At 44.2% G+C, this 144,179-nt stretch overlaps 1 protein-coding gene across 1 annotated transcript; it reads left to right on the top strand.

Moving 5' to 3' along the window:
* Positions 1-50,576: 50,576 nt before the first annotated feature.
* LOC148516874 (sulfotransferase 6B1-like) lies at positions 50,577-102,047 on the top strand. Its single transcript, XM_088479448.1, has 7 exons — positions 50,577-50,802; positions 56,039-56,148; positions 68,799-68,885; positions 77,630-77,756; positions 85,705-85,799; positions 95,416-95,572; positions 101,879-102,047. The coding sequence occupies exons 1-7, from the start codon at positions 50,577-50,579 to the stop codon at positions 102,007-102,009; spliced, it is 933 nt and encodes a 310-aa protein (XP_088335574.1). The 3' UTR covers positions 102,010-102,047.
* Positions 102,048-144,179: the final 42,132 nt, after the last annotated feature.

Raw genomic sequence — 144,179 nt, 5'->3', positions numbered from 1 at the left:
GGTCAAACATAATGTTTAATGTCAAGCATTTCTAAATACAGTAGTCTTATAAGTTATGCACAGATTGAGTAGAATCTATTGCACGGAATGAAGGATATAGTGATGACTCTGTGAAGAAGCGACCAGATAAAGCAATGTTCACCTCTGGGGTTATAATTACTAAGAATTGTGTCTGTCCAAGATTGCATTCCCAGGCATGTTTCCCCTGATTTTCAAACAAGATTTACTAAAGGCAAACACAGGCATAAAAACACGATTCTATCTGCAAAACATGGCCGAACACACAAATAAAAGTCAATACATCATCGAAACAACTCGAGAGTACTTTCCATAGTCAGGAATACAACACAAGGATTTACCAAAGTTATGTTTACAAACACCATTGCAAAAGGAGCAAACTCAGGCCAAAATAGACATTTTAAAATACACCACCTCCTCAGTAGTGTGTTCTGCAGAAGGACTGCACAGATCAGTGTGATCAGTGTAATGCTTCTATGCTATAGGTTAAAGAAAGGGTTAGAAAAAAAAAAAAAAAGGCATGGGGTCCCCCCCCCAAAAGCACAACCAGTCCTGGACCTCTGAGCTCATTCTGGTACAGGACAACTAGAGGAAAAAAAATTGGTGTGGGGTTTCCCTTATTTTCCTATAAGTAGTGCTGGGCTGAGCTAGACATGGGGCTTACATTATAGCAGGGAAACACACAGCGTGGGGTCAACCTGCCATAATGTAAACCTGGTTAGACCAGGTTTGGCAATTCTCAGAAAGTGGGGACCTCCCAAAAAATGGGGTCCCCCTACTGAGTATCAATACATTTCTGTATATACACTGCTTCCCCGGAGTCTGACAGGTCACCCACGAGAGTTCTTGCATCTTAGCCATAATTGGAAGCCAATCTGGGTTTGCCACATCACGCATGAGTTCAGTACAACAATAGTGCTGGAAGAAGAAAGAGCTGAAGAGAAAAGAGTGTCGGGTGATGAGAAAAGTACCAGTTGACCCTGGAGAAGAGGAACAGGATTAAACCCAGAAGATGTAGAGAGGCATATTAAGAAAGTTGCCCCTGTCAGTGAGGGAAGCAATAGTTGTAGTAGAAAAAGCAAAACAAAACCCCCAATTGCTTCCTGTCCTGCTTGACATAGGTGAGGCCTACTCCTTGGAGCCAATATCTCCTAGGTATGCTAGGCTCCACGTACTGGGCATTAGGCCAAGTGGTAATGTTTGGACACAATACCTGTACCAGCCTCAATGTACCACAAACATTTAGTATGCATTAGGCCTTCACCAGCCCCTCTAGGTCACCCACATCTATGTGAACTGTGCAATAGACATTAGGCCTACTGTGCAAAAGGGACCTAGGCCTGAGTGCAGCAGGAGGCTTTGATCTAATATTATGATACTGGGCATTAAGGACCACCAGGCAGGCATTTTGTAGAAGCCCTGCACTGACGACGATACCCCATGTTGTAATTTTCAACCAATGCGCACTATATAATTGCATATCAAACCTCCATGATCACACTGCAACTAGGATTGCCAGCAGTTAGGCCGACGTTAAAAGTAGGATGTATTATTTTCTGCAATGTTTATTGATTGTCTCATCTGTGTTGCCACACTGTAATGTTGAATATTTTGCTCAGTAAATACAGGTGCAATGGAGCAGCAGTGGCGTAACTCCTAGGTCCTGTGCCCTTGATGGTAGCACATCTTATCTACCTCTAGTTACGTCCCTGGGTTAGAACACTGCACTTAGGACCTGATTCAGACCTGCTCGCTAGCAAGTGGCCGCTCGTTGCTGATGATGTCGCTAATGTGCGCATGCGTGTAGTTCGCAGTGCGCGTGCGCAAACTAGTACGAGCGTTCGGAATGTGCTCACTCGCCCTGCAAAGACAGCCCAGTGGAATGAGTGAGACCGTTTGTGGGTAGTAACAGGGGCAGGGCAGTAGTAAAGGGGGAGTAGAGTCGCGGACACAGGCGTGCCAGAGTGTTTCAACGCTGTTTCAGAGGCATGCATAATTAGCAGGCAGCGTCATAGTACATGTCGCCTGCTTGAATTTTACACTGAACTCGCAGTGCTTGCAGTAGGTACAGTCAACCGCAAGCGCTGCGGTCAGATCCGATGGAACCCGATGTACGGATGGTTGTATATACTTCCTTGAGATGACGTACGCTAGTGGGCGGCTAAAGACAGGTTGGTGGGCATCAGTAAACACAAAGTGATCGCTCGCCAAGACATAGTGGGCGTGCTTATGCCTTGCCGTGCGAGCGCCTGCCTTGACGTCACTTAGATGAATTTACATACGCAGGGAGCGAGCGGCCGCATCTAGTGAATGGGTCCGAATCAGGTCCTAAGTCATAGCTGTTGTTGTGCAGCAGTAAGTGACCAGTTCTTATTATTTTGGGTCATTATGCTTGTTGTTGGCCAGAGTGTGTGGACACCCATACCCGGTAGGGAGTAGTACAGGCACTGTGGGAGGGCTGTGTGAGTTTTTATTACTGTAGATGGGGTGAAGCGGTACAGTGATCTTCAATCAAGTGGATTCGATAAGTTTCTGGTCAGGTGTGTTTTTACTTTCCTCTGGCACTCACACATGTAAGAGTCAGGTGTACATTGGGAAACTCTTCCTCTAGTCCCTGCCTCAGGCCAGAACAATACAACCACAGGAAGGCGCCTTCTCCAAGTTCCATGCCCCGAATTTGCACGCAGGAGTGCAGGTGTTCACCTTTCTGCTTTGCTTTGCAGGTGTCCATTCCTGGTTGCTGTGGGTGGAGTGCATAGAGTTAGTTTTCTCGTCCACATCTCAGAAGTCCCTCCTACAAATCTGTATTATTTTTTTCAGAGATCTCTGGTTAGTTTAACATGAATAACTCAGTATATTCACATTAATTGATAAAAACCTTCTGTTACACATCGGGGTCCAAGTCCTCGTTACCGAGTAGTTCATTTTCACCTTACTGCCATCTGTGACCCTGCTGGCCACCTATGGCATCCCTGAGACTTGAGGTCACTCATCTTTTATATAATGTTCCTGCTGTTCTGCATCATTGGCGCCACCATCTTGGACAGTATCACATGATCTGCTTTGACAAACCAGTACCCAGCATCTGTGCTCACATGATTCATCCTGCCCTGGATTGAAGAATTTATACTTGATAATTGGTGCAGCCACTGGCTGAAGAATTGATAGTTGACACAGACACTGGCTGAAGTAAGAAGAGTTGATACTTGATAATTGGTGCAGCTACTGGCTGAAGTAAGAAGAGTTGATACTTGATAATTGTTGCAGCCACTGGCTGAAGAGTTGATAGTTGGCGCAGCCACTGGCTGAAGTAAGAAGAGGTTGGGCATCTTAAGTACAGCAAAGCCAGTTTGTGTAAGGGACTCCAAATTGCCTCTTTTTCCTGCCAGTAGTGAAAGGGACTGAGTGACATGCCTATTTCAATGCTATCCCTAAAATAATCATCCACCATTCTCTGAATGGTGACCGTATCAGACAAAGTCACGGTAGACATGCCCCTGAGTGACAACACAACTGTAGCCAGCCCCTATGCATAGCAGCACAGCACAGCTCCCAGCTCCCTCCCTCTTCACTCTCCACAGAATTAAAAATAACGGCGATCGCAGGACCTTTTATACAATCCAAAACCCGCGAGAATCCGACAGCGGATGATGATGTTTTGCCTCATTTTGAGATCCGAGTCAGGCGGGAAAACCCGAGCCGGCTCGGATCCCCTAAGTTCGGATGGGTCGGATCTACGAGATCTGAGCCCGCTCATCTCTAATTTAAACCAGGGACTGCTGGCTGTTCATTTCCAGAACAACGTTTTTCCCTAGAGATCAGTACCTTGGCTCCTGGTTCTGTTTGCATCTTGCATCTATTTCAATTTTCGATCTTTAGCATATATCCAGTGCAATCCAGCAAACTTGCTTCAGTATTTGCTTCACAAAGTATTCTGCCTCAGTGTGTTCCAGCACGCCAGCTCCAGTGAATGCCTCAGCATATCTCAAGTGCAGTCCAGCAAATCTTCTTTAGTATTTGCTTCACAAGCATGCTGATTCAGTGTGTTCCAGCATACCTGCTCCAGTTATTACTACACAAGCAATCTGTTTCAGTGTTACCCAGAAAACCTGCTCCAGTATTGCTATTCAGCATTTTTCATCTGATCCACTCACCAGTCTTCTGCCTTGCTATACTGCATCCAGCATTTGTTACCAGCCTCCAGTATTACTACCACATTCTGTACCTGCACCAGTGGGTGTTCCACAGGGGTCGGGTATGTGATTCCAGCGGTCGGGATGCCAGCTGTCAGAATACCGACAGCGGCATCCCGACAGTCCCAATCCTGACACCTTAAGGTAAGTTCCCCAACGCTAACCCTTACCCCTCCCTCCCCGGCACCTATACCTAACCTCCCCTCTAGTGCCTAAACCTAACCTCCCCCTCCCCACAGAGCCATAACTAGACTTTTTGGTGCCCTGTGCCAAAGAAAGTATTGGCGCCCCCCCCCTCCATTTTTTTTAAATAGGGACGTAAGATAGTGCACCTGAAAAAGTGCCATGGCCTCATGGGGAAGGGCCAGGGAAGAGATAGGGGAGGCCAGGAGATGCTGGGGATAAAAATAAGAGGAAGCTACAAGTGAGAATGATAATGAAAAGGAAAATTGACAGACCCAAACATCACCCCCTGCCCTGCGGTGCCCTGTGCCATGGCAGGCCGCACTACCTTAGTTACGGCCCTGCCTCCCTGCAGCCTAAACCTAACCATCCCCCCTTACTGCCCAACAATGACCCTCCCCTTACGGCCTAACCGTCCCCCTAACCCTAAACCTAACCCTCCCCCCTTAATGCCCAACAATAACACTCCCCTTAGTGCCCAACAATAACCCTAACCCTAAACCTAACCCTCCCCTAACCCCTGATACTTACCTTCAGGATGCCGGCGGTCGGGATACTGGAGCCAGGATCCAGACTGCTGCCATGATCCCTTTGCCGGTATTTTGACCATCGGCATCCTGTCTGCTGGGATGCTGATTACATCCCGTTCCACAGCACTCAGTAGCCTGTTACAGTACAGAGAACAAAATGAAAAATGGGAGCGCTAACTGCACAGCTGCTGGTTTGAAAATATTGACATTTATTGCAATAAAACAATTATACAAATAACATTAAAAACATAAACAATACCATGGTATGCAGGTGGAAATAGTATGGCCAAAGTCTATTTATCCTAGTGCATATGATGCTAAAAAAAATAAATAAGCCTGGATAACACTAGAGCAAAAAACCGGACCGTTATATTTGGCTATCCAATCAGTATAAAATCCAATATAGTAATCACAGTCAGTGTTAGTATAAATTGCAGCAGGTCGAGCAGATTAGTATAGCTCAAAAAAGGGGTTCGGTTGGTCTGGAATTTTAGTAGATGTCACAACACAGCATCAAAAAGTGCAAAAAAAGTCCAGCAGAGCCTCAATGACAGCAACCAGCATCTAACCCAATAATAGGGAGGTATCATGCACATTGATCATATAACTCAGACAGTTCAAATATACTCAGCAGTATATTGGTAAACAGCAAGCCGTTGTATATACTTAACAGTCTGTTACAGTACAGTACCTTCAGCCTCCCACAGTCATGCAAAGTGCTCAATACCATCATCACTTACATCCTGACATATTTTGCATAGCACCTAGTTCCTATATCTCCAGCATTATGCCACTGCTGTACCGCAGTCTGTACCAGTAAATTGCCAGGGTATCCTGATATCTGCATCAGTTCTGTATTCAGTTGCCATAAGTCTCTACCATTAGTGGGGAAAAGCATTATCAGGCCATTTGGCTTCCTTTACTCTCCTGCACTTGTAGCTAGCCTTAGGGGTCCTGATACAAATCAACAAAACCTCAGTGACAGGACACCTATGGTGTGTAATGCAAGATAATTACTTGTTTGCCATCTGTTTGAATTACAGTACATTTACTAATAGAAATACCATTGTATGTTTTAGTTAGCTGCATAAAAATATTTGTACAAAAACATCAATGGCCAGGTAGGGAAGGGTCTTTTAAAGACAAAACAAAATACTTTTGCAGGCATTTCAAATTGCTCATGAAATTAAAATATTCTCTGTAGTTGTATCAGTTCTATATATATTAATATTAATAAGTACTGTTATTTCACACTTCTGCAGCAGATCTCCATGTTAGGAGGGAGTTACTTTTCTAACAGAGTAGACAGAGACTGACTGACAACTATGCAGACTTGCTCTGTGTAAATGGTATCCTGTCATAATGTCAATACCAAAATGTCAACCTGTTCTAAATGTCAACATGCAGAATATTGACATGGTCGGTAGGGGGACATTGTGCATGCTGACAGTCACGATGTTGACAGTACATATTAGAGCTAGATTTAGGTTTATGGCTACTGTAGGTCTATGGTTAGGGTTACTGGTTAAATAGTGAGAAAACACTATAATGACATTGTGACTGATGACATGTACAATGTGGGCATAGTATAAGTGCCCTGTGTAGATTGACTGATTCATAAACAGACCCAGAACCGGTAATATCCCTGTGACCGCATTTCCAAGATGTAGGTTGAGCATCACTTGTTTGTAACAGAGTGGGGAGTAATAGTTTTGGGTGTGTTATAATAGATCAACAGTTAATAGACTGACACTAGATGATCGACATGCAATAGGTCGACATTGTCAAAAGGTAGACAAAATGTTGACTGACAAAAGGTCAACAGTGCAGTGTCGACAGGTTTAAAATGTTGACATATTCAGATGCTCCACACTTTTTTATGTAATTTAACTCTAACCCTCCCCCTAGTGCCTAACCCTAACCCTTCCCCTAGTGCCTAACCCTAACCCTTCGCCTAGTGCCTAAACATAATACTAGCCTAACCTTAACCCTCCCACTAGTAGCTAACAGTAACTGTCCCCTCCGGTAGCCTGACCCTAATCCTAACCCTAACCCTTCCCATATGCCTAACCCTCTGCCCATGCCTAACCCTCCCCTATTGCCTAAACATAACACTCCCCCTAGTGCTTAAACTTAACCCTAGCATAACCCTAACCCTCCCCTGAGTGTCTAGGCCTAACCGTTTCCTCTGACAGCCTGACCTTAACCCTAACCCAACCCGAAACCCTGATCTTAAAAATGTTGAAAAACCATGGAAAAACATGTAGAAATATGCTACACAGCGAAATCTTTTTGGTACCGAGTTTACAATGTTATTGAATTCTACTGTAGTTAATGATACTCATTGCTCCACAGTTTCCTATAATGTTACTGCATGAAGATGTATGTACATTAACCGTGACCTGCTATATAATGTAAATAAGGCTATGGACTCATCTGTGAAGATGGCTAAAATAAACAATATTATTCCAAAATACTAAAACAATAATGCAATTGAAAATATTGCATACTTGTTTTGTAATGCTAACACTGATATTTTGATCCAATTTGTGATCCTTATTTTGATTTATATAATACAGTAGTTATACTCAGGGGCGCCGAGAGGGAGGGGGAGCAGGTACAAATTACCCGGGCCCAGGCTTGCTGGAGGGGCCCGGTGGGGGCCCTGGTCCAGCGCCGCCAACCATCCCTCCTACATCACAGCAGCCCAGCACATGCTGCTGTGTGCTCGGCTGCAGTGGGAGACTGCTCGCAGCAGCTGGAGCAGTCTCTTATGCCTATGGGGGGAGCGATCATGCTGATCGTGACCCCCATTGGCTGTGCGCCAGGCTGAGGGGCTCACAGTGCCCCCCTCCCAGTGAAGCGGCGCTGCTAAAATGTTTTTTTTATTCTGTGTTTTTTTCCTAAGGGGATGTGGCCACGCCTCCCCTGATTAGGCCACGCCCCCTGTCACCCGGGCCCACCGCAGCTCTTGGCTGCCCTGGTTATACTGTACTTTCAGCAATCAAAGCTTTCAATGATTTAGTTGGCAAGATAGGTATTATAAAGTCCAGGTTTGAATGTCTGTCATATAAACACACCAAACAATGTCACAAATTAATAAATATTAAATGATGCCAAAGTTCTCACTGATATTTTTTCAAAAGGTGTTAAATTATTAGCCCCAAATAAGTCCCTTAATAAATACCTATGGACGTTAGAATAAATTGTATTTTTGCACTGGAGAAGATAATTCTTTGCAGTCGTTAAATGGCTAAGTATACTGCCAACAGTCTAGTGAATATCATATGACCTGGTGCACGGGGCAATTCCCATTAATGGTCCCATAATGTAGTTCTATTTCTAGTTGGTTCATTCACAAATATTTTATCTTTGTTATTAAGAAAATTAGTTCAAAGTTCTATTCAAAATTCCACAATTTTTGTAACTGAAAACTAAAAAAAACACATACTCTGTTACAGACTAAAGGCTCTGTTTAAAAAGATTGAGATGAGAAGCACTTGTAAAATTTTACAGCCTTTTGGGAAATTTTGCTTACATTTTTTTTAATGTAGTTATATATTTTATAATGCCGAAACAGACCATGAGTTAAGGATCTGTCCCGGCAAGCAGACTCTTTTAGTCCTCCTTCGCAAATGGGACAGATGTATCCTTAAGAAGCCGCTGACGTGAAGCATAGTGCATAGCCATTTGGGGGTTGATCCTCAGTAGCTTTCTCAATAATCTTAATTATAATTTCTATTTATTATTATTATTATTATTATTATTATTTGTGATTAGTGAGCACTACAGTTCTAATACAAGCTATATCCATCATTTTTATTTAGAGTCTTCTTGGAATATTGCCTAATGATATGTCATTTCCAAATGTAACTTTGCATTTGTTTATTGTGTACCTGATTTAAGATCATCATTAGACCTTGTTTTATTAATTTGAGACAGGTCGGAGGTACACTCTATATGATCCACATGATATATTGTTTCGATCCGCGTTGGAATGATACAGTGTATCATAAGATATATCTTTTACTGTGTACTCAGCTTTAGATTAGGTTCGGTAGTCATTATGTAATACCCAGCAATTCCCAGCAGCCTCTGCAGCTGTTCAGGTCAGGAGCAGGTGATATGACCAGGGTTAGGCGGGTGTCAGTTGGCAGGGAGCAGCAGTTGGTAGTGGAACTCCCGAGTCTTCCGATCCCTGCAAGTGACTGAGAGGAGGGGCAGAAATGTAATGCGTGAGAGGCGGGGCTGTAGGCTGGAGGGATGCGGAGGCTGCCGGACTGAGAGGAGAGCACTACCTCAGACATCAGTGGGATAGTCAGTAATCCCAGTTCATTTACAAGTGCCATAGCCTCTAAAGACTTGCCCCTATCATAGTAGTGAGGACCTTTCCATGCATTATCAGTTCCTATAGACTAAGGAAACGTTAGCTGGTGATCAACTGCAATATATCGTCAGCCTCATCCATATAGCCAGTCAGTTACATCAGAGGGTCACAGACAGGATCTAGGCCGCAGGCTTTAGCATCGATACTCAGCAGTATAAAAGAGAGTCAGTGACAAAGGAATAATCTATTTTAGGCAACCATCTGTTGAAAAGCTGCTAGAAATATCAACCATTGCAATCAATATTTTTCAATGATCTTGATACTACTCTGATACATAGTGACAGCATAGTATTACACTGGACTTTGCTATAGTAGTCACATAAGTTGCAACAAAGTAGCTTAAAGAAATGTAACAGTGCAAGTCGCAGCCAAAGTTATTCACAGACAGGAAGGAAAAATGAAGATCATTAAATAGCAATCCCAGCGAATATAGAGAGATTGTCATCAGTTGTTTTGCAAATAAATAATACATATTTCTTCTACACTTCAATAACCCCGGGCAACTCTAAGTGCACCATCAGAGTGGTTAGACCTGAACTGGGCCATTAAACTGAGACTTTCGTTTATATAATTGCTGGCCAACATATGATTACCCTTAGATTAAGGAAAATAGCATAGTTATTAACATTGTTAATTAGTATACCTAAACATGGTATTGGAAAACTGTTATTAACAGATACCAAGTAGTTAACCTGTTACTGTGATGTGATTATTATTTTACTCACTTACCTTCTATAGTGGTCGAGCTGTTTCCGACAGCCTTCATCGAGATTGAGTTCCTATAAACTAAAACATTAGAGCGTTACAGAGGTGTCTATTGATCTTGTAATTGTATAATATTGTGTATTGTTGCTCTGTATTGTTGTTGTTATCCTAATTATCTGGAGAATTTCTTTGAATAAAAATATACCTAATTTTCCTGAGGCTGCACGGGATACTACCTTATCTTTATGTACACCACTTAAAGTTCAAACCCTGTTGTTTATTATTTCACCAATTGACAAGTAAACATTTGGGGTTGTCACAATTACACACTTAAAAGCAGCTGGGTGGGATAGGGACTGGAGGGGAGATGCTTCAAACCTTCAAGATAGTTAAAGTGAAAAAGATACCCATAGCAACCAATCAGTTTCTGTCATTTATATAGCACACACTACAAAATGACAGTTCGAAGCTGATTGGTTGCCATGGGCAACTTTTCCACTTTATCTCTCTCTAAAGCTGACTACATGCTTAAGCCAACCAACCACGCCACCGACAAGCCACCCCACCAGCCAACCCACCGACAAGCCACCCCACCAGGCCATCCCACCGACAAGCCACCCCACCCGCCACCCCACCGACCGATCTGTTAAGCTATACACACAATCAGCCACTCAATATGTCTGGCCAGACATCACAACTGGGTGGGCAATTTGCCCTCCCAGTTGTGATGTCAGTATTGGCGTTTCCTGTGGCCAGTATATGGGTGGTTGGCAGGCAGATGTACCAATATCTCTGCAAGATATATCGTCATCAGATGTGCTGCAGGGCTGATCTGATATGTCTGGGAACGACATTCACAGACATATTGGGTGTACATGCCCATGGATGCACTATGTGATATGTAATTTGCCAGCTGTCCGAACAACATATTGCCGCAAAGATGTTTTATTTTTTGTAAGGAGGAGGTCTGGCCACACCTCCCCAGGTTGACCACGCCCCATCCCTGAACCTGGGCCCGGCAGAGTTGTCGGCAGCCCTGGGGGCAGAGGCTGATGTGTATGACTGAAATGTTCTCTGTGACGTGCTGTGTAATATGTGTGTACTCAGCCCCATAACAGGGCTTCAATGCACCCTGTGAAGCTGCCACCCCCTCCCCATGAATGCATGCCATCATAAGGCTGCTCCCCAGATTGTGGATGGGGGGGTGCACCGTAACCGAAGCAATGCATCACTGGCCGGGGCGTCCTAAAGACGCTCTGAGCAGCGTTACAGGCTGCTGGGTGTGTGGCTGGAGCATCTGAAGGATGCTTGGGTGGCACTGCAGCACAAATACTGGCTGTAGGGTGTAGTTACAGATGCAGGGGCCGAGGGGCTGCAACGTTGCGGCCCCCAGGACCCTCCGCCCTTTGCGACGGCACTGACTGCACCCCTCTTACAACTCTGTATTAAACCACACAAATAACTTTACATACATTATAGTTAAAGATTTGGGAACTAACCATAATAAACTAATGTATTTGAGGTAACTTGCACTCAGTCTGATTGCAGAGAGTTTTAAAGTATGAAGTCTTTTATACATACGTTTGTGTATGTTACCAGTTTATATTCTTACTGGACCAATCTGCCCATTAGATTTAGATTTACATTTATAGTGAAGCAATATTCTTTATATCCCCAGCTAATAGACAAGCCCTGAAGTTAAAAAAAGTGCCAGTTATAATATATTATTATTAAAAATAAAGTATTCTATTGAATTTTAGTCTTCTGAATTATTAGTACTTGACAGCATTGCCAATTTACATATATAGCTTGCACTGAATTAATTAGCATTTTTTTATTGCTGTATTAATTGCAGAACACATGTCTCTCAAGCTGTGTGCAGACTTTTAAAACCTCTAAATCTTAAAATTAACGGAAAACCAAAACTACAGGACCCAATATAAGCTGAAACAAACTGTACCTGACATACATGCTGAAAGTAGAAGTTCCAGGACTTAGTAAGTACAGTCAGTATAGATGAGTTTTCACTATACTACTTTCTATTATTATAACCTTTCATCACATACTGTATCACTTAAGAATTAATGAATTGTATCCCGTGGGGCCAGCAGAGTCTGCTGGGATTAATTATATTGTACTAGATTCTACCATCACGTCTGAATCTGGTACGTTTCTTTTTATGGGTTTTTTTTTCTCTGCTAACCTTATGATGTGATTTTCATTGTGTATTATTAGATTCCACAGTGCTCTACAGTGAATGGGTGGCAATATTTATCCTATTGGTGGATTGTTCAAGTGGGCCAGTGTGTGCAACAGCCATATACCACAGAGTGTTTCTATATACTAATATACCGTCCTCCTACCCAATGCTCTTCATTTGCACAACAGTAAAAATGTGCTGCATCCGTTGAAAAGCAACCGCCATAAATTCATCATATCTACTATTTATATCACTTAACACATTTTTATTTTCTTTTTTGTATAAACCGATTTATTAAAGATTAACAAGGGTACAATGCACAAGCACAACACCAAAATTGCATGATAATGATAAAATAATAATAAGTGTTGTGAAGAAGTAACCAAATAAATGTGACAGTATAAAGTTACAGAAGAGCAGGTAATAGTTAATATAGCAATGGTCGGGGAGAGTCAACGAAGGAGGAGGGGGGGATTTAAATGGGGGGGTTAGGTAGAGAGAAAGTGGACAAAGCAACTGGGTTGAGGGGTGGAGATAAAAAGGAGCAGGGAGAAATGTGACAAAGTCTAAGGGGAACATCTTGTGAGTAAGAGCCAGGAAGGTACAGAAATTGGTGGTCAGAGGGAAACAATGGAATTAGGTGGCCCAGGGGTCAAATTAGACATATAGTACTTATGACCATCAGACATCTTGTATTCTAGCAAAAAAAAACAGGTTCCACAGAATTCTGTATATCCAGAGCTGGGTCAAAGGGGTTAGGTATGGGAGTCGGGATGCCGGCTGTCAAAATACCGACTGCAGCATCCCAACAGGAGCTTAGTAAGTATTTTAACCCTCCCCCCTTCACCCCCTAACCCTCTGTTCCTGCATCCTAACCTAAACCCTCCACCCTGCACCCTAATCCTTACCCTCCCCGTAAGAGCCTAAACCTAACCATCCCCCGTTAGTGCCTAAACCTAACCCTCCCCCCTTAGTGCCTAAACCTAACCCCCCCAGCTGCAGCTAACCCTAACCTCCCCCCTCCCGCAGCCTAAACCTAACCCTCTTCCCCGTCAGCTAACAGCTGCGCTGGCCCGCTATACTTACGTTCGGGATGCCGGCTGTCGGGATTCCAGTGTTCTGGCTGCGGGTCAGGATTTTGGCGCTGGCATTTCGACCGCCAGCCTCCCGTGCGGTGGTCACCTAACTACATCCCGTAGCAAAACTTAAGTCTACTCTCCCCAACCACCACCAATTACCCAATTCCCAGCCAGTAAGGTGAAAGTGCAGAGGGGGTACCTGCCTCCATTGAGTACAACAAAGATGGCTCTAGCTTAACACTGAATCCCTACAGAATCTGTAATTTTCATATGCAAAATTCATACATATCACGCAAAATCAAGAGCATTCAATTAAAAAATTCACATGGTAATACACAATATTTTAGGCACTGCACACTGCAGTTGTGCTTTTGCAAATTATTCTTTCTTTTCCATTTAGACGAAACTGTCAGTAGATGTAGTTGTGTTCTTCCCTTCTTTCCTTGGCATATCTGGGCCCAAGCCATGTCTAGACTAAAGATGCTAGTTGTGTGGTGACAGGTAAAGGAAATAATTTGCACACAACGCTTGCTTGCTGCTGTCGGTGTCCCAGGGGTAGATTTATTAAAACTTCTAAAATAGACAAGTGGTAGTGTTGCTCATAGCAACCAATCATTTCTCTATTGCATTCTAGAAAATGAAAGACAGAATCTGATTGATTGACTGATTGATTGAGTGCTATGAGCAACACCACCACTTGTCTATTTTTGGAGCTTTAGTAAATCGATCCTTTAATTTCACCATTTAATCTCATTTGCTGCTTGGTCAGATCCTGAAAAGGTCCTGTTTTGATAAAAGATAGGCGTTATTCACCTCCTGGAAAGCAGAGCAATGAATGCCCACTCTAGACCACCCTTTCCCAATCAGCCCAACATAAAATCAGTACTCCCTCAGGAAAGTCAGAACCCCCTAAAAAAAACATATTATCTTTTCTACTAGGCTTTTATTTTTAAGCTATTAGTTCTTGATTAATGAAAACATTCTATAGGTTGTATACTTTATATAAAACTGCCATCCTTTCTGCAACTGCTGTCTCGCAAAGTTTCATAGATGTGCCATGTTCTTTCAAACTGCAGTGTGTGCCAGTCAGCTTTTGGGCAATATTTTATGATAACAATATTGCAGGCTTGCCTACTCTCCCGATCTGGTTGGGAGCCTCCCGAATATCGGGTGCCGCTCCGGCCCAGGAAAGGCAGGCAAGCCTCCCAGTTGCCGCCTACCCCCCGGACTACTAGTAAAAAACCCCGCAGCGGGGGGTGCCTGATGATGCGATTTGCACTGAACCGCGTAATCGTGGCTCCGCCCCCTGCTTCACAAAGCCTTTTTTCTGGCATTTTGAAGAGGAGGCAGGGCCATGATGACGCTATTGTGCGGTCATGCCCCTGGCCCGCCCCCAAAACGGCTTCATAGCCCGGCCACGCCCCTGCAGAATGCAGGCATTCAGCTCCCTCCCGGAAGGAGGGAGCTGAATGTTGGCAAGTATGCAATATTGTAAGCTGTGAGGTGGTCAAAATTGACTGGAAATGACTGGAAATGACTGGAAATGACTGGAAATGAATGTTATTGATGTTAATAATACTGTAAGAACAAAAACAGGCCCATGGTACATGATTTTAGCTGTTTTTATAATTGTTTAAAGGTATCTAAAACCAAAACTAAAAGGGTGGTTTTGCCAAAACCAAAACATGATGAAGATTTAAAATAAAAACCAAAACATGGGGGTTGCCCACATCTCTAGTAATAAATAAATATAAATAAGTATAATAATAAATACATCCAAAAATACAAACCGTTCCTCCAGTACTAACATAAACTATGAATTCACACATGTTAGCTTCATGTCACTCTTTATACTGTTCATGCAATTAAAGTCTTGCTGATGATAACTCACTTATTTCATGATTGTTCTCCTCTTTTCCCTTTCTAATGACAAAACCTCAAACTGTACGATAAACCAGGGGCGTTTTTACAGAGGAGGGGACCCATGTGCAGTCTCCAATACGAGCCCCCTCCTCTCCCTCCGGCGGACGGCAGCGCACTGAGCTGTGTGCGGCTAGCACCGCACTTATAGACTCTGGGCACTAGAATGTGCCTGGAGTCTATAGCGCATGCGTAAGTCATCGGCGGCCATTTTCCCTGTACTGCGCATGTGCAAACGATGGGAAAATGGCTGTGGTGGCCATTTTTACAGTGCCGGCCCCCCGCGCCGATGTGGGACTTTGGAGTGGTAAGTATACTATGGGTGCAGGGTTTGCGGTGCAGGGCCCCCCTGGACCCAGGGGCCCGTGTGCCCCACGTACCCTGCACCCATTATAGATATGCAACTGAATCCTGATTATTATCTTGGTGACATTAAATAACATAGCACCTGCCGCATTGAGAAGATGCCCGCATTATACGACATGTGATGACCCTTGAAATCATTTGCTAGCATTTGATCAAATTTAATTTCTGTCTAGACTCTTTCCCACCCTCATTCTAGTAAACAATTGTATTGTATTCAGAAAGTCAAAGCAAATTATGAACTATCTGTCACCTAAAGTAGTAAAACTGAGACAAAATGTGGATTTTTATCATCATAAGTGAACAACTATAAATGTTTCTTGTGCAAATTACATTTATTATGCTCTGTATCAATTCTATATGAGCCAATTTCTATTTGTAATATGAAAAATTCATTATAATGAGTCTGCGCTTAGCGTGAGTGTTTACCCCTTGTTGAATGCTATGTCAGTTCTACAATCACTATACAGATGTAACATGTAATGATCTCACACAACTAATAAATATGGGCAATGTGTATTTATTACTTAAAACGATGGCGTCACAGTGCTCCTAGGGTAAACGATAATGTTCAATTTGTATGGTATTGGCTTGTACAAAGGTACCTGTCCAATAGTCTCTGTCACATGAAAAAGGAGGAAATGATATGAATGAAAAAATTAAATAATGAAAAAATTATGAGAAATGAAAAAGTGTGTCACAAAAAATAGTCCAGAAGAAATAATTGGAGGGTGTAACGCTCTGGTCTCCGGTCCGTTTACTTACCCTAGTGTGTCCTCATGCACCCGTGCCATGGTCTCTGTGCGTAGCTGAATGAATTGATGACATTAGTTGCTCCCGGAGCCGTAACTAGACTTTTTGGTGCCCTGTACCAGAAAGAGCATCGGCGCCCCCCTATTTTTCAAATAGGGACATAACCACCCAAAAAAGGGGAATGGCCTCATAGGGAAGGGCATAGGGGAGGCCAGCAGATGCTAGGGATGAAATAACAGGAAGCTACAAGGAGAGAATGATAATAAACAGAAAATTTACAGGCCTGAACAGCGCCCCTTGTCCTGCGGTGCCCTGTGCCATGGAACCGGCCGCACTACCCTAGTTATGGCCGTGGTTGCTCCTCTCTCTGCCGGGGAGTGTGTGCCTCATTACATACTTCTAGTTAACCCTGTTGTTAATCCCCAGTGGCCGCGAGACTACCGGGTCCCACTCTCTCGTTAGATCGCATGGTTCCAGGACGTCTATTGCCACCGCTAGTCACTCCAATCAGCCCGCTGGTGAGAAGTGTACAGTGAACCTGCCGGTCATAGAGAGCCACGTGTGTGCCTAGTTACACACTCGGTGTGGTGGATGGTTTGCCGTGAGTGACGCCAGTCACTTCCGGGTAGCCTGGTAACGCGAGAGTATGTGTGGCTGCTAGTGAATAAAGTCGGCGCCTGAAGTAAAAGTCTCTTGAACGGTGAAGAGTAAGGTGTAGATGGTCCAACCAATACCCGTTATCTATTATCATCCATTACTAAATAGTACAATATTAGATATCACATTAGTACAGATAAATACCTATCTTTTAAATGAGCATTTTACTATCATCCCCCATGAGTAATTTATTTTGCATGGTGAGACACATGCATCTAATCATAAGTGTAACCCTATATATTAGGGGTGTGCACCGGCCACTTTTCGTGTTTTGTGTTTTGGTTTTGGATCTGGATCTTTCTTCGTGTTTTGGATCTGGATTGGTTTTGCCAAAACCACCCTTCCGTGTTTTGGGTTCTGGGTTTTGTGTTTTGGATCTGTATTTTTTTTTAAAAAAGCATAAAAACAGCTAAAATCACAGAATTTGTAGGTTTTTCTGCTCCTATGCTATTATTAACCTCAATAACCTTAATTTCCACTCATTTCCAGTCTATTCTGAACACCTCACACCTCACAATAGTGTTTTTATGTCCAAAACGTTGCACCGAGGTAGCTGGATGACTATGCTAAGCGACACGAGTGGGCGGCACAACACGTGACCCATCTAGGCGTGAAACTGCAGTGGCAGACAGGATGGCAGTTTGAAAAACTAGGCCCCAAACTGTACATAATGCAAAGAAAAAAAAGAGGTGCAAGATGGAATTGTCCTTGGGCCCTCCCACACACCCTTATGTTGTATAAACAGGACATGCACACTTTAACAAACCAATCATTTCAGCGCCAGGGTCTGCCACACAACTGTGGCTGAAATGATTGGTTCGTTTGGGCCCCCACAAAACAAGCTGGCAATTAATGTGTCCCTGCACAAACTGGCTCTATGGAGGCAAGATGTCATCCTCATCCTCCTCATCCACCGATTCCTCACCCTCTTCAGTGTGTACATCCTCATCCTCACAAAGTATTAACTCGTCCCCACTTGAATCCACCACCACAGGTCCCTCTGTACCTTCTGGAGGCTGGTCTCCCTGGAAGAGCTGATAATTCATTTTGATGAACATCATCTTCTCCACATTCTGTGGAAGCAACCTCCTACGCCTTTCGCTGACAAGGTTCCCGGCTGCACTAAACACTCTTTCGGAGTACACACTGGAGGGGGGGCAACTCAGGTAAAATAGAGCCAGTTTGTACAGGGGCCTCCAAATTGCCTCTTTTTCCTGCCAGTACAGGTATGGACTGTCTGCCATGCCTACTTGGATGCTGTCACCGATGTAATCCTCCACCATACTGTCAATGGTGACAGTATCATATGCAGTGACAGTAGACATGTCAGAAATTGTTGCCAGGTCCTTCAGTCCGGACCAGATGTCCAAACTTGGTCCTGCCTGCCCTGCATCACCGCCAGCGGGTTGCTTAGGATACCTAAGTTTTTTCCTGGCAGCCCCAGTTGCAGGAGAAAATGAAGAAGGAGCCGTTGACGTGTCACGTTCCGCTTCAGCTGACAGTGTGTTCACCAGCAGGTCTTTGCACCTCTGCAGGCTTGTGTCGGCCGGAAAGAGAGACACCACATAGGCTTTAAACCTAGGATCGAGCACGGTGGCCAAAACGTAGTGGTCTGATTTCAACAGATTGACCACCCTGGAATCCTGGCAAAGCGAATGAAGGGCTTCATCCACAAGTCCCACATGCCAAGCGGAATCGCTCCGTCTTAGCTCCTCCTTCACTTTCTCCAGCTGCTTCTGCAAAAGCCTGATGAGGGGAATGACCTGACTCAAGCTGGCAGTGTCTGAACTGACTTCACGTGTGGCAAGTTCGAAGGGCTGGAGAACCTTGCACAACACGGAAATCATTCTCCACTGCGCTTGAGTCAGGTGCATATCCCCTCCTTTGCCTATGTCATAGGTGGATGTATAGGCTTGTATGGCCTTTTGCTGCTCCTCCATCCTCTGAAGCATATAGAGGGTTGAGTTCCACCGCGTCACAACCTCTTGCTTCAGGTGATGTGCGGGGCAGGTTCAAGAGTGTTTGCTGGCGCTCCAGTCTTCGGCACGCAGTCGCTGAATGGCGAAAGTGGCCAGAAATTTTTCGGGCCACCCAAAGCGTCTCCTGCACGCCCCTGTCGCTTTTCAGAAAATTCTGCACCACCAAGTTTATTGTGTGAGCAAAACATGGGACGTGCTGGAATTTGCCCAGATGTAATGCCCGCACAATATTGGTGGCGTTGTCAGATATCACAAATCCCCAGGAGAGTCTAAGTGGGGTAAGCCACTGGGCGATGATTTCCCTCAGTTTCTCTAAGAGGTTGTCGGCGGTGTGCCTCTTACTGAAACCGGTGATACACAGCGTAGCCTGCCTTGTAACGAGCTGGCATTTCTGAGATGCTGCTACTGGTGACGCTGCTGCTGTTGCTGCGTAAGGTGATACATCTACCCAGTGGGCTGTCACAGTCATATAGTCCTTAGTCTGCCCTGTTCCACTTGTCCACATGTCCGTGGTTAAGTGGACATTGTGTACAACGGCATTTTTCAGGACACTGAGGACACTTTTTCTGACGTTTCTGTACAGTCTCGGTATCGCCTGCCTAGTGAAGTGGAATCTAGACGGGATTTGGAACCGGGGACACACTACCTCCATCAATTGTCTAAATCCCACTGCACTAATGGCGGATACCGGACGCACGTCTAACACCAACATAGCAGTCAAGGCCTCAGTTATACGTTTTGCTTCAGGATGACTGCTGTCGTACTTCATCCTCCTCGCTAAGGACTGTTGGAGGGTCAATTGTTTAGTAAAAGTAGTGGTGTTCCTACTTCCTCTCTGGGATGATGAACGACTCCCAGCAGCAGCAACAGCAGCAGCGGCAGCAGTAGGCGTAGCAATGCAGGATCCTCCAGAGGAATCCCGGATAGGAGAGTCAGTCATGCCAGTGACATGGCCTGCAGGACTACTTCCGATCCTGACTAAGGAGGAAATTGACGAGGAGGGAGTTGACGGTGTGGTTTGCAGGCGCTTGGATACAACAGGACAACGGGATTTAGGTGTCCCTGGACTGCTTACGGTCTTAGCCAAAGTTTCTGAACTTGACAGTAACTTTTTATGAACGCGCTGCAGGTGCCGTATAAGGGAGGATGTTCCTAGGTGGTTGACGTCCCTACCCCTACTTATTTCACCTTTACATATGGTACATATGGCAAGACAGTTGTTGTCCGGATTTGGATAGAAATATTGCCAGACCAAAGAGGTGGAATGTTTGGTCTTCTGCCCAGGCATGACCGTGATGGGCTTTTTCATCCCACGGACAACAACTGTCTCCCCCGGAGCCTGATTTAAACAAACCACATCACCATCAGAATCCTCCTCGCCAACTTCCTCCTCAGCGCCAGCTACACCAGTATCCTCATCCTGTTGTACTTCAACAGTGACATCTTCAATTTGCATATCAGCAAGTGGACTGTGGGTGCTCCTTTCAGCACTTGCAGGGGGCGTGCAAATGGTGGAAAGAGCCACCTCTTCCCGTCCAGTGCTGGGAAGGTCAGGCATCGCAACCACCACCACACTTGGACTCTCCTTGGGGATTTGTGATATCTTCTTAGAAAGCACAGTTCTTCGCTGTGCTTTTGCCAGCTTAACTCTTTTGATTTTTTTAGTGGGAGGAGGGCTTCCATCGTCATGTGAAGCTGAACCACTAGTCATGAACATACTAGGGATCGACCTTAGCCGTTCCTTGCCACTCCGTGTCGTAAATGGCATATTGGCAAGTTTACGTTTCTCTTCAGCTGATTTAAATGTCTTTTTCAAGGTCATTTTCCTGAACTTTGCCATTTGGGATTGTATGTGCCCTCTACTATGACATTGGGCATCGGCCTTGGCAGACGACGTTGATGGCATGTTACTGTCTATGTCATGACTAGTGGCAGCAGCTTCAGCACTAGGAGGAAGTGGTTCTTGATCTTTCTCTATTTTATTTTTATCAGAGAAAGTTTGGTCCTCCATTTATGTTATATCGATTTGATATATACGTGCGGCTAAACACAGAAAATAATTTTTTTTTTGGTTTGGACTGGAGTGTACTTTGTGGGTTACAGCACTCTTTAACGGTCAAGCCAGCCGGCCCTTTACTTATGACACAGGCGCACGCTTGGCACTACTTTGTTGATGCACGTGCGGCTACTGCGCACACAATTCACAAACACAGAAAATAATTTTTTTTTTGGTTTGGACTGGAGTGTACTTTCGGGGGTTACAGCACCCTTAACGGTCAAGCCAGCCGGCCCTTTACTTATGACACAGGCGCACGCTTGGCACTACTTTGTTGATGCACGTGCGGCTACTGCGCACACAATTCACAAACACAGAAAATATTTTTTTTTTTTGTTTGGACTGGAGTGTACTTTCGGGGGTTACAGCACCCTTAACGGTCAAGCCAGCCGGCCCTTTACTTATGACACAGGCGCACGCTTGGCACTACTTTGTTGATGCACGTGCGGCTACTGCGCACACAATTCACAAACACAGAAAATAATTTTTTTTTTGGTTTGGACTGGAGTGTACTTTCGGGGGTTACAGCACCCTTAACGGTCAAGCCAGCCGGCCCTTTACTTATGACACAGGCGCACGCTTGGCACTACTTTGTTGATGCACGTGCGGCTACTGCGCACACAATTCACAAACACAGAAAATAATTTTTTTTTTGGTTTGGACTGGAGTGTACTTTCGGGGGTTACAGCACCCTTAACGGTCAAGCCAGCCGGCCCTTTACTTATGACACAGGCGCACGCTTGGCACTACTTTGTTGATGCACGTGCGGCTACTGCGCACACAATTCACAAACACAGAAAATAATTTTTTTTTTGGTTTGGACTGGAGTGTACTTTCGGGGGTTACAGCACCCTTAACGGTCAAGCCAGCCGGCCCTTTACTTATGACACAGGCGCACGCTTGGCACTACTTTGTTGATGCACGTGCGGCTACTGCGCACACAATTCACAAACAGAAAATAATTTTTTTTTTGGTTTGGACTGGAGTGTACTTTCGGGGGTTACAGCACCCTTAACGGTCAAGCCAGCCGGCCCTTTACTTATGACACAGGCGCACGCTTGGCACTACTTTGTTGATGCACGTGCGGCTACTGCGCACACAATTCACAAACACAGAAAATAATTTTTTTTTTGGTTTGGACTGGAGTGTACTTTCGGGGGTTACAGCACCCTTAACGGTCAAGCCAGCCGGCCCTTTACTTATGACACAGGCGCACGCTTGGCACTACTTTGTTGATGCACGTGCGGCTACTGCGCACACAATTCACAAACACAGAAAATAATTTTTTTTTTGGTTTGGACTGGAGTGTACTTTCGGGGGTTACAGCACCCTTAACGGTCAAGCCAGCCGGCCCTTTACTTATGACACAGGCGCACGCTTGGCACTACTTTGTTGATGCACGTGCGGCTACTGCGCACACAATTCACAAACACAGAAAATAATTTTTTTTTTGGTTTGGACTGGAGTGTACTTTCGGGGGTTACAGCACCCTTAACGGTCAAGCCAGCCGGCCCTTTACTTATGACACAGGCGCACGCTTGGCACTACTTTGTTGATGCACGTGCGGCTACTGCGCACACAATTCACAAACACAGAAAATAATTTTTTTTTTGGTTTGGACTGGAGTGTACTTTCGGGGGTTACAGCACCCTTAACGGTCAAGCCAGCCGGCCCTTTACTTATGACACAGGCGCACGCTTGGCACTACTTTGTTGATGCACGTGCGGCTACTGCGCACACAATTCACAAACACAGAAAATAATTTTTTTTTTGGTTTGGACTGGAGTGTACTTTCGGGGATTACAGCACCCTTAACGGTCAAGCCAGCCGGCCCTTTACTTATGACACAGGCGCACGCTTGGCACTACTTTGTTGATGCACGTGCGGCTACTGCGCACACAATTCACAAACACAGAAAATAATTTTTTTTTGGTTTGGACTGGAGTGTACTTTCGGGGGTTACAGCACCCTTAACGGTCAAGCCAGCCGGCCCTTTACTTATGACACAGGCGCACGCTTGGCACTACTTTGTTGATGCACGTGCGGCTACTGCGCACACAATTCACAAACACAGAAAATTATTTTTTTTTTGGTTTGGACTGGAGTGTACTTTCGGGGGTTACAGCACCCTTAACGGTCAAGCCAGCCGGCCCTTTACTTATGACACAGGCGCACGCTTGGCACTACTTTGTTGATGCACGTGCGGCTACTGCGCACACAATTCACAAACACAGAAAATATATTATTTTTTTAGCACTTGGGGGGAGCACCCCTGATGGACAGAGCACCCCCTGGACAACACTTCAGCACCCCTTTAGGACTGGGACACTGCACAGGACTTTGGAGTGGACACAGCCCCTATGGAGAACTGACTGCACAACACAGTCCAGCCAGCCCCTATGGACTTTGAAGTAGTGGACACAGCCCCTATTAACAACAGCAGCACAGCACAACACAGCCAGCCCCTATGGACTTTGAAGTAGTGGACAACAGCAGCACTACACTACACTACACTACACAGCCCTAACTCCCACCCTCCCTCTTCACTGTCCACAGCCGAGTGAGAAAATGGCGCCGACGTGTGTACCTTATATAGGATCCAAAACCCGCGAGACTCGGAAGGCGGGAAGATGACGTTTTGCCTCGATTTCAGATCCGAGTCAGGCGGGAAAAGTCGAGCCTGACTCGGATCGGACTCGGATCGGGGGGGCTCGGGGGGGTTCGGATTTCAGAAATCCGAACCCGCTCACCCCTACTATATATACACAGCACAGGTAATTGAAATGAGGACACTTTTGACAAACAAGAGCTTCGGCTTCAGACTGTTTATGCCACATTACCATGACTACAGTCTCCTCCCACTGGGAGTGACATATGGAGATGTTCCCTACAAAGTGAGCAACATTAGATCAAATGAACATCTTGTCCCTGAGGAAGACCGAATAGGCCACTACGTGTTGGACCATTTACACCTTACTCTTCACCATTCTAGAGACTTTTACTTTAGGCGCTGAATTCATTCACTAGCAATCACACATATTCTCGAGTTACCACGCTACCCGGAAATGACTGGCGTCGCTCGCAGCAAACCATCCACCACACCGAGGGCCTGATTCAGACCCTCTCGCAAGCAGCCGCTCGCTCGTACGCGGACGATGTTCTGCGACCGCGTATGCGTATGCTTCGTTATGTGCATGTGCGACTGAGTCCTTGCAATCAGATTTTCGGTTGCTCGTACGGACTGCGAGCAGGAAGTGACTCCTGATAGTTGACTGACATTAAGGGCCGTTTGTGGGTGGTGACGGGGGGGTGGTCTAAAAACGCAGGCGTGCCACAGCGTTCGCACAGCGTTTTAGGGGTGTACATAAATTATGTGCTGCGAGAGAGAGGGAAGAGCGGAAGCAGTAATACGTCACTCTGCGAGCAGGTTTTAGGTAGGGATGATGGTCCAGCTTGTGGTAGGGTATAGTCTCCCACAAGACCGATAGTATTTTCGTTAGTACCTAATGTAACCAATGTTACTAGTGATGTTGCTATTTCAAAGCCCACAATGCAAACACCAAATATTCTGGAAACTTGTTATTAATAACAGGGCTAATTGGATGCCTAATTGCTCAGGTGCGTTTGCAGGACGAATTTGATTAATTTAACCATTTACTGCTGCTGGATTTCGAAACATGTTTGTTTTGTAAATTAGCCAGAAACTAGTATTTTTTTATACTTTTGTGTAAATGTTGTTTGTAAGCAATTATCTTTTACCTGGGATTATTAAACCTGCGTTTTTTTATTTTACCATTTAAAAAAAAAATAATTAAATGTATACAAAGATGGATGATTTTGAATGTTTAATGTTTTTTATTTGTTTTATTTTTGCACATTTAAATTCATGGCAAAAAATAAATTTACAGTAAAACAAAATGCAATATATAAAACAAATTTAACTAATTAAATTTTTACAAGGAAGGAGATGGAGGTTTTGGTAGCAAGAAATATGGGGACTGCACAGGAATGGATGAGGGACGAGATAGACAGTGCTTTCTTTTGGCTTTTTTAGGCCTCGGCTGATGGTAAAGCTTGGCAACAATCGACTGGCATGTAACACACTGACTGGCCTGGCCAGAACTGGATGGTATTGGCTCTGGCCTAGGCATAGGGCTTGCCATAGGTTGGGGGCTGGCTCATGGGCTGCCAGAGGTGGTGGTCCTCGATGGAATAGCAGAAAGGGAGGATGGCTCCAACATGGCAAGTCAGCTGGCCTGCTCCTGGGCAGCAGCCATACAAACATGGGTTGCAGCAGATGTCTCCAGGGCCTCCGCCACCCTCAGCAGAGTGGCATCCATCCTCACCAGAGTGGCCTCCATCCTCAGCAGAACAGATGTATTCTGCTGAGTCTGGTCGACCAAGTCGGTGAGGAGGTCCACGGCCTGCGAGGGTGGTGTCCCAGGAGTGGGCTCCACAGGGTCCCCAGATGTATTATTTGGCCCATCCCCTGCAGACCCTCAAGATCTGCTGGGCCCAGACCTGGCCTCAGGAGCAGGCTCTTCCGCCTCTGTTTCTGTAAAGAAGCAAAAAAAAAATAATCATACTGTGTATGTGAAGTTGTTTCTTGAAACAAGACTTTTTTTTTGGGGGGGGGGGTAAAAATAGAAAATTACCTTCACCACCATGTGGAGCTGCAAAGTCAGGCATGTCTCTGTCCATATTCGACATGCGGACCAACTCCTATTCCTGCACACATCCCTGAGCCATCTCTTCCAAAGAAGTTAATTCTAATGACACAGGGGTGGAGCCACCATCCGTCCCCAGGGAATGCTTAGCCCTATTTGCCATCTTCTTCTTCAGCTGGTAATTGAAGTCTGTCCATCTGTGATGGATTTGTTTGTGTTAATAAAATAAATTTAAAAAAAATAAAACATTTTTAAACATTATGAGTTTCAATAACGTACCGTCTCTTCACATCATTAGTGGTTCGGACGATGTGCTCTTCCAAGTTGACAGCACTGGCTAACTGGTCCCAAAACCTCACCTTCTTTGCAGCCCCCATATTTCTAGGTGCATGGACAATTTGTTCCATGCACATGGGAACCAAAACTTCCATCTCCTTCCTCGTGAAGGGTGGCTGTCTCTGCCTGCCCCTCCCATGGCTTGGGCCAGCCTCCTCATCACTGGCTTGTGCATTTTGAGGGTCTACATATTGTAATAGAAAATTTGTGATTAAATTTGGGAACATGCAGAATTCATACTGTCATTAATTTATGGGCCAAGTGCAAACATTGACGTTTAAACTTACTTAAGTGTGGTGTTCTTTGGGTTGAATGCTCCTCAGAGTCCATGGTGTTTTACTACTGATCAAAGCATGAGTAATAGTGGTGTGCACACAGTATTTATAGATGCATACTCATCATAGGCTGTGCATTGCGCGCTGTGCGTACGCATAATTTTTTTGGTGGGATTTTGCACCCTATTTAAGTTTGAGGTGTTTCAGCCATTAGATGTGCTTTATTGTTGGTTAGTGGCTGGTGTTTGAAGTAGAGGTCTGCGCCGACCCCCGTGTTTTGGTTTTGGATCTTTATCTCCACTGGTTTTGAATCTGGATTGGTTTTGCCAAAACTTCACCTCCGTGTTTTGTTTTCGTGTTTTGGTTTTGGATCTGGATTTTTTCTTAAAAAATAAAAAAAACAGCTAAAATCACATAAAATGTGCCTTTTTTTGTTTCTACAGTATAAATAACCTCAATAACAGTCAATTTGGTTACCTCACAGCTCACAATATTGATTTTTTTCATCTAGTTAAATTACCAAAAGGTTGCATCCAGCTTGCTGGCTCAAAACTGATTGATATAATTATTAATAGAGTTGAGGACTGTGCAAAGATGATGGTTGGGATACCCTTGAGGATTGAAGGCATGGGCCTTCATAGAGGACAAGGAAGTTGACGGCCTTGCATTATCATGATGACTGCTGGCGGCAGATACAATATGTGGTTCTTGGCCTTGCTCTGCTGTCATGTGACAGCACTCCATATTTTCTGTGGTCTTGAAGCAGTGTCACAAGCACCAATAGTGTAGCCAAGGTGCGGTTACAAAATTCACACACGTGCATCCGTGCGCACACAGAAAAAATATACAAAAGACACTATTTTTTTTTTCGGGTCCAGAACTTGGGCCCAGAGCACAGTTTGGTGACGACTGTAGTCGGGCAGCACTAGGTTGTATCTTGTGTGGCTAAGCCTAGCACGCACACACTCACACAGATAATAAATAGACACTGGCCATCATTCAGAGGCGGTCGCAAGAAGCGATCGCTCTCTCTGAATGAGGGCGGGTGCTTCTTTTTTTTTAGTGTGGCCTCCGGGTCGCTAACTAAGCTGTGGGTTACCACCCACAACTGATCAATCAGGAAGCTCTCCACTGACATCACTGCTGATGTCAGTGCGGCCGCCCACAAAATGGCAAGCGTTCCGTCAGGAATGCCTCCGTTTGTGTAGCCACCCCCCCGCCCCGCCTACAAAACAGGCTGAGCTGTCGATCAACATCGACAGCCGGCCCTTTTGTAGATAGCTCCGGAGCAAGAGAGTTTCTCTCTCGCTCCGGGGCTTGCGCACACGCAGTGCGACCGCTGCGCGTGCGCAGGACCGAAACATCGACCCGGTTACGAGCGCGCAGCGCTTGCGACCGGGTCTGAATGAGGTCCACTATTTTTTTGGGTCCAGAACTTGGGCCCAGAGTACAGATTGATGATTACTGGAGTCGGGCAGCACTAGGTTGCGTTGCCGACTTGCTAGATCTTGTGCGGCTAAGCCTAACATGCACAGGCAATTAGACAAAAAAAGACAATTTAAAGAAATAAAATGTCAGCTCCAGAACTTGGGCCCAGAGCACAGATTGATGACGACTGGAGTCGGGTAGCACTAGGTTGCGTTGCCGACTTGCTAGATCTTGTGCAGCTAAGCCTAACATGCACAGATGCACAGACAATTATTTCTTAGACAGAAAAAATATTTATTTTTTTTCAGCTCCAGAACTTGGGCCCAGAGCACAGAATGATGACGACTGGAGTCGGGTAGCACTAGCTTGCATTGCTGACTTGCTAGATCTTTTGTGGCTAAGCGTAACACGCACACAGACAAATTTATATTACACAAAAAAATACACTTTATTTGGGTCCAGAACTTGAGCCCAGAATGACAAAGCAGACAGCACAGCAGACAGGACCAGCCCAGATGGATAAGCAACAGTCCAGATGGACACAGCAGACAGCACAGCACCAGTCCTGATGGATCAGCACCAGCCCAGGACACAGCAGACAGGACAGCACTAGCCCTGATGGATCAGCAGCAACAGCCCAGACGGACACAGCAGACAGCATAACACCAGCCCAGAATGGATCAGCACCAGCCCAGGACACAGCAGACAGAACAGGACACAGCAGACAGAACAGCACAGCACCTCTCCCCAGCCCTACACTATGTGTTCAGTCTCCACAGCCGGAGTGAAATGGCGCCTGCTGCGTCCCTTTTATATATAGACTATAGAGACGAAAGCTCTCGAGCCACGAGATTTCGGTATCTATGTTTTTGCCTCGATATCAGAGATCCGAGTAAGGCGGGAACATCCGTGCCAGCTTCGATCCGACTCAGATCCCCTTCGTTTGGGTGGGTTCGGATCTCTTAGATCTGAACCCGCTCATCTCTAGTTTGAAGGGATTAGTTTCTGCATGATATCTCCTTGGTATTTTGGGCCGGTAAGTACATATGAGTACTGCATGCTGCTGTTGCGTTGATGTTGCCTTAGCAGGCCATGTTTGTCACTATTCCAATGTCTAGTATTCTTTTCTTTTAGCAGGCCATGTTTTTTACTACTAAAATGTCTAGTATTCTTCTCTATTAGCAGGCCATGTTTGTCACTATTCCAATGTCTAGTATTCTTCTCTATTAGGAGGCCATGTTTTTAACTACTAAAATGTTTAGTATTCTTCTCTATTAGCAGGCCATGTTTGTCACTATTCCAATGTCTAGTATTCTTCTCTATAAGCAGGTCATGGTTGTCACTATTCCAATGTCTAGTATTCTTCTCTTTTAGCAGGCCATGTTTTTTACTACTGAAATGTCTAGTATTCTTCTCTATTAACAGGCCATGTTTTTTGCTACTAAAATGTCTAGTATTCTTCTCTTTTAGCAGGCCATGTTTGTCACTATTCCAATGTCTAGTATTCTTCCCTATTAGCAGGCCATCTTTTTTAATACTAAAATATCTAGTATTCTTCTCTATTAGCAGGCCATGTTTTTTATTACTAAAATGTCTAGTATTCTTCTCTATTAGCAGGCCATGTTTTTTACTACTAAAATGTCTAGTATTCTTCTCTATTAGCAGGCCATGTTTTTACTACTAAAATGTCTAGTATTCTTCTCTATTAGCAGGCCATGTTTTTTACTTCTAAAATGTCTAGTATTCTTCTCTATTAGCAGGCCATGTTTTTACTACTAAAATGTCTAGTATTCTTCTCTATTAGCAGGCCATGGTTTTTACTACTAAAATGTCTAGTATTCTTCTCTATTAGCAGACCATGTTTTGTATATACTAAAATGTCTAGTATTCTTCTCTATTAGCAGGCCATGTTTATCAGTGAATTAATGTTTGTTTGTTTGTTGTAATACTCTAGGAGTGCCTTACATTTGTTTTGGACTTGGGAGGACTTACCCTTTTTTGGAGTTGTTATTGTTTTTTCCTTTTTGGACAGGTAAGTGCATATGAGTACTGCATGCTGCTCTTGTGTTGATGTTGCCTTAGCAGGCCATGTTTGTCACTATTGTAATTTGGAATAATCGGCTTTATTAGCAGGCCATGTTTTTTTTACAACTTAAACGTCTAGTATTCTTATTTGTTAGGAGGGAATGGTTTACTTTTCTTTTCCCTGTTTTTAAAATAGTAATATTTTTTTTAATTTTCTTTATTTTTAAAAAAACATGTAGGAGCAAGCCAATATGTCCCTTACCAACCCTGTAAGATTATTCTACATTCTGCTGAAGTTAATTTTTTGTCTACATTATTAAAATATCTCCAACATTAAAAATGTTTTTTACAATTTCAGAGAGCTGTTGGAGATTTGATTGTGGTGATGCTCTCTACCTACCTACCTGTTCATCCTCCTAGGCATAGGCAGAGGAGGCGTGCAAGACACCAGATATATAGAACACGTGTCACCATTTTTGGAATGCCAGATGATGTTGTCTTAAGAAGGTACCGGCTCCCACCCAACATTATCCTAGACACTCTCTCATTAATATAGAGTGATCAAGAAAGTGAAATTAACATTCCTACAGCAATCCCACCACTAATGCAGTTGTTGTCTGTGTTATATTTCTGCACCTCAGGGTCCTTCCAGACCACAGTGGGTGTGGTGGGTGGGATATCCCAGCCATCCTTTTCGAGGATCCTAAGGTGCGTCATAGATGCCTTTTTTAAACAGAAAAGAGGGTGGGAGACCTGCGCTAGCTATACAGAGGTGTCTCTTCATGTGGTGCTTTCTGCTGACCTCTAAATGGGTACCCTGCCCAATTTTGGAGTATAAATGCTATAATGAGAGGTGAGCGCTACACACTTGAAATGATATGCAAAAGATGAATTTACAGTAGTATTATTTTTTAGGTGAATAGAGGGCACAATGCCTTTTGCACTGACATATATGTAATACCACAATGTAAAACCAATCTAGGGAGAGTGTTGGGGGGGGAGATGGGGGAAGGGAGGGTGCGTATTGATCAACTCAGTCCTGGGTAGAAGGGACTGATTGGTGATCACAGTGTTCCTCCGCAAGTGCGATGAGTGCGGGGTGGGTAGAGCAATGTCTTTGTACACAGTGGTAGTTAATAAAAGTCTATGACACCGGTTAATCCCACCAACCGGTGTCATAGACTTTTATTAACTACCTGCTGTTGTCCTAAGTGAAGGATATATTTTGATTATTTTTTGTTTGTTGATTGTTTGCTGTTTTTAAACATGAATTTACCATACTCATATTTTCACTAGGGATACACTTTTTCATGAAGTAAAAAAATGGGAACAAAGCCAATATTTGCCCAACACTTAAGTTAATTAATTAAATAATTGACATCAATCGATTAACATATGCTGTGTGATAAACAGATAGACAATCGAAACATGACATGTTTGCTGCTGAAAAATACCCTGCGAGCGCAACCATAAACCCCCCCCCCAAAAAAATGAGTGACTTGGTTGCTAACTTCTGTCGCTCGCTAGCTATAGGAGGAGCATTGTAGAATATTGGGCATCAGTTTGGTTGCGGGCGAGCTCCCGTGCGAAGGCATTGATTACGATATTCTCGCTCGCACACCCTGCGGGCGATCGCGGCTTAGCGTGCAGGTCTGAATCAGGTCCCGAGTGTGTAACTAGGCACACACCCGGCTCTCTATGACTGGCAGGTTCACCGCACACTTCTCACCAGCGGGCTGATTGGAGTGACCAGCGGTGGCGATAGATGACCGGGGTCCATGCAATCTAACGAGAGTGCGAGACCCAGTAGTCTCGCGGCTGCTGGGGATTAACAACAGGGTTACCTAGGTGTGTGTAACGAGGCACATACCCCCCGGCAGAGAGAGGAGCAGCTAACGTCATCAATTCATTCAGCTACGCACAGAGACCATGACACAGGTGCCTGAGGACACACTAGGGTAAGTAAACGGATCGGGGGGCACGGGACGCTGCCCCTCCAGAGGGTTGCACCCTCCAATTATTTCTTCTAGACTATTTTTTGTGACACACTTTTTAGTTTCTTAGAATTTTTTAATTATTGAATTTTTTCATTCATGTAATTTCCTCCTTTTTCATGTGACAGAGATTATTGGACAGGTACCTTTGTACAATCCAATATCATACAGATTGAACCTTATCATTTACCCTACTGTACTATAGGTCTAGGAGCACTGTGATTCCATCGTTTTAAGTAGTAAATACACAATTTCACATATTTATTAGTTGTGTGAGATCATTACATGTTACATCTGTATAGTGATTGTAGCATTCAACAAGTGGTTAACACTCACGCTAAGCGCAGACTCATTATAATTAATCTTTAGATACTATTAGGGATTTGGATCATCTCTCGTGTCAGCAGCTAGCAAGCACCTAATCAAGAGGAAGTGCAGGTTCTCACACAAGCTTTCACTATGTGTAATATATTATACACTATACAAATCATTAACTGACTGGGACTGTAGAACATTCAGGTCACACCTCATGGGGGTGTGGGGTGCGAGTCATGGGGCGTGGCCTCGCGGCACCCCCCGGAACCCTCCTGTCTCTCTGCTTTCAGCCTGGACTGAACCAGAAGGGTTGGTGGTCTGGATCAAATACCTGGCCAATTAGATCCACCTCCTGTTGTTCTGCTTGGCTAACATTCAGAGAGATGGGGAGGCGGAAAGAGGTTGGGTGTGCCCTGATACACATGTATAATACTACTAAAAGTTATATAACAGCAATAAAATAATGCATGACAAATTTTACCACTTCCATGTATATACTGACACCTGGCAGTGCTTTAATTTGCTTATGCTTACCAAAAATAAGTAAAGAGGCAAGTGAATCAATAAAGGTGTTATGTAATAATGACCTAGGGATCATAGTAATCAGTGCTATTTTTCAGCAGAAACAAGCAGAGACTCAGTTCCTGAACCTCTCATTAACTATGATGTATAGTCCCGGGCCAAAATGTATTTTCCATAAGATAAGTTTTATTTTAAAGTCCCTTTAAGTCCCTTATGAGTGTCTTATTTTCTAAATACTATATATGTATATATAATATATATTTATATATAATGTATTATATAATTGTTTTTCTATTGCTCCGCTCCCAATAGCTCAGCCCACAGTTCCCGAACCTATTTTTCCAGAAAAATAGCCCTGACAGTAACAATGTTTTTTAAAATGTTGGAAGTCTATTTACTGATACAGTTTGTAGATACAAGTGCTATGTCTAATTCTTTAGTCAGTTTTTAGTGGATAATTTATCTTTAATTCAAAATATCAGTTTCTTATAAAAGTAACATAACACCTTTCCCTACTCACCTCTTCAATAAATTCTATTCAATGTCAGCCTTATGATAAATAATGGAAGGGTGATAAATAGTGTATGGTACATTACACCTAAGATAACATTTTGAAATCAGTATGTTGTGTTGCCATTTATAGATAATGAGATGGGTGCAGGATGCCGGTTATTGGGATCTCGGCGGTCAGAATCCCGATGCCGGCATCCTGACAGGGTTAGAATATCGACACTTGTCGGTCAGTATCCTAACCCTCCTCTCTGCATACCCTAACCCTAACCCTCCCTCCCCAGTGCCTGAACCTAACCTCCCCCCTAGTGCCTAAACCTAACCTCCCCCTCCCCGCATCCTAAACATAACCCTCCCCACTTAGTGCCTAACCATAACCCTCCCCCCAACCCCGCTACTTACCTTCGGGATTCCAGCGGTTGACAAGTGTTGCATTCTGAGAGCCGGAATCCCCGCGGCCAGGTTATTGACCGCATCCCATAGATAATAATAAATTGACTTTTCTTGGACGAGCACTATAGCAGCTTTAGTTTAGAAATGCCTCTATTTAAAATATCAATAATTACATGGAATAATAATATGTATTACATATCGTGTTTTTAGTTATAGCATAAATAGAGTTAATTTGTTTATTAAACCCTTAATTCTGAACAACTGATGAAGACAAAATTATTGCCGCTTTCACATGCTGGGCACCCTTATGACCATGATCCTACATGCAGTTGACATAATTCATGATGTGTTTTTTCTACACAATATTTACTTTTTTTCCTTTTTTACATGTTTGTTTAGATACTTTACTATGCACCAGATTGCTGTACTTCATTCTTAGGGGTCTATTCAGCATCAGTGTCGATATTGGGCCGAATATATTTGGACAACATCAACCCATTGTTTTTGTCAACCCTTTTCAGTGCTATTTAGCAATAATATTCTCTGGGACCGTAGTTATGTTAACACGCTGTCCCTGCAAAGTCCTGCAGCCTTCTCGTTAGTCCAAAAGACTGTCCTGCATTGTGCATGCCCCATCTCTACACAGCATATATATAGTGTATATATTTATATCTACACTATATATATAGTCTTCCCGGCGCTTGTCTACTTTAAAATCATATTACTTCCTCCCCCTCACACTCCTCCATCTCCCAGGTGGAGTTCCATGGAGGAGCATGAAGGGGAGGGAGCAGTATGAATTTAAGGTAGACAAACACTACAGTATATATAGTGTACATATTAGTATGTAAATGACCTATCTATCTATCTATCTATCTATCTATCTATCTATCTATCTATCTATATGTATTAGCAATGAACGGGATCGGTTTCCTAGAAACCGAATGCACCCGAATTTACAGATTACGGGTGAGTGCGAGCCATGGCTCTGGTTTCCCCGGCAGGCTCGGATTACAAAATACAGGGCAGAATTATATTATATTATTACTGATGTACACAGCCCCCAGAGCTCCTTCAGATATAGAGGCAGCATTCATTGGCATTAACCTTTTGTTGGTGCACTGCACAGTCACACTGCTGCTGTAACATAACTGCCCCCAGTGCAGCCCAGTGGTCCTAAGGTCTAAAACAGGGTACAGACTTAACCCTTGTTGCACACTGGTGTTGTTTTTTGTCAGTGCCCACAGTGCAGCCCAGAGTTCCTAATACAGGGCAGCATTAATCCCTTATTGGTGCACACTGGTGCCCACAAAAGTTTTTGGTGCGTGCCACTATTACTATAAGTGCAGTGATTCACAGCAGTGTGTATAAAAACTAAAAATAAAAAAACCTTGTGCTTGTTAAGAGCCAGGTCATGCCACCACGTGAGTAGCAGTGTGAAGTTGTTAATTGTTAAAAAATAGAATAAAGGGTTGTTATGTAACATGTGTGTGTTCACTGGGCTGTACACTGTAAACATTATCAAATAATGTATAGTGGGGGCAGTCTACTGTTAATATCAGCACTGTGTGTAGTTGTAATTTCTTGCAAAAGTTTTAAAGAAGCCATAAAAAATATTTTCTTATCTAAAACGCGTGGATGTTCCCTTGGCTGTGCACTGTAAACATTAAAAAATAACATGTAAGGGGTGTAGTCCACCATTAATATCAGTGCTGTGAGTTGCTATGGATCACAATCAGTCGATAGAAAAGCAGAAGCAGCAACCAAGTACTAGCGCTGCTGCAACCAGTCATGATGATACTAGTCCTTCAACATCTACTAAAGCCGGTGCTCAAGGGCATAGAAGGTTTAAGTCAGGGCATCTGAAATCAAAACAGTATTTTACATTGTTAAATAAAAAAAACATCACCTCTAATAAAGGGAAAGTTTCTTGCTTAACAAAATTGTCAACATTCCATACAACACACGCAGTGGCAAGGAAATTCTTAGGCCTTGGCTTTATTTGTTAGTGGTGGTTCTGCAACTGCTGTCAGTCAGGCATCTTCTTCTATAACCTCATGACAATGCAACACCTTCTCACTCATAGTCTAGAAGAGGTGTCAATATTAAAACAGGCAAATCAGTGCAGAAAAAACAGGCTGAAGAACAAACAGTGTGTTCAGAAACGCTACAAATCCCTGAGTAGAGTCTATATGTGACCATGAGTGCTAGGTGTGAGTCTGACATTTCAGATTCTGTACTCATAGAGAAGCCTCCTTCCACCATTTCTGCACCCTCTGTGAGGATGAGCAGTACAAGTAAAGATGGTGACAAAATAGAAATTGAGAATGCTAGTGTGGAAGTGCTATAGGAGGATAAGGGGGATATTTGTGTACTATCTGACACTAATGAGGATGTTGATGATGAGGATGTTGTTTGTGTAAGTTAGGCACCAGTGGAAGCAGTTCTTGCCCGTGATAAGAAGAAGGCCATTATCATGACTGGGCATAAGACCAAAAAATCCACCTCTTATGCGTGGAATTATTTTCACCCAAATCCTGACAGCAATTGTCAAGCCATCTGTAGTGTTTGTAAAGCCAAAATGAGTAGAGTTAGGAACATTAATCCTCTATGAACTTCCTTCCTGTTATGTCATTTGTAGCGTGTTCATGAAAACTTTTTGGCAAAATCTGAAAATTATGCTAAATTAATAACAACAAGCAGTCCTGCAGTCCAGCATCAGCGAGCTCTCTTCTCTCAGCTATATCCCAGCATCTGCAATCTCCACCGTCAACACCTTCATCATCAATCCCCTCATTAATGATCGGAGGTACTCCAGCATCCAATTTGCTAAGGCCAACTGACTCCTCTCCTTTCCAGGACTGCTAAAAAGTATCCTTGAGTGCCAGGTCTGCTGCTGCTGGGGGTAATTCTTCACCCCAGAAGGGGACCAAGAAGACTACTAGTAGTCTCATAAAACAATTGTCTGTGTCCCCGGTCACATGCCACACTGCAGTGCCCTTGTCACATCATGTCACGCTATAGTGCCATACATTATGCCACACTGCAGTGCCCCTTGTCACATTATGCCACAAAATGCTGCCACTGAGACCTCCCCACTGCTACTCATATCAGGGATCTCTGGTCTCTGTTAGCAGTCCACTCTCCTGTTCCTCTGGCTCGTCATTCACTTGGTCTTGGCGCGCTCATTACCACCAATCCCCAACAGCTTAGCTTTCTCCTTACCATCAGCCCCCTCCTTCTAGATGCAATTAATTTACTCCAGCATCCTGTCAGTAGGAAAGGGGACAGCCACTCCTCCTTTCTGCCCTGCCTCCTCTTGGCTGCTGCATGCCTGCAGCTCTCTTAGTGGTTCTACCTTTGAAACCAAAGCAGACTATGAGCCAGGGGGCAGACAAGGTGACTTTACATCCATTCTTATACGGCAGTCTGCAAGCCACCTAATTGGCATGTTCTGGGGGCAATGGCTGTTTTTCATGATGTAGTCAACTCTAATAAATATCTCTCTTAACTAAATACAATTCTTATTTTTGTATCTAAATATCTAAAATTGACAATATATTATTAGAAAAGTAGTTCCTCCTAGAAGTCTTAAACATTAGCATACTCAGGTGGCATTTGGGTCTTTGTGGGCCTGATTCGCATTTGTATGCAATCTCCTTGGTTTACGTAGACATTGCATATGTGCATAACGGGTTCTGTGTCATCACTCACATTAGCTGGAGCATGATTGACATGCTGGGGAGTTTGGGGGGCGGAGATCGGGATCATTCTACAAAATAGTAGCATGTTGCACCCTATTTATTGTAATATTTAGTTATTATACTGTATATACTGCAGTTCTATACTGTCAGTAGGTAGCCTAACCCTCCCCCTCTCCCTACCTTAACCCTCCCTCCCCAGTGCCGGAGCCTACTCCCCCCTAGTGCCTAAACTTAACCTCCCCCTCCCCACACCCTAAACCTAACCCTACCTACTTAGTGCCTAACCTTAACCCTCCCCCTAGTGCCTAACCATAACTCCTAACCATAACCCTGTAACCCTGCTATTTACCTTTGGGATTCCAGTGGTCGGAATGCCGGCGCCGGGAATCTGACAGGTGTCGGGACTCCGGTGCTGGCAATCTGAGCACCTGAAACCAGTCAGAGGCAAAGAAAAATATGTGTAGTTAAGCTAAAGAGCCGATAGCATGCGCGTGCCGAAGGCCACGCCCCATTTTTGTGCACACGCCTTTGGTATGACATTTGCAGGAGCATGACCTTGTGTCACAGCCCCATTTTTAGTCACGAGCCCAGCACAATACACAATTTACATAATCTTCCCAATATTATTTTTTCACTGTTGAAGTGAAAGAAAAAGCAATATAGAAAATATAAAATACACAGAAACAAGACAGCAGCACCCCTCATGTGTCACTCCAACCATGTTAATCATTGCAATTTCTTCTCTTGCTTACCAGCACTGTTTATCGATCTTTGTATCATAATAAAAGGTATATTTTAGGGGTGAGCGGGTTCGGATTTCTGAAATCCGAACCCCCCCCGAGCCCCCCCCGATCCGAGGCCGATCCGAGTCAGGCTCGACTTTTCCCGCCTGACTCGGATCTGAAATCGAGGCGAAACTTCATCATCCCGCCTTCCGAGTCTCGCGGGTTTTGGATCCTATATAAGGTACCCGCGTCAGCGCCATTTTCTCACTCGGCTGTGGACAGTGAAGAGGGACGGTGGGAGTTAGGGCTGGCTGGGCTGTGTAGTGTAGTGTAGTGCAGAGTAGTGTTGTGCTGTGCTGTGCTGCGCTGTGCTGCTGTTGTCCACTACTTCAAAGTCCATAGGGGCTGGCTGTGTTGTGCTGTGCTGCTGTTGTTAATAGGGGCTGTGTCCACTACTTCAAAGTCCATAGGGGCTGGCTGGACTGTGTTGTGCAGTCAGTTCTCCATAGGGGCTGTGTCCACTCCAAAGTCCTGTGCAGTGTCCCAGTCCTAAAAGGGTGCTGTTGTGTTGTCCAGGGGGTACTCTGTCCATCAAGGGTGCTCCCCCCAAGTGCTAAAAAAATAATATTTTTTGTGTGTTTGTGAATTGTGTGCGCAGTAGCCGCACGTGCATCAACAAAGTAGTGCCAAGCGTGCGCCTGTGTCATAAGTAAAGGGCCGGCTGGCTTGACCGTTAAAGGGTGCTGTAACCCCCAAAGTACACTCCAAACCAAAAAAAAAATTATTTTCTGTGTTTGTGAATTGTGTGCGCAGTAGCCGCACGTGCATCAACAAAGTAGTGCCAAGCGTGCGCCTGTGTCATAAGTAAAGGGCCGGCTGGCTTGACCGTTAAAGGGTGCTGTAACCCCCAAAGTACGCTCCAAACCAAAAAAATTATTTTCTGTGTTTGTGAATTGTGTGCGCAGTAGCCGCACGTGCATCAACAAAGTAGTGCCAAGCGTGCGCCTGTGTCATAAGTAAAGGGCCAGCTGGCTTGACCATTAAAGGGTGCTGTAACCCTCAGAGTACACTCCAGTCCAAACCAAAAAAAAATAATTATTTTCTGTGTTTGTGAATTGTGTGTGCAGTAGCAGCACGTGCATCAACAAAGTAGTGCCAAGCGTGCGCCTGTGTCATAAGTAAAGGGCCGGCTGGCTTGACCGCTAAAGGGTGCTGTAAACCCCAAAGTACACTCCAAACCAAAAAAATTATTTTCTGTGTTTGTGAATTGTGTGCGCAGTAGCCGCACATGCATCAACAAAGTAGTGCCAAGCGTGCGCCTGTGTCATAAGTAAAGGGCCGGCTGGCTTGACCGTTAAAGGGTGCTGTAACCCCCAGAGTACACTCCAGTCCAAACCAAAAAAAAAAAATTATTTTCTGTGTTTGTGAATTGTGTGTGCAGTAGCAGCATGTGCATCAACAAAGTAGTGCCAAGCGTGCGCCTGTGTCATAAGTAAAGGGCCGGCTGGCTTGACCGTTAAAGGGTGCTGTAACCCCCAAAGTACACTCCAGTCCAAACCAAAAAAAAAAATATTTTCTGTGTTTGTGAATTGTGTGCGCAGTAGCCGCACGTGCATCAACAAAGTAGTGCCAAGCGTGTGCCTGTGTCATAAGTCAAGGGCCGGCTGGCTTGACTGTTAAAGGGTGCTGTAACCCCCAAAGTACACTCCAGTCCAAACCAAAAAAAAATTATTTTCTGTGTTTGTGACTTGTGTGCACTGTGGCTGCACGTGCATCAACAAAGGAGCAGCGCCAAACGTGCGCCTGTGTCCCATAAGTAAAGAGCCGGCTGGCTCATTTCTTAAAGGGTGGTGTAACCCACAAAGTGCACTACTCTCCAGCAAAAAAAAAAATATCTTTTCTGTGTTTGTGTGCGCTTTAGCCGCACGTATATATCAATATAACATAAATGTAGGACCAAACTTTCTCCGATAAAAATAAAATAGGGAAAGATCAAGAACCACTTCCTCCTAGTGCTGTTGCTGCTGCTGGGAGTTATTCATCATCCCAGAGAGGAAGTAGGAACATCACTACTTTTACTAAACAATTGACCCTCCAACAGTCCCTAGCGATGAGGATGAAGTACGATAGCAGTCATCCTGAAGCAAAACGTATAACTGAGGCCTTGACTGCTATGTTGGTGTTAGACGTGCGTCCGGTATCCGCCATAAGTGCAGTGGGATTTAGACAATTGATGGAGGTAGTGTGTCCCCGGTTCCAAATCCCGTCTAGATTCCACCTGCATCCTCAAAGCAGCAGCGACAAGCGTGCGTCTGTCTGTTAAAGGGTGGTGCCACCCTCAAAGTGTGCTACACAAACAATAAAAATATTCTTCATCTTTTTTCTGTCTTTGTGAAATGTGTGTGCTGTAGCCGCACCTGCATCCTTAAAGCAGCAGCGACAAGCTTGCGTCTGTCTGTTAAAGGGTGGTGACACCCTCAAAGTGTGCTACACAAACAATAAAAATATTGTTCTTTTTTTTTCTGTCTTTGTGAAATGTGTGGGCTGTAGCCGCACCTGCATCCTTAAAGCAGCAGCGACAAGCGTGCGTCTGTCTGTTAAAGGGTGGTGACACCCTCAAAGTGTGCTACACAAACAATAAAAATATTCTTCTTTTTTTTTCTGTCTTTGTGAATTGTGTGGGCTGTAGCCGCACTTGCATCCTCAAAGCAGCAGCAACAAGCGTGCGTCTGTCTGTTAAAGGGTGGTGTAACCCTCAAAGTGCGCTCCACAAACAATAAAAATATTCTTCTTTTTTTTTGTCTTTGTGAAATGTGTGGGCTGTAGCCGCACCTGCATCCTTAAAGCAGCAGCAACAAGCGTGCGTCTGTCTGTTAAAGGGTGGTGTAACCCTCAAAGTGTGCTATACAAACAATAAAAATATTCTTCTTTTTTTTTCTGTCTTTGTGAAATGTGTGGGCTGTAGCCGCACCTGCATCCTCAAAGCAGCAGCGACAAGCGTGCGTCTGTCTGTTAAAGGGTGGTGACACCCTCAAAGTGTGCTACACAAACAATAAAAATATTCTTCTTCTTTTTTCTGTCTTTGTGAATTGTGTGGGCTGTAGCCGCACTTGCATCCTCAAAGCAGCAGCGACAAGCGTGCGTCTGTCTGTTAAAGGGTGGTGTAACCCTCAAAGTGCTCCAAAAATTGAAAAAACTATTTTTTTAATGTGTTTGTGACTTGTGTGCAATGTAGCCGCACTTGCATCCTCAAAGCAGCAGCGACAAGCGTGCGTCTGTCTGTTAAAGGGTGGTGACACCCTCAAAGTGTGCTACACAAACAATAAAAATATTCTTCTTCTTTTTTCTGTCTTTGTGAATTGTGTGGGTTGTAGCTGCACTTGCATCCTCAAAGCAGCAGCGACAAGCGTGCGTCTGTCTGTTAAAGGGTGGTGACACCCTCAAAGTGTGCTACACAAACAATAAAAATATTCTTCTTCTTTTTTCTGTCTTTGTGAATTGTGTGGGCTGTAGCCGCACTTGCATCCTCAAAGCAGCAGCGACAAGCGTGCGTCTGTCTATTAAAGGGTGGTGTAACCCTCAAAGTGCGCTCCACAAACAATAAAAATATTCTTCTTTTTTTTTCTGTCTTTGTGAATTGTGTGGGCTGTAGCCGCACTTGCATCCTCAAAGCAGCAGCGACAAGCGTGCATCTGTCTGTTAAAGGATTACATCGGTGACAGCATCCAAGTAGGCATGTCAGACAGTCCGTACCTGTACTGGCAGGAAAAAGAAGCAATTTGGAGGTCCCTGTACAAACTGGCTCTATTTTACCTGAGTTGCCCCCCCTCCAGTGTGTACTCCGAAAGAGTGTTTAGTGCAGCTGGGAACCTTGTCAGCGAAAGGCGTAGGAGGTTGCTTCCACAAAATGTGGAGAAGATGATGTTCATAAAATGAATAATTATCAACTCTTCCAGGGAGACCAGCCTCCAGAATGTACAGAGGGACCTGTGGTTGTGGATTCCAGCGGGGTACGAATTAATACTCTGTGAGGATGAGGATGTACACAACACTGAAGAGGGTGAGGAATTGGTGGATGAGGAGGATGAGGATGACATCTTGCCTCCGTAGAGCCAGTTTGTGCAGGGACAGATTAATTGCCAGCTTGTTTTGTGGGGGCCCAATCGAACCAATCATTTCAGCCACAGTCGTGTGGCAGACCCTGGCATTGAAATGTTTGGTTTGTTAAAGTGTGCATGTCCTGTTTATACAACATAAGGGTGGGTGGGAGGGCCCAAGGACAATTCCATCTTGCACCTCTTTTTTTTCTTTGCATTATGTATAGTTTGGGGCCTAGTTTTTCAAACTGCCATCCTGTCTGCCACTGCAGTGTCACTCCTAGATGGACCACGTGTTTGTGCCGCCCACTCGTGTCGCTTAGCATAGTCATCCAGCTACCTCGGTGCAACCTTTTGGACATAAAAACACTATTGTGAGGTGTGAGGTGTTCAGAATAGACTGGAAATGAGTGGAAATTAAGGTTATTGAGGTTAATAATAGCATAGGAGCAGAAAAACCCACAAATTCTGTGATTTTAGCTGTTTTTATGCTTTTTTTAAAAAAAATACAGATCCAAAACACAAAACCCAGAACCCAAAACACGGAAGGGTGGTTTTGGCAAAACCAATCCAGATCCAAAACACGAAGAAAGATCCAGATCCAAAACCGAAACACAAAACACGAAAAGTGGCCGGTGCACACCCCTAGTATATTTACATATTTCTTATGTTTTAATGTGTACTTAGCGCCATTCCACCTATACCTATTCCACTCCCTGTAGTATTGCCCCTTATGCAGTTCCCTCTGTACTTGTGCCCCTTACGCAGTGCCCCTGTAGTTTTGTCCCTTATGCAGTGCCCCCTATATTTGTGCCCCTTATGCAGTGCCTCCTGTATATGTGCCCCTTATGCAGTGCCCCCTGTATTTGTGCCCCTTATGCAGTGCCTCCTGTATATGTGCCCCTTATGCAGTGCCCCCTGTATTTGTGCCTCTTATGCAGTGCCCCCTGTATTTGTGCCTCTTATGCAGTGCCCCCTGTATTTGTGCCTCTTATGCAGTGCCCCCTGTATTTGTGCCTCTTATGCAGTACCCCCTGTATTTGTTCTCCTTATGCAGTGCCCTCTGTATTTGTGTCCCCTGAAGTTTTGCCCCATATGTAGTGCCCCCAGCCCAGTACTTACCTGGCAGCTCGGGCTCCCGCTGCCGCTACCTCTGACTGAATCTAACTAGAACCAGCAGGCGCGCGGGGCAGGCTCCTTACATCGCACGCTCTGCATCACTGCACCTGAACGCTTCAGAGGCCAGCGCTCAGAAAGCCGCGGGTTTGCCACCGCTGCTTCAGTTGATCATACATACAGAATACGAGATAGATACTAATCTATTGTACACCTAGCATACAGATTAAAAGAAGAGTCATTCTGTAGTTGTCTGTGCATGCAGAATAAAAACAGATACTGAGAATTGCATACACAATACAAACAGGGGTATCTTAAGACAAGAGGGGGCCCATGTGCATTCTCCGTGCAGAGCCCCCTCCTCTCTCCCTGGCGGCCAGCAGCCAACTGGCGCAGCTGGCCGGCCACCGCAGAAGCAGTAGACTCTGGGCACTAGAGTGTGCCCGGAGACTACAGCACATGTGCACAATGCCGGAAAAATGGCTAGGGCGGCCATTTTCTGGTGTACTGTGCAGCGCTGACACCCGACGCGGGACCACGGACAGTTGACTTTTAAATTATGTGGGTGCACACTCTGAACCCATTATAGATATGCCCCTAGGTACAAAGCTAGAGATGTTGTACTCTGCAGTTATCCAAAAATAAACATAAAATTAAAATTGATACTTGGGGGTAAATTTACTAAAGTGAGAGTTTTTAGAAGTGAGTTTTAAAAGTGATGTTGCCCATAGCAACCAATCAGATTCTACTTAACATTTAACTAGCACCTTCTAGAAGATAATAGCTAGAATCTGATTGGTTGCTATGGGAAACATCACTTTTAAAACTCACTTCTAAAAACTCTCACTTTAGTAAATTTACCCCTAAGTGCTCCATTTAATAATGAATGATATGCTTGTTATTACTCATCCTGTCTCCTCTCTTGGCCTGATTCAGAGATGGACGAAATGGCGAATTTTCTGCAAAACAAGCGATTGTTTGTCATTGCGTATGTGTATAAGCCACACTGCGCATGCGGTGCTATTGTCTTGCAATTCCACACCCACAGAGAAGCCAATCACAAAGTGAGCGACAGGTAGTCAGCGTTTGATGAGGTAACGAGGGGGTGGTCAGAAACACGCAGGTGTGTCTTACCGTTTAAACGCAGTTACATGTGCGTGCATAAATCAGCCATTGCGATTACATATGAAGCATGAGAGCCCTCTGCATGTCAGGACAGATGCAGAGTCTGCGGCTGGTCAGACCTTCCGCAAGGGCAAGATGACTGCTCAATGTGTGTCTTACACAGATGAGATGGCAGCGGTGGGCATCCTTATGCTCTGGTAAGCTTTGGAGCTATTAGCATATTTTTTGCAGCTGCGTTCCGTGCAGAATTGCGGGGTTACCTTCTATTGACATCTCTTTACCTGCTGCTTGGTTCTTTGCGCACGGATTTACTCCATACTTGCCTACCCTCCCGATTTGGTCGGGAGCCTCCCGAAAATCGGGTGCCGCTCCCGACCTCCCGGGAAGGCAGGCAATTCTCCCGGCTGGCGTCCAACCCTCCTGTCCCCACCGCAATGACCCTTGCAACCCCCGCAGCTGAGGGGGCCGGTGACGCGATTCGCGTCATTTTGTCCCCGCTCCCTGCTACACAATGCCTATTTTATCGGCATTGCATAGCGGGGGCGGGGCCAAACTGACGCGATCACGTGATCCGGCCCCCACAACGCCTTCAAGTGATGTCACCCGCCCCCGGCAACTCCACCTTGTACCGGCCACGCCCCCCCCCTGTCCTGCCGATCTGGCTGCTCCCTCCCGGAAGGAGCAGCCAGAAAGTCGGCAGGTATGATTTACTCTCTACATACCATTATTTTTATGGACTGAGCAATGCTCGGAACAAACCAGCCGCTCTCATACAATCCGTCAAGGTGCCTATGCATGGTGCGGTGCATGCAATTGCTTTTTGCAGCACATGCATATTCTTCTGATCAGGCCCATAATGTACATATGTGTATTTTGTTGCACACAGAATGGAGACTTCTCACTGGACCTTTGTCCTATTACTGTTTGTACTTTTAGTTTATACCACCTGTTATTGACATTAAAATGATTAACTGAAAGAACCACATAATCTGCTTCTTTAGTTAAATGTTCATCCAGGCATGTAAGGTTTTCTGGCACCTTTCAGTTCTCCTCACTCTTACCTTTCACAGACTTAAAAAAATGTAACATAATCCAAGCAAACTATCCTGAAACTACTAGGGGTATGCACCGGCCACTTTTCGTGTTTTGTGTTTTGGTTTTGGATCTGGATCTTTCTTCATGTTTTGGATCTGGATTGGTTTTGCCAAAACCACCCTTCCGTGTTTTGGGTTCTGGGTTTTGTGTTTTGGATCTGTATTTTTTTGAAAAAAAGCATGAAAACAGCTAAAATCACAGAATTTGTGGGTTTTTCTGCTCCTATGCAATTATTAACCTCAATAACCTTCAATTCCACTCATTTCCAGTCTATTCTGAACACCTCACACCTCACAATATTGTTTTTATGGCCAAAAGGTTGCACCGAGGTAGCTGGATGACTATGCTAAGCGACACGTGTGGGCGGCACAAACACGTGGCCCATCTAGGAGTGACACTGCAGTGGCAGACAGGATGGCAGTTTGAAAAACTAGGCCCCAAACTATACATAATGCAAAGAAAAAAAAGAGGTGCAAGATGGAATTGTCCTTGGGCCCTCCCACCCACCCTTATGTTGTATAAATAGGACATGCCCACTTAACAAACCAATAATTTCAGCGCCAGGGTCTGCCACATGACTGTGGCTGAAATGATTGGTTCATTTGGGCCCCCACAAAACAAGCTGGCAATTAATGTGTCCCTGCACAAACTGGTTCTACGGAGGCAAGATGTCGTCCTCATCCTCCTTATCCACCGATTCCTTGGATAAAACAGGAATAAGGGATTTAGGTGTCCCTGGACTGCTTACGGTCTTAGCCAAAGTTTCTGAACTTGACAGTAACTTTTTATGAACGCGCTGTAGGTGCCCTATAAGGGAGGATGTTCCTAGGTGGTTAACGTCCCTATCCCTACTTATTTCACCTTTACATATGGTACATATGGCAAGACAGTTGTCCGGATTTGGATAGAAATATTGCCAGACCAAAGAGGTGGAATGTTTGGTCTTCTGCCCAGGCATGACCGTGATGGGCTTTTTCATCCCACGGACAACAACTGTCTCCCCCGGAGCCTGATTTAAACAAACCACATCACCATCTGAATCCTCCTCGCCAACTTCCTCCTCAGCGCCAGCTACACCAGTATCCTCATCCTGTTGTACTTCAACAGTGACATCTTCAATTTGTATATCAGCAAGTGGAGTGTGGGTGCTCCTTTCAGCACTTGCAGGGGGCAAGTGCAGTGCTGGGAAGGTCAGGCATCGCAACCGCCACCACACTTGGACTCTCCTTGGGGATTTGTGCTATCTTCTTAGAACGCACAGTTCTTCGCTGTGCTTTTGCCAGCTTAACTCTTTTGATTTTTTTAGCGGGAGGAGGGCTTCCATCGTCATGTGAAGCTGAACCACTAGTCATGAATATAGGGAAAGACCTTAGCCGTTCCTTGCCACTCCGTGTCGTAAATGGCATATTGGCAAGTTTACGTTTCTCTTCAGGTGATTTAAATGTTTTTTTCAAGGTCATTATCCTGAACTTTTTCATTTGGGATTGTATGTGCCCTCTACTATGACATTGGGCATCGGCCTTGGCAGACGACGTTGATGGCATGTTATCGTCTATGTCATGACTAGTGGCAGCAGCTTCAGCACTAGGAGGAAGTGGTTCTTGATCTTTCCCTATTTTAGTTTTATCGGAGAAAGTTTGGTCCTCCATTTATGTTATATTGATATATACGTGCAGCTAAGGCGCACACAAACACAGAAAATTATTTTTTATTTTTGTTGGAGACTAGTGCACTTTGTGGGTTACACCACCCTTTAAGAATTGAGCCAGCCGGCCCTTTACTTATGGGACACAGGCGCACGCTTGGCACTGCTCCTTTGTTGATGCACGTGCAGCTACAGCCCACACAATTCACAAACACAGAAAATATTTTTTAATTTTGTTTGGAGTGCACTTTGGGGGTTACAGCACCCTTTAATGGTCAAGTCAGCCGGCCCTTTACTTATGACACAGGCGCACGCTTGGCGCTACTTTGTTGATGCACGTGCGGCTACTGCGCACACAATTCACAAACACAGAAAATATTTTTTTATTTTGTTTGGAGTGTACTTCGGGGGTTACAGCACCCTTTAACGGTCAAGCCAGCCGGCCCTTTACTTATGACACAGGCGCACGCTTGGCACTACTTTGTTGATGCACGTGCGGCTACTGCGCACACAATTCACAAACACAGAAAATATTTTTTTATTTTGTTTGGAGTGTACTTTGGGGGTTACAGCACCTTTTAACGGTCAAGCCAGCCGGCCCTTTACTTATGACACAGGCGCACGCTTGGCACTACTTTGTTGATGCACGTGCGGCTACTGCGCACACAATTCACAAACACAGAAAATATATATATTTTTTTGCACTTGGGGGGAGCACCCCTGATGGACAGAGCACCCCCTGGACAACACTACATCACCCCTTTAGGACTGAGACTCTGCACAGGACTTTGGAGTGGACACAGCCCCTATGGACAACTGACTGCACAACACAGTCCAGCCAGCCCCTATGGACTTTGGAGGAGTGGACACAGCCCCTATGGACAACAGCAGCACAGCACAACACAGCCAGCCCATATGGACTTTGGAGGAGTGGACACAGCCCCTATGGACAACAGCAGCACAGCACAACACAGCCAGCCCCTATGGACTTTGGAGGAGTGGACACAGCCCCTATGGACAACAGCAGCACAGCACAACACAGCCAGCCCCTATGGACTTTGGAGGAGTGGACACAGCCCCTATGGACAACAGCAGCACAGCGCAGCACAGCGCAGCACAGCACAACACTACACTGCACTACACTACACTACACTACACAGCCCAGCCAGCCCTAACTCCCACCCTCCCTCTTCACTGTCCACAGCCAAGTGAGAAAATGGCGCCGTCGCGAGTACCTTATATAGGATCCAAAACCCGCGAGACCCAGAAGGTGGGATGATGACGTTTTGCCTCGATTTCAGATCCGAGTCAGGCGGGAAAAGTCGAGCCTGACTCGGATCAGCCTCGGATCGGGGGGGCTCGGGGGGGTTCGGATTTCAGAAATCCGAACCCGCTAACCCCTAGAAACTACTGCAGGTTCTGAAATCATTGATCCTGGGGCCTGCACTCCTCTGCCACTCACACCTGGGCAGTATATGCTGAAGGTAATTCACAATTGCCCATCAGTTTGCTCTTAAGCTACTGTAGGTACATACTATACAATTATTGTTCCGATTTGCCAATAATCAGGTGATTTGCCTCATTTATTGTATAACGTGTATGAACGATCATTTCAGCGTTTCACTGATAAAATGGTTAGAAAACACACGCAAATGCATTCCTTCGATTATCCGATCTGTCAGTCAAGACCGAAAATCTCGGCCTCAATATCCTGATATCGAGCAGAGGGCCTGATTCAGACCTGCTCGTGAGCGCTGAGCACTTGCAAGCGAGTCGATGTTGGCCCAGTGCGCATGTGCACGATGGAGCCGGCTCCGCCGTGCGCATGCGTGGGACCCGGTCTCGTACCAAAGGGGGCGTGCTGTCGATGGTGAGTGACAGCACGCCCCCTTTGGTGGGCGTGCCGGGGGTGTGGCTGCCCAGATGAAGGCGTTCCCATGGGAACGCCTACCATCTGGGGCCAGCCTCACTGACATCACAAGTGATGTCAGTGGGAGTGCTTTCGGCTCAAACAGAGGGTCTCGTCGCAAGCCCGATTGTCGCGATGGTCACCCACAGCTATACGAGCGGCCAGGAGGCCGCTCTAAACATTAAGAAGGACGGCCCTGATTCAGAGCGAGCGCTCTGTCAGAGCGTCCGGCTCTGAATCAGGGCCAGAGTGTGTATTCTCAACAGATTTACTCATGAATTGCATTCTTGCATCTGTGAACAGTGAAGTCTTGCAGGCACTGGAATTCATGATCCTAGGTACTACATCTTTTTAGAGCTTCAGATAACCAATCAAGGAACAGGAGTTCCATTAGGAGTAACAAGGGGAAACATCCAAGAAAGTTTAGTGAGGAGTTTACTGGACTTGTTTGCTGTGTACCTCAAATACTTCATCATCCAAAGCCAAGTTATGACCGATAAGAGTAGAAATCTGCTATATGTCCTAAAGATAGCATTAAGTGTCCAAGCACCATGAAAGCATCAAAAGTTATGTGTTCAACTGCAATTGGAGAAGCAGAAGAGGAAAAACTTGAAGTTGGCTTACCTGCTGTTGTGACTAAGTGTGACTTAGACATTTCTAATTTAAAAAAAAAACCATTAACATTGCTACCAAGCATTACTTTATCAGGTAGCTGGTAAAGAATGCTTCAGTTAGTGTGTTGTATATGTCCAGTAAAAAGAATGTTGCCGACATATTGATGAAAAGTTTGATTTCTCATGTCCTAAGTGTTTTCTTGCAGGAACATATTTGAAGTGCTAATGTTTTCTCACTAAACCGTGTTGCTTAACCCTTCCTTTGTCTCTCAATGCAGTTGGGATGTCTGATATTGTGTGATGCTCTGTATTACTGTTATATTGTGATCTTAGGCAGACTTGAGCGAGGGGAGTGTTGGCTGAGGAGTGCTCAGCCCTGCCTCATATCCATGGAGCAGCAGAGACATCTCTAGAACCCGCAGTGGCTAAGCAGGAGGCCTGACCTTGAACATACACTACTGCGTATGCACGCCCTATTGGTGCATCTTTCCTCCTCAGTGTTCCAGGAGACTGGTCAGGGCAGTGGTTTCTGTGGGGCGGTCAGGTCAGTAGCAGCAAGCTATCTTGTGTTGGAGGAGATACTCTGCTTCCAGCATCCATACCTCTCTGCTCACCTAAGTGCTTCTAATCAGCAGTTGAGTCTACTGATTTATCTCCAAGCACAGCATTGATGCTACTGTGCTGTCTCAATAGTAGCACTGGGTGTGATTGGCGGGGCCCTAGGTGGCTGCCTATGCCGCTTATGCCTCAGACTACCTCTGGTAATGAGTAGTCCAGTGCACATCCAGAACACATGTATTTTTGTCTATGATAATAATAATTATATTGAGGATGATGCACTCACTCTTTGATGTTAGTTCTTATTATTGCAGATAGTACTTTACTAGAATAATGATGTAATAAGCTGTGTTCTCTGCTAGTGGACGTGTGCATGGAACGTGCAGCACTGTGTGTGCACGTCTGTGTGTAATCATTAATCACTCTCTGCTGTGGTTCATATAAAAATGAAGTTATAGAGAAAGCTCTGTTAGTTCATTCTTCTATTACACTGCAGGAAGATGTCCGGCTCTAAAGAACAAAACAAATTAAACCGGGAAAAATTCCTGGAAGAAGTGATGAAAGTGGCTATTGAGGCCAGCAAGAAGAAGACACCAGAGGAACTGAAATTCAATTATAAGGGAATTCTGTACCCCATTGGGCTCTGTAGTGAGGCCACATTTCAAGCACTAGAGTCTTTGGAATCCAGAAAAGATGATGTGCTGATTGTAACCTATCCCAAATGTGGTAAGTGGGGGAACAGTCACAGTTACTATGTGTATCAAGTGGCAGGTATTAAAAGAGCAGTGTTAGATTTTCTCTTATCGTCTGTCTACCTACCTATACACAGGGACGGATGTACTAAAGGGAAAATGCGGGCAAAACAATTTGACCAAGCTGCGGAATGCGGAACCTGTAGATAGTGTTGCCCAATAGCATATGAACATCTTTTTACATTTTGCTGTGGAAGGGATCCAATCAGATCCCTCTAACTGTCCCCCGCAGTGCACGTCATACGATGTATGCGCAGAAGGACTTCCAAGGGACTACTGGGTCATAAATCTGGACGTTCCCTCTTCACCACAGAGCTGTCCGTTATTAACATGGGTATGTACCCGATAAGTGGCGAGATGTACCGCATCCAAAATGTGATGAGTAGTACATCCCGCCCACAGAGAGAAAGCTGGATGTGGTAGTGGCTCTCTAAACTAAATGTAAATATGTATAAACCAGGTGTCAGAATAAAAATATATATATTATAAATAAAGAGCAGTGAAAAATGGCTATGTTTTGCATCCAAGAGACATCCTTCTAAACTATATAAGCATTAAAGCTATGTGTTTGTATAGTTTCAAAAAGTATCTGCTAGACCCATAATAGTCAGTAATACTAAAAAAAATTTCATGATGGTTTATATATATACAATGTCTGTGAATATATACGGTCTATGATATCATTTCTATGCTTTTTTTACCTTTATATTTTAATGTCAATTATTTTTAGTTTACTTTTTTATAGCTATACAGATATAAAGTGGTGGGTGCTGAACAGGACTCCTAGTGAATCAACTGATTTTATTGAGGGAGAATAACAGAATTTGCACTTACCAGTGTAGCAGTATAAATCGCATGTAGTACTGTACATCCAGAGAGCAGTCAGCTTTTTTGTTACTACTGTATTTTTTCTTGGCGATCTCTTCCTACACAGGCTGTTCAATACTAAAAAAATCCAGGTATATAGGTCATCTCATTTAATAGATTAGCAAATAAAAATGACATCCCAAAATATATAACAATATAAGATACAAATAATTCAAGAAGAGTGGCAAAATTATAATCATCATTAATATACGAGTATAAAGGGAAAAGGACCGGCAGATCTAATACTCTCCTCTGATTGGGATATAAAATCAGGAGTCAAATGTATCAAAAATACATGTAATATATTCAACAATTGTTACAGTATCTAAAATATATATATAAAAAACAATACTCTTAAATGCACATGTAAATATATTGAGCATATATGGGCATATATATCAAGCTGATTTTTACATACAATTATGCAGAAACTGCAGTTTCCGCATAATTTTCTATATCAATCATATGTACTAATAGAACAATGGAGGAGTTCTCTCAGAAATCTCCGGCAAAGGGTCACATTCAATTAGTGGTGAAAACAGACGTTTTTTTCGCCATCGGCGGATTTGCCCAATTTTTGCCCTAAAAAATGGACAATTTTCTCAAAACAACAGGTGACAACGGCAAAAAAACCAGGAGAAACGTTTCTCCATCACAGACCAGAAGAAAAAAAAAATGCAAAAACCCTATTTTTGCCTAAAAATGTTGGGATTTCCTTCAGAACCCTTTCGACACCCCCTACTGATAAATGACCCCAATTTTTGTAAGTAGCGTACTTTGGCGAAAAATTTCAGGATGACTGCCCCTCCCCCATAACACTTCTCTCCTGTACACTACTGCTGGCCACCAAGTTGTTCCCTTCTTGCCTTTTGCACCAGCATATATCACAAGTGTAAGGCCAAGGGTAGTGGGCAAAAGAGAAGTGTTACGGGGGGGGGTGCTGGGGTTGATTTGGCCCTGGATTACAGTGTGCTGAGGAGCTCATTCAGCCCACTGCAAGCACTGCGATCACTGCAGGCAGAAATGCAACCAGGTGATGCTTCCATGTTAATTATGCATGCCCAAAGAACGGCGTTTTGATGCTCAGACACGCTTGCGTTCACACATCCACTCCTCTGTTTTCAAGGACCTTTCCCTGTTACCACCCACAAACGGCACTATCTGTCACTCAAAGTAGTGCTCCGTCTGCGGGTTATGAGAGACCACTTCCAAATCGCACAGACAAGCACGCGCATTGCGACGCATACGCATGCACAGATCGCAGCTTAGCGAGCGGGTCTGAATCGGGCCCTGAATTCTCTAAAAAACATTCTTGTTCATTTTTCCCCCTGTATTTCCACAACCAGGACTGGCTCACAAAGCCTGGTGCTGGTTGTTGAAAACACAGGGGACCCCTATGTCTTTTTTCTCCTGTAGTTTTACAACCAGGACCGGCACACACAGCCCAATTCTGGTTCTGCTTTTTTTGGGGAGGGGGGAGGGGGAGAGGCACATAATGTTTGTTAAAAAAACTTTCCTACACTTTTTATACACAGAAGCATGTATGGATCTCACTGATCTGTGCAGGTTCTGCTAAACTCGCAACTTGTTATGAAACTCGCATTACAAGTTGCAAGTTTTCACACAGAAAAACTCGCATTTACTCGCATTTCTATCACAATTCGCAAGCTATTGCATAGTGTGACTTTAACTACAAACGCGCGTCAAACTTGCTGCGAACTGATGTGTGTCCATAGTCATGCATACAGTAAATTTGGAATCTATTACATTTCCCCCCTGGTGTTCTGTTTCCTTGACAGCAGCACATCCTTACCCACATTTCCACCCACAGTTTTTCCAGGCAGAGTCCTCATATCAGCTAGATACTCTTTTGCTTTCAATGTGGGAACTAACAGCATGGGGCCATGAAAAATAGGAGATCTGAGAAGCGCTACAGGTTCCTCTGTTTGTGCATAAATGAATATACTTGTATAGGTTGGTATATACAGATAAACAGATATTAAATAAATTAGTAGAAACAGTGCCAACACCCTATTGCATGCTACGCTCTGTACAAATAGTGCCAATGCATTCTGAACCTTGGGACATGCTACCAAAACCCCACACTTGGGCCAAATGTAATAGGATGCAAGTTTTTTTGTGCTGGACAAACTCGTGCCTTCTCACACAATTGGAAGGTGCGGGTCCCCAAACTCGCAAGTGTAATAGGGTGCAAGTTTTAGTGTAACAGTTTGACTCACATGCGAGTGCATGCGAGTTAAACTGCCAGTAAACTCGCACCTTGTAATGCGAGTTTCATTACAAGGTGCAAGTTATACAGAAATCTTCACAGATCAGTGAGATGCGTAAAGGCTTCTGTGTTAAAAATATATTAAAATGTGGGGTCCTCCCCCACTAAAAGCACAACCAGCACCTGGCTTTTTTTAACCTGTCCTGGTTGTGAAAATACAGAGGAAAAAAGAGATAGAGCTCCCCTGTATTTTCATTAACCAGCACCAGGCTCACTGAGCTGGTCCTGGTTGTGGAAATACAGGGGACAAAATGAGTCAGGATCCCCTGTATTTTCTACAACCAGCACCAGACTCTTTCTAGCATGGGTGTAATGCCACAGCCAGGGTGCCTTTTCACTGACTGTCCTGGCCAAAGCATTCATCACCTGACCGCTAGTCAGCCCAGGCCAGGGATCCCTGGGCTGGGGGTGGATTGTGTAAAAAATACAAGAAATAATATTGTCTTTTACAGTAGAGCTAGAGATCTCAGCAAGCCTCCCACATTCTGGAACGTGAAAAACCATAAGTACCAGCATGTGGGGCATTAAGGGCCTGCTGGTACCCTTAGGTCACCTGCAAAAGAAATATGCAAATAAAGACAACACTCACACACTGTGACAGTACAAGTGTATTACACACACACACTCACTCACACATACTCACCTTGTCCCTAGTGTAGATCGTGTCCCCTTGTCCAGTAGAAACCATAGAGTTACATGTAAAAAAAAATCCATACTCGCCTATCCTTTTGTTCCAGTCATGTAAGCATCCACCGTCTTCAGAAAACAACAAACTGCCAATGCCTGGAGCCACGGAAAGTACCGTCCTCTAAGGACGGTACTACGTGAATGAGGGCTCAGCCACGGTATTTCACATATAAATGCTTTGGCTGTGTGTTAATTGGCTGAGAGAGACGAATCTCCACCTCTCTCAGCTAATGATTGGTTCCCACCATTGACTAGGTTACTAAAGGTTACCAAATGCCAGTGGGTCCTGGCCAGTGATGTTTTGCAACGTTTGGGGTGGCAGTTAGTGTGGCTCCTTTATTGGAATTTTGGACTGCACTGCAGCCCCACCTCTGGAGCTGCCACCGCTCAGGACTGCAACAATGGAATGCTCTGTAACTGACACTGTACCCAGATGGCATCCCAATGCATTGCCCGGTGGCTGCAACATCTAAATATTTTTGCATAGCAGTTGCATACACATACACAGTAGTGGTGGCATTAGCATAGAACTCTGAATCAGGCCCAAAGAACAAGGATAGTGCAAATCCTTTTCATTTTGTGTCCATTTGGTGACTACCAAAATTTATTAAAAAGTTATAACTCTGTGGTACAAACCTGTCCACATTACTCCATGTTTCTGCGATTGCACTCAACACATTAACATCATTCTTGATACATTTTTTATTTTTTTATAATGACAATATTTAGTTTTGAAATGGTAATAAGGATGAATGGATAAAATAACCAACCAATGATTATAAATGAAAATGTCACAGTTTGTATAGGTGGATCAATAATAGTCAAATTGTGCACTAAGGCACAGCAAAGGTGGAATAGTCTCAATATACTGTTATCTGGAATAATAACCAGCGTGAAGGTGAAAATGACCAGCCTTGAGAGGACTGATCCGTTCTGCTAATTAGTATGTGGTCCTGCCATTATTGTGATAGTGGACGGTGGAAATGGCTGGACAGGATGAATGTAATTGCTGGTCTGTATAGTCCAAACTGATGGTCCAAAAGATCTGTGGTTGGCACAGTGGGGGTGCGAAGCGTGTTTCGTCATGGTAATCCCCCTGCATCATGATGTACCCGTTCATGCGCTATTACATGCCTCTAGAATTTGCTCTTTGTAAGTTGCCAATATTGATTAAAAATTAACAAAAATTTAGTTTATCCACTATAATCTATTTCTTTTTATCATACTGAATTTTTAAGGAAAACAAAAGCACTTAATGTAAACCAATTTTACGCATACATTATGGTATATTTTCCATTTTTATACTATATAGTAAGTTCCGCGTGTACTTTAACTGACCAGTGTTGCATATATTTTTGTTTTATAGGAACTAACTGGTTAATACAGATAGTTCGTGAAATGCTATTTGCAATGAACAACAAAGACCCCACAGTAGACAGCAGTATGCTTGAGTTTGGAAAACCTGAAAAATATGAGGTTTGTGTAGCATACTCCTTTTATGTTAAGTCAAAAACTGGATAATATCTGTAATTGTTGGATAATTGAATCATTATAGAAGCTGCCAAGGATTGTTACATTTCACAGAGCAGCAGATGCAAAAATTAGGGTTAAGGCTAGATGTGCCATAGTTATTATTTTTTATTATTATTATTATTATTATTATTATTATTATAATCATTTATTTATATGGCGCCACAAGTGTTCCGCAGCGCCTTACAAAATACATAAACAAATAGGTTGACCTGTGACTTACAGTACAATACAGTACAATACAATACAGGACTAGGAGAAGGATAATATACATTGCTACATTAGCGACCATAACACCCAGTTAAGCAACAGAGCACAAGCAACCAAGTGTTAGGTGCCCTAGTGGGGAGTAACAAGTAGATGAAAGTAAAGTAGGGAGAAGCACAAGAGGCTAGAGGACCTCTAGAATGTAAGCTTTTACGAGCAGGTCCTCTAGCCTCTTGTGCTTCTCCCTACTTTACTTTCATCTACTTGTTACTCCCCACTGTTTGTCTAGAGGAGGGGCAGACAAACAGGGGTGACACAGATGGGGTAGACAGGGAGGAAGGAGCATGTAGAAGCAAGTTAAGATAATCCATAAATTAATAATACTACAGTCTGCACTCATAAGATAAACGAAATGACTGTATAGGAGTGGAGAGGGTTAAACTTCCTAGGCTGGGGGCAGACCAGTGTGAGGAATCATGTGATAATTAGGGCCAATGGGTTTTTAGGGTTGTAGGTTATAGCAGGGATATTAGAGATTGTTGGAGGCGGAGTCAGCCTCTTTTGTTCCTGTCTTGGGAATGGGTAAGTGCTCTTACCTGAGCTCTGTTATATTTTCTTCATAGCCATCCTTCTGTTTTTCTTTCCTCTTCTTATCTTTGTTCTTCACCTTCTTCATCTATCCCTCTCTCTCTCTGCCCTCCCCCACCTTTGCGCTCTGCATTTTCTAACAATCCTCCTAACCCTTATAAGGACTGTGACCCCCCCCAAATTGGTAGCATGCCCCGCCCGCACCGCTCATCGCGGATCCCCGCCCGTTACCGGGCACAGGAAGAAGGCCCAGGGAGTTCTGGGGAGGCTCCTGCCTCTCAAGAGGGAGCTGAAGGGGCTAGCGCGAGTCGCGCAGCCCCGCGGCGTCATGGGCGGCCGGGCGCGGCCGCGCTTACCCGCGGCCGTCAAGCAGGTGCTGTCAGGGCGGCTGGACACAGCCGCCGGCGGGGGGAAGGCGCGGCTGCTCTGAGCAGCCGCGAGAGGCAGTTAGTGAGCCCGCGGGAGGGCAGAGCTGCCGCGATTAGGGCGGTGAGCGCTCGCCCCCCGCGGGTTCAAAGGTCACAGGCGCACATGCGCACCGCAAGGAGGGCTGCTAATAGCCCTGTTAGTGCCCGGAGGGGCAGGGGGGACTCCCCCACAGTTAATGAAGTGGGGAATGTCGAGGTGGGGGAGATGGACAGCCCTGGCAGCACATTAGGGGCTTTGTCAGTCAGGGAGGCAGCCATTTTAGGACAGGGAGAGCTGATGGAGGATGATTGGCAGGCTAGTCAGCAATCAGCAGACAGGGCCATGTCTGGGGCAGCAGCTTCTGGCTATGTGGATACTCAGGTCCCTAGTGGGGGTGCAAGTCAGTCCTTTGACCCTGCAGCTTTTGCGGCCATGATGTCATCAATGACATCTGCTTTTGCTCCCATGGTTGCGGCATTGGCTCCTAGCCAAGCAGATAGTGAAAGGGTGGATCAGAGGCAGCGTTCAATTTCTGCTACTCTAGGGCCAGCGGTAGATCAGTTCATGCAGGCTTGCAAGGCTATGGGCTCCGCTGCGGCTCAGTTGGCAAGACCAGAGGCGTCTGGGGCTGGTGCGGCTGTGTCTTCTCCTGCTGTGTCGACCGTGCCCAGGGTTTCGGCCCAGGGGGCGGCTTCATCGTCTGTTTCAGATACTGCTGAGGGCGAAGCTATGGAACAGGATTTCAGCGTCGAGGAGGCTTCATCATCGGTCGTGTCCGGGAGGGAGCAGTCCGGATCGTCAGGTGAGATCTCAGAAGATGATGATGTTGCTGACTCTGCCTCCTCTTCTTCCTCTGTCTCTGACTTGTCGTCGACCTCTTCTTCTCTGGCTTCTTCTGTCAGCAGCGCGAAAAAGGCGCGGAAGAGGGCTGCTAAATATGCGCGCAAGGAGGCGGATAGGCGGGATAAGCGGGCTAAGCAGCAGCATCAGAGTAGTAGCGCGCGGAAGTCCAAGAAGCGTCAGCATCAACCAGGTGTGGTGCATTGCGACAATACAGCAGTATTGCGGGGTCTGCGCGATTGTTGCAAGAAAAAAATCAGGAAGGGCGATTATGTGGACATGTTCATTTTAACTGAGCAAGCCAAAAAAGATTTCAAGGCAGCTAAGCTTAAAGGCGGGGTGGGGTTGGAAGCTTTTCGTTCCTATGATAACTGGCTTGCTGGGTTTTGCGTATTCGCAGCATGCTACTTGAAAGATCGCCCAGGGGAGCACCTGAACGTAATAAGGTATATCCACCTGATTCATGGGATGCAGCGTAAATCCAGGGGCAGCGCCTGGAGAACATATGATGAGGAATTTAGGCGCAAGCAGGACGGATCCAAGCGCTTAGATTTTGGGTGCAAGGACGTGGAAGTGTGGCTTGACGTCACGCAACCACCAAAAGGTGGAGTGGAGGATTCTCGGGTAGGCGGGGATACTCATAAGGGGGGGTCTGGGGCGTGGCGCCCGAGTTCTGATCCCTCCCCGGGGCGTCGACAGACGGGCCCCGGTCGGCTTTCTGCGCAGACACCTTTTAAAGGTAAATGTTTTGCCTTTAATAATGCCTCCTGTTCCCAGGGCCAACGGTGCCGTTTTCGACACCTTTGCTTGCGTTGCAACGGATCGCACCCCGCCTCTAATTGTTTCAGGTTGTCAGCCCAACAGGGATCCAAGTCGGGAGGAGGAGCTATTCCCAAAGCGGGAGGTAGCGCAGGCGCTAAATAGGGCACCAACCCCTATCCGTTTGGATGCTATGTCCAGGTGGCTAGGGTGGTACCCTAATAGGCAGGACGCTAAGTTTTTGTTTTTCGGGTTCAAGTTGGGTTTTCGTTTACCAGTTATAGGGGAAGTTCGAGTCGGTTCCCCGAGAAATTTACAATCAGCTCGACTTTTTCCTGACGTTCTTCAGTTAAAAGTCGAGAAAGAGGTTCAGTTAGGACGTATGGTGGGTCCATTTGCGCATCCTCCAATGGGGAATCTGATTCTTTCCCCAGTGGGGGTGGTGCCTAAGAAAACTCCAGGAAAATTTCGGCTGATCCAGCATCTGTCTTATCCATTGGGGTCCTCCGTTAATGACGCTATACCTCCTGAATTCTGTTCAGTGAAGTATCAGTCTTTTGATGATGCTCTCAGTATCGTTAGGGCATATGGACGCGGGGCCCTCATGGCTAAGATGGATGTGGAGTCAGCTTTTCGTTTGCTTCCTTTGCACCCCGAATCGTTTAGGTTCATGGGTTTTCGCATTGGGGGGGAATACTTCATAGACAAGTGCTTGCCTATGGGGTGTTCGATTTCCTGCGCATACTTTGAAAAATTTAGCACTTTCCTTCATTGGTGCGTAGAGTTTTCTTGTGGGGGTCATGGGATAGCGCACTATCTCGATGACTTCCTCTGCGTGGGGCCCGCTGGGTCAGAGCGTTGTAACGAGTTACTTGGTTCCATGAGAGCGCTGTTTTTTCATTTTGGAGTACCTGTGGCAGACGAAAAGACAGAGGGACCCCTCTCGTGTTTGTCATTTTTAGGTATCGAGATTGATACCTTGGCTGGATCCTGTCGGCTGCCGCGCGATAAAATTGACAAATTGCGAGATTCCATTTCAGAGTGTTTGGTTGCGCGCAAAATTTCGCTCAGGCAGGCCCAATCACTGTTGGGTTGTATGAACTTTGCCTGTAGAGTTATACCGATGGGGAGGGTATTTTGCAGAAAGCTAGAGAGGGCCACAGCGGGGGTTTCCAAACCTCACCATTTGATCCGTTTATCGTCAGAAATAAAGAGAGACCTGGAAGTTTGGGTTTCCTTTTTGGCAGATTTTAATGGGATCAGGATATGGTTATCCCCTCTGGTGGGCAATGTCGATTTGCAGCTTTTCACCGATGCAGCAGGATCTTCGGGGTTCGGTTGCTACCTGAGGGGATCCTGGTGCGTCGCAACTTGGCCAGAGGAGTGGATTCGTGCAGGTTTGACAAGAGATATGCTGCTCTTAGAACTGTTCCCAATAATGGTCGCCTTGGAGGTCTGGGGCGAGCGCATCTGCAATCGCAGCATTCTGTTCAGATGTGACAATCTGGGCGTGGTGCATGCGGTAAACGGGCAGCGAGCAAAGTCGTTGCTGGTTTTGCGTGTGCTAGCGCAGCTGGTGCTTGCCTGTTTGCGCCATAATGTGCTGTTTCGAGCTCAACACGTACCCGGAGTTGACAACGGGATTGCCGATGCGCTGTCCAGATGTCAATGGGGTCGGTTCCGTACATTGGCTCCTGATGCAGAGACTGATGGTGTGCTGTGCCCCTCTTATGTTTGGCAGGTTATCAAGCCGGACTGGAGGGGTTAGCGGAGCTGTCCATTGCACCAAGTACCCTCAAGGCTTACCGTCGGTCTTGGGAAGAATGGGAAGTTTTTTCCCGTAGCCAAGGCCTTGGAGGTAAGGGTCAGCATCAATTGATGCTTGCTTTTATTTGGCAGCTGTATGTATCTGGCAAATCGAGAGCGGTAGTTTCACGGTACCTGGCAGGTATTTCGTTTTTCTCCAAATTGAAGGGAATCCCTGACCTTACAAGGAGTTTTGTCATCACAAAGGCCTTGAAAGGTTGGGCGCGCGCTGAGCCGGTTAACCCCGATAAAAGACGGCCTATAGACATTTATCTGTTACCGTCCATTCTAGGAGCGGTTGCGGACGTGGCGGCCTCCGGTTTCGAAACGCTTTTGTTTAAGTTAGCTTTTTCCATGGCTTTTCATGGTGCTTTCCGGGTGTCGGAATTGGTTGCTCCCTCCAAGTGGAGGGATTCAACTATGCTGCGTTCGGATGTGAAGGTGGGTGAGAGGTCCTTGCTGTGCAGATTGCGTCGTTCTAAGACCGATCAGTTAGGCAGGGGTCGCTGGATAACATTGGTCCCCTCGGCGGATTGTCGAATTTGTCCGGTCGGCTTGGCCACTCGTTATGCATCTGTCAGACCCTCAGCGGAGGGCTCATGGCTGATGCATGGCGATGGGCTTCCGCTGACAAAATTTCAGTTTAGTTGGATGCTGCGGCGATGTCTTTGCAGCGTGGGCCTCTCACCAGGGGAGTTCGGCACGCATTCGTTTCGACTTGGTGCTGCCACTTCCGCCGCTGCTGCGGGATTTCCAGAGTCACAGATTCAAGCTCTGGGCCGATGGAAATCAGCCAGTTATAAGCGTTACATTCGACCGAATCATTGAGGTTAATGTTGTGCATGCACGTTACATATGGTTTGTTATGTTTTACGAAATGTCATTGGTCCTGGTCTTGTTTGTTTTCCCCTGTCTTTCCTACTCGGGGACTAGCTACTCGCCATTGATTTCAGTGGGAGTCTGGAGAGTTTTGACGATTTTTTTACCTGATCTGACGGATTTAATTCGGCTATTTGGTTTATAATTACAATTATATGTCCCTCAGCAGGTTTTACGTTTTCTCTCTGGTCGAGTTCACTTGTGTTATCCGATATCTCTCCCAAACCCCCCCCCCCCCGCTCTCCCCCCCCCCTTCTTTTTTATTTTAACTTATCCTCTTGTGTCTTCATGTTGCTTCAAATTGGCACAGAAGCTTGTTGATCTTTAAAGATTCAAATCAAAATTTTTTCTTTTTGGCAGATCCTCAGTAATATGTTCCCCGTTAGATATACATGATTAAATATGCTAAAATTTTACAATAACTTTAATGTTTTCTTTGTTTTTCCCTCATTATAGGAATGGCTTTTGATGATTGTACTGTATGGATAATTGGCCATTCATTTGTTTTTTGGGCGGCTAGGTTCATGCAGGCGCAGGACGCGCCGTTGTTTCCGGGGGCTAGTGGAGTTAGATGGATAGGGGTCAGAGGTATGTTGTGGGAGAGCCTTAAGCCTAAACTCTTGCAGCAGGTTCAGCGGTATGGCTTACCGAGAGTCGTGGTTATTCATCTAGGCGGGAATGATTTGGGCAAGAGGACATCTCTGGATTTAAGGCATGCGGTGGTGGAGGATTTGGGTCAGATTATAATGGCATGGCCAGCTTGCACAATAGTTTGGTCTTTCATGGTCCCTAGATTGTGTTGGCGTGGTGTGGTTGACGGCAGAGCCATTGATGAAGCCCGGAAGAAAGTGAACTTTACGGTTTCAAAATTTGTGTTGGAAAATGGTGGGGCAGTGGTCAGACATCCTAGGATAAAATTTCGGTATACTTACCTTTTTCGGTCTGACGGGGTTCATTTAGCGGAGGAAGGTATGTTTATTTTTCTTGAGGATCTGTTTGAGGTTGTGGTTTCTGTGCGTTAGTTCTATGGTGGCGGTGCAAGGTTTCTTTTGGCAGAACCTTGCTTTTGGCGGGAAAGAACGGCAGGTTACCTATTAGCACTGTGAATATTTGTTTACTCATTGTTTTGCTCACCTTCGTTGACTCATAAAGTCTGCTGGACCACCCTGCCGGGGGCAGCATCATCACCTTACCGGGTGGGTAGTCAAGATAGAAGGCTTGAGCGTATTGTGTTGTGGTTGGAGTGTTTATAGTGTTAGGCTTGGGCGGTTGTTAGCCGTTCTTTCTTTGCCACCATATTTAAATTAATTTAATTAATATAGTAACTAATTCATTATATGTTTTTAAATAAATAGCTAACAAATTCTGCCAAATACAAGTCTCCGTGTCTTTATTTCAATTAAGTATGTTATTGTCACTGATTCACACGCAGGTCAATCCTCAGACGATGGGAAGTTTAGATAAACGAAATGACTGTATAGGAGTGGAGAGGGTTAAACTTCCTAGGCTGGGGGCAGACCAGTGTGAGGAATCATGTGATAATTAGGGCCAATGGGTTTTTAGGGTTGTAGGTTATAGCAGGGATATTAGAGATTGTTGGAGGCGGAGTCAGCCTCTTTTGTTCCTGTCTTCCCACCCTCCCTCCCTAAAGTTTATTTTTATGGGCTCTTTTTGATTTGGGTTTGGTGATTGTTTCGTTGGCTATTTTAGGCGGGAAAGAACGGCAGGTTACCTATTAGCACTGTGAATATTTGTTTACTCATTGTTTTGCTCACCTTCGTTGACTCATAAAGTCTGCTGGACCACCCTGCCGGGGGCAGCATCATCACCTTACCGGGTGGGTAGTCAAGATAGAAGGCTTGAGCGTATTGTGTTGTGGTTGGAGTGTTTATAGTGTTAGGCTTGGGCGGTTGTTAGCCGTTCTTTCTTTGCCACCATATTTAAATTAATTTAATTAATATAGTAACTAATTCATTATATGTTTTTAAATAAATAGCTAACAAATTCTGCCAAATACAAGTCTCCGTGTCTTTATTTCAATTAAGTATGTTATTGTCACTGATTCACACGCAGGTCAATCCTCAGACGATGGGAAGTTTATGTACCTATATGCAAATTAGTAAAAATCAAACAGTTTATTTTCTTAACAGTGAACATTAGACATGTAGGTAAAGGGCCGTATTAATACAGAAATGAATGATGAGTTTGTCCTCCTGGTCGTGCATATGAACTGCAGCCAAAACATACACATATCTTTATCAAGGGTCCACCGCACCCATTAAACGGGATGCAGTTGATATGCAGGTGGACGGGATGCCGGAAAGTCGAAATACAGATGCCGGAATCCCGCCGCCCGGCATAATGCCGATGCTGATAGCCCGATGGATGCCAGGATACCAGCATTGGCATCCCGACCGCAGGAAGCCCGATCGTCCGGATGACGGTAAGTGTGTACGCTAAGCCGGTGATGGGGGGGTTAGAACTAGGCACCCCCGGGGGGACTTAGGGTTAGGCACTCCCCAGGGAGGGTTAGGCTACATGGAGGGGGGGTTAGGGATAGGCACCCCCGGGGGGAAGTTAGGGTTAGGTACCCCCCGGGAGGGTTAGGTTAGCGTGCAGGAAGGGGTGGTTAGGGTTAGGCACTGTCAGGGGGAGGTCAGGGTTAGGCACCACTAAGGGAGGGTTAGGGGGGGTGAGGGGAGGGTTAGGTTACTTACCAGACCTAGTTGGGATCTTCAGCATTTGGGCTTTCACTGTTGGTATTTGGGCATCTCATACCGATTTGTACAGATGGGATCTAGTTGACATCCTGGCGATCGGGATGCTGGCGCTCAGAATAGCGGTGCTGGAATCCCAGTCCCGACCGCTGGCATTCCGACTGCTGGGATCCTCTACCCAACTCGTACAGACTGTATGATAAATGTAATGTCTGTTGTCTGAGATTTGTGATTGGCCTGTGCTGAATGCCGGATTAGGCTCACTCTCCATTGTCTATGTATACTATTATTAATATATACATTTTTATTCAACATCATCAACTCACTTGTTAATCCAACACTGCTGCTGTTAAAAATAAATATGTTTATATTTATTAAATATGTGCCAAAAACACTGTAACCTAGGACCATAAAGGTTGGAAGACAGCATTGGGGCTAGTTACATACAGTACTATATATACAAATGTGTTGTACCCAATAGCAACAAACAGTCAATTATTTCTGTTTGCTCCACTGCAAAGTACACAATGAAAGTAAATATCTGATTGGGTTGCTGCACTTTTATACTTGACTTCTTTGTTAGTACTGTACGCTGTTATGATATCAATTTTATAGATATCATAGATCACTGATCTCCATGGACAGAAGAGCGGAGGCTGACACTTACAGAGGTTGATCATGGAGTAATAAAGCATTGTGTACTTTCACCTATGCATCACTGCTCTATCATCCGTTTCTGTAAATAGTACCAATATACTCGTACAGTGAAAATGATCTCAATGTGATTACAGTATCAGTCTAGCGGTGGAATTTGCAAGTTGTGGACTCCCTCCCCAAGTTTATAATACACCATTAGTTAATGCCAAAAAAATAGAGACAGCATTCTAGTAACTGCCATGCAGTAGAGAGAGAAACCACGCGAATTCCAAACAGTACAGATTGCATTCCAGTGAAATCCATACAGTAAAGACAGCATCCTATTTATTGCCATACAGTACAGAGAGCATACCAGTGACTGCTATACAGTACAGCAAGCATCCAAATGACCACCATATAATACCAAAGAAACCCAGTGACTGATATTATAGTACAGCAAGCATCCCAGTGTCTAACGATAATCTGTGCCGCCTTAAATAGAGTAATAATAATTTGTGCCCCATTTAGTTAAAAAATAATAATAATCTGTGCTCCATTTAGTAAATAATATTGTACACTGATATCATTTATGAAATTATATGTACCCCTTTTAGTTTTTAAATATGTGTGTGACCCCTTCAGAAATATAAGAAAAATACACATGCCGCATTTTTTTGTTTGAGTAAACATATTAGGGATGCAATCGGGAAGCCGGCTGACATTATACCGACAGCCGGTTTCCCCACTGTCATATCCCGGCTGAGGGTGAAATGACCGCTCATTTTACCGATGCCGGGAGACCGGCACCCGGCATCCCGATCGAAGGGATGCCGGGCGCCTCGAGCTGACAGCCGAGGGGGGGGAGGTTTAGGTTTAGGGCTCCCGGGGGGTACTTAGGGTTAGGCACCCCCCCGGGAGGTTAGGGTTAGGCTAGGGGGAGGGAGGGCTAGGCACCCCCGGGGGGAGGTTATGGTTAGGCACCCCCCAGGGGGACTTAGGTTTAGGCAGCGGGGAAGGGGGGGGTAAGTTTAGGCACTTAGAGGGGGGATTAGGGTTAGGCACTTGGGGGGGAGGTTAGGCACCCCTAGTGGAGGGTTAGGGGGTAGGTTAGTTAGTACTTACATGGGGACGATCTGGATTTCCAGCGCTGTCGGACTGCCGCTGCCGGGATTTCTTCCTTTGTCGGCCTGACACTGCCGGGTTTCGAACTGCCGGCCATGCGGCCGGCGGTATTAAATACCGAATCCTCCTATTACCACCATTTTATATACATAATATTCCCCCCATATTTTCTGTAATGAAATGTAGAAAAGTACAGATTGTCAGCAAAGTTGAGAACACAATAATATAAAATTCTGATATATTAAAGAGTAATTACTCTGAAGAATTAATCTAGGGTTATATCCCCAAGATGAATGTATATCCTAAAATACCTACCTTGCCCTGCAGTCTAATGATATCATATGCAAGAACTGATAGCCACTTAGAGGTCCGCAGTAACTGCAGGTAGTCTCATTGGTGGCCAATGTCAGCTGTGTTGTTCCGAGGCTCCACAGATGTGTCTGCCAGTAGAAAATGACAGGTTGAGGCTGTGCGTGACAGGTGGAGGCTGTGAGTGACAGGAGGAGGCAGAGGGTGATGGGAGAAGGCAGAGGATGACAGGAGGAGGCAGAGGGTGACAGGAAGAGGCAGTGGGTGACAGGAGAAGGCAGAGGGTGATGGGAGAAGGCAGAGGATGACAGGAGGAGGCAGAGAGTGACAGGAAGAGGCAGTGGGTGACAGGAGGAGGCAGAGGGTGACAGGAAGAGGCAGTGGGTGACAGGAGGAGGCAGTGGGTGATGGGAGAAGGTAGAGGGTGACGGGAGAAGGCAGAGGATGACGGGAGAAGGCAGAGGGTGACGGGAGAAGGCAGAGGGTGACGGGAGAAGGCAGAGGGTGACGGGAGCAGGCAGAGGGTGACAGGAGGAGGCAGTGGGTGACAGAGGGAAGTCAGTGGGTGACAGGGAGGCAGAGGGTGGCAGTGAATTGCAGAGGGTGACAGAGTAAGGCAGAGGGTAATGGGAGAAGGCAGAGGATGACAGGAGAAGGCAGAGAGTGATGGGAGAAGGCAGAGGGTGACGGGAGAAGGCAGAGGGTGACGGGAGAAGGCAGTGGGTGACAGGGGAAGTCAGTGGGTGACAGGAAGGTAGAGGGTGGCAGTGAATTGCAGAGGGTGACAGAGTAAGGCAGTGGGTGGCATGAAGCAGTGGGAGATTGGGTGAAGGCAGAGGGTGACGGGGCAGTAAGTGACAGGAGTAGAAGGTTATAGTCCACATAGTGCAGCCATGATATCTGCTGAAAGGAACTGATGCTTAAACCCGATGGCGGTTTTCTGGAGAACACAGATGGTCGGCAATTGCAAGGCCCAAGTGGGAGACTGGGAGCTTGTACGCTATCTTAACAACAATTAAAGCCTAGACAAAGGTGGATACCTTTCTCAAAAGGCCCTTCTTGGACGGTACCAGGATGTATGTAGTATCGCAGTGGTAAGAGGCAGGTCCCTCATACAGTGGGGTATACTTGGCTCCTTGCTGGGTCAGACTACCCTGCTCAAAATGGTTAGGCCAAGGGAAACACTTTGCTGGCCTGGGCATTTATGAACCTCATAGTCCTCAGGGGCCTTGGTGCGGTGCACCTGCTGAACTGCTTATAGTTCTGCCCCTGTATCAGTCTAACCCAAAACAGAGAGGAGATAAAAAAAAAAATCATATGCTCATGACCTAAGAGTATGTGTTCCGGGATACTCTAGTCTGGGTTCACCTTTCCTCTTTCTCTCACAAGGTTCTCACTCCCTTATGTACAGTGTAGTCTGAACTGCAGAGCTGTCCGCTGGATTGTGGGGTCCTCATCTCACTTCTGTTATTCAATGGACAAAGATTTTGGAACAGATTCCTCTATGTGGTATTTGCTCATCATGTCGACATGCTGACATCAAAATGTTGACATGTTCTGAATATCGACATTCAGAATGTCAACATGGACAGAATGTTGACATTCAACATGTCGACAATTGCATTGTCACACTGACAGAATGTCAATAACATTATCATAATGTTGACATTGTGAATTTCAACGGCGATTCTAGGGCTCAGGATAGGGTTAGGCTACGGTTAGAGGTAAGGTATGGTCATGTTCACAGTTCAGTTCTGCTTGTATCTCGCTCTTCCATTGCACTCTAATGACTAAGGGGTTGTTTCTGAGTTGGAGGCAATGTGGCTGTGTTTGCATGGTGCCGCAGAAGACAGATTTACTACCTTATGCTAATGCCAGTTTCTGTAGGGCTACAGCGAGTATCCGCTCAGCTACAAGCGGGATTCAGCAACGGCCACCGTTTTCCTGTCCACAGCGGCAACCATCATCATTAGTATCCACTATTGCATCAGCCCTATGCTGGATGCAAGAGATCCATCTGACACAGTCTTCCCCTCTCCATATGCATGACGCAGAATAGGACAGAACTCCCACAAGGTGGTTCCGTGTGATCGCACTGTCGCTGCAAAGTTCTTGCCCTGAAACCACCCATTTCACACAAAGAAAGATCTGGCCAAGATTCATCTGAATTGGCCGGAGATTTGCAAACATTTGCTATATACGGAATGCTCTTTGCGTCTATGAATAGGGATGCACACAACTCAGAACCAGTCCTGAAGCCTGTACTTTGTTGGCTAAAAGTAAAAAAACCTTTTCTGTAATCACACTGTCTTTTTCTCTCCTAAGTACCTGAAGCGACAACCATCACCACGACTTCTTGCATCACACCTGACTTATGATAATGCACCTAAAACGTTTTTTAAAAAGACCAAGGTATAGTAACTGTTTTTCTATAACTGGTTCTATGGTTACATGTACAAATATCTCAAACACGTCTTGTAGACTATCAAATCTTGTTATTTACATGTGCAAAATAAAAGCACACAATTTGTTATCATTACTTTCCTTACAGGTGAACATGCTTACAATCTACAGGGTCATTAATACTAAAATGAGTATGGTACTGTGGACCTCATTCAGAGTCGGTCGAAGCGGCCGCACAGTCGTACGGGAAAAGGGGCCGGATATTCTATTCAAATGATTCCCTCGCAAGTTGCGTCCCTAAGTTCGGATCGGTAGTTGGCCGGCCAAGGGGAGGAAGCGGTCGGAAGACAAAAAAATACGCCCCCTTCTCGTACGCATTGCACGTCATCTCCGGGCATATAAGAATTAATCGAGACCATCGGGAACCATCGGAACTGGTCGTAGAGCTTAAGGTTGACCATACCCTCTCTTAAGCTCTACGATCATGTCAGTGTAAAACCTCCCATGTCACATGTGCCATGACGCTACTTTGTTAATTATGCACTCCCATAATCCGTATGCACTCCCATAAAACGCCGTTCACATAATGAGGCACGCCTGCATTCGGATCTCCACTCCGCCGTTTTCAAGCACCTTCCCCTGTTACCACCCACAAACGCCTCCATCTGTCACTCAAACTACGGACCTGGCTGTGTTCAAGGAGAGAGAAATTTCTGATCGTAGCGGCTAGTTTGCGCACGCGCATTGCGAACTTTACGCATGCGCAGTATAGTGAACATCGGTGGCGTTCGACCGTGCGGCCGCAACAACCGACTCTGAATGAGGTCCAGTATCTTATGTCAACATTTGACATGTCAGCATTAACAATTAAAAGTTTGCATTTATTGACTTTCTCTGCAGAAAAAAATATTTATGCTATATCCCAGAATGAACTGTTGCCAATAACTTGTATGAATATACCATAACACTGTTTCTCACAAACAAGTGCCTGTAATTGTAATATCATCAGCATTAGGCAGCGAGCCATTATTTGTTTGTTCAGCTATCATTCTGTAGCTCTACCACAGCGGTTACAGGATACCAGGGCCTTAGTGATTACTTCAGTGTATGTTCATGTTGACTGTGTAATTACTATGGCTGATTTTGTTTTTCTGTTGGATACATTTTTGGGACAAGGAGCATCCTCCTTCTCCAAAAGGGTTATTGGGGATCCACACAATATGCCATTGGGCTGGTTGGGAGATTGTCATCCCTGTCAGCTCCTGTTAATTACACAAATGGCTTCAATCCACGGCATTCAAGCAACTACGGTGGCTTTGGTATGTGACCACACTATTTAAATAAAAAATTATACAAACTCACCTGCTTATATTCCAAACTCAGGCATGCACGGAGGGGGGTTTCTGAGTACCCAGAAACCCCCCCCTGTCCACAGATCACTAAGTGTAGTGCAGACCACAGTGAGTGTGTTCTGCACTACACACTAACAAACACACCGCGGCCGGCACAAGGTAGCACGCTCGTACTAGTTGGCGGCAGTGTGTTTATTTTAGCAGTCAATGAGAGTCAGACAGACTCTCATTGGCTGCTGCATCCACAGAGGGAGCCGGCTGGAGCTCACTCATGAGCTCCGCCTTCTGGCTCCCACCGTAGCGAGTGATGGGAAATATGTCATGACGTCTCTCCCATAGTGCAGACCGGCCCGGAGGAGCGGACAGCGGCGGTCGTGGCGGGAGCGAGGACTCATGTACCTTTTTTGGTGTTTTTTTTTGTGTGTGTAAGGGGCATGGGCACTGCGACTGGGGGCACTGTATAGGGGGGTGGCCACTACTAGGGGCACTGTATAGGGGGGCAGTTACTGGGGGCACTGTATAGGGGAGCCGCTACTGGGGGCACTGTATAGGGGGGGCCGCTACTGGGGGCACTGTATAGAGAGGGTGGCCACTACTAGGGGCACTGTATAGGGGGGTCGCTACTAGGGGCACTGAAAAGGGGGGTGGCCCATTCTGGTGGCACTGAATAGGGGGACTACTACTTGGGACGCTATATAAGGGGCACTTCTGGGGGTACTACTGAGAGGACTACTACTGAGGGCACTACTGGGGGCTACTACTGGGGGCACTATGGGGTAGATTTAATAAAGCTTGGAGAGAGATAAAATTGGAATAAATAGCACCAACCAATCAGCTCCTAACTGTCACTTTACAGGCTGTGTTTGAAAACTTACAGTTAGGAGCTGATTGGTTGGTGCTATTTATGTCCAATTTTATCGCTCTCCAAGCTTTATTAAATCTCCCCCTTTTTTAGGGGCACTGTATAGGGGGGGACTACTACTGTGGGCACTATATAAAGGGGCACTACTGGGGACACTGCATAGGGGGACTATTACTGGGGGCACTGCGTAGGGTGACTACTACTGGGGGTACTGCAAAAGGGGGACTACTACTAGGGGCAATATATAAGGGGCACTACTGGGGGCACTGCAAAGGGGAGACTACTACTGGGGCCACTGTATAAGGGGCACTACTTAGGGTACTGCATAGGGGAGACTACTACTGGGAGCACTTTATAAGGAGGACTACTACTGGGGGCACTGCAAAGGGGGACCTTTACTGGGGGGGGAGGGGGAGTCTTTAATAAATCATGCTGGCTGTATTTATTTGCCTGCTGCATTCATGTTGTTTAGTGATATGGGTGTGTGTGTCTGTGTCTGTGTCTGTGTGTGTGTGTGTGTGTGTACCCTGTCATAGGCTGAGTACTATATTTTACTGTAGTAGTCCTAAATCCTGTGTATGCTGTTTCTATCTGTTTCTATTTATTTGTGGATAGATGTCTTTTCATTGGTTTGGTAACCAAGGATTTGGAAACCCCCCTTTCAAAATCCTGCGTTTGCCACTGAAACTGTAATATATTAAAATACAGGGAATGTTAGTTGCAAAATATTGCAATAATTTGTCAAGCTGACCAACCACGTCATTGTCTTCCCATCTGGTCAATCCATACACCAGGGATGGGGAACCTCAGGCCCGGGGGACGTATAAGGCCTCAGAATCATTTGGTCTGGCCCTCTGAACTCTTTTCTGCTAACCTCATCTGGCTCGCAGGCTTCCTAGAATGACACCCTGCAGCCAGAATCTATGCAGCAGTGCCGCGTTGAGCATTCTTAAGATGCTTCAGATGGTCACACTGCTGCCCTTACAGCTCCCCAAAGCATCCTCAGGATGCTCCAGGCATTGCAGTAATCACCAGTGACTGTCGCCCAGCCCTGTGTAACGTCACTCGGAGGAAGTGTGGGCTGCATCGGGCCCGTGAATAATGTAATATATATCAAAATGGCCCTCGGCAGAAACAAGGTTCCCCACCCCTGCCAAACACTGACACTCACAAATATGAGCATTGCTTTACCTCATTTGGCTCCAGCTATCACATAGATTTTAAATACAAATTATGCTTGAATGGGTTTTTAGGTACTGGCTTAAAGGGACAGAAACATATTCAAGCATATCAGTTAATGAGCACCTGGGGAATAAGCTAATATTGTTAAATGCTGCCCTAAGGTCTAGTCTATATTTGTGTTGTTGGTAATAGGCGGCTGTGGTTCTCACAGAGTACATCACACTGTCACACAGCCCACTCCTACTGCGGCTATTAGACCAGATGGCACCAATAATATATAGGGGAATATCCAATTGGGCACAAAGTTTAGCGAGGCAAAAATCTCGCACCCCTAGCTCCCAATTTTTAAATACTGTGGGAATACGCGCTCCCAATACCCACGGTATTCAATTTCCAAAATACTGGTCGCAGGGTTTTCAGTTCTGAAAACCCCGTGGCGCATAGTTTCTGAAGAAAAAATCCCCACCACTTACCTTACCGGGGGTCTCCAGTACTCTCCGCGGCTCCCAGCGGCCTCCCCTCTCTCTTCTTACTGGAGAGGGGGCTGCTGGGAGTCCCAGGGGCTGGTGGGAGGAGCAAGGGCTGCTGGGAGATGTAGTTCTCCCAGTGCCCATTCCAGGGGGCCACACTAGCGCTGCGGGGGCACACTGACAGTGGGACACACACACACACTTATACACACTTACATACACCACACACACTGACATACTCACCACTGCTGCAGAAGAGACGGCTTCCGACGCGGGATGAAGAAGACAGAGCTGCTGGAGGTAAGCAATTAAGAACTAATTAAGCTAATTAGATACTTCCAATTGCTTAATTAGTCCTCAGAGGAGGCGCTCCAGGGGTGTCAGAGAAAGTGTTGGTGATTTAACCTAAAATCAACGATTTTAGTAAATATCACGCTTGCTCAGCAGGTGCGTGGAAAAAAAAATGCACCTAATAGAATAGCAAAAAACCCGCAGGAAAAAGCTTGCAGGTGCAGGGTTTTTTGCTAATCTCGCAGCCTATTGAATATGCCCCATAGAGGCTGATTCAGCATTGCACGCAAGTGCAATGCTGAACGCAGATTCCCATTTATCGAGAATCTGTGCATGCGCAGAACCGATTCTGCGAGTGTGCAGAATGAGTCCTGCGTAATCGCACACAGCCCCTTCGATGACTCTACCTGATCGACAGGCAGAGGCATTTAAGGTGTGGAGCAGGGGCTGCCGGCGTTCCCGGAAATGGGGCGTGTCCTCCCTGTTTTGCAGGAGTTGCAAGGCCAGGCACTGCGTTGGCGGACATATCGCATAGTGTGTACCCAGCCTTAGTGCCCTTAGTCTATTAAGCTAAGATAGTTAACACTAGCTGGGATACCCTGCAATGGCGTCCCTCCCCATGATGACACCCAGTGTCGATAGGAAGCCACATGCCTGCAAAAAAGGGGCATGGTCTCGTGGGTAGGGGTTGAACCGCAGTTTTAGTCAATCCAGGGGTCCCGGAGATGCGGACTGCCCCCAGGGACCAGTCTGTGTGCAGTGCCGTCTCCCTCACTGTGTCTGGAGCCGAGTGCTCCAAGTAATGCTACAGTGCAGCACCCGGCTTCTCTCACTGAGAAGTCGGCACTTTGGTGTCACCCTTCAGCAGGGGACACCCAGGTTCGGCCCGCACCCATCTTGTGACGCCACTGATACCTGGTGTTGCCTGGGTTGAAGAATGGACCTTAAAGTACATCTGCAGCCTTCATATTTTCATTGCAGACCAACATTGGAGACCACGGCATATGACTCACTGCTCTTCCTTTGGAGCTCTGCCTGCCCCCCACTAGTCATATCAGCCCGTGCATTCAGAGGGTTGAGTATGGGATCCCTATGGTCAGGATGCCGGTGGTAAGTATATTGACAGAGGCACCTCGACAGTCAGAATCCTGACCCAATTACGTAACTGTCCTAACTCTAACCACTATCCCTCCCCCTAACCCTAACCCACCTTTCATACGGCCTAACCCTAACCCTCTCTCCCGCAGCCTAACTCTAATTCTCCCTCCCTGCACCCTAACCCTTACCCTATTGCCTAACCCTAACCCCTAAACTTAACCCTCCCCTAACCCTAATACTTACAGTCAGGATGCCAGTGGTCTGTGTTCTGACTGCTGTTGGGATTCTAACCCTGGTATTCTAAGCGCCAGCACCCAGACCACCGGGATGGTAACTACATCCTCATTCAGATCAGTGCAGTTTTAGGCACCGGAAGACAACCTGAACGAACCTGGTTAAACTAAAAATTTCAAATCAGAGACTCGGTGGGCACCATATAGACCTCCATAGCCCTGACTAACTTCAAACATAGCCAAAAACCTAATGCTGGTCAAACTACATACAACACCACCATGCCAAATTTGGTGGAGCTAAGTACAAACCTCTGGCTATGCATAAAGGACAGACAGACAGACATGTCCTTGCTTATTAAATACTGTAGATGAAATGCTAGGGACTGCTGGACACCAAATTACCCTTAGACCTGTAAGGTGATTAGTATTGGTGCCTTCTTTACGTAGCACCCCGACAGGTGATAGGTTACTGAAGGCAGCTATGTCTTACCTAGTAAGAAAGAATCCCACTGCCCTGTTCAGTTGCCTCTGTCTTCTATCGATTCCACTTTTCACCAGAGAGGCAAGGAGGGATACCCCAAATACCAATAAATATACCTTTTTCTACAACAGAAAGTTTCTTTATTCAACACAGAATTAAATTCTCCAATACGCAATGTTAAAAAGTATTTCTAAATAACTTCTCACACTACAATCGATTCAAGGATACATTTTTACAATAACATTTTACACACTAATAAAATTAACTTTTACTGTCAAACGTATTGGTCTATTTCCTATTTCTATTGCCGCAACCTAATAACCATTACAATGTAACACTTAAGACAAATATTACAATAAGTCACTGAAGGAAGCTTACATTCTTTGGCAAAGTCCCCTTTCGTTGGTGCACATATGTTTTATCCCTTTGCTAAACACTCTAACTGGCCCCGGCAGTCTAATAAATTGGGGACAGTATTTATGGCTGTTGGTAAAGGCAATGGGTGATTAATTTTCAATAGTTAGCACAATAACTGCTGTCACTTAGCGGAGGTAGCATGGAGGCAGGCTGTTAGCATGATGCTTGGTGAAAGTGTACACTTTAATGGTGCAAACCCGGGTCTGATAGTAGCTTGCTTTCAGGACATCCTTGTGCATTGAATAGGTGAAGAATATGACCTTTCCAATCTACTTGTAGCAATGACACAGAGGTTTAGGCAATTGTTAAATACACTCGACTACATTATTAAATAAGGTTCAAAGAGAGGAAGATGGAAGGAATATCAGTCACTTGCAGCTGTAGATCTGAACTAATCAGAATTATCTCTTACTCCTCTTAGTCTGACTTGGGGAGAGTTAGTGTACCACTTTCTCTTTCTGTGGGACAGGGTATTGGTGCAGGTATCACTAACCTGGGGTCTATGTACTAAGCAGTGATAAGTGACAGAGTGAAAAGTGATAAGTCTGTGATAAGGTGCCAGCCTATGAGCTCCCAACTGTCATTTTTCAAACACAGCCTGTGAGATGAAGGTTAGAAGCTGATTGGCTGGCACCTTATCACAGACTTATCACTTTTCACTCTGTCACTTATCACTGCTTAGTACATAGACCCCACAGTCTTTCTTCTGTGCTGCCCCACTCCTGTTTATCCACCCCCTGATGTGACACCAGCCTCCCAGATGCTGCAATCGGCTGCATTCACCGTCAGTAACACACAGGGGGGTGGCAGATCTCCATTCACTGCTCCTGCTTCGTAGACACTCTGGATGCTGCAGTCCTGGAGCTCTGACACTCTCTCAAAACCCTATGCCTGGAGGTTTGTGCTGCACCTCACAGCTCCTCTCCCATGCGCTGGGGGCTCCCGCTCTGACTGTCACCTCAGGCGAAAAAACCTCTGAAACTGTCGTAACAGTCCACCTAAGCCAGCTGCCGCAGCTTCCAGTCATGTGACCTCCTGCTGACTCACCACATACCCAGTGCACATTGTATTTACATGTTATATATTTTATATAGGACCCAACATGAGTGAGTACAACCAGGTCTGGGGTACCACATATAGGGGGTCATTCAGACCCGGTCGTTAGTGCCGATGCGCTCGGACCGGGTCATTGGCCCCCCACAGAGCATGCACACGACGGCGCCGTCGTGCACATGCGTGAGACCCGCTACGACTGACAGCGACGGTCATAGCGGGTATCGATCCAGAGGGGGCGAGCTGTCGATGTTGATTGACAGCTCGCTCCGTTTTGGAAGGCGGGCCGGGGGGTGGCAGCCCAAACGGGGGCGTTCCCATGGGAACATCAGTAGTGATGTCAGTGGAGAGCTTCTGGCTCAGACAGAGCCGAAAGCTCTCCGGGGCTTACGACAAGGGAGACCCTACCCTAGGGTCTCGTCGTAACCCACAGCCTTACCACCGCAAAGGAGGACGTCTTGAAAATTCAAGAGATCCTCCCCTCATTCAGACCGACCGCACGCTCTGTGCGACCGGCTCTGAATGAGGTCCTAAAGCTGGCCACACACTAGACCAACTTACATCCAACCAGCCAACTTGTTGATTGGTTGGGATGAAAATCTGGTAAGGAATGAAAGCAAATGACAATCAGCAATTTGCTCCCAAACGCCGGAAAATGGATAAAAACTGTTGTTTGAACAAATTGTTTAGATCAAACATTTAACAAACTTGTCTGACGTCATTTTCATCTATTTTCTGGCATTTACAAGCAAATTGTTGATCATCATTTACTCTCATTCCTTACCAGATTTTCATTCCAACCAATCAACAAGTTGGCTGGTTGGATGTAAGTTGTTCTAGTGTGTGGCCAGCTTTACTCTTAAGTAAGGCATCCACTATACAATTTTCTGTCAGATATCTGTCCAATCTGGCTGGTTGGAATGAAAACCTGGTAATGTATGGGAACAAATGGCAATCGTCCATTTGCTCACAAACACTGGAAAATAGCCAAAAATGGTTGTTCAGACAAATGGGTTAAATCACACAAATGTAACCAATTGAAACTTTTTTTTGTCCTTTTTTCAGAGTTTAAAACCATATGATCAACTGTCATTTGCTCCCATACATTACCAGGTTTTCATTAGAACCAGCCAGCTTGGACAGATATCTGACAGATAATTGTATAGTGTATGCCCAGCTTTACAGGAAATGAAAGGTATTGCTGCAATTTAGATCTTTAGATTAGTCAAGTGATTTAGGAAGCCACATACTTGACTAATATAAAGATCTAGATGGACAAGTTCACTTACAGTACAATCTGTTTTTTTTTTTTAGATCTTGAAAATTATTCGGAACCCAAAGGACACAGCAGTGTCTTTTTACCATTTTACAAACAGCCATCCTGTGCTTCCTACGTACAGCTCTTGGGACTTGTTCTTCAAAGATTTTATGAGTGGAAACAGTAAGTTATTAATGCACATACTGTATCATTAGATGCGCAAATATTAGTCACATTCAGCCAATGTCACCACTTCAATACTTTTTTGACTTCAGCACAAATATATAATTGCCAATTACATACATAAAACTGGGACATACGAGGTAGACAAAAATAATGCGTAAATAAAAGGAAGGGTTGGATGTCTGAGCTTGTTAGGGAACATACACTCTAGCAGGGAAAAGTGAAGCTTTGTCGTGCATCCCATCGACTCTCATATCCAATAGATTTTTTACCATTTCAATTCATTCTGTTGCTATCTTTTGCAGGTGATATTGAATCCAGCCCTGGAACTTCTATTTCTCCATTTGTCATTATATTTGTATGTGTAAATATTCATAGTCTATTAGCTAACCTAGATGATTTGAAGGCTTGGTGCTTTTTGCAAAAGCCTAAAATTGTAATTTGCATTGAAATGTGACTGTACCCTAAATTTGGAGAGGTTTCTCTTACAATTGATGGATATCAAGTTTTCAGGAAAGATAGGGAGGTATTTTGCTATAAGATAGTTTGTTGATCCATAAGAGGGTAGAACAGAGAAAAGAAAACTCCTTTGTGGGACAGTCTTATTATTAAATAGTAATTTTAAAACTGAACTTTTAATAATACTCAAAAAGACTTGGCAGTTTGGCAGAGTTAATGTACACGCCAACAGAATGTGTGATTGACTCAAGGATAAGTCCATTGTAGCTTAACTAGACAGTGTGATTTATTGAGCAAAAGATAGTACAGCCGTACTCACTGTTACCCTGATTGAGGAGCATGAAGCGTAGCTAGGTTCAGGCAGACTAGCCAGTGACTGTCTCTTGGATGCGGTAGTGGTGCAGGTGCTGAAACAGTGGTATTGTGGTCGATCTCAGGGGCTAAGGAGGAGATGTCCATCTCCCACTATGTCATTAATACATAGTTTCAAGATGGTGCCACGCATGCGCAGTAGTATGGTCCGAATGCCATCTTGGTAGGGGAATAAAGTGTCATCCCCAGAGGAGCCATATTGGAGACTGCGCAGTAGCACTCTTCTATTCTAACACTCCTCCTCGCTACAAGGTTAGCACAAACTCACAATTGAAGGTTTCAGGTAGCAACCTGTAAGAAAGGTGAGGTTAGACATATAAAAGAACATCAACATATTAAATAACTTTAGCTTGGTCTTCTTGACATCAGAAATACTCCTCTCACTGATAACATAGGTCTTAGCAACTGTCTCTTGCCTCACAAACTGCTGTCACTGCCATGATTCTTGATGTATTTTGGTCTTTTGACTCCTATATTTTGAAAGTCTCTTTTCCTACTTTGGTAGCCAATCAGTCTTTCACTTTGGCTCATGCATTTCTTAAGGTACATTGAATGCAATATCTACAAATTCCTCATCATATCTTTTAGGTGATTTGCTTTAGCAGACAATCTGTGGTTGAACTTCCACGCTGATACAGTAGTCTCTCGTTCAGAGGTATCTCCAGATACTGGCATGTCAAATTACATAAACTTGTTCTGCATGTCAAAGTCCAGTTTTTCTGCAACTTGTGTTGTCTCTTTGAATACATCTCTCAACTTGAAAAGTTTTCTTGTAGTTGGATTCCACAATCTGTAGCCTTTACTTTCATGGCAATAGCCAAGCATGATGCACTTTATTGACTTTGAATCAAACTTACATCTTCTATATTTTGGTATATGGACATAAGCAGAACGTCCAAATGTTCTTAGATGTTTCATGTTCTTGATGTTTCACACTTGGTTTTCTTTTTGACCATGCTTAAATAGGTGTTATATCTTTTAGGACAACTGATAGAAAAACTGTTAGAAAACAATTTTTTTAGGTAAACTGCTGTGGACACAGCTTCCACCTCTTTAGGCCTGCATCCTTAAGCATATATCTTGCTCTTCCCACTAGTGTATGGTTTGCTTGTTCACTAACACCAGTTTACTCTGGAGTATAGGAAATGGTCAACTGATCCTCTATTCCATGTTTTCTTAAGAATTGTTTCACTTCTCTGTTGAGATATTCTCCACCTGTTTGATTATCTACAAGTTTTTTGTAGTCTGCAATTTTCTTTATCACCTTTTACGAAGTACTTGTGTGTCATTCTCCTGAAGTCATCTATAAATGTCACGAGGTATCTGCTAACAGACTTAACTTCCATTGGACCACACATGTCTGGGTGCACTATACCAAATGGTGCTGTAGCTCTACTTGTTGACTTGAAATGGCTGATGACTCTGTTTCCTAAATTACACGTGAGTTTCTCTTCATTAGTTACTGGCATTCCTGTGAGCATCCCATTCTGTAGCTTCTGAACACTGTCATATCCAAGGTGACCAAATCTTCTATGCAAGAGTTTCAATGACTCTGACTCACTTGTCATCATTGCGTACCAGTGCCGTGTATCAAGAACATACTATTTCTGGCATCTTGTGTCTGTAGTGATAATCTCACAATACACTTTCTATTGGCAAATTAAACTCTGTGGTCTCTCTGTTCTAGGATACTGATGGCAATAAGATTTGTTCCCATCTCTGGTAAACAAAATATATTTGGGATTTTTGTGACTTTTGTTCTTGATCCAATTCTCAAGCGAGATTTAATTGTCCCAACTTTTGTGGCCATCAACATTTGATTGCGAATTCCCTTGATTGTGATAGAGTCACACTTGCTTAGCTTAGTGAACCACTCCTCATTGCAGCTAAAATATCTTGTTACACCTGAATTGATATACCAATAACCATTTCTGTGGTTATCTGTAGCTCTCAGGGCTAACTGATCTCTGTAATCATATTTCCACCTCTGCATAGGTTTCACTTTTCTCTACTTGCCCTTGATTGCTTTATGACCTATCTTGTGACAATTCTAAAACATGAACTTAAAGTTTCTGAACTTATCACTCTTTGCTTGTAATGCAGTTATCAAAGCATTTGATTCAGTGTACATGTTACAGGAACTGCAATAGCTTTCCTCTTACTGTATTAACTTTACAGTGTTTACCTCTAAAGCCACAGCTAAAAAGACAAACTCTGATGTTAGATTTTGAAGCATGGCCGTTGCTATTTCTTCATCTATTTGTACTCCGATAGACATAATCTGCTGAGAGCCAGACATCATCCTGTCTATGTAATCAAGCATACTTCTGCATTTATGTAACTTTGCATTATAAAATGCACGTCTTAAATGGGGTTTGTTGGGTATGAAATGATTACTGACAGCGCCATCCTGACAGCCAGAATTTTAACACCCATAACCATGGTTGGCAAGTATTTTCCCAACCCCTACCCTAACCCACCCTCCCTGGTGCCTATCCCTAACCTTCCCCCTGGTGCCTAAGATTAACCACCCCCTCCCCACACCTTAAATCTAAGACCCCCTCCCCGGTGCCTAAACCTATCCTCGCCCCTAGTGCCTAAACCTAACCTCCCCCTCCCTGCACCCTAATCCTAACACTCCCTACCCAGTGCCTAACCCTAACCCTCCCCCTATCCCCGCTACCTAAGGCTAACTTCCCCCTAACACCCCGATACTTACCTTTGGAATGCTGATGGTCGGCATACTGGTGCCGGGATCCTGACCTGTCAGGATTTTGCACACCAGGATGCCGACTACATCCCCTTCAATGTATTCTCCTCATGATCCATCCTGATATGCCTCTTGCAATGTTGTCCACGTGTCTCTAGCTGACATTTTCCCATTAATTATAGCTTATACATGTTGCTCCACACTCAAGCCTATGGTACCCATGGCTCTCTCTACATCATCTGGGGTTGGACTGTCAAAAGTATCTACTGTAACTTTTCACAGTCTTTACCACTTAAGTTTAATTTCCATAGCAAACTTTCATGTAGTGTAGTTTTCTGCACCTTTCACCCCATTATAGGTGTAATTCCTGTATGTGTGCTCCTTGGAGCCATTTTTCTGCAGCTTCTGTGTTTTATGTTTTTACTGTGACACAATTTAGCTTAAACACACTCTGCTTTCTTCACTCTGTGCTGCTGCAGCTGTCTACATCTTTACATGTGGCCAAGATGGCGCCACATCGCTGCCCTGGCATTTGTAACAAACTTCACAATGTGCCTGGGGCATTGCACTTTGGGTCCTCTGGGTCCACTTTGGGTCCTCTGTACATATGTTTTGGGGTATTTTCTTCAACTTGCATGCCTGGGCACTTTCTCACACTTGTGTGCCTGAGTACTTTATTGCACTTGTGTGCCTGGGCCCATAACCTGTTGGAAATGTGTATACAGATGGTGGTTTGGCAAAGTTAATGTACACAATAGCAGAATGTGTGATTGACCCAAGGATAAGTTCAGTGTACTGTAGTTTAACAAGGCATGTGTAGTTTATTGAGCAAATTATAGTACAGCCATACTCACTGTTACATTGGTTGTGGAGCATTAAGTGGAGCTGGTAGCAAAGCTGGGTTCACATAGATCACAATACGGTGACTTTCTATTGGATGTGATAGCGGTATTGTAACAGCGGAATTGTGGTTAATAGAATGCAGGCCTCACAGTTTAGGGGAGATGTCCATCTCCAATTATGTCACTCATACATAGTTTCAAGATGGTGCTGCGCATGTGCAGCCTTATGGGCCAATAGCTACCTTGGTAGGGGAAAAAAGTGTCATTCCCAGAGGAGCCATATTGGAGACTGCGCAGTAGCAGTGTCCTATTTTAACAGCAAGTACTATACAATTAAAAATACACATACAAATACCTATTGGGTGATCTAGGTGGGACTAGAGGTCTCCAATATAATAAAAACAAACAAATAGATACAATGGTCGAGGTTCTGCCTCAAGCAGATACTATAATCAATCTTACAATGGGTTAAAGATTATGTGAAATAATTGTAGGTAACGGTGAATTGTGGTTGTTCTAGTGAAATCAGAATAATCCTAACATCAATACCACATGCAGTAATATGAATTGTTACCCTTATGCCACTGCTGTGTGACATTAAGTACTTAAGAAAATTACATCAATTGAGTACATATGCATGTACGGGATGTAGTTATGACGGTCTCAATAACGACATCCGAATCCCGACAAGGGACTTTAGATAGGCATCAAAATACCAACGTCTATCTTAATCCCGACGCCGGAACACCGAAGGATGCCAGCCCGAATAAGGTAAGTCCGGGGTACCCTTATCATTAGCCGCGGGGGGAAGGGTTAGGTTTAGGGAGCATAGCAGGGTTAGGGTTAGGTTTCGGGGGAGGGAGGTTTGGGTTAGGCATCCCCAGGGGGAGGTTAAGGCTAGCCCCCCCTGGGAGGGTTAGGTTTAGGGTGCAGCAAGGCGGGGGGTTAGGGTTAGGCACCCCCAGGGGAGGTTAGGGTTAGGCACTAGGGGGAAGGTTAGGGTTAGGCACCACTAAGGGAGGGTTAGGGGGAGAGGTGTAGGGTACTTACCTACCCTGTCAGGATCTTCTTCCTTCGGGCTGCCAGCATCAGGATATGAACCGGCGGCTAGAGTATTCAGCCGCCGTGACTTCATACCCATTCCTGCATGTACAGTACATATATAATGTTGCTTGGTACACATCCAGATATGATGCTGGAAATTGGTCAAAAAAACATTGAAGACATAGAAGACAGCCTGTAGATGAGAGGTCCTTCGGACATATGTAAATAATACAAAGATAAAGCAGTGTGGCCCTGAATAAAAGGGTACTTAGGCTTATAGCCACCTTATATCCTGCTTATGGCTTATGGCAGTCATTTAATGTTGGTATCAGCATAGAAACATAATAAAAAACATAAATATGAAGTATGGTAGATTGCTTGGAGGATGGTGTATTTAACACCTATAATAATTCTATAGTCAGATAATAAAATAGTATAAATCAAAACCTGAATCAAAGGTGAGTACTAGTATACAAATAGTCATACTGTAGGTAAGGAATGACATGATAGTATATTGATAGTATATTGCAATGAAGCAGAACACCTATGATTGGGATAATAAACCACCTGTAATAGGATAAATGCCTCTCAAAATAGTGTAATAGACTGATGGGATAATAAAAGAAATTAAAAGTAGATGTCACCCTGCTTCTGCTGTTACACCCTTGTGCAGACATAGAACGGTGGATGAGAGAGCAGGGGGACTGGTTTGGGGATAAAAAAGTGTAGAGACCACCACTGCTGCTGTCTTGCTGACATCTGTGACCCACAAAGGGCCTAATTCAGAGATGGATGCTGTTAGCATTGCTGCTGTGTCTTTGGGCGCAGCAGAGATGCTAATAGATTCTAATGCAGCAGGCGGTGTCTGATGACAAAAGATGCCTCCTGCCCGCATTGCAGATCAAAGTTCTGCGTCCAAAGACCCAGCATCGGACCATCATTGCTTACTCAGAATGGGCAACGGAACTACTCAGACGGGGCCAGGAAATCTGCGTCGACCAAACGGGCATAGCATGTCAATCATGCTGCAGCTTTGAGAGCACTGCGAGCAATCTCGCAGGACCCTTTCTGAAACAGGCTCAGAACGGGTCCTGTGCATGTAAAGTCCCTCCGCTATCGGAGCTATACACAAAACCATCGGGTACATCTCTGAATCAGGACCAATAGACTGGACCCACACCTCCAGGTACATCAACACTTTCCTCCCTTCCATGTGTCCTCTCATCAGGCTTAGGTCAAAATGCCCTGCAATGTCTCATGATAACAGGACGCCCCCTCCAATCCTCAGGCACTACAGTAGATCTAGGTTTTCAGTGCATTTCAGTATTTTCAATAAGAATTCATAAATCTATGTGATATCATGCACCATTCCATAGAGCCACAGTGCTTGGGGCTCACCATACAGTACCTGCATTACTTCCAATTTTATTCAGAGATATCTATGATATCTGCTGCAGTCCCTTCATTTCTGACAGCAGCGCAGGCCCCAGCTATGAAGATGTCAGATTTAGCAAGCATTTCAGAGTTTGTCCCCGATAGGTACAGTAACTCCATCTTCAGATGCTGCTATACTATACCTATGGGCTACATTTCACAGAGCTTGCTCTAGAACCCTCCCCGGCAATGAGCGCTTCACAATCGCACGGTCAGCAATGGCCCCGTCTCATGATATAGAAGTGAAATGATTACTTTTGTGATCTTTCATTTCTTTACACATCGCAGGGACAGGCTCATTTCGGAGCCCCTCTCCCTGAATGTGATTTTTAGTACATTTGGGCGAATGTTAATTTCTTATTGCCGCCAGGGGGTGACACCAAAATGCCGGCTCCTCCTCAGTGACCGGGAGCCGAGCTCTGCACTTTGATGTTAATGTGCAGTGCCCGTCTTCTGGTCACTGAGGAAGAATATCTGGGGGCGTACTGCACTTCCCAAGAGTTCATACCCCCTTTTTGGGGGCACATGTCTGGTGTGCACGTGGGACTCTATTTGGTGCACTGGGTGTCACCGACCACAGTGATGCCACTGCTGTTGTGTATAAAGTACATGTATCAGAGACTCACTGACACCCACCCCTGTTATATGCATACTTACCTACTCTCCCAGTTGTTGTGGTAAGCTACCGAATTTTCGGGTAGCCCCTCCGGCACCCCCGGAAGAGTGTCCGGATCTCCCGAATCTTGCACACTTCCTAGTGAAGTGGGCAGGACGGGGAGATAGTTGCCGTGAATCGCTGCATAATTGCTGGAAATTGCAGCTCCGTATGGAGGGGGGCCAAATGATACAAAACCGTGTCATTTAGGCCCGCCCCCTCCTTGCAGTCCCACGATTCGCACCAATGGGTGAGGCCTAATGACAGGGGAGCCCGCCCCCCCCCCAAGTGGCCACCTGTGTCTCTTCTCGGGGAGAAGTGATAAAATGTCAGCAAGTATGATTATATGACTGGCATTTCATTTTAATACAGGTATTTAAAATATTAGTCAGTTTAAGAATATTTTGACAGACAATGTTTTCTTTATTTTAGTACTTTTTGGGTCATACTTTGATCATGCTCTTAGCTGGGAAAAACATATTGACGATTTGAATATACTTGTACTTGCATTTGAAGATATGAAAACGGTGAGTGACTGTGATATAGTATGTATCATTATTATCCATATTGAATGTTTAGAAGATTATAGCATAATGCTTGTTAGGTCAGTTTTAGTGCTGATTTCTCTGCACATCGTATATAGCAGACCGTGATCGTGATCCTACATTAGGGCCATTTTTACATTTGGGCATAGTTGCTAACAGTGGCGGTTCCAGAGGTGGGGCTGCAGCATAGTCCAAAATTCAAATAGGGGAGCCATACCAACTGCCAGTGAGTCCTGGCCAGCGATATTTGGCAGCGTTTTATATGGCAGTTGGTGTGGCTCCTCTATTTGAATTTTGGACGATGCTGCAGCCCCCCCTCTGGAGCCACCACTGGTTGCTAACATTCTTATATAGCTTGCAGGTGAATTTTGCATCAGAGAATTCAAGTATATTCTGTGCAGTATCGGTCTAAGGTGTAAATTAACTAATGTGTCGGTTTTACTGGCAATTCAAAACAAATGGGCATTAAAAGCGGTTTAGTGTCAGTAACAGTACTTATTATGCATTGGTTTTGACTCACATCTAAAATCCACCATCGATGCCCCTCGGTTATTTAGCCCCTATGCTTCTGCAAACCCGTTGAGATGAGAAACTACTGTAAACCCACAGTGGGTTTCAAGTACTGCACAGATCAATATGATCTGTGCAGACTTTGATGTTAGAAAATATAAAAAAAGAAGGAAAAATATATATTAAAAAAATTGGCATGGGGTTGAAAAATAGGAAATTGGGGGAGGAGCGACAGTGTAGGCACCCTTTACCAGTTATTAATATTAATATTGTGGTGGTGGACTACTGGTACCAGCAAAGCTGCCAGGGCATGATGGCACTTGGAGAACCATTAGTGTAAGCATGCCTGAACATCAAGGTCTTGCTGGCACATTTAGTCCCCCCTTCTAAAAAATATTTTAAAAAGCAGAACACACACCAAATGTAATGGGTTTTATTAATTAAACACCCCCACACACTCCTCATTCACCAATTTATTACTTACAAATCCTTGGAAAAGGATTCCATTGATTGCCAGTGATGCTGTCACTTGTGGTTCTCCAGGTACCATCATGCCCTGGCCTGCTTGATGAAACCAATGGTCACCAGGTAAAGACTTCTGTACTGCTTCACCAGTGAGTAGAGACGTCAGTGTCCCATGGCTGTTCTGTGGGGTCCAGCAACAGGCTCATGATGTCCCTCCCTGGCTACCCATCACAGTAACACTTGTTACTTGCTGATTTGAAATGATGTACAAGATCTGTAACTCTTTCTTTGATTAAATGTATTATTTTACTTTATTACTCAGATTAAGCATAGTGTGCAGCTCTTTTGAAGGTTATGAGGTGACTATGTGGACCTGGATATGTATCAAGTTGCCACCACTACTTAGACCTACTGTAGAGATAAATGGTAAAAATCATACATCTAACATGCAGAAAAACAAGAATTTATGGTGCAGTTGGTTAAATGGGACATTTATTTCTGGAGATAAATATTTACAACCTGGAGCTGTCCCAGAGAATTAGATTATTTATTGACAATTATGTATGGCAGTGATAGGCAACCTAATGCAGTTCAAGGGCCACTAGGTGGCCCTCTAACTTTCAAAGGGGCCACACATTATTCTTAATCTCAGTGGCAATTTAAATTAATATACTGTATTTAATCATTGAAACAGACACAAATATGTCATTAATAACACATATGTAGGCTTTTTTAAACAAGCATTATAAGGTATAACAAACAATTATGGCCCTCATTCAGACCCGGACGCAAGTGGCCGTTCGTACGTTCGGCGTACGTAAAAAAAAATTTAAATTCAAGCACTCGCTCGTATTTTCGCTCGCAGCCAAACATCCTCCCCAAACTCAAGCGACCCCTCCTCTAACTAACGAGCGTGCCAAATAGCGAGCGTACATCCCCGAAGTGGCTTGAAGGGAACGCACGCACAAGTACTACCCGGAAGTTGGACTGTCAGATTTCGATTAGCTGCTCGTTTATTCTGCCTACCTCCCTCAATCGTATCATGCCAATCAATATATCAATTAGCTTAATTGTTTTTTTTTTTTTTTAACACAATGCAATAAACTTTATTCATGTCCGTGTTTGTGTTTACCCGCAGAATACGTACGTCTTAAACATTCGCTTTTAATTGTCAAAATACATGTTAGCCCCAATTAAACAATTGTTCTATTTGTTTTTCTACCCGCATATTTCCCGGAGTTCATTTCTTTATTTAAATTTGCTTACGCATGTCACTGCATCAAGCCTATCATAAGTCTCAAGAGATTTCTGGCCCTGTCGAACACATGACTCATACACTAACCAATAGAATTGGTCCTGTTAATTACCCAAATACATTAGCCAATCAAAAATTTTTTGGGCACTTTATTAAAAATGAATTTTCACAAATACACCATTGCCATCATGAGAGCCTCCGCATTCACCAGGCGCGAGCTGCTGGTGCTAACGGAGGTCATGGATAGGCGGATCACCAGCCAGCCTCCACCCATCACCAACCGCGAAAAGCGTTCCGCATATGCGGAGGTACGGGCCCGCCTGCGCTCCTTCGGCTCACGCCGCCAGATCGGGCAGCTGGAGCGCAGGTGGTCGGACCTGCAACGGCGGACGCCCCGCTTGCGGGCATGCTTTCGCATGCAGATCGCCGAAAGTAAGTTTTATGGACTGTGGTTTTCATGTTTGTCTTTGTGGCCCTAACTGCGTGTGCATGTTTTCCCTGTATTTCCTATTTATTCATTGTACTCATATCTGCGTGTGCATGTTTTCCCTGTAGTTCATATTTATTCATTGTACTCATATCTGCATGGCCATGTTTTCCCTGTAGTTCATATTTATTAATTGTACTCATATCTGCATGGCCATGTTTTCCCTGTAGTTCATATTTATTCATTGTACTCATATCTGCATGGCACTTTTTCTGGGGGGGGGGTTTAGAAAATGGTGTTTTTCGCGGATTTGTGTTGAAACTAACCCCAATTTGTTTCACATCTTATAGGGGCCCAGCGAAGACTACGCCGTCCTCGTCAGCCCAGACGGCGCTCACGCCCACTCTCCCCAATCCCCAGCCAACACTCCACAACCACAAATTCCCCTATTCCCAACTCCTCCCCAGCCTTCCAAGACCCTCTGGCTGAAATTTCGGGGCTCCTTCCCCTCCGTCCCAATTCCCCCTCTCCTCCAACCACCCCTCTTCGAATTACCCCCTCCCCGGAATCGGTAATTACCCCGCCCCGATCGTTGGGGAATGGAGGCACCTCCGAGGAGGACGAGGGTGGGCCTTCCGGAGCTGCCGTTTTATCTTCCGGTATGTTTTTCTTTGGGTTTTTTTTCCGACACAAACTGTTTGTATGTAATCATGTGTCGTTCCTTTTTTTGGGGGGTTTTGCTAGACTTTTGGGGATTTTGCAGATTGCCTTTACCTGTTACTGCTGATTTCAACATACACATATCACACCTGTCGGAATTTGTACATTGGCCTTTTATTTTTGGCCTACACCATTTTTGGTTGATGTGTTTTAATGGTGTAATTATGGTTAGTTTGTTTTTTTTTGTTTTTTTGGGGTTTTGATTTTGGCTTGTTTTTTAATGTGGTTTCATTATTGTTGTATTAATCCCCACACTTTTCTCACCCACAGAGGAACAGAGGCGTCGGGCAGAATTAGCCGCCTGTGTGGGCCGGATGCGCCACAATATCATCGGTCTGCTGGTGGTCCTTGACCATATGTCGGTCCTCCTTAGGGACTAGTTTTTTTTGTTTTTTGCCCATTTATAAATAAAGTGTTATTTTCTAAGTAACGTTCTGGCTCATTCGTTTTTTCAAAATCAGAGATTGTTTACCCTGACATAAGTAGACTGTTCCTGCAAGGATTAGCAATTTTTGTCACTAAGATTGTGTATAGTATTTTTATGTAAAACAGCCACAAGAAACACCTAACAGTAACAATCTAATTTCCCTTTTTTGGTGTAGTCACAATTAGATATTACTACATTTTACAGGTTCCTAGTTGGGGTGCAAGCTGCTTAGGCCAATATTACGAAGCCAAATGATTGTACAGGATTCCTTTGGGTGTTGGTTTGGACCCTGAAAACATATTACATTTTAATATGGTTGGGCCAGGCTTCCTTTTGGTGTGGATTGGGAAGCTGAAAACATATTTCAGTTTTGCTCAACTGTCGTCAGTACTGGATTACCCCTTAGTCAAATGTAACGTGTGTGAACCTGGTTACACTTGCTTGTAACGTTCCAAAAAAGGTACAAAATTTCACTCTCAAAACATTTATTCACAACATAACTGAAAAATCAAAGTGGTCACTCACAAACAAAACACACAGTGATAATCACAAATACAACACATACCAACAAAACAACAAATCAAGAACTGGTTGACGAAGGACCATGCCAACATGATTCCACAAATATGGCGTTGCAATATGGGTTCCATAATATATCCCCAAAATGTCCACATACAGGTTTTTTAAGGGTAGCAGGAAGTAGTCATCGTTGGAGTGCCAAAGATTATGTGATAAAACAGAAGATGGAGAAATTCAAAATAAATAATTAGATGTTCTCAAACCAACCCTACCACATTAGGTATAAACACTGTTGTTTTGTCAATAATTACCTAAAAAATCTGGCCACCACATCATCGCGTATGGCCCCCCCACATACTGACCTCCGACCAACCTCGGGGGGCCATCCTCAGGTAAGGCATCCATTGGCTGCATTGGGACACCACTCCTTATGGTGATGTTGTGAAATATCCCACACAGGACCACAATTTTCGAAACCATATCCGGCAAATACATGAGCTCGCCACCAGAGCGGTGGAGGCATCTGAATCGGCCTTTTAAAAGGCCAATACAGCACTCCACCACTTGCCTGGTGGCTGTAAGTGCGGAATTATACTCACTTTGTGGCCCTGGTGTGGGAGCCAAATAAGGAGTGAGCAGCCAGGGCATGCAAGGGTAGCCACTGTCTCCTGTGAAAAAGAATAGACAACATCAGGATCACTCTGTATGAAGCTTAACATTGTTATGTACTAAAGGTCTCCACTTACCCAGAAGCCACGCATCACCAGCTTGTAGGTTGGTTAATTTGTGCCATATCCCTGATTGCCGGATGACGAAGGAGTCATGTGCACTTCCTGGTAATTTTGCATTCAGGGACAGGATCTGGAGGGAGGCATCACATACCACCATTACATTGAGGGAGTGATAGTGTTTCCGGTTTCTAAATATTGCCTCCAGCCGTGCTGGAGGCTGAAGTGGTATGTGAGTACCATCCACAACCCCTATGATGTGTGGGAAGCCAGCTATTTGGTAAAAATTGGCCTTGGCCACACTAAGGACTCCCATATCCAAAGGCATTTTAATAAAATGATGGAGGTGCTTGAAAAGTGCCTCCATCACTGCCCTCAGGATCCGGGAAAAGGAGGATTGTGATATGCCCGCCACTATTCCCACTGTTGTTTGAAATGATCCTGAGGCACAGAAATGTAACACCGCCATAAATTGCGTAAGTGGTGGTATTGCTGTAGGGCTGTCAATTTGCCACTCAAGATCACTCTCTATTAATGAGAGAGTGTCTATGATGATTTTGGGAGGAAGACGGTAGCGTCTTAAAACCTCATCATCGGGCATTCCAAAAAGGGTGACACGTGTTCGAAATATCTGGGGCCTTGCATGCCTACGATGCCTACGCCTGGGACGAGATTGAGGTTGGTCGGCTTCCGGGAGCATGGCCAGAACAATCCGACCCAGATCAACCTGAAATGGCAAGATTTGAATGTCAGGCTTTTTAACCCCCCCAAAAATTAAAAATTTCACTTAGCTTGAAGATACCATCCATTGATGCTTACATGCCGGGGTATTGTCATGATATGTGCAAACTGGAAATAATCACAACATAAATATACATCATTTTATGCTGGCCATTTCTAATTCAAAATTTTTGCAAGACCAAACATAAAAGGGGAGAAACACACATTTGGGCAAAGAGCAAAACGACATTGCGCACACTACGCCAAATTGAGGCCAAATGTAAGCAACAAATGCTCCAGAGAAAACACAAACAATTTTACAGGATGAATAAGCATTTCACGAAGCGCAAATTAGTGCGCCAAGAAAAGTCACAATTGAAAGTAATAAAAATGCACTAATTAGTTCGCAAAGACAAGTCACAATTGAAAGTAATAAAAATGCGCTAATTAGTTCGCAAAGACAAGTCACAATTGAAAGTAATAAAAATGCGCTAATTAGTTTGCAAAGACAAGTCACAATTGAAAGTAATAAAAATGCGCTAATTAGTTCGCAAAGACAAGTCACAATTGAAAGTAATAAAAATGCGCTAGTTAGTTCGCAAAGACAAGTCACAATTGAAAGTAATAAAAATGCGCTAGTTAGTTCGCAAAGACAAGTCACAATTGAAAGTAATAAAAAGGCGCTAATTAGTTCGCAAATACAAGTTAAAAAAACGCAGCTAAAATAAACAAAAAATGAACACAGATTTTGGATTTGGAAAAACAAAGGTTACATGTGTAAGGCCAACCAAAGTTGAGTAAAGACAAACAAGAACATTTAAAAAACAATTTAACAAATGAACTTACCAAGAGATAATATATAAGAATCCGGATCAAAAGGTCTTTGGGGCAGAGCCAAAATAAAACCTAAGAGAGATGAAATGACGGAAAACAAAAATTAGAAAATTCTTAAACAGAAGGAGACACAAATTTACCCAAAGTTAGACTTCCCAAAACTTACCAAAACTGGAAACGACCAAAAAAATTACAACCGAAAAAAAACGAACGGAAATCAAAAAACGAATATATCCAAAAAAACTACTTCCAAAAATGCAAACTCCTACACCAGCCAACAATCAACTCCAACCAACGTAACCTCCAACATTCAAAAAACGCCACCTCGAATCGAGACGCCCCAAGCCATAAATAGTGTTTCGTTTCCCGCACAAATTAAGGAGGGATCATAGGAACGCACAATCAATGATGCGGCCGCAAAATAAGGACGCATGTATAAATACGTCAGGAGACAAAAAAAATATTCTGGTGTATTTCTTGTTTGGAGCTCAGACATGGCTACAGACCAGGGAAACAATGGACAACAGTCTGGCGGTAAGTATTTCAGGCATTTTGACTCAATGATTAATTAGAAACATAATATTGTGCAAGTTGTGAAGTTGAGAATTCTCCAAATTTACCCAAATAGGTGAGGAGGATGACATGGAAGAGGCTGCTGGGCCCAGTATTCCAGGCAAAGCTGCCAAAAAGAAAAGGCAGCCACAATTCACAAGAAAGGAGATGGAGGTTTTGATTCAGAAGTGTGTGGACATCCTGCCACAGGCAGACAGGAATATGAGTTCAAGCCAGAAGTGGAGAATGTGGGAAGAGGTAGCCGTTGAGGTCAATAGGGTGGGTGATTATGTCCGTCTAGCCCGGGATGTCAAATGGCGGTAAGTAAACACTTGACCACCCTAAAACCAAAAACAAACAAACAAAAAAAATAATGGTTCCTTTTTCACCCACAGATGGGGCGACTTCAAATATCGCCTGAAACAAAAAATGGCGGACAGGGCTAGGCATGCAAGGGGGACAGTTGGAGGTCCCACCCCTGTGTCATTGGAGTTGACTGATTTAGAAGAGCTGGCACAGGGGTGTGTGCAGGCTGTGGAGGTGTTTGGCGTATCCAACATGGATACGGACATGCCAGACTTTGCGGCTCCTCATGTTGTCCCAGGTAAATATTGTGATGTCACCAACTCTGAAATGTGTTTGTGCCAATATGTAGATTCTAATGTGACTCTTTTCTCATTTTTCCAACAGAGACACAGGCGGATGAGTCTGCTCCAGAGGGGAGCCTTGGCCGCAGAATTTCTGCAGGCTCTGCAGGGGATGAACCAGTACATCCGGCTGAGGACCCTGCAGAAGCCAGTCCTGGGCAATCCCCCTCGCAGGCAGTGTCCCTCCTCACAGAACTCAATTTTAAATCGGATTTCCATACAGAGATTCTGCAGAGGATGGACGCCAGTCTGGTACGGGTGGCTGAGGCCCTGGAGCAAAATGCTGCGGCCAATGTGACCATTGGTCAGGCCCTGGCAGAAAATACCAGGGCCAACATCCGCATCGCCAATGCCCTGGAGCAGCTCGTTCGCCAGCACATGGTGGAGCCGACCTCCCTTCCTGCCGGAACATCAGGATCCTCCACCTCTGGCACAACATCAGCCAATCCTCCAAATGTGCCTAGCCCTGTGCCTAGTCCAGAGGCCACAACATCTGCCTCTGGACAGGCCAGCCCGATGACATCCCGGACCTGGTCTGGCACCCTCCCTCCCTCCCCCAGCCAAACGGCCGAAAAAACGGTGACAGCATTGGCTACTTTTCCCACACTCCTTCTGTGCTTGCCTCATATTCCTTTCTGGCCAAAACTTCCCTCTCCTTTCTTGTGAATTGTTTTTAATTTTTACATTTACGTTTAACAACAATTTATTGTTTGCACAATTAATAAATATTGTGGAATGAACACTGCCAAAAATGTTTGTGTTAAATATGTGCATTAATTTTTTTGGGGATACCAATAAATTTACATGAAATGTACGACTTTGTATTCTGACATTATTGTAAAAATGGGTTACATTTAATCCGGGCCCACAAGCCAACAACGTTCAACCTAAAAAATTACACATTGGAAAAAAAGGGCTCGTTAAGGAACGTTTAAAACATTACCTAAGGAGTAAAAATCACCTTGCAAACACAAAATGAGGCACCAAACCTAAACAAAATACACCCCCACAAATGTACGCTAATTGATTGTGTAATCCAGACATTAGCAGCTATGATTTCCACCTGCGTTCGGTTTTGTGCTATCCCAAAAAATTGCTTTCCAAACACATACCAAGCCGGTTTTCAATCCAACACTAATTGATTTTCTGACAAGCCGTGATTAATCGATGCTACATCGTGGAGTGCCGGGACGGAGGAGAAGGCCATCGCCACTGTGGTCGAGTTATCCAGCCCCTAAGCTGTGCGAGCATTTTGAAGGGAAAGAGGATCATCCAGTGACGTATGAGTTGGTACTAACACATTTGACGTTCGCATTTGTTAATGTATGTACTCCCCAAAAATGCATCGCCACGCCTGCGTTTTTCCATCTCCTCCCCCGTCAACACCCAAAAACGCCCTGTTCTGTCAATCACATTTGACATGTCACTTCCTGTATGCTATTTGACGAACAAGACAAAATAAGCTCGCAATCTGCCGTACGCACATGCGCAGTGTAACACCGACGCATGCGCGGTTAGTCAACATCGGAACGCAACGAGCGTACTGCTGTTAACGAGCGGCTCTGAATCAGGGCCTATGACAACTAAGTAGGAAGGAGCTGGAGACTGCTAGTGAAGGCTCGGAGGAGCTGCCTGTTGCCCATCACTGATGTCTGAGTTATGTCTGTAGTTTTTCTTACATGCACATATTGAAGTTCACTAAAATCATTGCAGTAATGTTTTATTTGGAGTAGTTCTCATTTTTGTTATGGAATCTATTCATATAAATGCTTTATTCTAATTATTCTCTTAAAGGACTTCACTGGAGAAATAAGGAAAATAGCTGACTTTTATGGATTATCTTTGACGGATGAGCAAATCCAGCAAGTAGAAAACAAAACTTCTTTTAAATCTATGATAGCTGATTCCAGCAGTACACATGGAAGTTTGGGAAAGGTTTACTTCCGAAAGGGTAAATAATGAAAACAAATAGATGAACTGTTTACTTTTGGAAATAAAAGCACACATGTACTTTTATGCAGGATACACGCAGCAGCGATGTGTACCCAGACGATATGGCGGCCGACGGGCTGATTTATTGTATCCGCGGCGGTACCCGTCAGAATGATGTATGAACCCCTTGTTCCATGCTTCATTACCATATACAGCGCTGCATGCGATATTGTCTGGTTCGCTGTGCAGCTAGGCCGGGGGAGCCCGTAAATCGGTCATACACACTGCATGTTATGCCCGACTTCTCATTACGTTTTGGCCAAATCGGAACGATATTGCTCCAGTGTGTACCCAGCTTTACACTCACATAGTACAGCACCTGTACATAGGGTTACAGTGCATGGTCCTATCTAGGAAGGAAAATATATACTATTCAAGGAGAGATTTTATCTGTAGCTTTCTCTACACATCCAGCAAAACACATGGACATACTTGTTGTAAGTCATTATGCATCGAAAGCTTGTTTGTCTGCATATTCTCATTAAGAATAGTGAACAATCTAATAAGCTGATTACATAATCAAAATTAAGTCACATATTTTCTGTAGTCTATAATAAATCGTGCCCTTGTGTTATCATATTTTTTGAGAGAAGTCGAATACTTGCTTATCAAGCATTCATATAATATTACGAACTATGAGATGTTCTGAATGTTGACATTTCAGTATGTTGATATGGGCAGGAGATCGACATTTGTCTTTGCCAGAACGTCGACATTATGCCGACAGTCGGCATGTCGACCATGCAGATGTCCATTGGCGAGGTGAGAATGACTAACCCTACGTCTACCTCTACAATATCAAAAAAATATTGGCAGTTGACATTCTGTCATGTAGACATTGTCATCGTCAACATGTAGAATGTCAACATGTTAAACATCAACATTCTGTCAATGTCGACATTCAAACCGTGTTGACATTCTGAATGTTGACATTATGAATGTTCACCCAAATAAGGTGCTGTAACTCATAGCAGCCAATCTGATTCTGTCACTTTTCCTGCAGAGTTTACAGTAGGTGCTGTTTTCCTCTGACTGTGTACAGCACTTTAGTTTACAGCTGCCCAAGAGCAGCAGCGCTGTTAGAAAGTAAAGATTAAGAGATCTATTTACTAAGCAGTGTTAGGAGACAGAGTGAAAAGTGATAAGAAAGTAATAAGATTCCAGCCTATCAGCTCCTAACTGTCATTTTTCAAACAGCCTGTGAGATGACAGTTGGAAGCTGATTGGCTGGCACCTAATCACTTTCTTATCACTTTTCACTCTAAATCTTTTTGTAAAGATTATGGTTTAACCTACTCTCCCAGAATTTGAGAAGCTCTCCCGGATTAGTAGACCAGCCTCCCAGGTGCCGCCCGCTTCCCCAGTGAGGTGGAAAGTCCAGGGGCTTGATGACACAAATTGCTGCATTCCACAGCATTGTCTGGGTCCACGATGGGGCAATGCTATCCCCCATAACCCCGCACCTCCCATCTCTACAGATATTCCTGAGAGAACAAATTAAAAGTAGGTAAATATGGGTTTAACTAGTGAGCCCACTATTGTAACTTATGAATTTTCAGTATGTCCAGAGGCAGAGCCGGACTGGGACTAAAAATAGGCCCTGGCATTTAAAGCACACAGGCCCACCTTATGTCAGCATCTGGCTCCTGGCACAGACCTCCCCTTACTATTCCTGACTCCTCCCACTTAGCTTAAGGCATTACAAATATAATTAATATTAGAACATGCAAGTGTACATCAATCTCTGTATTAAAATACACATACAGAGCTGAGAGCTCTCCCTGCAGGGGATTCAAACATGTGCCATAGTCAGACATTTGGGGCGGCATATAATAGAGATCGAGTTTGTCGGAGGTGCGGGATGCCGGCTGATCTCGATCGTTTTTTTAAAGTTGCAATCATTTACACGGCAAACCTGAACTGGTTTTGTCTTGTAAATTATTGCAACTTTAAAAAAACGATCGAGATCAATCGGCATCCCGCACCTCCAGCAAACTCGATCTCTATTACATGCCACTCTTGGTTGGTTCTGTTAGTTAAAGCTGGCACTTCATTGATGTAAGTCACACCTGTGAACCTGCTGGGTTACCTGGAAAACATCAACTGTGGGCCGGATTCAAGTACCGGCGATATTACCGCATCTTTTCATGTAAAAATGGAGAAAAATTTTCACCATTTTGAGAAATAGGGAAATATTACCAAAATCTCTATTTTTGGGTAAAAATGTGGGGGTTTCTTACAGAACCCTTTGATTGGACAGCCCCTCTAATGATACTTTATCGGGAAAAAAAATTGTAAGTTGCGTACTTTGTCAAAAAAACGACTGCTGAAAAGGTCGTTTTTTTTTTTTTTAAATGCGTTTAACGTATTGGATCTGGTATTTCGGAGGGCCATAAAGAAGCGACAAGTGTTTTAAACATCGCAAGTGGCTGGCGCAGGTGTGCTTTTTAGCGCTTTGAAAAAAACGCCTGCGCCAGCCAAGTGTAAAACACTTGGCGTATCCTTATGGCCCTCTGAAATACCAGACCCAAAAACGCATTTTTCATGAAAAAAATAAAAATTTTGTCCGAAATTTCAGTGGTAGTTTTTCGCCAAAGTATGCAACTTACAATTTTTTTTTGCTAAAGTATCATTAGGGGGGCTGTCCAAAGGGTGTAAGAAATCCCCACATTTCTACCCATACATAGGGATTTAGCACATTTTTTTCACCTGCCCTAGGCTGGAGAAAAGTTTTCTCCAGTTTTTAGGCGGAAAACGGACGTTTTTTCGCCGCCGGTGGCAAGATCGGTCACCTGATTTCCCGCCTGTGTTGGGTCCTGAGGACCGAGTTTGAGAACCACTGGTGGAGGTCACACACAAAGAAAAGGGAAGGAATTTTCCCAATTGACCAAGCCCTAGCTTAGCAGTTGTAGAGGATTAGATGGTGATCACTGTAGGAATTGTTTAGAGCAAAAACAGGAATGCTAAACACAGAGAAGGACACATCTGCGCACACCAAAGCCGAGCCGTAACTCCACATTCTGGTGCTTTGTGTACATAAAGAGCATTGGTGTCCTCATCCACAATTGAAGTAGAGAGAGACAGCGGCGCAGGGAGAGTGTGTGCCGCAGGCGCGCGGCGGAAATATCTGGTGTGGTCTCACTGTGAAGGGGCATGATCACACAATAGGGGAAGCAATCGGGAAGCTGACTGCCTAAATACCGGGGGGGACTTAGGGTTAGGCACCCCCCCGGGAGGGTTAGGATTAGGCTAGGGGGAGGGAGGGTTAGGGTTAGGCACCCCCGGGGGGGACTTAGGGTTAGGCACCCACCGGGGGACTTAGGTTTAGGCAGCGGGGAAGGGGGTGGTTAGGGTTAGGCACTTAGAGGGGGGATTAGGGTTAGGCACTTGGGGGGGAAGTTAGGGTTAGGCACCCCTAAGGAGGGTTAGGGTTAGGGGGGTTAGGTTAGGTTAGTAGATACTTACCTATCCACGATCGGGATTTCCAGCGCTGTCGGGCTTCCGCTGCTTCTAACTCTGCTCTTGTCGGGCTGCCGCTGACGGGAATCGATTTCATACCCATTCCCACAATAGTACCTCCAATTCAAATGATGCCACACAGTAGTGCCCCTTCATCACATTACACCCATACTTGCCAACTCTCCCTCATTGTCAGGGAGACTCCCTGAAACAGTAGTAATCTCCCTAAAGAGCCTAACAACCTCCCTGATTGCACCTTACCCCCATTATGTAGCTGTTGAATACCTGGGGGAAAAAAAATCAGAGATATATACATTCAAAAGGGATTATCAGTACCATTTCCCTGCATTGGTTATAGGGCACAATGATCCCCATAGGATGTAGTCGATATCCAGGCATGTGGGATGCCGACAGTCTAAATACCGGTGCCGAAATCTCGACAGTGTCGGGTTCCCAGTACCAGTATCCCTGCCGCCGGCATCCCGAAGATAAGTATTGCCATTTAGGGGAGGGTTAGGGTGCAGGGTTAGGGTTAGTTAGCGGGGTTAGGCACCGGGGAGGGAGGGTTAGGATTAGGGTGCAGGGAGGGGGAGGTTAGGTTTAGATACTAGGGGGGAGGTTAGGTTTAGGCACTGGGGAGGGAGGGTTAGGATTAGGGTGCGGGGAAGGGGAGTTTAGGTTTAGGCATTATGGGGGAGTGTTAGGTTTAGGGTGTGGTGAGGGGGAAGTTAGGTTTAGGCATTAGGGGGGAGGTTAGGTTTAGGCACCGGGGAGGGAGTGTTAGGTTAAGGGGAGGGGGAGGTTAGGATTAGGCACTAGGGGGGAGGTTAGGTTTAGGCACCAGGGAGGGAGTGTTAGGTTAAGGGGAGGGGGAGGTTAGGTTTAGGCACTAGGGGGGAGGTTACGGTTAGGCACCGGGGAGTGTTAGGTTTATGGTGCGGGGAGGATAGGTTTAGGCATCGGGGAGGGAGGGTTCCTTAATAATGGTGGGGGATAAGCGGTGGCCGCATTGTTCCCAGTTAAGGAGGCAGTGACATTGGAGGGGGAGGGGAGAGTGATATTAGGGCTGGATGAGCTGGGGTGAGGGGGAGTGATATTAGAGAGGGACACTGGATTGGATTGGGGTACAGTGCAATGGGGGGCACTCTGCTGGATGAGAAAGGGAGGCAGATGGGGTTGGAGAAGGGGGGCACTGCAATGAATGTGGGCACTGACTGTGCTGACTGGAGGGTTCTTGATGGTAGGCAATGAGATAGGGGTAGTAAGCTGTTTATGGAGGGACCGGGGGAGAATCTGGACTGGGTGGGTAGGAGACACTGAGATGGGGGTCAGTGAGATGGTGGGGCACACTGGAATGGGGAGAGAAGGGGCACTGGACTTGACATGGGGGAGACACTGGGATGGGAGGGCAGTGAAATGGGGTAGCACTGGGCTGGGGGGAGAACGGAGCACTGGGCTGTGAGGATTAGAACACTTACCTGGTGTTCCAGAAGACGGCATGCTTGGCCCCGCACTTCAGCTCCAGCACCGTGGCGCGTACAATCACAGCAGTCTCCATTCCTGAGCAAACCTGGGAGACCGGACCTTGTTCACAGGCACTCGGGAGGCAGAGTCACAAGAAGGGGTATGCTGTGGCTGCTGTCCTATTCAGAGCTGGGCGCCGCGCATCACACTGTAAGTAGCGGGCGCCCAGTGTATTAGACAGATTGAGGTAAGCGGCCGCGTAAAGACGTCCCAACGTCATGACGCGGCCACACATAACACCGGACAGCCCTGCACATTGCCAGCTCACAGGAGCTGGCTGAATAGCATTACATTAATGCCCCCATCGTGTTCCTCACACAGAGGCGCTGGCCGCGTGATGACGAAATGACGCGGCTGTGCATAGTAAACAGATGAGCATGGCGCTGCCCGGGAGGTGGTGCTGCAGTGTCGGGTATGTCTGCGCTCGACCGGACCAGCCCATTTGGCCATCGGCCCTTCTGGCATTTGCCAGAAGTGCCCGATGGCCAGTCCGGCCCTGTACAGAGGTAATCAAAATTCTTTATTATAGAAACACTCAAAAAAAGGATCTTTTTAATAGCATGAGATTACAAACCTTAAGGTAATTTAGAACTTTGTGCATTTATAGTCATCATGTTGCTATTCATCACTGCTTAGAAACACTGTTACACCTACAGTGTATGTACATATATGTACATGTATATGCACAGTTACGCTACCATGATATTTGCTGTTTTTTAGGCTGTTCCCTCCGGGAGGGGGCAGCCAGGTCGGCACTGCTGGAGGTCTGCGGCACCAAAGGTGGGTGGGTCAGGGTGACACGATCGCATCATTGTAGCCCGCCCCCACTATAAAATGCAGCAAATATCGGGATTGTGAAACGGGGGGCAAAGCGACGATTCAATGTGAATTGTGTCATTGGCCATCTGTGCCACCCGCTCCACTCGGGAAATGGATGGCCGCGGCTGGTGACTCCAGACTGTGGGAGACATGCCCATCTTTCCAGGAGGCCGGGAGTGCCAATCGGTTTTTGGGAGCCTCCTGGCCGTTCATGGAGTGTAGGCTAGTATGGCTAACATTCAGCTGTTATCTTAGTTTCAGTGACCAGTGCCACTATAAAGTATGTCAGAAAAATCACCTTAGATTTAGAATATTTTTACTTCTAAACTGCCAACAAATTTAGTGATATTTGATTGAAAATCAAAACTTCAACTTTAAGATTGTTAATTTTTCATAATATTATTGAGCCCTGAGGTAACTGTTTCTTTCTTAACTTAATTTTTCATTTTATTTTTTGTTTCAGGAGAAATTGGAGACTGGAAGAGTCTTTTTACTGAAGAACAAAGCAGAGAGGTGGACGTCAAGTTTGAGAAGACCCTTGCAGGAACAAAGCTGGGAGAGAAAATAAACTATCAAAAATACTGTACATTTTAGCTTACTTTAGTAGGGTTTTTCTTTCAAGTCAAATGATATATAATGTGTTAAATAAAGTTACCAAACAGATACAGGATTGGTTTGTACATGTGAATGGTATTTCTGGGAGTCAGCCCATCATAGCTAAAATTATCCAATTTACAAATATTCAGAGGATCCTTTGAGTACAAGCTAACAACATGTGATCTGTATTTCAGATTATTGTGCAAATTGGGTGTTATTCAAGAACACAGTATACAGTACAAATAGACTATGGGCCTGATTCAGAGCCGCTCGTAAGCGGCCGCTCGTTCGCACTGAGCGATGTTCGCACAACTGCACATGCGTACGGTTTGTGATATGCATGCGTGAACCAGTCAGTGCGGCCGAAAATCGTTTGTTCGCTAAATAGCGAATGCCTGCTACTTTGAGTGACAGGAGGAGGCGTATGTGGGTGGTAACAGGGGAAGGCGCTTGAAAACTGGGAGTGGAGATCAGAACGCAGGCGTGCTTAAAGGTCAAAACGGGCGTTTTAAGGGAGTGCATAATTAATACAGCAGCGTCATTGACCACGTCACTTGGTTTTTTTAAAGCCAGAACTGCTTGCAAAATAGCGGTTGAAAAAACCAACCACAAGAATAGCGAGCAGTTCATACGCTGTACGATGTACTCGATTAATCTAATAAATAGTGGACATGACGTATGGTGCGAGCGGCAAGGGGGCGTATTTTTCAAAATTACGACCGCAAGTTTTGCTCGCTCGTTCAGACTTAGAGGCGTGAACAGACCGCAAAGTGCGAACGGTTCATTTGAATAGCCACCCCTTTTTTGAAAACAAACGACCGCAAATAGCGAGCGGATCTGAATGAGGTCCTATATACCCTAGAACAAAGTTGTTGTGCCACTGTGATACTGGGGCAGATGTATGAAGCTCTGGGAAGTGATAAAGTGGAGAGTGATAAACGACCAACCAATTAGCTCTCAACTGTCATTTTTCAGCCTGTAACATGACAATTGGGAGCTGAGTGGCTGGTCATTTATCAGTCTCCAGTTTATCACTTTTCAGAGCTCCATACATCTGCCCCACTGAGTCAGATGCAGATACACCATCGATTGTACCATTGAAACTTGCACCATCCCTATGGCAGGTTTCTCCATCCGTGTATGGCCTATGTGAGCGGCTGTGCATCTTTATATTCAGGCTCTTTCAGCAATATGCCTGCGCCAGCTTCACCACCCCCGTTACCTCCCAAGAATGCCCACTTCAATTCACAGACCCCTAGGACCTGATTCAGACCCTCTCGCAAGCCGCCACTCGCTTGTTCCTGACTGATGTTATGCAATTGCGCATGCATCGTAGTGCGCAAAATAGTCTGAGCAATCGGAAAGCGCTCGCTCTCCTAGCAAAGACAGCCCAGTGGAATGAGTGACAGGAGAAACCGTTTGTGGGTGGTGACAGGGGCAGGCCACTGGAAATGGGGGAGTGGAGGTGCGAACGCAGGCATGCCTGAGAATCTTGACGCCGTTTCAGAGGCGTGCGTAATTAACAGGCAGCGTCATAGTACACGTCACCTGGTTGTATTTCACACTGAAGTGATTGCAGTGCTTGCGGAAATGTATAGTCAACCTCAAGCGCTGCGAGCACATCCGATGGTGCTCGATGTACCAATGTTTTCATGCACTTCCTGGAGATGACAAACGCAAGTGGGTGTCTTATGAATGGTGGATGGGCGTCTGCATACACAAAGTGATTGCTCGCCAAGACATAGTGGGCATGCTAATGCCTTGGCATACGATCGCTTGCCTTGTTGGGTGAGCGCTGAATTTGCATATGCTGGGAGCGAGCGATTGCATCTAGCGAGCGCCTCTGAATCAGGCCCCTAGTTTGATTATGGACTGCGTCTCTGTTCGATGACAATTAGGATGCATGCGCTGTGCAACTCAAAACCCTTTTTACTGCTCTGATTACAATTTGTATTGGTCAGCATGGGAAGCACTATACAGACGGGTGCACTAAGGCAATGAGAAGAGTTATGTGTTTTCGCCATTTAGTTGCTGAAAAAACTGCTGTTTTCATGGATTATTTTTCGGGACACATCAGGTCCCGAATATCCACGATAAGTGCCGGCGTCAGGCAGCACTTCGGGGCTAATAGGATAGCCCCACCTCAATCAATTAGCATCGCTAAAGTATCACTGCTAATTGGAAAGCCCCATAAATGTTGACACAATTAAAATGTTGACAGTCATAATATCAACAGTCATAATAAAAATGGAAAGTTGGACACTCCACAAAATGAGGGACTACCAGCCCTGGGCTATTCTCTGGACCCCTGGTGGCATTGGGTGCGGCGTTAATGATAATTAAATAGCTAAGGGCCTTGCCCATGTGCACACAATATGCTCATTTTTGTGGGTACCTGGACAAGAACCTTATAACCTGAATTAAAGATACATGTGCAGAGCGGGCAGAGTAACCTCTCTTTTGCTGCCGCTGTGCTTTCTTTAAGGGCTGTCTCACTAATGGACCTGGGATTATAGGATCAGGTTCCTGGGCACCTTGGTAATCAGGTTTAGGGACTGTGTGACAGTGCTGAGCTCAGGTGACCTAGGCTATTTCACACATGAACGCCAGGGAGAACTGTATGCTAACTGAGTTTACCTCATTTATACCACTTTCAGTCATAAAACCTAGGAATTTCCCTGCTCGGACCCGGGTTTTTGCTTGAGACCCCTTCACACTACGCCTGAGATACGGGTCATTCCCAGGTTGACTCCTTTCAGACAAAAGCAGGGTTTTTCAGTGTTTTACGCAATTTTTCACTTTGCTGACCAACAATAATGACATTATGCTCTAAATATAATAAAAGGCAAGATATCTGTTGCTCCTCAACATTTTTTATTTTATAAAAAATCTTTTCATAGTTCCAAGACATATGAAAAGAGAATGAATAGCTCATGTTAATAGCATATATTAGACATATAAACATGCCCAATGTCACTGTTTTCCTCCGCATGCGGCCTCGCGCGCTCTCTGGCTGCCGCTAATTATGTCATCAGCATGCATCATACAGCACTGCCCAGCCTATCAGGAGCTTATCCCAGGTCGCACCAAGAAAAACCCTGGTCAATAGCAGGGATGCCGACCCGGGAACGTTTGCCCGGGTTGGTGCCTTTCAGACATAAGCGAGACCGAGTTGTTTGGCCGAGCCCCGGAAAAAAAATGTGAATCCCGCTATCTTTGAAAGGGGTATTAGTTTAGTTGAGAGACTAGAGAACCCTCCCTTAGTGGTGCCTTACCCTAAAACTGCAAAAGTGGTTCCTAATCCTAAATCCCCCCAGGGGCATCTTAACTCAGCCCACTTCCCGCACCCTAAACCTAACCCTAACCTCCCCCAGTGGTGTCTAAACCTAAACCTAACCCTAAATCCCTCCAGGGAGTGCCAAAACCTACCCCCCCTGCCCCCACGGCTAGCACTTACTTGGGTCCAGTCTCTTACAATCGGGATGCTGGCTGTCGGTATTCCAACGCTGGTATCTACATTGTAAAAGAGATAGTGACATCGTCATTTTTCCCGACGGCTGGATGCCGGCGGTGGTATATAAATGGACGGCATTTTGTCCGCCAGGATATTGACTACATCCCTATTAGACTACAGGTTATAAGTGTAAATATATAACTTCACTCAAGAATAATAAAATATTAACTTTTTGTGCAGGCCGCGATGCTGTGTTTAATAAGAACAATACATTTCAGTAGGTCAAGGCCCACCATCTTAATATTTGTGCAGTGCATTGCAGTCGGTGGGCAGTTTTATAAAAAAATATATATTTTCTGTGTTCAAAAAAGTTCAGGCAGGTCGTGATAGTGTGATTAAGTTAAAAATGCTAATGGTCAGTAGGTCAAGGGCCACCGCCTTAATATCTGCACAGTGTGTCAATATGGATCACGACGATCAATTGATAGAACAGTAGGAGCAGCAACCAAGTACTAGCATCGCAGCTGCTGCCACAAGTCATGAAGATACTTGTCGTTCAACATCTACAAAAGCTGGTGCTCAAGGGACTATAAGTCAGGGTATCTGAAATCAAAACAATATTTTACATTGCTAAAGAAAAAACATCACCTATAATAAAGGGAAAGATTCCTGCAGAAATACATAAAATTGCTAACTTGCCATACACCACACGCAGTGGCAAGGAAAGGCTCAGGCCTTCTTCTGCCTCATATGATGATGCAAGACCCTCGCACTCGGAGTCTAGAAGAAGTGTCAAAACAATTAAAACAGGAAAATCAGTGCTGTAAAAAGCACTTAGGCAGAAGAACAAAATGTGTGTTCAGAAATGTCACAAATCCCTGAGGAGAGTTTAAGGGTGTCAACGAGTGCTATGTATGAGCCTGACCTTTCTGATACAGGACTCATAGGGAAGCCTCCGTCCACCATTGCTGCACCCTCTGTAAATGTGGAGATGAGTAGCAAAAGGAAAGATGCTGATATAGAAATTGAGGATGCTACTGAGGAAGTGCAGCAGGGAGAGGGAGATATTTCTGTAGCTGATGCCATTACTGAGGATGTTGATGATGAGGAATGAGGATGTTGTTTGTGTGCACCAGTGGAAGCAGTTCTTGCTTGTGATAAGAATCCACCTCTTATGTGTGGAATTATTTTACCCAATTCCTGACAACAGTTGTCAAGCCATCTGTAAGTAGAGGTAACAATGTTAACCATCTAGGAACCTCCTCCCTGTTACATGATTTGCAGCACGTTCATGAAAAGTTTTTGGCAAAATCTGAAACTTATGCAACAACAACAAGCATTCCAGCATCAGCTAGCTCCCTTCTCTCAGCACCTGCAATCTCCACTGCCAACACCTTCATAATCCATCTCCACAGTAATGATCAGAGGTCCAATTTGCATCCACTGACTGAGTCCTCCCCTATCCAGGACTCCTCAAAAGAATACTTGAGTGCTAGGACTGCTGCTGCTGTGGGTGGATCTTCATCCCAGAAGGATACCAAAAAGACTACTAATAGTAGTTTCAAAAAACAATTGACTGTAAACAATCCTTTGCAAGAGGAAGCAAGTATGACAGCTGTCACCCAGTTGCACAGTGGATCACTGAAGCCATGATGGCTATGCTAGTATTAGATCTGCACCCAATACCTGCCATTAATGCATCTGGTTTTAGACAGTTAATTGAGGTCCTGTGTCCCTGCTTCCAAATTCCATCTCAGTTCCATTTTACCAGAAAATAAATTCCTTGCCTGTACTAGGACTTTAAAAAACAACAACTAATTCTTGGCCTACAAAATGCCATTGTAACCACTGTCCACTTAACCATAGATATGCGGACAACCGGTACTGGGCAAACAAAAGATTAAATGACTGTGACAGCCCACTGGATGGATGTATTTTTAAAAGATGACAGGTGCATGTAGGAGATTCTGTCTGTCGCCACCAAAAATGTTGGCACATTTTCGCTACACAACAAGCCATGATATAGGGAGAGTAGAAGGAATGTACCATAGTCCAGCACAGTGGACAATACTTTCAGCCTTGTGCAAGGTGCTGAAACCATTTGAAGTAGTCACCTATGAAGTGAGTTCAGACACTGCCAGCTTGAGTCAGGTGATTCCCCTAATTAGACTTTTGGAAAAGAAGCTCAAAACAAAGCGATTCCACTAAGTATATCAGATTTGTAGATCAAGTTGTTTATTAGATCCAAGGGTTGTCAACATCTTGAACTTGGATCACTACATTTTGTCGATCTTGCTTAATCCTAGATTTAAGTTGTACGTCATAACTTTCTTTCCAACTGACACAGATCTTAAGAGATGCAAAGAGCTCCTGGCATGCAACTTGTCAGCTGTAGTGGTACATGACACATCTCATCCTTTAGTTTCTCCAGGAGCTACCACTGCCAGGAAAAAACTGAGCTTTCCAAATAGACCCACTGGTAATGCAGATTAGTGGTGGTAGGGCACAAGGACAATTCCATCATGCACCTCTTTTTTTTGCATTGATGACTGCCTATTTGCATAAATAACAAACATTGTGGTAGTTTAATAAACTGCCATCCTGTCTGCCATCCTGTCTGCTGTGTGGCAATGTTTCATAGATGTCCTACAGTATATTCTTTTAAACTGCTGTGAATTTATGCCGCTGCTCTGTCACTAATTATAACCAGCCAGCATGCTGCAGCCTTTGGCTTATATTGTTGAAATGTGCAAACAATATTGTGAGCTGTGAGTTGGTCAAAATTGATTGGAAATAACTGGGTAATAATACTGTAGAAACACAAACAGGCCCGTATTCTGTGATTTTAGCTTTTTTTTATCTTAAAGAAAAAAAATACATATCCAAAACCAAAACACATGAGGGTAGTTTTGGCAAAATCAAAACCAAAACATGATGATGAATTAAAACCAAAACACGGGGGTTGGCGCACATCTCTAATTCTTATACGTGTACACATTTATCCAGCGGCACATATATTATTTTCTAGTAAAGATGATGAACTGTCAATAAAACCAGTCTGCCAGTGGTAACAACATCAGCAATCTCCCAATTCATACAAGAGGCGAATCAATAGTTGTTTCAGCGACTATTTTTTTTAGGGCGCTTGACAATTCAATTGCTGCTCCGTTCTACCAGTGTTGGCACTTCTCCTCACACCATCAGGAGGGTGCAAGCACAAATGTGCGATAAACCCTTGGTTAAGGCACCTTGACCGTTGTTGGGTGCCCTGACCAGGACTTAAGATGGGTTTAGCCATTTTCTATGGCTAAACCCGGTCTAATAGGACGTGAAGACCATAATTAATATGTGCCCAGTGTTGAATTGCAACTGTGGGCACACATTAATTATCACAGCCCACACAACAATTGAATCGTCCCCACAGAATCTTTTTCTACCCTGGTTAAAAAAATGGTCCACGTACGGTATACTACTTTCATGGAGCTGACAGACAACACAACAACAGCTTGAAAATAGATTGCCGAAATTAGCTTTGTTCTAAATCTGGTTCTTATGTAATGTAGTTCAGTGAGCATTACAAATTCAGTGGCGTGGCAGTAACATGGACGCCTCACAATGTGACAGCTTATGGGCTTGGAGACTGTTAAAGTGCAAACTGCCAGTAAATCGCATGGTACAAATGTCACGTGGATGCTTGATGCCTGCCCAGCAATGACTCCTGCTACTTCATGTCCATGTCCTGCAAAAAATTAAAATAAGTGTTTATTTATATACTATAATTTCTTCTGTGGATGTGTTTATTGGTGTACTAAAGCACAATTCAGTATCCACACAATTATGTTGTTAAAAAAGTACAACAAAATGTAAGAATCTCTCTCTCTCTCTCTCTCTCTCTCTCTCTCTCTCTCTCTCTCTCTCTCTCTCTCTCTCTCTCTCTCTCTCTCTCTCTCTCTCTCTCTCTCTCTCTCTCTCTCTCTCTCTCTCTCTCTCTCTCTCTCTCTCTCAGTTCTACCCTGTCCTTGTCTCTAAATTAATGCAAGTTCAGATTTATCTCACTGGTTATCCAACACACTTCAGAGCCTGATAGCCAATAAGATGCTATAATGAACATTGACCTTTATTGTGTTACTCCAATGATAAAATAGCAATAAAACAACATCTGTCTGCCCATTTCCCCAGTCTCCTAGCAGGGCCTCACGACTTTCCCTGCAGCCTCTCCAGGCACCCTGCAAGGTAGAACACGTTGGCTGGGTGCCAGCTGGGTACTGACTGTGCTGCCCCCTCCACCTGGGGCCCTGGGCGGCACCACTGGCCGCACATTCTTGCGCTCCGCTACGGCACTGTAACTACTTAAAATAAAGAGCCTACTGAGGCTGCGTTGATATAAAAGTATCTGCCAGTAATATTGTACAAATCAGAATCCAGTAAAATATGCAGCATTTCAAGCTAAAGTTTTACTAAAATAAATGCCCATAATAATAAAAGCAATTAAAAAGTCTACAGTTTATTGCGGCAGAATTGTGGGGTTGAGTAAAATGAACAGCAATCCCAAAATCTTTTTTTCTTCTTAATGTAATCTCTGTGGGGTGTGAAATGATTTTTCCCTTGATATTACCTAGTACTTTGAGTTCCAGGTAGACAGTATGTTTCAGTAATAGTTATCTACTCACAAGCAGTTTTCTCACAATAAAATTGCCACTGTCAAAACTGTAGTAATGGCAACATAATCACTACAATCACATAAATCCGGTTCCAGGAGCAAACCACGTACCTCATAAAACACTGTGAATGACACTAAAAAGCCAATATTTAAATCACCTCATGTAGCTTCATAACGGCAACAAGAAATCATCCAAAAAATTTAAAGTCTTAAATGTAACAGTAGGGGAGATTTATCAAAGCTTGGAGAGAGATAAAGTACATAACAATCAGCTTTTAGGGGGTATATTTACTACAGAGTGAGTTTTTAGAAGTGGAGATGTTGCCCATTGCAACCAATCAGATTCTACTTAACATTTAACTAGCACCTTCTAGAAGATAATACCTATTGCTAAATTCTGATTGGTTGCTATGGGCAACATCTCCATTTCTAAAAACTCTCACCTTTAGTAAATTTACCCCTAACTGCCATTTTACAGGCTGTGTTTGAAAAATGACAGAAGCCGATTGGTTGGTACTTTATCTCTCTCCACTTTAATCTCCCCTGCATTTGGAGAGACCACAAAGTAATGTATTTCATGATGGATTGAAAAACTGAACTGGAAAAAATGATTTGGAAACATTTAAATGGTCATTTAATTTCCGATATCCTGATGTATTATATGATATATTCAGCTCTAATGAAATACTATATCCAGTTCTAATTCAATTACTTCATCTTACTGTAAAATGTAATGCTGACATTTTTTAATGTGCTCTTAGGATTGGTTGGGGTCACGGATTCTGCCCTGGCAAAAACATTAATGTACAGTAGTTATATTTTACTGGCTTAGTTGTCAAGGAAGAAATACAGTATTGTAATTGAGTCTGAATGTGAGAGATTGAAATCTTCAGTGTTTTTGCTTTACTTTTGTATTTCTCTTTTGTGGTCACTTTTGTTGTTACGGATTACAGCAGTCGGCCAAACATGTAGCAATGAGCAAAAATTTATACAATTTTAAGATAATAAAATATTGTATGTTGGACCCCAGCTTGCCCTCCCCCCCTCCCAATATCCAGAAAATGTCAACATTGAGCCAGGGCCCTCTTAGAATCATCTCTGTATGTGATTCAGCAATACTTCATTTGTAAGTGCAATTTAATAATACATATTATGAATATAAAATAATGCATATTGTTTGATTTGATTATTGGTTCTAAAACATACAATAATTTGTGAATGCCGGGCCGAGAGGGGGCGTGACTTCTCTCTCCTCCATCTCCTGTCTTTACATGTATCCCGGCAGTGAGTCCCTTCTCTGTTCCCCCAGCAGTGGGAGCCGTTATAGGGTGAGAAGGTGAGGAAGGCCACTACGAATGTACATATCAGTCTCAGGACATATCATGCTTGATTATTATGTACAGTAGATGCTACATTAATAAGTGGCCGTCATGTGTTTAGAAAGCCTGAGGGCACATGCTAGTTTTTTACAATATCAACTTCTTATTGGACTCAACGAGATGTATTGCCCATCTAAGAACAACATGCCCTTCCCCCCAACAAGCTTTTTGCTCACATGCCCATTTGCCCACCAGATTTTTTTTCTCACATGCCCCTCTGCCCACCAGCTTTTTCTTCACATGCCCCTCTGCCCACTATCATTTTATTCACATGTCCTTCTGCCCAACAGCTTTTCCCTTGTTGACCAACAGCTTTGTACTAATATGCCATCCCTGCCCTGCTTTTATCTATGCCCAATGTATGATAAATGTAAAAAGAAAAGTTGAAGGAACTTAATATATTTAAAAAAATACCATTCAATATGTATTTAGTTCCTTAGGTTTGGGATCATCAACTGTTTATACCAAACAAATTAATGTGTAGTGTTGGAAAAAAGAATGTGGTAACTAACCACGGTAGTTGCCTCAAACTCGATTGATATTATAAATATACTCAGGGATGAATTACTGGTTGAGCAGATGGCATGGTCGCCCTAGTGCCCTCACACATGGCAAGGGAGGTTCCCAAACAAATAGACCTGGATTAAGGAGCATGATCATGGCACCAGGCCAGTGTCTTCAGTGTTAATTGACTGCTTGACTCATGACTACACTGCACCATACTGATGAGAATAATGGCTTTCCTTCCTACTGACTCACTCTTAGAGTCATGTGACTGCACCTGCAGCAGTCACAGATAAACACAGTGCAAGTCAAACCAGACAGGAAGTTCCTGAGTATCAGTGATGGGGATTCAGGTAAGTAGGGCAATGTGGGGTACACAGCTGGGCAGGGGTGGCATATTAGTACAAAGCTGTTGGTCAACAGTGTAATGCAAGGGAAAAGCTGTTGGGCGGAAAGGCATGTGAATAAAAAGATAGTGGGCAGAGAAGCATGTGAAGAAAAAGCTGGTGAGCTGAGGGGCATGTGAGAAAAAAGCTGGTGGGCAAATCGGCATGTGAGCAAAAAGCTTGTGGGGGGACGGGCATGTGAGGAGAAAACTGATGGACAGATGGGTAAGTGAGGAAAACACTGGTAGAGCAGATGAGGATGTGAGGGAAAATCGTGTGGGAAGTGAGACATGTAAGAGAAAAGGTTTTTGACAGAGGAATATATAAGGGTGAAATTGATGAGCTGGGGGGCTGGTGAGAGAACAGCTGGGGGCAGTAGTTATATGTGAGGGAAAAGCTGATGGAGATTTTCATGTTTTCAATATTTCTTCTCAGATTTAAACTATACATACATATAGTTATGCATACTACATGAGTGAAGTGACTCAAATTAATCATCATAAAAACTGTATTTTGCTGGCTGACTTTTTTTGCTTTATTTTTGTCTAAATCTAACATTTGGAATCCCCCTGTTTCCAGAAATCTTGATTTTGCCCCTGGGCAGCAATGGAGACTGGACAGCGTTCTTCATCAAACATCAGTGTATTTGCATTGCATCTATCCAGGTGTAGGTAAGAATTATTTGATTGACATATTACACTCTTTAATAACTTGGCCGGGTACTAATTACCTGGGCTCGGGCTTTCTGGAGGTGCACGGCAGGGGACTGGGTCGGGCACTGAAGCAGCGTTGAAAATTTTGCCTTTTTTTTTAACCATGGGCACGCCTCTCACAATTAGGTCACGCCCCCTTTTACTTGGGGCCTGTGTGGCTCTTGGCGGGCATGATAACAGGCCACTTTGCCCTGGGACCAGGGGCGTAGAGAGCCCTGCCAGGGCCTAGGTGAAGAGGGGGCATGGCCTAATCATAGGAGGCATGGCCACGCCCCCTTGAGCAGAAAAATTTATGCAGCGCTGGGGAGGGGGGCACTGTGAGCCGCTCACCCCGGCGCAAAGCCAGGGGGGTCGCAATCAGTGTGATCGCTCCCCCCACAGGCATAGGAGGCTGCTGTGGCTGCTGCTCTGCATCCACGAGCAGTCACCAACTGCAGCTCAGCACACGCTGTGTGCTTGGCTGCTGTGAGGGAGGGAGAAGGGAGGGGGGCGGAAGCCCGGGTCCAGGTAAATAGCACCCCCCCCCCTCTTGGCGCCCCTGCCTGGGATAGCCCCTGCCGCCACCGCTGCTCCAAGCTGGAAAAAGGTGCCACTTTGCACCCTGCATAGAGTCTCCTGTCGCACCTTCCTCCACTATTTACATACTGACAAAGGTCATTATATAATGAACTACATATCTTTTATTGTAAAAATTTTATTTCATATAGGTATAGAGTCGTCAGGAATTAATTGGTGTCCTGTAGTAGTGAAAGGTTTGTTAACTACTGGCTTTCACAGTAAATATTTATTTCCTCATGCGATGATGGATTTATAGCAGAGCAGTGATGGCTGAGAATCAGCAGAGTCCCTGGTGTGACTGTAATGAAGTGATGATCATATCAAGTTTATATCTTCAATAAAACATATTGACATCTGTTACGTTTGATCTGAGGATTCTTTTTTTATTTGTTTTTTTTTAGTTCTGTTATGTCACTACTGAAAACTTACATCTATACATCATTTTCATCCTGCAGGTGATTTCTCCCACCTGTATTTGGTGAATGAAAGTTTGGGTCCATATAAATTATATATAAATACTCCAAAGTATTTAATAGCATACATAATTGTTTTCTATGTAATTGTTTTAGTAAACAGATATACATCACCATATCATTCTTGTATGTTTTGTTTTTATCTGAATATTCCCATATGTTGTACAGTCTAAGGGGACAATCCAATTTACAGCAAAGGTTGTGAGTTGCCTTTGCCATTAAAAGGGGACTGGGAGCACTTCTGAGCGAGTCTGGGCTGCCGTAAAGTGCGGCTGTTGCCGCGATGACTCCACCTGCGAGTACATTGCCGCTAATTGGATTGACAGTTAAAACTAAAAATAATCTTGGCAAATAGAAAATGTTTAAAGTTCAAGTATTAGCAGAATATGTTCCAAAAAAATCCTATCAATTATATTAAACAATATAGAGTTATTATCAAAAAAAAGCGAGATTCATGTACTGTAATAGAGAGATATCTGCACAGCTGCAGATTGTACGAAGTTCTGACGGAACCTTGTGCTAAATTTAATTGGCCCTAAGTGCTTATTATTAATGCGCCACATTCAGTATCCTAAGAGATTAATCCGTTTAATGGATTGGCTGTAACATTTCTCATCTACACTTTTTGCAGATACCTTAACATATAAGTAAAATGAGACTTTAGTCTTACACATAACAATTTTCAATTCATGCACATATTTAAAACTACTGTAATCATATTAATGGAACATTTTTGAGCAAAGAAGTCTTTAAAGGAGTTCTACCGTTCTGCCCAATTATTATAGCCTACTGCAATACAATATGGTATTTTCTAAGTACCCATAGTTTTCTTATCTAAGTATACAGAACATCTACGTAGGTCTTGTCAGACTGTAAACTCTTGTGATACACTGCTCACAGGTCACTTAATTTCTATATCTAATCCCTCTGCTATCAGTCTATGGTTTGCTCAGAAGCAATCACACAGTTTTTCGTACTACTGTAGTTTAAAACTATGTCTGATCCTGTATGATGATCTTATAGGTTAAATGACTAATCCAGCCCATGCAATCTGGGAATGGAACTGCAGGCATTCTATAGAACACATTTAAGGCATTGAAATAGCGCCTGTAGACCATTATAGACGTTCACTTATTGTAGGGAATGTTTTTGTCAGAAACCTCAGTTAGTGGGGTGAGCCACAATGATCAAATCTATCCAAAAATGAGGTTGACTATAATATATAGAATTCGTCACTTACTTTACTTCCAGATTCCATCACTACACAGATGTAATTGTCCCCAACAGACCCCTACAGAGAATTGGTGAAAGCTTACCATACTGGTCAAGAGATTTTTTTTGTTTTTCTCTAAAGTGTGCATGAGATAGAGATTCACGTAAATACAGATGATGGAATCTTGGCTGAAATGTACAATTTATAAAAACGTCTGGAGTCAAAATCTTCAGAAATAAATGAGGTTTTATTACATGCAACATGAGTATTCTATTCCACATATAGAGCGAATGTGACCTTTAAACAAATGAACATATATTTATATACCTTTGTTTACATAGATATTGTAATTTTACCTTTATTTTTCTACAAGCTTTCTCTAAATAGCTACATCAATCACATAAATCCTATCTTGTAATTATATTGATTATATTGGGATAAGGCCTAACACATAGTAATGTCTGCTAATTGGAAATTCAGTGTACTTGTGATTTACACACTACACATTCTCTTATTTGGTTCCCATAAACACAGTAAGGATCTCGGTTCAGTTATCACAGAACGTGTTCAAGTCTCTTTCACATTTTAACCTCTTAAAGGGACACACTTTATTTTCTCCTACAATGTAATTGCTACAGTATTTACTGCTTAATTTATACAGAATCGGTATGCAATGCCGGTGGCTGTTTAGCCGCCGGATCAAATACCAACAGCAGCAGTTCGACGGGTCGGAATCCCGACATCATCAGGTAAGTAGTCTAACCCTCCCCTCTACCCCTCCTTTCCCTAACCCTCCTTTAGGGGTGCCTAACCCTAACCTCCTCCCTTAGTGCCTAACCCTAACCTCCCAGAGATGGTGCCTAAATCTAACCCTCCCCCTCCTCGCACCCAAAACCTAACATTCTGGGGGGGTGTCTAATCCACCCTAGTGGTGCCTAACCCTAACCCCCTCTGTCCCTACCCTAACCCTCCCAGGGGGGTGCCTAACCCTAAGTCCATCCGGGGACTGTCCATCCTCAATGCTAACCCTCCCCCCCTGCGGCTACACGCTCAATGCTTTGGCACTACAATGTCTTGATGAATTCTATGCTGCACCATCGTTTTAAGTCAATCCACTTATCAAGGTAACCAAGATGCTGTTGCATTTTAAAAGGGCCACAGTATCATGGCAACAGCTCATATTGAGACTGATGAACCCCAAACTTCATAATACCACTGCCTTCCCCAATTAAGTCATCAGTCATAGGTTGGCTTTATTACAAGATTTCTGCAGTTTATGTTTCCACAATAAGTTTCACACTAACTCCTGTCCCTGTATATAACAGAAGGTCGCATAAGGGTACTTACCCGATGATTATTTATTCTTACCACAGTAACATAAAACCCTACTATGCAGGAATGATGTCACTAGAGAAAAAGAGATCACATTGCGGGACCTTAAGGGGGGATGCTCTTTTTAAGGGGATGAGTGAATGGTCATTGTCGCAAGTACCTGAGCCACCCTTTGTTCACCTATAGAACAGTAACACTTAAATGTATTTGTCCAAGCGGTCACACACAAGGATTGTCTATGAATCAATTACAATGGGGAAGGAGAAATGCTTTTGAAGTTTCTGGATTTGCAAGGAATTTTAGGACTGTTTTTCAAGCAAAGTGAACAGTTTTTAACATTTTGAAAACAGGTAGAATATGCTCAAGTTCATATTTCTACATTGTAGACAATTTTTCCTGGGTTTTGTTTCATGTTGAATTAATTTTTATTATTGAGATATTTTTGGAACAGTTGTATGTGTTTATATATAGCGAATTATAGTATAAGAAGAATATATGAATTTATACAGTAAATGAGAAACAGAAAAGCAATGTTTACATAATAAATTAAAATAAAAGTGAGTGAGGCACTAATATATAGTAAATCAATTTTTTGGATTCTCAAGATTTCAGCCCTAATGGTACATAAACAATTTTGAAGAAAACAAAACAAAACAACAACAACAACAGTGGAATAGAGTAGGAGCAGGGCCTGGAGAATAAGAACAAAATAACTAAGGGTACCTGAACAATAAGGCACCAGGTAGCATACAAATAACACAGTTATATAGATAATAATTATGCATAGGGGTTAGGTGGGGTTATCTGGAAGCCAGACAAATAATGAATATGGGTAGCGGGAAAAAGAACTAGGTGTATAACAAACTTGAATAAGACTAAAGTGTAAAACTTGATTTCAGGGGATTGCCCAGGGGGAATCTAATGAAGTGAGACTGATATACAGACCACTTTCCTGATTCATCTTGTACTTGTTCAATCACACATTTTCTGTCTTCATGTCTGTCTGTCTTCACCTCTCCCCCTTCCTGTTGGCATTGGTTCCCCTCTCTTCTCCCTCTTTCCTTGAAGTGATCATCAGATATTTTGGCCTCCAATACCACCTACATACAGTATGCTGATGACACCTAGCTTTAATTCTCCAACACTGACCACTCACTCTCTGTGCTACCTCACGTTTCCACTCATCTATCAGCTATCTCCTCTTAGATGTCACATCAGAGCCTGAAATTTAACATCTCTAAAACAGAACTCATTGTCTTTCCTGAAACAGTTATTGTCGGAGCTATCACTACCGTATAACTGCAAATCTGTGTGTATATAGCAAATAAAACATGGAAATTTTGTTCATAAATTAAATCAACCAATTTCTGCAAGTCCCTACACTTGCATATGCTTACCACATCATTAAAATGTCTCCCTTCCCCCCCTTTGGAAAGTCCTATCTACTCCACCCATTAGCTGCTTTGCTAACAACACCTCCCTTTCCTCCATATTCCAAGTCTGCTGTCTGGGTTTCATCCTAGACTTCTCCCACTCATTCATCCCCTACATTCAGTACCTCACCTAATTGTGCAACTTTCACCTCCGTAACAATTCCAGGATTCATCCATTTCTCACTACGAAAGCACCAAAACTCTCACAACCTTATCATCTCCCATCTTGATTATAGTAGCCTTCTCCTCTCTGGTCAACCCCTCTCTCATGCCACCCTTCTTCAATTCATCATCAACTCTGCTGCTTGCCTCAATTTCCTCAATCACAACTCTTCCTCTACTGCCACCTTGGTCCAATGCTCTACTGGCTATCTATACTAAACAAAATCAAATTCAAATTTCTCTCACTCACAAAGCCCTCAACCACTCTTTATCCCTCTACATTCCAAACCTTATCTCAACTCTTGCACTGCAAAGCCAATGATAGTTTCCTTCCCTCCTCCTTGGTCTCTTCCTCTTAGTCCTGCTTTCAGGATTTCTCCTGTGCTGCTCCCATCCTCTGGGCAGCCATCCCTAGATCAATAAGACTTTCAACTAGCCTAGCCTCCCAGAAAACTATATTTTCACAGAAACCTAACATACCTTTTCCAAAATCTTCATTTTTTTCACCCCACTGCTCTGCCCTCTAGAATTCTGTACGAGGAAAATGCTATTAATTACCAGTTAGTTCTAAACACAATACTAGGTTAGTTGAGGTAGATGGTAATGAAAATCATAGCTATTAAAGTCATACCAAAGAATGCAGCAAGATATTTAAATGAGTTTAGAAAATAGGTATAGGTTGGGTTTGTTGTAACTTGAATAAGACTAAAGTGTAAAACTGGATTACAGGGGATTGCCCAGGGGGAATCTAATGAAGTGAGACTGATATACAGACCACTTTCCTGATTCATCTTGTACTTGTTCAATCACACATTTTCTGTCTTCACCTCTCCCCCTTCCTGTTGGCATTTGTTCCCCTCTCTTCTCCCTCTTTCCTTGAAGTGATCATCAGTTATTTTGGCCTCCAATACCACCTACATACAGTATGCTGATGACACCTAGCTTTAATTCTCCAACACTGACCACTCACTCTCTGTGCTACCTCGCGTTTCCACTCATCTATCAGCTATCTCCTCTTAGATGTCACATCAGAGCCTGAAATTTAACATCTCTAAAACAGAACTCATTGTCTTTCCTGAAACAGTTATTGTCGGAGCTATCACTACCGTATAACTGCAAATCTGTGTGTATATAGCAATAAAACATGGAAAATTTGTTCATAAATTAAATCAACCAATTTCTGCAAGTCCCTACACTTGCATATGCTTACCACATCATTAAAATGTCTCCCTTCCCCCCCTTTGGAAAGTCCTATCTACTCCACCCATTAGCTGCTTTGCTAACAACACCTCCCTTTCCTCCATATTCCAAGTCTGCTGTCTGGGTTTCATCCTAGACTTCTCCCACTCATTCATCCCCTACATTCAGTACCTCACATAATTGTGCAACTTTCACCTCCGTAACAATTCCAGGATTCATCCGTTTCTCACTATGAAAGCACCAAAACTCTCACAACCTTATCATCTCCCATCTTGATTATAGTAGCCTTCTCCTCTCTGGTCAACCCCTCTCTCATGCCACCCTTCTTCAATTCATCATCAACTCTGCTGCTTGCCTCAATTTCCTCAATCACAACTCTTCCTCTACTGCCAAATTGGTCCAATGCTCTACTGGCTGTCTATACTAAACAAAATCAAATTCAAATTTCTCTCACTCACAAAGCCCTCAACCACTCTTTATCCCTCTACATTCCAAACCTTATCTCAACTCTTGCACTGCAAAGCCAATGATAGCTTCCTTCCCTCCTCCTTGGTCTCTTCCTCTTAGTCCTGCTTTCAGGATTTCTCCTGTGCTGCTCCCATCCTCTGGGCAGCCATCCTTAGATCAATAAGACTTTCAACTAGCCTAGCCTCCCAGAAAACTATGGCCCTCATTCAGAGCCGCTCGTTAGCGGCAGTACGCTCGTTCCGAGCGATGTTTGCACATCTGCGCATGCGTACGCTTTTTAGTACGCATGCGCGAACCAGTCAGTGCGGCCGAAAATCGTTTGTACGCTATATAGCGAGTGCCTGCTATTTTGAGTGACAGAATGAGGCGTATGTGGGTGGTAACAGGGGAAGGTGCTTGAAAATGGGGAGTGGAGATCCGAACGCAGGCGTGCTTAAAGGTCAAAACGGGCGTTTTATGGGTGTGTATATTTAAAACAGCAGCGTCATTGACCACGTCACTGGGTTATTTTAGAGCCAGAACTGCTCGCAAATTTGTGGTAGCAAACACCAACCACAAGAATAGCGAGCAGTTCATACGCTGGTCGATGTACTCAATTAATCTAATAAATAGCGGACATGACGTAGGATGCGTGCGGCCAGGGGGCGTTTTTAACAAATAAACGAGCGTATGTTTTGCTCGTTCGTTCAGACTTAGAGGTGTGAACAGACTGCAATGTGCGTACGGATCATTTGAATAGCCACCCCTTGTTTTTAAACGAACGACCGCAAATAGCGAACGGCTCTGAATGAGGGCCTATATTTTCACAGAAACCTAACATACCTTTTCCAAAATCTTCATTTTTTTCACCCCACTGCTCTGCCCCCTAGAATTCTGTACTAGGAAAATGCTATTAATAACCAGTTAGTTCTAAACACAATACTAGGTTAGTTGAGGTAGATGATAATGAAAATCATAGCTATTAAAGTCATACCAAAGAATGCAGCAAGATATTTAAATGAGTTTAGAAAATAGGTATAGGTTGGGTTTGTTGTAGACTGATATAAATGATATGCTATTTAACACAGTAATAATATAATTATACAATAATGTTGACCTGGATCTCCATTGAGATGAGGAGCTCTGTACTATTTAGGGGAAATCCAATTAACTGCCGGGTTTATCCCATGGCTAATTACTTGCACGGCGCAGGGAAATGATATTCAATTAAATAGTAGTAAATTAGGGGTTAACGCGTGGAAACCCAATGATTCTGCGTAAATTGCGGAATCAATGGGTTTCACAGCACGTTGAACCCCGATGGTGCAGATTATCCCCTCTGTGTGATACTAAGTCATCTTGTTTAGCTTCTGAAAGGAGTTGTTGGAACAATGACATGAGATATGCTAGAAGCAAAACAGTATAATGGAAATACTTTGATTTGTATATTTCTATGTCTCACGCTGTTCTCACACATTTTGAAACTTTCCATTTAAGAGAATATCATTAGAGTTAGATAAGTAAAATTTTGCTTTAAGAGTGTCAGTTCTGCCGCCCGGGGAGGTTATTTCAGAGACTGATACTTGTAGATCTGATTTGAAAGTAACTGATGTCTTCGACCAAGGATGTCATCCTTGACTTGAAAATGGCAAGTGAGAGTTTAACTGATGGAAGTCTTGAGCTGGAAGGCCCTCATTTGGGTATATGAGCTTGAGTCATTGAGGTAAATTTGCTAAACAATGTTTAGTCCTGACAGATTACAAATCGTCAAACTGCCAATAGTTTGGTCAAAACTGACAAAAAAGAAAACCCCATAAAACTTCTGTAAAAATGCTACATACAGTATGTCCAGCCAATCTCAAGGTCATTAATAATCGTCTTATGAGTACAATAGTAATTTATTAATATATTAGTATTACAATTAATGTTTAATTTTTATTAAAATAGCAATTTAAAATGTATTTATTCAGTATATTTAATAGGCTATATTAGTTAAATTTTAATTGGTATAATAATTTTTTTCTCTTAAGACATGGGCAACATTTATTAATTTGTGACTATATAAATGGTGTCCGCATCATAAAAGAAGAAATGTTACACCTGACACCATATATTTGACACCAATTAACAATTAATTACTGTTTTACTATTTATTAGAATTACAACAAAATATTGCTCTATTAATTTTTCTTCCTAATATTTTAATAAAATAATATCACCCCCTTAACAGACTTACTGTATTAATGTTTTTTGCCTCCATATGTAATACTGATTGCCCTCATTAGAGTACTGTGATTCCTCACCTTCTAATTTACCAGATATCTGAAACAGCATGTTTTTTAGCTACAGATGTATCTTTATTAAGCTTTGCTAAAATAACACAAAATACCCCTTTGTCTTGCGCCATAGTATTGGATATAGTGGTGCGCGATGTTATAGACTGTTCGTAATGTGCAAGTTTTCTCAAAACATGCCTGTTCGTCTATATGAAATATGCAAGAAAATAGCACTTTCAATTGTGCAAAACTTGCACAAATATAGAAAAAAAGTAGCATAATATTAGCCAAAAAATCTGCATATTAGTAGAAAAGTAGCATAATATTAGCCAAAAAATCTGCATAATATTAGTAGAAAAGTAGTAAAGAGTGTTCAGACTAATCAACATTGCTGTCTATCCATAAGACTTACAATCTATCTAAATGTGGAAAAATCATGTCATACACATACTGTAATACAGTCATTTATTACATACGACATGACAAGTGATAATGTACTGTATTATATAATATGATGTTTTTTTTAGATAGCAATGTTGATTAGTCTTCATGCTCTTTGCTACTTTTCCCATAATAATATGCTACTTTTTGGCTAATATTATGTTTCTTTTATGCAAATATTTGTGCAATTGAAAGTGCTATGCGAAACCTTAGTACAAGATCTGGCAGTAATCTAGTGAACATGTCTTGCACTGAGAGCAAAGCTGAGTAAGCACACATCTGTAACTTACATGTCATAATGGTTTTGGCAACGGTTTTTGACTGGTTTCTAAATCCGCCAATTTTAATATTTGCTATTTTCTACTCTTCACAATTAAAAAAAACATGATGGCAATGCATTTGTGTTTAAAAATCTGGTGTGTTTCTGAAACTTTGTCAGCGTTTTTGACTTTAGTGACTAAGGGGTTGTTTTACTAAGCTTTGGATGGAGATAAAGGAGTAAATTTTACTAAGAATTGAGTTTGTGCGAGTTTAAACTCACCGTGATTCACATGAACTCGCTCAAGTTTTTCCCGACTGATTACGTGAATTTATGAAGATGCGAGTTTTGTGTTTTCCAGTTTTTCGATGGCGAATGGATTCGAGTTTTTTTGTAAGAAACTCGCATGAGCCCAAAACTCGTGTGCAAATGTTCCTTGTTTTTAAATACTCCTGCGAGTCAAAATACTTGGCCAAACCGAAGTGAGTTTGTAAAACTCGCGTGAGAATGCATGCGTTTGTCACAAAGTACTCTGATTGGTCGAATCAGTCACATGTCAAATACACACTGGCCAAGCATATAAAAATGCCCCAAACAGACACACCTTTGAGGGTTTTGGAAGGAGTTTGCAGAGGGACAGTGAGGAGTGTGAGTAGTGAGGTGGATTTAGGCGCATTTGAATCTGATTGTTGATTTGTGTGTGGCTGTTGTTTTGTGGTTATTTGTTGTCTTGTAAGGTATTTGTTTGTGTTGTTTTTCAGTCTGCATAGTTTTTTCTTGGTCTTGTCTTGTTTTGTGTGTGTGTTTGTGTGTGGTTTGTGTGAGGGTAGTAGGAGAGGAGGTTTGTGTTTGTTTTTTTCTTTTTCTGTGTTCTGTGTTTGTGTAGGGAGGTGTTTGGATTATGTCCAGGCCAGAGGAAAGGCAGGGAGAGAGTGAGGTGGAGGTGTTTGCTGCTCAAGCAGCCAAAGAGAGTAGTTCAGGCAGCAGTGATGAAGGGTCCAGGCAGAGGGGCAAGACCAAGACAGGGCGCAATGTGAAGTTTACGTGGGAGGAAAACATGGCCCTAGCTCAGGAGGTAATGAAACACCACCACCTGCTGTTTGGCCATAAGGCTGCCAGCACATCTGCCGTCGCAAGAATGCTATCTGGGCATCTGTGGAGAGTGCAGTAAATGCTGAGGGGTCCACTTGCCAGTCTCTGGATAATATAATAAAAATTATTTTTTGACATAAAATGTTGAGTCAAAGAAAAGATGTCGATTGAGGCCCAGGCAGCCAGTAAAAGTGGGGGAGGATCACCCTACCAGGCAGACTACGAGGAAGTGGTTAAATCCATGATCCCACCAGAGGTGGTCAGATGTCTGAATGTCCAGGATTCCAATGTCCCCAGGCGCAGTGGTAAGTTTTTGTTGTTGTTCAAAAGTTTAGTTTTTTTCTTAATGTTTTTTTTTTTACATGTTTTTTTATGTCAGTTTGTGTTTGGTGACTAATCTTTGTTTTTTGTTTTTTGCTGTGTGGGGAGTCTGGGGGTCATTCAGACCCGCTTGCGAGCGCAGGACGCTCGCAAGCGGGTCGATGTTCCCCCACTGCGCATGCGCACGACGGAGGGAGCTCCGTCGTGCGCATGCGCGAGACCCGGTGAGCGACGGGCTCTCCATTGCTCCGGGTCTCGCACCAAAGGGGGCGTGCTGTCGATGTTGATTGACAGCACGCCCCCTTTGGTGGGCGTGCCTGCCAGACGGAGGCGTTTCCATGGGAATGCCTACCGTCTGAAGCCGGCCCCACCGACATCACTAGTGATGTCAGTGGGAGTGATTTTGGCTCTGATTGAGTCAAAATTACTCCAGAGCTTGCGGCAGCGAGACCCTACCGCAGGGTCTCCGTCGCAAGCCTGATGGTCGTGATGGTCAAGACCATCGCGACCATCATCATGGACGCTCGCATATGCTGTGGGTGGTCACCCACAGCTATGCGAGCGGCCAGGAGGCCGCTCCATTTTCATGGAGGAGGGCACTGATTCAGAGCGAGCGCTGTGGTCAGAGCGTTCGGCTCTGAATCAGGCCCTCTGTCACAGTGTCCATGATTTGTAAGTGTGTTTGTTGTAACTAACATTGTTAGTTTAATTTCACATTGCATAGCACTCTCATTATTGTTTTGGCCCAGGGGTGGTTAATATGCATCCCTACATCTCTTGTGGAACTACATATACCAGCATGGCATGCTACAGTGTTGGCATGCCCTCATATGTTATCTGTTGTAGACCATGCTGGGTTGTGTAGTGCCACAGCAGAAGGATTTTTTTGGTAAAGTTAATTAATTGTGTTGTTTTTGGCGTAATGTATAATTTTTTTTGGACAATATTTTTTTAGTTATTTTATTATTTTTTGATTTAAAGAGCATAATTTAGACCCATCTTGTAATTTCATTTTTTTACTTAGGACAACACATGAAATCAGTGTTAATTTGCTAATAACACTACACTTGATTTGACACTTGACACCCCACCAGGGCAGGATTTACCGCTAGGCAACCTAGGCACCTGCCTAGGGCCTAGCGGGTCCCACGGGGCCCGTGGACGGGCCCCCTACGAAATCCGACCCTGACAACCCGGTTGGCTGTAGGCATATCGACAGTGTTGCCAGCAGCAATGAAGTGGCCCACAGCGGCACTAACAGCAGTGCTAATAACGAGTCACACCGACTCATTACAGCACACTGCGGCCGGCCATAACTAACTAAGTGGGAGGAGGCGGTCTGAGTCTCCTCCTCTCCTCTTAGCTTATCCTCTCTGAGCGGCACCTCCTTCAGCATCAGAGCCCGCCCCTACCTGATTAAATTTAGTGCTGGCCAACCAATGATAGTTCGCGGACCGGCAGCCAATCAGCGGCGGCCGCGTGGTCGCCCCTAATTGGCTGTCGGTTCATGAGCTGTCATGGAACTAGAATGAAAATACATGAGGAATGGTGATGCCGGTGAGGGAAGGGAGCCCCAGTGGTTACTGGAGCGCAGCGAGGTGAGCCTGTTTGTGGTGGTGCTGAGTGAAGGGGAAGGGGTGGGGGTGGTTTGTGGTGTGGGGAGGTGCGGTGAGTTGCTGTGCTGTGTGGTGGGGAAGTGAAGTGGTGTGGTGCTGGGCGGAAGTGCGGTGCTGTGTTGGGAGGTGAGGTGGTGGTGTGGGGTGCTTTGTTGTGTTTGAAGGCGCTGTGAGTTGCTGTGCTTTGTGGTGGGAAAGTGCTGTGGAGTGGGGAGGTGCGGTGAAGTGTGGGAAGGGGAGGTGCTTTGTGGAGTGGGGAGGTGCGGTGAGTTGCTATGTGGTGTGGGATGTGCAGTGCTGTGTTGTGTTGTGTGGTGAGGTGCAGTGGAGTGGGGAGGTGCTGTGTTAGGAGATGCAGTGGAGTGGGGTGGTGCTGTGCAGTGGAGTGGGGAGGTGTTGTGCGGTGCTGTGTTAGGAGGTGCGGTGGAGTGGGGAGGTGTTGTGCGGTGCTGTGTTAGGAGGTGCGGTGGAGTGGGGAGGTGTTGTGCGGTGCTGTGTTAGGAGGTGCGGTGGTATGGGGATGTGCTGTGGGGAGGTGTGGTGCTGTGTGGGGAGGTGCGGAACTTGTGTGGGGAGGTGCAGAGCTGTGTTGTGTGGTGTGGGGAGGTGTGGAGCTGTGTTGCAAGGTGTTGTGCTGTGTTGTGTGGAGTGGGGAGGTGCTGTGCGGTGCAGTGGAGTGGGGTGGGGCTGTGTTAGAAGGTACAGTGCTGTGTTAGGAGGTGCGGTGGTGTGGGGAGGTGCGGTGGTGTGGGGAGGTGCTGTGGTGTGGGGAGGTGCTGTGGTGTGGGGAGGTGCTGTGCGGTGCTGTGTTAGGAGGTGCGGTGGTGTGGGGAGGTGCTGTGGTGTGGGGAGGTGTTGTGCGGTGCTTTGTTAGGAGGTGCGGTTGTCTGGGGAGGTGCTGTGGTGTGGGGAGGTGTTGTGCAGTGCTGTGTGGGGAGGTGCGGTGGTGTGGGGAGGTGCTATGGAGTGGGGAGGTGTTGTGGAGTGGGGAGGTGTTGTGTGGTGCTGTGTTAGGAGGTGCGGTGGTGTGGGGAGGTGCTGTGGTGTGGGGAGGTGCGGAGCTGTGTGGGGAGGTGCGGAGCTGTGTTGTGTGGTGTGGGGAGGTGTGAAGCTGTGTTGGGAGGTGCGGAGCTGTGTTGGAAGGTGTTGTGCTGTGTTGTGTGGAGTGGGGAGGTGCTGTGCGGTGCAGTGGAATGGGGAGGTGCTGTGCGGTGCTGTGGTAGAAGGTGCGGTGGTGTGGGGAGGTGCGGTGGAGTGGGGAGGTGTTGTGCGGTGCTGTGTTAGGAGGTGCTGTGGTGCGGGGAGGTGCTGCAGTGTGGGGAGGTGCTGTGCGGTGCTGTGTTAGGAGGCGCGGTGGTGTGGGGAGGTGCTGTGGTGTGGGGAGGTGTTGTGTGGTGCTGTGTTAGGAGGTGCTGTGCTGTGTGGGGAGGTGCGGTGCTGTGTGGGGAGATGCGGTGCTGTGTGCGGAGGTGCGGAGCTGTGTGGAGTGGGTAGGTGTGGTGCTGTGTGTGGAGGTGCGGTGCTGTGTGGAGTGGGGAGGTGCTGTGCGGTGCTGTGTTGGGAGGTGCGGTGCTGTGCTGTGTGGGGTTGTGCGCTGCTGTGTGTGGAGGTGCGGTGGTGTGGGGAGGTGTCCTATAAGGGGAGGAAGTGGGAGTATGGAAATGTAAAGGGGGCTCAGGATTTGGGCCTTAGCATAGCTAATGTTTCCATTCCCACATTTAAACATTTTTACTTCGACCACTGCCTCTGAGACTAATGTTACCCAGAGGTCTGACATCACAATCTACTGACCGGCCCCGGAATGAAAACCAGAGGAGAGGACCGCTACAGTTACTGTTGGGTCTAAAGTCAGTCATGCGGGTTCAGATCTCCTCCGTCTCTCTTTGGGCTCCTGCTGTGTTGGCCAGGGGAAAATACTTACCTGCTGTAGTTTCTCTGCTCAAGGACTGCGTGAAAGGTCAGTTCTTCACTCACAGTTACCTTCTGATTTTCTCTCTCTCCCTCTCTCCACTAGCATTGTTTTTCCTCAGCAATTTACCCCCTGTGCTCCCTCCTTCAGAAACCTAGCATACCCTTTGCCTCTACCATTTGCCTGTCACTCACTGCTTCTCCTTGTAACCCTCTACCCATCACCCAATGCCCATCACCCTCTGCCTCTCCCTGTCACCTTCTCCTTTTCACCCACCCTCTGTCATCTCCTCCCTGTTGTCAAATACCTCTCCATGTCACCCTCATTCTTTCAATTACTCTGTCACCCTCTTCCTTTCCATTGCCCTCTCACTGTCACCCACTGCTTCTCCCTATCACCCTCTGCTTGTCACCCTCTCCCAGTCACCGACTGCCTCTCGCTGTCCCCCTCTCCCCGTCACGCACTGCTTCTCCTTGTCACCCTCTCCCCGTCACCCAATGCCTCCCACCCTCTGCCTCTCTTTGTCACCATCTCCCTTTCTCCCACTCTCCATCATCCCCTGCACCTCCCTGTCACCCTCTCCCTTTCACCCACTCTCTCTCGACCTCTATCTCTCCCTGTTATCCTCTCCCTGTCACCCACTGCTTCTCCCTGTCATCCTCTGCTTGTCACCCTTTCCACGTCTTCCTCTGGCATATTGTGAAATATATATTGTCCTTCATTTATATGGCGCCACAAGGTTTCCACAGAGCCTAACAAAGTACATGAATTGTTTGAGGGAGGATGGGCCCCAAACCGGTACCTTGCCTAGGGCCCCAAGAGGTCTAAATCCGGCTCTGCACCCCACTATGGCTTATTCTTATCTTGATTGTCCAATATGTTAAAGTAGCTGTCTCACATGGGTCAAATTTGAGTTTCATCACCAACCTGCTCTGTTATTACTCATATATTGGAATGTGTGCTTTATAGACTAATGTTAAGGTTCTGTGCTTGGTGTGTGTTTTTTTTAGTGTATGCTACTTAAATAATGTTGATAATGTAAATGTTTGCCAACATACAATAATTTGCAACAAATCTTTTGCCAACACTCAACAATACTAATGTACATTTTGGCCAAAAATAAATTGTGTTAAATTTCTAAATCCAAAAAAAAAAACTTTTATATGTGGTTTCAGCAAATTACTGAATCAAAGTGCAAAAAAAAAACAAAAAAAAACATACAGTTTACTATTAACTTTATCAAATCATTTTTAAACAGGCAAAAAAACATCTGCAAAAAAAAGAAAACTCAGGCAACAGGAGGATACTGATTTGGAAGAGTCCGGTAAATCAAACCACAAAGTGTTTATACTTGTACACAACAGTAAAAAGAAAACAGGTAAAATACATAACTTTCATTCAGGCCCATCGAGACAACAGCAAGCCCCAGCAGAAAGAAGGCTACGTAGCCAAGTGCGGGTCTCGGACACTGATGCTGCAGGTGAATAATGTCTAACATTCTTGCCTCTGCTTTCACCATTTAGAAGTAACAATGTCAAAATTGAAAATGTTTGTCATTAAGCTGCAGCCAGACCACAGCACCCATTACAGACCAAAAGACATTCCAGGCAACTTCAAGTTTTGGATTTGGCTGATGAAGGTAACTAAATTGAAATATTATTCGTCTACCTGCAGACAAGATGTAAAAAGTATAGATTAATGTCTGGTGGTTTTAGTTTTCAGGACCCTCCTTGCCTTTCACACAAATTTCCCCCTCAACACACCTACAGCAAGGCATCGGTCCAACAATGTCCTCTCTGAATCTGACATCTGGTCCTGAATCCCCACTTCTAGAAGGTGAGCCTGATTACAGTAAAGAGACAATTACACTGCACACTACAACATTTCTAGGTGTCAAATAAAGTTTCCTACACACATACTGTAATTCTATTTATCACTAAATGGCTTGTAATTGAGTGCTTCCAGTGCTTAAATCGTAAGGTTTTTGTTATTTTCTTTTAAGGATGGGTACTGTTGTGGGCAAATAAGGTACTGTTTCTAGGTGAGGGGACACACACCAGCATGGGCACACACCATCTTGTTGTGTGTATTTCATACATTAAACACCCATTACTTAGATTACCTTAAAAATCCAAAAATGTCCAAACTAAACGACAAACAGATCAATCTTCACAAACATTAATTTCATCACGTATCCACTTAACATCCTACCTAGAATACATTTGGCTGAACATTACTGTCTAAAAGTGGATTATGTTTCTACAGTTCAATAGTTAAAGCACATTTTAGAGCCAAATGTTACCTTTGTAAATGACTTGAGACACATCTGTTGACCCTTTAAAACAACCAAAGGTAACTTAGATGTTACTAAAAATGTAACTGAAAACAATAATTCAAAATATCATTGTAAAACCACATTTGTCAGGCTTACATCACCCCAAAAACTCCAACTCTGATGGACATTTGTAAGTGTTCAGATGACTAAATGAGGGGGTATTCATTAATGTAACCATTATGAACACGATATTTTTTAACTACATTTAGATGCACTTGTTTATACTTGCTTTATATTTTTCGCAAAAACAACAGAAGAAAATAACAAGATGTTTGTTGGTGTCTTGTCACCCAAAGTGGCTATTTTAATATAGTGTTTTTATTGGCAAGTGAAAATGTTGGTCTTATTGTATCAAACATTTAAAACAGATATCATGTATAAGTATGTCAAACAACGTCATAAATATTACTTGCATTTTTGTAAGATAATAAAGCACAACTTAATAAAACAGACACTCTTACACCAAAACCACAAAGTGTGGATACATTTGTCAAAGGGTGTTATATAATTCAGTGTATTTGCCTAATTTAGGCACACCCTGTACATTATGATGTATGTGGTATTTTCGCATTAAATAAAGGTTTATGATAAATTTAACAGCATATTGATGCTTTACATGACTTCAAACATGTATTTATGGCTGGATGCTATAAGATAGGTCTTAAATCCTTATGTTTACTTTCCAAATATGTGTGTTCCTAAAAAATCTTACCCCAAATTCTTTTAAAGATTTGCATGACACACCAGTGGATCTGGAGGGAGACCTCAGCAATTTGGACTAGGGATGTGCAGGCTCGGTTCTACTCGGTTCCGTTCGTTTTTTTTTACCGAATCTTATTGGCTATCCAAAACTCGTGACAGCTGAAACCCAATAATATTCGGGAAAAAAACCCGAACGGAACCGAGTAGAACCGAGCCTGCACATCCCTAATTTGGACCATGCAGAAGATGATGATCGCGTTACTCTAACGATGTTACTGGTGACTCCATCCATGACAACCCAGCATACAGAACATCAGACCACACCAGAACAACAGGCAAGCCATACTCCTCCTCCTCCTCCTGGTCAGCCTGACATGTCCTATTACCAAGCTATGTTAGAGTATCAAAAGCAGCAGCTCAATCTTCTCACCACACAAATTTGTCAAATTAATCTGTTAAACATTCACCCTGGCGTAATAAGTCCGTGTCGGGACAAACAGTACAACACACGTTTGGCCAACTGCCTTGAACAAATTAACCACAATGGTTAATTTTGGAACCCAGATCATAGGGCGCTTACCCGACCCAAGCGTCAGCACTTCTGGAGCCAGCACTTCCCAGACAAATACACCAGCAAGCACACCACCAAGACGGACACCACGCACTAGAGGTGGAATGCAAGTGGCATGGGGTGGCAAAGACCACCTAGGGGTAGGTTTTAATTGAAAAATGATAGGCACAAACAGAAACCATTCATTTTCTATGTAAGTTGACCATGTTGGTTTAAATGTTTTAATATTTTGACAAAATGGAAATGTCCAGTTGTGGTGGGCTTACAAGTTAACACCAATCTATCATCAATCCCAAACATATCTAAACAGTGTTAAGTTTGTTGTTTCCATGAAGTTTGAATATGCTTTACATTATTAAGATACCTCATTTCACTGTTTTTAGGAAAACTTTAACAACATTATGTAATGTAAAGGTTGTGTGGGTATATGTATGTGTTTTACATACCATAAATGAGCATACAAGTGTTTTTTTCATATATGTTTCAAAGAATATTCATTTTTTGGAATAATAAACAAATGCAAAATATGTGTACATTTAAATGACATTATATTGATTAAGCCCAATGTTGATTGCTAGACACATTTGAGCCAGAAAGGGGACTGTGCATGTTGCCTTCTTAAACAATACACACTGTTTAAGGTTTGAAGAGTTAATTTTAAATGGCAAAAAAGTGTAAAAAAAAATATAATAAATATTGGAGTAGGTTAGTTTATAATGACCACACTAAAAATTACTTCTACAGAAAAATTGTAGTTATCCAAACTATTGCACCATAGCAGAAGAATATTAGAATGCTGATATATCAAATGAGGTTGCTTGACAAGTAGAAGTCCTCCACAACTAAGCAAGCCAAAAAGAAATTATGCCGACACATTTAATGGGGCACACATGGCTAAGACCTTACATTTGACATGTTGGACTTTAACTTTAAAACATGTGTCCACTACTAACAACATCAAATGGCAAATTACAAAGGTGAAATGATCTTTTAAAGTAGAAAACAGGGGCAGGTAACTACACACAAACAAAACAAAAAACTTACCCTGGAAATGCTGAGTGATGAGCTGGAGCCTGATCTGCCTCCCACTCAAATTGTCACCAGATAAAACAGAGGCCCTGATTCAGAGCCGGACGCTCTGACATAGCTGTGGGTGACCACCCACAACTATAGCGAGCGGCCAGGAAGATGGTCGTGATGGTCAAGACCATTGCGAGCATTGGGCTTGCGACGAGACCCTTGTGGTAGGGTCTCGTTGCTGCAAGCACCAGAGAGATTTCGGCTCTAACAGAGCCGGAATCTCTCCACTGACATCACTTGTGATGTCAGTGGGGCTGGCCCCAAACGGTAGTTGTTCACATGGGAACGCCTCCGTTTGGGCAGCCACTCCCCCAGCCCGCCCACCAAAGGGGGCGTGCTGTCACTCAACATCGACAGCATGCCTCCTTTGGTGCGAGACCCGGAGAGACAGATTGCTCGTCGCTATCCGGGCCTCGTGCATGCGCACGACGGAGCCGGCTCCATCGTGCGCATGCACTCTGGGCCACCATCGACCTGGTTGCAAGCACTCAGCGCTTGCGACCGGGTCTGAATCAGGCCCAGAGTCCACTGCTAGCTCACTGTCTAAAGCAGGGATGGGGAACCTCAGGCCCGGGGGCCTTATAAGGCCAGCGGAGTCATTTGGTCTGGCCCTCGGAGCTTTTCTCTACTAGCCTCATCTGGCTAGCGGGGTGCCTAGAATAGCACCCTGCAGCCAGAATCTATGCAGCAGCGCCCCCAGGAGTGTCCGTAGGATGCTTCAGATGGTCACACCGCTGCCATTACAGCTCCCGGAGCGTCACATGGAGGAGCATGGCCTGCACCGGGCCCACGAATAATGTTATATATATCAAAATGGCCCTCGGCAAAAAAAAGGTTCCCCACCCCTGGTCTAAAGCATAATCAGCTGGAAGTGGCTGCTGCAAACACAAATTATGCAGAAGCTGAGCACAATATCCGACACTTCTAAACAAGAATATAACAAATGGCCACCTGAATTATCAAGACATCGGAAATGAGATTTTGTCATCCCAAATATCCACTCTATCACAGATCGAGTGGACTTATGTGCACCATTATAATTATGCTCAGTGGAGAATCTGGAAGTGCCAACGGAGTCAGAAGCCAACTCAAACACCCATACCCACCTTCACCTGAAAGTAAAAAAGAGTAAACAGTTTATTGTGAAAACAAAAAGCAAAAACACATTTACCAAAAAATAACACTGACAAATGTACTGACTCCGACAACCATCCCACCGGCATTTGTCCGCCCTCAAAACGATCATAAAGGGATGATTGCCTCGGGATGAAGGTATCATGACATGAGCCAGGGTAGCCGACTAGAACACTCATGATTTTCATTTTTGCATCACAAACCACCTGCACATTTGTGGAATGGGCATGATGCCTAGTAAATGTGCGCACGGCCTCTAGGTGGTCTCAGCTCAATGTGTGTGCAGGCAATAGCGCCCAAGACATTTGGCATGCGTGCCATGTTATAAAAAGCTATCCTGACTGCATGCCACTGTGTGTCATGATTAGGGAAGCAGATGCAGGAATCTAATAGTGGTTGGAATGCCACCAGTTCCTGGTTGAGGTATCTTGAAAATGTGGACTGGGATATACCGAGAACTCTACCAGTGACAGACTGAAAATTCCCAGTAGCCAAAAAGTGCAGCACAGCCAGAAGCTTATGCAGGCCTGAGACAGTGTGAACGTGCTGTGTCATGGTCTAGGTCCTGTTTGTCTCGGTCATACAGATGGAATATGTTGTTACAATTCAGCCGGAACATCTGTATGACTTCGACATCGGCCAATGCGTTCAGGTTCAAATGCCTCCGAAAAAACCGTGGCCTGTGCAGCCTTTCTGGTACCTGCATTACCTCCTGAGCCTGCTCAGATTCTTGCTCCTGGTTGTTTTCAGCCTGCTGATAGAACCTCTGAAATCCCAGCCACATCAAGTTGCAAGCAGTGGAGCTAAACATTTCTGCTGCACGCAAAGAAAGGCAGCAATTTGGGAGTCTTTTATATGCATCATCAATGTGTGGCCAGTGATTGCAAGTTGAAACAGCTGTGAACAGTTTCAAACACATCCAAACTCAGGCAATCACTCACCTCAGGAGGTCGTCTATTGGAAAAGTCTATTTTGGAGCGAGTTTGAGAAATTCACGTGTGAGTTCAAAATCTCGAATCTTGGTAAATTTGCAAGTTGTATTAGTTTCAATGGGAAGAATTTGCGAGTTTTGACGATGGTGTATTTTGGCGAGTTTTGAAAACTCATGCAAGTTTTTATGTCTGTTTAGTGCGAGTTCACTTGTGTTTGCCCTTAGTAAATTTGCGAGGCGGAAAAAAAGGCAAAACTCGCGTGAGATTGCAAACTCACACAAACTCGAATCTTAGTAAATTTACCCCAAAGAGGATAGAGATTTGGGGTCTATTTACTGAGCAGCCTGAGGAGACAGAGTGAAAAGTGATAAGGTGCCAGCCAATCAGCTCCTAACTGCCATCTCACCGCTTAGTAACTAGACCCCAAAGTACTAACACCGCTTAGTAACTAGACCCCAAAGTAGTAACCAACCAGCTCCTGTCATTTTTCAAACAACAGCCTGTGACATGGCAGTTAGGAGCTGATTGGCTGGTACTTTATCTCCGTTTCACTTTATTTCCATCCAAGGCTTAGTAAATAGCCCCCAATGGATTTATGTAGTAAGCCTTGGAGAGAGATAAAGTACCAACCAATCAGCTCCTATCATTTTCAAACAGCCTGTAATGTGGCAGTTAGGAGCTGATTGGTTGGTACTTTATCTCCATCCACTTTATCTCTCTCCAAGACTTACTACATAGACCCTTAGGTCAAAGCAAAACAATTGGGGAAAAAAGCAAAAAAAGACAGTGCTTTGTGAAAACCGCCATTCAGTGAATTTATCCCAATGTCCTCTGTGCCATGTGTAGTACAGTATTGATAGCTGTAATGAAAGGGTCAATTATAGGTAATTGGACATTTAGATTAAATTATATGTATCAAATAATTGGCATGTTCTCTTTTGATTAGTGCCTGAAAACAAATCCTAATGTGTATATATTTATGTCTCTCTCTTTCTACTTCTCTTAGCTGGTGACATATCACCAAATCCAGGCCCTACACACATGCCCTACTCACGGAATATAAATCCAGCAAACCTCAGACACATCACATGCCTCCCCTCACCCTCCAAAACACTGAAATGTGCCTTATGGAATGCACGCTCTGTCTGCAACAAACTAACATCCATCCATGACCTCTTTATTTCTAATAACCTCAATCTTCTGGCATTAACAGAAACATGGCTCACACAAACAGACACTGCCTCCCCTGCAGCACTCTCACATGGTGGTCTACACTTCACACATACCTCCAGGCCTGGTAATAGTAAAGGAGGTGGAGTAGGAATACTACTGTCCCAATCTTTTACATACACAGTTATTCCACAGGTACTATCCCTTACATTTACATCATTTGAAGTACATTCTATTAGGACTTTCACTCCTTTCTCTCTGCGCATTGCTGCTATCTATCGTCCACCTGGACCACCCAATCAATTTCTGGAACATTTTTCTGCCTGGCTCCCTCAATTCCTATCCTCTGACATCTCCACCATCATCATGGGTGATTTCAATATCCCCATTGACAGTCCACAATCCCCTCATGCCTCCAAACTTCTCTCCTTAACATCCTCTCTTGGCCTCTCCCAATGGACTGACTCCTCTACTCATCAAGATGGCCACTGCCTTGATCTTGTATTTACCAGACTATGCTCAGTCTCTGATTTCACTAATTCTCCTTTCCCTCTCTCAGATCATAACCTTATTACCTGCACACTCTCCTCCATTACATCAGCCTCAATGCCAAGCAAATCAACCAAACCTCCTCAAACCCGCAGAGATATTAATGCTATTAATTTTGAACAACTATCCACCTCTCTGCAACAATCACTCTTACCTATTTCTACTTTCACTTCTCCTGAGACTGCTGTATCACACCTGAACCAGACCCTAGAACTAGCCCTTGATGAAGTAGCTCCAGCTACCCATCACATTCCGCGTAGACTTAGACGTCAGCCGTGGCATTCCAAATTCACAAGACACCTACAAAAACTCTCACGTAAAGTAGAACGTCAGTGGCGAAAGTCTCATACTCCAAGTGACTTCCTCACGTATAAGACGATCTACCACTCTTATCGTAATGCACTAGATAATGCCAAACAGATATATTTCCAATCTGTTATCTCTGCCCAAGCCTCTAACCCCAAGCGACTTTTTAATACATTTAAATCACTTCTTAACCCTCCATCACCCAACCCACCTGCTACTATCAGTGCACAAGATCTTGCTTCCTATTTCAAAAACAAGATTGATAATATCTGAAATGAAATGGTATGCACTTCCTCAGCCAGGGTCTTGTTCAATTCCCTACCTGAACCCAATGGCACGTTCTCAACATTTGACACCACTAATGAAGATGAAGTAGCTACACTCTTCTCATCCTCCTACTTTACTACCTCTCCTCTTGATCCTATACACTCACAAATCAGTAAAGCTCTGTCTCCTGTGCTCATTCCACACTTAACTAAAATCTGTAATCTCTCTTTCTCTACTGGTATCTTTCCATCACTGTTCAAGCATGCAGTGATCACTCCCATTTTGAAAAAACAAAATTCTGACCCTAACTCTCTCTCAAATTACCATCCTATCTCCCAGCTACCTTGCCCCTCCAAGCTACTGGAGAGACTTGCCTACACTCGCCTCACACACTTTCTTAACACCCACAACTTATTGGATCCACTTCAGTCAGGCTTTCGTTCCCAACACTCCACTGAGACAGCACTGGCTAAGGTAGTAAATGATCTGGTCACTGCCAAGGCTAAAGGCCATTATTCACTTCTAATTTTTCTAGATCTCTCTGCTGCCTTTGACACTGTTGACCACTCTCTTCTCATACAAACACTACAATCCCTAGGTCTTCAAGACACAGCCCTTTCTTGGTTCTCATCTTACCTATCTAATCGCTCTTTCACTGTTTGCTTTTCTGATTCTACCTCCACTTCGCTACCTCTATCAGTTGGAGTACCACAAGGTTCAGTATTAGGTCCTCTGCTTTTCTCAATATATACCACCTGTCTTGGCAAACTAATCAGCTCTTTTGGTTTTCAGTATCATCTGTACGCGGACGATACTCAAATTTACCTATCCTCCCCAGATTTGTCACCATCTTTGCTGGTCCGTGTCACTGAATGTCTCTCTGCCATTTCATCTTGGATGTCATCTCGCCACCTCAAACTTAATATATCCAAAACAGAATTAATTATATTTCCACCAGCCAATAGCAGTTACCAACCTGATATCTCTATTACTGTTGACAACTCGACAATCTACCCCACCCCACAAGCTCGCTGCCTAGGTGTGATCCTTAACTCTGAACTGTCTTTTGTTCCCCTTATTCAATCTGTCTCTAAATCCTGTTACATACATCTAAGAAACATAGCCAAAATTCGACCATATCTTACGCAAGACACTGCAAAAACTCTTATACACGCACTCATAATTTCCCGCATTGACTATTGCAATAGTCTCCTTATTGGTCTTCCCAAAAACAGGCTCTCCCCACTACAATCCATTTTGAATGCAGCTGCGAGGTTGATCTTTCTCACCAAACGTTCAGTGTCTGCTGATCCACTCTGTCAGTCCCTCCATTGGCTGCCGGTCTTCTACCACATTCAATTTAAAATACTTACACTCACACATAAAGCTATTAACCAAACCACACCAACATACATCTCTTCACTTATCTCAAAATATCTTCCAACCCGACATCTCCGTTCTGCACAAGATCTGCGTCTCTCATCCCCGCGCATTACTTGTTCCCATGCACGGTTACAGGACTTTTTTCGAGCTGCACCCACCCTGTGGAATGCCCTCCCATGCACAATAAGACTTTCCACTAGTTTCCAAACATTCAAGCGTTCTCTGAAAACTCACCTCTTTAGACAAGCTTATCAGATTCCAGGACCGCCCACCTAACCTTTTATAGCTCCCTATCTAACTCTCTTCTTATAGTAAATACCTATCACATCTTCTCTTTCTTCAATTGAACATCCTCCTAACCCTAGGCCAACTTTCCAGTGTGATTGGATTATACAGCCCACCAAGAATATCTGCAATTGGGCTGGACCAATTTGCAATAGCACCTCTCCTTGTGTATCAACACCTATTTCCCTATAGATTGTAAGCTTGCGAGCAGGGCCCTCTTACCCTTATGTATGTCATGTATGTATGTCTTTTACAACCCAGTATAATGTTAATCTTGATTCAAATTGTAAAGCGCAACGGAATTTGCTGCGCTATATAAGAAACTGTTAATAAATAAATAAATAAATAATAAATGTGTATACACTATGGCAAACTCTACCATTACAGTCCATGTTACGGATATCCATACTTGAACACAGGTGACTTAATTAGTACCTCAGTGATTTGATTTAACCATCTGGACTTAATCATGGATATCTTCGTAACCTGGACTGTAATAGCGGAGTTTGGGAACCTCTGCACTATGGTGGTTTTCTTTAGACTGCAGAAGCTGGAAGCCACCCCAGTTCCAGACATCTTAAAGCAATGGGATGTTGATTAGGGAGAGTGGTGCCTGGAAAATTGACCTCTCACACCCATCTTCCAATCTCTTAAGGTACAGCAGGTGTGTCCACAATGACGGAGAGCTACACAAAGTACTTATAGGATGTTATAAGTATAGAAATTTGTAAAGTTTTTTTTTTTTTACTTTTTTGTTCCCATGTATAAATGTGCTTTTTATTTGTTATACTGTATGTTAGGAAAGCTACCTACTGTAATTAGAATTGGATGTACAGTAGGAGCATGATCGTTTATTCCAATTCAGCAGACCATGAAGTATATTGATCTAGATTTAAGAAACTGTTAGCATGGATTATGGATTTAAAAGATTTTTGGTGAGTTCATAGAAGCATATAAGAACATTCATTTTATTGAAGGCTGTTTGAAATCTTTTTATCTGTGAAAACACAATTTATACAGGGTACTACTATTTTTCACATTAAATCTGAGAAACAATTTTATTTTTATTTTTCTCAGTTCATAGAGCATGTAATTCTATTATTTCTTTATTTCAATAATTATTAAACGTGTGGTTATTATTGTAACTTTTAGTAGTAACACTGACTGCCCAATTACATTTCCTTTTGTATCCTTGAGCGCTGCATATCCAAGGGATTTTTAATGCAAATATATTAAAAGAACAATAAGTTAATTGATGTAAAAAAAATATTTCTATTAGAAGTGCAACATTTATTATTTTATGACTTTAAAAATAATGCCCACACCATGTTCCCCATCATAAAAATATTTTTCTTACAATTAAATATATTCCCCCTTTAATATAATCCATAAATACTATTGGTTGTTTAATAAAATTAAACACAAATTTTGCCCCCCCTTGATATGGTAATAGATTAATATTACCCCCCTATAAGAGAATTATAAATGTTATTTGCATCCTTCTTCAATACATATTGGTTACCCTCCGTAATGTGGGTAAAATGTGCAGAAATTAATGTTAACTGCAGCCTGTCACAAGTTTGCTGGACATACACGATAAGATTTTCTGTCCAACCATCCAACTAGTTGGTTGGTTGGAATGAAAATCTGGTAATGTATGGGAGTAACTGATGATCAGCAATTTGCTCCTAAATGCCATAAAATAGATTAAAATGGTCGTACAGACAAGTTTGTTAAATGTTTGCTCTAAACAATTTGTTCAAACAGTTTTTGTCCATTTTCCGGGGTTTGGGAGCAACTTGCTGATTGTCATTTGCTTTCATACCTTATCAGATTTTCATTCCAACAAATCAACTAGTTGGATGGTTGGACAGAAAATCTTACCGTGTATGGCCAGCAGTTCACTGGAACAGCTTGTGATTCCTAAACTGGAATACAGCAGCACACAAATCAGGACACAGCAACTGTAGATATTGAGCCAGATGGCAGTGATGCACAAAGGAGCCACAGGATAGAACTTAACACTAGGAAGCAACTCTTTTCTCTGGCACCAGTGGGAGTTCTCACAGGGGATATGAATCTGCTGCCAGTCCCTGATAGGCTGCTGAGGTCAGCTGAGGCAGGAGCACTCTCACTGGAAGAATGCTAGCAGCTGACATAGTGCATGATGGTGATGTCAGTGCATGGTTCTCGAACAAGGTCAGGCAGAAATCCTGACCTGCAGCAATTGGTAATGTAAGTCACACAATTTGAGCCTCTGTGCTGTTCATGGGTGGATTGTGGGTCTTTCATTGAATACTCCAGGCACTGTACATGGGGGACAGTAAATGGAAGAAAAAAGTACTCTTTAGTGGGGGGCACACTACTCTTGATAGTACCAAATAAAATATAATATAATATTTATAAGGATAAAAATAACAATATACAGATATTATATTGACTCAAGACATACAACTATATGATATAAAATAGCTGTGGGAAGGATTAATATACCCATAATGTATAGACACACTAGTCCTGTGTGCTATACAGGAATAAAAAGACAAATTGTTAAAATATATAAAGTGTGATCCCAATTGAGGGAGAAATGGTGAGGTGTAAGGGGCAAAATATAAGAAGTGTATAAGATGATAGTAGAAATGAAAGAGAATGATTAAAATAAGATCACCACCTTCCCAAATAAGAAACCATTTGGCCAAAAATTCATATATAACCAACTGTCAACATCCAGGAAAACAATTAATAATTACTTATGATCGGAACACGAGATGATATATCATAAACATCTGTAGGAGCCTCTCCTAACATACAGTATGCAGCAGTAAACATGAAAACACTTGCATGATAGAAAAAGATTATATCGGTACCAGCTTGCAGCACTCTGCTGATAATTGTAGAGGTCAATTGTCCACAGCATAATATCTTGTACCTAATAATGGCTTGTTACATGGGGGGGGAGAACATGGAAGTCAACCCACAGCTAAATTAATTGGCCCCTATAAAGTAATGTCTAGAAATATCCCAGAACAGCACAACAGTGCAAACATAAGAACAGTGGCAGATTTAATGGTCAGGCTGCCCCTAGTCACAACATTATGGACGTCCCTCCTTGCATCAGAGCAGATTGGAGTGATTGGGGATAGGGGGTTACAGGTGGCAATTTGTGTGTGCAGAAGGGTCGGGGCTACCGGCTGGGTCCTGGTGGCTTTAGCTTCGGGACCAGCCGTCCCGGCCACCATTGTATTACATTTCTGGCAATAGTGTAAAACAGTGTAAGCAGCTGTTACATATTTGAAGTAAGTGTATAGAATTTGGAAACTAACACCAATGTGTGAAACATTTTTAGCAGTTTATTGTAAGCTGTAAAACATTACAGAAACTACACTATCAGCAAATATTTTAAGGTAAGAGAACCTAACAAGATCTCTGTTAGGTGGTAAACAGTTAGTTAGGATGAGTTGGGAAAAATGTTACTAAATAAAATACTCAAACCAATGTATTAATGGATTGCCATGTTATTCTCTTTATAAGTACTCAATCATTGAATTGTTATTCTTTCCATGATGATCTTTGTGGGTTATGTGTACTTGAGTGAAAGTACCAGATAAATAAAAGACTGCTTTGGAATTGTATCTTTATTGAGTGTTAAGGGACAAAAGGGAAACCTTATCTCTCCACCTGAGTGATGCTACAGACTGAGCAACGAATGTTAAGTGGCGATCATTGGGGGTATCACACTAGTACAAAACCTTAATGTTGTCTAGTACAGGATTTCATCTAACAGGTTCTATGGCAGAGAATTTTACATTTCAATCCATCATCCCAGTTTACCTCTATACTTAATTTTAGAATTCTTGGTTTAGATGCAGCCGAGGAAAAACTTCACTTTAGCTTGAGCTACACAGAGTATTCAACTTTCTAATATTATATTTTATAATCCTAAATTCTTTCTCCAACCCTAGTGCTATATTCTTCCAAAAGCATTCTGCTGACATATTTATTTTTTGGGACAATACTTTGTCATCAAGATCAGTCCTGTTGTGTTGGCTGCTGATGGTGAAGCTGTGGAGCTTTGTGTAGCATTCCTCGATGGTGGCAATAAGGTACATTGGTGAAATTATCCTTAGGAGAGAATGGTGCCAAGGCTTAGGAGAAGATCCACTGTCAGATTTTCTTTAGAGATGTGCAGTTTGATTTTCCTGAAAACAAAACACATCCAAACTTTGGGGCTCTGAGTAGAATTGAGTACTAGCTCAGGTCTGAATATAAACAGGTCCAAATTACATGATTTTAGCTGTTTTTATCAATTTTAAAGAAATCCAAAAACAAAACAGAAAAGAACCAAAACACTTGAGGGTGATTTGCCAAAACCAAAATACGGGGGTTCGTGGATATCTCTAGTATTCTTGGAACAAAATCAAATCTGCCATCCTTGTGATTGCATAGGTGTATACGGCATTTCAGTGTCATGATGTGGGGAATGATGTCTTATTGATTAGGCCTCTTTGTTATGCTTTCTAAAACCAGTCCATATGGTGATTGGGATGCGGTTAATATCGTGGCAATTGGGATGCTGACTGGCGATATCCAGGCCCGGAATCGATATCACCAAGAGAACACTGGCGCCGGAATTTCCGACATGACTGGGGATGCCGATGTCGGAATCCCGGCAGCAGGCATTCCGATTGTAAGGAGACCAGGGCAAGGTAAGTATTAGCCACGGGGGGGAGGGTTAGGTTTAGACACCCCAGGGGGGCCTAAAGGGTTAGGCTATGGGAGGGAAGAGGTTAGGGTAGGCTCCAGACAGGGGGGGTTAGTTTCAGGCACCGTGGTTGGGCACTAAAGGGGGAGGGTTAGGTTAAGGCACTTACCAGGAGGGTTAGGGTGTGGGGTATGGAGGGTTAGTATGATGGTACATCTGTATATCATACGGATTCCTGGTGATTACCCCCTCCAGGTGGGATGTGGAATACCTAATGAATTATATGTCCTGAAAGAGCTGACCATTAGTCCAGGTTGTGTTCTTAACATGGTCTAAATAGGTGTTGTTTATAAAGATAACTGCATTGAAAAATGTATCAGAACAAAATGCAATTTAGCCAGCAGATGTAATAGTAGCCACATAAAAGTGGCCAATCAATGTGACGGCAAGCAGCTTAGTAACAGTATAGTTGTAACAAAAATAGAAACCAGGTCTGGAATAACCAAACATAAATGCACGCTAGTGGTTACTGATTTCCAGCTGTCAAATCGACCACTATATAAAGAAAACAGTTGAATACAATGAAATTGCCCTGCTGAAAATGACTGTACACTGTCACAATGTACAAACCCTGGGAAATCAGTACAGAATATGCTTCAATGATTCAGAAAATGTCTGAATCTGGAATAGATGTTCTTGCCATGCAACATAATTTACTGACTATAGTGATATCTCTCTGGAGAAAGAAATTTTATTATCATATTAATGGGATGGCAGAGAACAGCAATCCACAAACAGCCATGTGATACATACAGTATAATTTCCTGCAATGCTTGATCTATGGAATACTTGTTATTTGCTGTTTAATATTGCAATTGTAGAGCTGTAATGTGCTGATGTCTGTTTAAAATAATACTTGAGCA

Source organism: Taudactylus pleione, unplaced genomic scaffold (genome assembly GCF_031769625.1).
Source record: "Taudactylus pleione unplaced genomic scaffold, aTauple2 ptg000235l, whole genome shotgun sequence".
NCBI classification, from domain to species: domain Eukaryota; kingdom Metazoa; phylum Chordata; class Amphibia; order Anura; family Myobatrachidae; genus Taudactylus; species Taudactylus pleione.
The sequence above is the reverse complement of the archived record's forward strand: the minus strand, read 5'-3'. Positions and strand labels throughout refer to the sequence as shown.

Bases quoted from the DNA above. Each gene is read 5' to 3' on its own strand.
- LOC148516874 (XM_088479448.1), top strand. From the start codon at position 50,577: ATGTCCGGCTCTAAAGAACAAAACAAATTAAACCGGGAAAAATTCCTG. The intron at 56,149-68,798 runs GTTTGTGTAGCA...TTCTCTCCTAAG, and splicing joins GAAAACCTGAAAAATATGAG to TACCTGAAGCGACAACCATC. The intron at 77,757-85,704 runs GTAAGTTATTAA...TCTTTATTTTAG, and splicing joins AGATTTTATGAGTGGAAACA to TACTTTTTGGGTCATACTTT.